The sequence below is a fragment of the Melanotaenia boesemani genome, chromosome 15, assembly GCF_017639745.1.
Source record: "Melanotaenia boesemani isolate fMelBoe1 chromosome 15, fMelBoe1.pri, whole genome shotgun sequence".
Lineage (NCBI taxonomy): Eukaryota > Metazoa > Chordata > Actinopteri > Atheriniformes > Melanotaeniidae > Melanotaenia > Melanotaenia boesemani.
Genome location: NC_055696.1, coordinates 15,604,535 through 15,733,072, shown reverse-complemented (window position 1 = coordinate 15,733,072; position 128,538 = coordinate 15,604,535). Strand labels below are relative to the sequence as shown.

Genomic DNA, 128,538 nt, shown 5'->3' with positions numbered 1-128,538 from the left:
CGTGCCCGAACAGCATGAAGGCAAGTTGCAGCAGAGGAGTAGAAAAACAGTGGGGAAGAAATAGAGGCATGTGGTCAGTGTCGTTCCATCATTCTCCTGCTGTTTGTCTGTCCTTGCCCTGTGCTTGGTGATGTCATTCTCCCAGCAGCCACCGCTGTCTGTCCAGACGATGTCTCATCTCTGAACCTCCGGGTTCTTATTAAGCAGATGTCCCTTTCTTAAGCGTGGTGAGGGGAAAAGCTGCCACAAGCTAAGGAGCAAGAATAATGAAGTGTAGACAGAAGAAGCAGCATTTCTACATCTTACTGTATAGCTGAATCAGGGCAAGACACAAGCATCCTTTCATGATGGGCCAGATTTGATATTTAGCATCCTTAATAAGCCTTTCCTCAGGGTAGTTTCAATAAAACTGTCTTTTGGATAGTTATGCAAATAGATGCAAAAGTTGCAAAGCATAAAATAATGTTAGAAGTGGTTTGAAATTAAAGTTGGAATTTTCTAATTTAATAAGTAGTGCATTATATGTGCAATATCTTTGCTGAATAAGGGTAATTTAACTTGTCATTTATAATAAAAAAAAAAAAACTTGGGTATATGAGATTAACCCAAAAAAGGCCTGACCCATGAAAAAATGGTGAGAAAAGTCCAATTTTTTAATATGGGGTCTTTATTTGGCCCTTTACCAAATTGAAACAAAAACAAATAAATTTTTTGGGGGGGATATCTACCATTTATTACCATGTAATAGTTTGAAAATATTATAATATGGTTTTCTGTTTCTGGGTATCTATTAGGGGACAGAAGACATTTATCAGATTGTGTTCAACAGGATTTTAAGCAAAGTTTATACCATAAATTGAAGCAAAATGTCTCAGAAACTGTATGTGACAAATGTGTCATGTCGGGCTCTTATGGGTTAAGCTCAGGTATGTTAGTGACTGCTGCATTCCACTTCTGCACCTGAGTGTGCTGGTTAGTTGTACCACTGCACAAAAGCAGACATAAATAAGGAGGCACAAATAAACATAAGACACAAAGGAGTGGCAGTCCACATATCTAAGGCACCAAAAAGACAAAAGAAAAACAGAGCAAACATAAATTCCATAAAGATGCAACACAATCTGAATGCAGATTTAAAATGACAACTTAAAAGAACTAAAGAAAAACACACAGATGCAAAACAACCTCAAAGTGATTTGCAAAATATTAAACAAGAAACAACTTTTATTTTTGCTTTCTTTCAGTGGTGTGTGTACAATATTTAAATATGCATCACCTGTGAAATCATATAACTGAATGAAGGCCTCCATGGCAGCGTTAAGAAAACCTACACACACACATTTGTTGTACCAAACAGAGTAAAATTAAATGCAGTCAGGAAAGTATTTTCTTTAACTGGAATAGAAAGTGAGACCAAATCTTGCTGCAACTTTAACTTAGCTATTTGTCACAGCAGCATGTCTTTGTTAATCTTTATAACAGGGTTGAGTAATGACTGGCAGGGTTGGGAGCTGACTCAAGGTGAGCTGACATTCCTGTGGAGAGTTCAGAGTTCAGTTTGATATCTGGGCTTTGAAGCCACTGATCTGGAGACAGGGGCAGATCTATGGGGGCAAGGGGAGGGGGACACTGCCGCTACTTTAGAACCTTGTCCCTGTAAAGCTGGATTTACACTCGCGTGACGTCTGCGTACAGTAGGGCCGATGTAGCTGACTCTCACACTCGAGTGTAGGGTTATAGCATCATGTTGTAGTTTATCTTTCATGGTTACTGCACAAGTTCAGCAAGCCTCTGTGGCAGAGCCTACAGCGATTACGACGTAACCAACATAACCCATGAGTATAACTGTGAAACTCTATTAGATAATTCTAATTGTCACAATATAATTTTTAGATTTATCAAAATGGTTTTGACTCCATTCACATAGGGGATTTTCCTTTACTGCAGGCGGACAATTACTGTGTTTATATGGACATATATGTTTTCTTACGATTTAAATCAGTCTGATCAGCGATTCCAGCTGCCATGTTTACATGGACACTGGATAAAGTGCTCTGATTAGTTGTACATGATGGGCAGATTTAATACGATCATAGCACTTTTAACACTTGCAGTGTGGACTTATATCTGCTTGAACTATTCGTTTTGAGTCTTTCGAACATTAATAATTCAGAGACTTTCCAACTAAAAAATATTTTCTGCAACGGTCCAGTTCGGTTTGGCTGCCGCCATTTTTTAAGTATTTCCTGAAATTCATCATGTCACCTAACCCCTGCATGGGCTGAAAAAACATGCACCACAGCAAAGTCAGAATGAGTGTAGACATGCTTATTTTAACCTGTTTATCAGATTGTGGAAAGGTTCAAACCATTCCTCTTGATGGGAGTGAAAATTCATTGCAATCAATGAAAATTGGACAAACTGAGGAGTTTACATGACATTTATGCTGATTGAATGTTTGATGGGGTCAAAAGTGCTCCATGTAAATACAATAAATCCCATCCTGGGTAGACCTCTTGACTGAGACCCTTTCTGATCTTCTCCCTTGTAGACATGTGACTGCTGCTGCTGCAAAAAATAAAAACACAACACAGCATTTGCGTCTATAGAAATATTATTAAGTCAATCTGTCTCATAAAACACTTTTGTGTGGAAGGGCTGGTACATCTAGAAAGCCACTGGTTGGTTCAGACTCCTCTGACATTCAGCCTAGATGAAAGGCTTTTCTCCAAGGTGGATGTGCTGGTTGACTTTCCTACACTGGTCACATCGGCTTCTCTTCAGTGTGGATGTGCTGATGTCTTTTCAAATTTTCCAACCAGTTGAAACTCTGCCCACACTGATCACAGGGAAACGGCTTCTTGCTGTGGATGTGCGGATGGCTTTTCAAACTACATCAGTACAGGTGTAAGTCTTCTTTCCTGTGTGAATGTGCTGACATTCTTTCAGCTCTTTTGGTGACCTGAAGGATTAAGTGTTCTGTGAGTTTATTTAGGGACTATTTATTTCCATATTGCAGCTGAAAATAAACTATAAAGATGCTCAAAAAGTGCGTCAATATTCAAGTTACTTAGTGCTACCTAATCTAGAGCTGCACAATTCAGTTTGATTTTTACAAACAGAAGGCTAGCATGGCTGCTACCATGGCTAGAGCTACACAATTCATTTTTATTTAAACAGGAGGTTAGCAAGGCTGCTAGTTAGTTCTAAAGTAAGCTACGGCATGAAAATATGGAGAAATATTTCCAGTCTGATTTTGTATAGGAAGATATACAAATGAAGAGAAATGGAGATTTTTGGAAAAAAGGAAGGACAGAAATCAGTCTTAGACAGACCCCAACATAACACCCCTGACATCCAGCAATTTCAGTTATTTTAACATAAGGAACAACAATCAGCACCCTGTTTGCATCTTCATGGCATGGATTCTTTGCTTTGTCCTTTATCTATTTCTTGGTATCATATAGACAGAATGGCAGAGTTATTATCACCTGCAAAGCTCTTCATTTTCTCATTCTGCAACAGATTGTTACTTGTTTGTAAGATGCATCATCACTTTACACAATCTTATTTTTTTAACAACATTAAACCTGAACACTCCACAAATGAAATGAAACGAAATGAAAATGAATGAATGAAATGAAATGAAAAATACTTTATTAATCCCAAAGGGAAATTCAATATTGTAGTAGTAGTAATTTTTTTTTTTTTTTTTTTTTAGTAAAGTAAAACAATCACATTAATTAATTAAGGGCTTTGTTCTTCAGCCTGATAGCTGCTGGAAGGAAGGATCTTCTGTATCTCTCTGTCTTGCATCGGACTTGAACAAGCCTCCCACTGAACACACTCTGTTGTTTCGTCACGGCGTTGTGTAGAGGGTGTGAAGGATCTTCCATTATCTTCGTCAGCTTGTATAGAATTCTTTTTTTGATGATCAACTCCAGCGGCTCCAGAGTTACTCCAAGCACAGAACCGGCTTTCTTGATCAGTTTGTTAATTCTTTTCAAGTCTCTGGTTCTGATGCCGCTGCCCCAGCAGATTGCTGCAAAGCTAATTGCACTTTCAACAACAGACCTGTAGAACATTTGCAACATTTTGGTGCAGACGTTAAAAGATCTCAGCTTCCTTAAGAAGTAGAGTCTGCTCTGACCTTTCTTGTAAATGTACTCAGTGTTGCTTTTCCACTCAAGTCTGTTGTCCAGCTGAACTCCAAGGTACTTGTATTCCTCCACCACCTCCACCTCCTCTCCCATGATGGAAACACTTCTATGTGTGTTCTTGTTCCTCCTGAAGTCAACAATCATCTCCTTTGTTTTCTTGGTATTCAAGATGAGATGATTGTCACCGCACCATTTCACAAACTGACCGACCAGTTCTCTGTACTCTGCTTCTTGTCCATCACTGATACACCCAACAACTGCTGAGTCATCAGAGTATTTCTGCAGATGACAGAACTCAGAGTTGTACTGGAAGTCTGAGGTGTACAGCGTGAATAGAAATGGTGAAAGTACAGTCCCTTGTGGTGTTCCAGTGCAGCTGACCACCATTTCAGACACACAACCTTTCAGTCTCACAAACTGTGGTCTGTTTGTGAGGTAGTCGTAAATCCAGGTGGTTGTGGAGGGATCCACCTGGAATTTCTGCAGCTTCTCACACAGCAGAGCAGGCTGAATCGTATTAAAAGCACTTGAGAAATCAAAGAACATGACCCTCAAAGTGCTGCCTGACTGGTCCAGATGAGAGTGGGCTCTCTGAAGCAGGTATATGATTGCATCTTCAACCCCAAGCCCATTACGGTATGCAAACTTTAATGGGTCCTGAAAGGTGTTCACCTGCTTGCTGAGGTGAGCCAGTAAGAGTCTCTCCAGGACTTTCATGACGTGAGATGTCAGGGCGACTGGTCTGTAGTCTTTTGGTTCAGCTGGTTGTGGTTTTTTAGGCACTGGAACAAGGCAGGATGTTTTCCACAGCACCGGGATTCTTTTCTGGCTCAGGCTGGTGTTGAACAGGTGCTGGAGAATCGGACATAGCTGTTTTGAGCAGGTCTTGAGAACTCTGGGACTGACACCATCTGGACCTGCAGCCTTGTTCTGGTTCAGTTTCACCAGTTGTTGCATGACTTGGTTACAGGAGACAGACAGAGTGGAGGTGGAGGCAGAGGAGGTTTCAGGAAGTCCTGATGTGGAGGGAGATGAGGTTGTGTCCAGGTCCCAAATAGTGTCTAACAAAGACTGTTGAGAAATCTCTGACTTGTGTTTTGTGTCTACTGCCTCTCCTTGGGTCTCTGATTTAAAATGGTTTCATTATGCAAAGTACTGTCAGCACTGTTTCTGTCCTTCTGGGGTTTTCTCTGCTGCCAACCAGAGAGCAACCTTTTTTCATAAAGTCATTTTCTGGCTTTTAATAAGAATTTGTTGGTGGTGACTGCTGAGGATATTTGTCAGTTTATCATGAAGTTTGACGCAGAGCTGGAATCAGTAGATGATTGGAGGCAGAGGGAAACAGAAACCACGACCCAGTCCAAAGTTAAAAAGTACCAGTCAGCCCTCCTCCTCATCTGTTTCTTGTTATTCAACCTTATCATAAACAGAAATAACTTAAACAAGTCAGTATTTACAGATCTGTTGGTCAGTATTGGTTTTCCACCTTTGGACAGATTCAGACCAGCTGACATCAGTTTATCTAAACAAAAATGAATAAATCCAGCAAACATACTATTAAAAACACTAATATGCTATCAGAGGCGGATGATAGCATCAGACCACTGTGTTGATGCATTATGCAACCACTACAACAATTATAATTAAAGCAGCAAGCGGCATCCATCGGGTCCGAGCTGCCTGGACCCCGCCACCCGATGTCGCCATGACAACAGGTGGTGTAACGCGTTAAGGACCCAACGTGTATGAATCCTGTCAAGTTTGGTGCAGTTCCCATTCATTCCTGTGGAGATATGAGCAAACCGTGTTTCATGGCGAGAAGGTCATTTTCCGTCGGTTGCCACGGGAACACGCTTTCTGCTATTAGAAAGATTTGAGGAGCGTTTGGTCCCCAACTTGTCAGGAAGCTTCCCAGCAAGTTTGAAGTCAGTCGCACGAATCCCCTCAGAGTAGTTCGTTCAAATGGCAGTGAAATCCAAGATGGCGGGCACGCCGTTGCCATGGCAACAGGTGTTCAATTGACTTCTTTGCTGGACTTGGGGTGTGACACGTATGAATACTGTCAAGTTTGGTGGAGATCCCATCTATTTCTATGGAGATATGAGCAAACCGTGTTTCATGGCGAGAAGGCGTTTTTCTGTCGGTTGCCACGGTAACACGCTTTCTGCTATTAGAGAGATTTGAGGAGTGTTTGGTCCCCAACTTGTCAGGAAGCTTCCTACCAAGTTTGGAGTCAGTCGCACGAATCCCCTCAGACTAGTTCGTTCAAATACGATGTGTGTAAAGTGCCAAAAATGGCAAAAAAATGGCCGTACACGCCAAGATGGCGGGCACCACCTTGCCATGGCAACAGGTGTTAGATTGACTTTTTTGCTCGACTTGGGGTGTTACACGTGTGTGCCGAGTTTCGTCTTCCTACGTCGAAGTAGAGTTTTGGGACCCCATTCATTTGGGGAATTTTGGGGTGTCTAGGTGGCGCTGTTGAGCCAATTTTGCATTGAAGTGTATGCGGACCTTATAATATCCGAGTTACGCGGGACTTGACGTGTGTGCCAAGTTTCACAACTTTTCATGGGTGTTTAGGGGGTCAAATTTGGGGTCGAAACGCTTAGAAGGAGAATAAACATTTCAACTACAATAGGGCCTTGCCATACTTTGTATGGCTCGGACCCTAATTAGCAACACAATAGTGAACAATTAGATTAGAAATGTTTAAAATGTGTTGAAATAATGTGAAATATTCATAAAAAACATGCTATCATTAAAATATATCTCTTTTTTTATTGGACAAAACTGCAAACAAATCCATGCTGACATTGGAAACATTTAACTTGTTTCCTCGTGGGAAAGAGATTCAGGGATTTTATCTTTATAATAAAGATACTAATACAAAATTGAAATGTTTCTCGTTTTGCTGAGTCCTCTAAACCAGCCTTCTTGTTTCAGGATGCTTCAGAAAGAATCTGTCATGTGTCAGGTTTTCTTTCTGTCTGACATTTATTTCAAACCTTATGCACCTTTTGAGCCCTGTGCTTATTTTTTAGGCCTCTACTCAGAAATTGCATACTGATATAGAATCTGTGTCACTACAAAATCTACTTGAATATTTTAATGGGAGTTTTGTTAAGATGTGTGGAAATTAGTACATTTGTAACTGGTTCAGAATAAATGAAGATGGCACATAGAACAAATGAAAAATATTGCAGGTTAGTCTAAAAAAACTTTCAGGATGAATATGAATATCCCTTAGGAATGATGCAACTGTAACTCACCTCTGATAAACTGAAGCAGAACCGGATGTTTTAGTACAGTTAGGACAAATCAGGTGAGGTCTCCAAAATGGCCATTTTGGCACAGTTTGGCACCACCTTTAGGTTAACTGGTAGCACAACAGTTGGACAAATATGGAGTTGCTGTGCTGTTTTTAATAAGTAATTAAACAGATTATGTTTGTGTGAAAAAAAATAAAATAAAATAATAATAATAATAATAAATTAATTAAATAATAAAGAAAAATTTGAGAATGATCTCTGGGCATTGATATAAATGGGATTTGAAAATCAATTGAAAGGTTTTTCACAACTGAAATATGCAAGACACAACTTCCTGTAGTCCATAAGGAGAACAGTGAGCACATGTGTGTTCACACATTATAATGTTATGTAGTTCAAGAATGTTATGCTTTGACTGGTGCACACTGACGGCTTTTGGTATTATATGTGCAATAAAATGGTAAGTTTAGCCTTTTAAATCTTTCCATTTTCCTTACAATAACTAAGTAAAGCTGTTTTTTGTGTCATTTTCTTTTGGCTTTATTCAAATCTATATGCTAGAATGACATAAACTGAAAAACAAAGAGATTTTTGTGAGAAAATATCACAAAGCTTCTTATGTTCCACATTATGAAATACAGTTGTGCCTAATCTAGAGGCAACATCCCTGATAAACACCAATAAGGCTTAATCAGGTTCCTGGATGGAGGCAGAATTGACTGGGTCTGAGCAACTTTATAAAAAGTTGTTCTCTTTAATTATTTTTTAAATTATCCCATAAGCATAGATTTATCTCTGTACTTTTCCACAGACATGGAGAAGCTTCAATATAGAAATGTCTAAATAAAAGTAGAGGGATATTTTTTGTTCCCAGATTGTTACTCAAAGTAAATCATTGCATTGTGCTAACTTTCCTGCAGAGGGCAGAAGTAAGCTCTGATTGGAAAGAACAAACCTGGAAACTTTCATCCACTGAGGAAAAATGTCAGCGGTAGAATGTCAAAGTTGTGAAATGCTGCGTTTTTACAGTTTAAATGCTGCAATCGTAGCAACAAGCATGAATAACACACAGGTTGCAGTTGTAACTTAATCATGCCTCGTGCTCCTCTACATGCATGTGCATCTGTAAAGTGCAAATATGTCAATTTGATTTAAAATAAACTCACAGTGAAACATAAAAGTGAAATAAGGTTCAACAGACAGACAGTGAGAGCTTAATTTATTCACAATAATACAAACATAGAATTTAAAAAACCCAAACAGGCACAAAACAGCAACTCAAGAAAAAATGGGTGTGAAAATAGCAGGAAGAGTAGATTTAGAAACACGTCTGCATCACTGTCACTAACTCAGGTAAAAATTTTTCCTTCTCGGTTTTAAAACAAGTCGTGTTCATATTAATGACACCCGTCGCCAGTGTTTGAAATAAAATCCCCCTTTAATGTGATTTCAACCAAACTGCTTTGATTTAAAGAGAGAAGGAAGAGAGCTCTTAAATACAGTAACAAGAACTAAAATGAAGATTTATCCATTTGCTGCTCCTTTTCGGGAACACTGTTCCTCACTTTCTTGCCATGTCTTCTTTTTGTCCACAATGTTGGTCATTTTGCAAACTACAGGAATTCCAGCAGGCTGCAGAAGCAACATGAGTCTTTCCAGCCCTTCAGCTCTGCGTCAGCACAAAGGCCAAAATAAGCATTCAGTTGTTTAATAAACTGAGACAGATGGAGTCACAAATCTCTAGAGAAAAGTTTCAGGAATGGTGGCTGAGCAGGAGGAAAAAAAACACAAAAAAAGAAAATATATCTGAAGGTGGAAAGACTTCTAATCTTCTCTGTTTGTCCTCATCTGAAATGACCGAGTAAACCAGCTTTTCTTTGTCAGTGGGGGCTGCAGATGATGCTCACTGTGTTAATTGTTACTTAAACATCACACACTTCAGCACAATTCAGTCAACAGGCATCATTTTCCTGAGGGATGACAATTTTTCATTATTTTCTGACTTCAAAAGTTATGTGAAAGCCAACATAACAAACATAAGGGGACTTCTGTTTAAAACTAACACAATACTAGACACAAAACGAAGACATTCATGACCTCACACATACAGCACATCTGACATTAAACAACTTAATGTCGCTTTCGGTTGAAAAAAAATGAATAAAACTATAAAATCTACCAACAGATATTAATATTTAAAACAGGTTTGTGTTTGTTAGGGGGTGTTAGATGATTCAAGTGTATATTTTCAAGAAATTTTTTATTTTTTTTTACTGTGAGACTGTTGTGTAAATGGAAACTAACAAAAGTGTTTTAACGTTTGTCTAAAGGGACCAAAACTGTGGAGGTAGAGAAATCAAAATAAGTTTATGACACTTTAAGTGAAGACTATTGACTGTCCTCTAAAATATATAAGTGTTTCAAGTATATTGTCACTTCTTTAAGAAAAGGACAAAAAGGGGGGTGGGGGGTGGGGTGTGTGTGTATGAGGAACAATTCCAGCATGAAATCATCAGGACTCGATAAGAAGTATGAAATTAGCTGGAGAAGTAAATCTACACAATATTTCATGCTTTTAAACACGAAAACATGAAAAAAGTTTCCTAATTAAATTAAATGATGTAACAAACAGGAAAAAGAAATATTGTTTGAACGGATGGAGAAAGGCTTTAATTCAACAAGATTCAGAATCTGATTTAAGGAAATGTGCATTTATGTATCTTTACAAAGTGCTTTTTTCCATTCACCTTTTTTTTTGGTTTTTAGTGCCTCAATTTGAAATACATTTAAAAATAAGCACATTAGAAAAAAAAAAAAAGATTAAATCTTCTACATCTATTGTACATTTTACTGGCATGATACTGTACACCAACCTCTGTCAAGCTACTGAGGCCTCCTTCCTGCTCTGATACAATCTTTAAAGCTTATAGAAGGTTTCCACAGGTGCAGCTAAAGGGCTGTATGACTATCATCTTAGTGAAAAGTGAAAGACAGTTTTCTGAATTGCTAAAAGTTTCTGCACAGCAGCTCTAATATAAAATGTTTAACAGCTACAATGAAATCAAGGCACACAGACAGTTCAGATCTGTTCAAAGTGAAATAAAACATTTAACATCGGGACAAGTCTTTATGCATGATGCTGATTATGCAGATGGTGTTGGGCGGAAGGTGTTCCCAGCACATCAGTCTCAACAGTCACTGCTCACCTCATGTACCGCCTACATATATACATGAATGGTGAGTGTAATGGGACCTCTTGTAGCTGTGTGAAAAGTAACTGGGTGGAAACGGTAAGAGCAATCAGCCAGAGCTCAATCAGGCAAACGGAGCTTTAAAAGCAGAGCTGAAAATGTCTTTTTGAACAAAAAAAAAATCGAACAAAAATGGAAAGCGTTCCTTCCTTCTCCTCTCACAGATTTATGCTGTTGGAAAGGGCCTCCAGCTGCTCCTCTCCCAGCTTCTGCTTCTCCTCCAGGTCCTTCTGCCTGATTAGCAGCGAGGCCTTGGTCTGGACGAAGCGGCGGTAGTCCTGCAGCTGCTCGGCAGACAGCTGCCGCGACAGGAAGGTGGACACCAGGTTCTCTCTGCGATCCAGGTTATCCTTCAGATCTTTGGCGTCCTCCCTCTGTTTGCACAGCAGTCGGTGGCGACTGTCCAGAGATTCCTGTGTAGAGACAGAAGGTAAAAGATCATTAAATTATTACATTATTAGCTTTTTTTTTTAAATCACAAAATAAACAAAAAAAGGAAAACAAGTCAAAAACCTTTGTTTTGGGTTACCCTTTCATGTGATTCTCTAGCATTTCCAGCATCAGTTTATGTATTGCATCGATGAGTGTGGTAGAGAGCTGTAAGAGCTCCACCACCATGTTCCACCCACAGGACAGTAGGTGTACTGTATTCTTATGTCAACAGAGGGCACGGTAGGTACAAATGTCATCGAAACTGGGCTGGAGTTTCAGTGAGTCATTGTAAATACCAGTATTGCTGATAACAGCAAAAACAAATGAGCCTCTAACAACCCTTATGTATGCAGCGTGCTCAGTCATCACGCTTTAACTGATGGACAAAGTAACAAAGAGCCCTTTCAGGGAGAAATTTAGAAATCTAATGCATCCATGCAAACATAAACAGATGCAGAAAATTCTTAGAGGTACAATAAAGCAGAACATTCAGGGGATAATAAAGCTAAACATCTTACATACAGAATTTGACAAAGCTAACATACTACTGGATATTTCATTTTAATTTTATGTTACCGTAAGTACTTTCTAATAAGTCATCTCTGAAGCCTTGCAAGTCATTTCTCCTCGATGCATGAAACTATTCAGCTATCAAACTGGAATTTATCAAACATTATCTTTGAACGCCTGCTTAAATATTTGGCTCAAACACAGATAAGCTAAAAATTGGCATATAATGGAAAAAGAAAAAAACATCCCAGCAGCATTTTGTACATTTCACACAGTGAGAAACCTTGACTCCTGTAAGGCTGTCCTTCAGCGTTACTTTAGTGGTGTGTTTGCTGCACTAAAGTAAACAAAACCAGAGTGTAGCTGAGAGCATGTTAGTTGCCGAGCCCTTGTAACACTAATGGCCATCTCTTAGCCAGGAGCTCTGGATGAGCTGCTGTGAATCATGACATCTGTAAGGTTACATGCCACAGCATTCCCCAGACACACTCGCCGGCAGTATGCTTTGACTTGCTTGCTTTAGTGTGTGTGTAAACATGAGTGGGGGAAAGACAGACGTGTGCATTAAAGCAATATAACAGATTCTTATCAAGTCTTGCTTTAATGATTTGGTTGATCTTTAACCCCCAATATTGGTAAGATATGAATAAATATGATTTTAAGATTTTCTTTAGAAAGATTTGTACATTTTTGTACAGATTAGAAGTTTTGATATTTTTATTATTCACACAAAGGGAAAGATAAGAGTTTTAACAAATGGCTGGACAAATGATCACTGACCTGATAGTGATATACATAAACAAACAATTAAATAAATCAGAAGACAGAGATTTAAAATCAATTTCTGGGTTTTGGCTAATCTTTAGATTTTGGATAGTTCGAAGCAAACTTGCATTGGAATGTTAATTACTATCTTATATCTTAACATCTTGAAGCAAACCAGAGGTTCTGGTCCCCCACCTTTTCCTCAACATCTGTGTGCTGGTCCACAGTGCTCAGGGCGTTCTGCACTCTTGCCAGCCGAGCAGAGAGGCATAGCAGCAGGCTCACCACCCTTTCCAGGTCTCCGATGAAGAGGTTGTACCGCTCTAGCTCCACTGGCAGACAGCGCTCATGGACCAGCACGGCCAGCGCCTCCCCACAGGCCGTGTTCTCCTGAACCTCCATCTGCAGGGCACTACGCAACTCGTCCAGTGAACGCAGACGCTCCTCGATATATGACACCAGCAAACGCTGCAAACCAGATGCAGAAGTGTGTTAGACAATATAACAAAATCAGGTCAAGTGGATAGAGAGCAGGTCAACCAGATAAAATATTTCGATGTTATCTGACATTAACTACTATGAGATCATGGATGGAGTTATACTCTAATTTCTTAAAGGAGGAGGGGAGGGGGGAGCTTTTGCTAAACCCAACATTAGACAAGTGGGAGACACTGATAAGAGGTAGACAGTACTTCATATGATAAGAGACAGTCATATCTGCTTAAAATGGGTCTTCTTAAGGCCAAATAGCATCCATATAGCATCAACATTACATCAGTAGTTTCTGCTTTAGGAGGGAAATCAGAATGAGCTAAAATTGTGCAGCTGAGTGTTTTTTTGTTCTTCTGCAGCCTGTTTTTTTCTTCTTTTTCATTGTTACTGCACACACAGCAGGACAGTGATTATTTTGGATATGGAATATTGACAAATTTTGCAAAAACAAATTTTCACTCATTTCAAACTAAATGCAGCTAAATGCAATTGATGCAGACTTAGTTAATAAATGATGTACAGACATCACATGACCAATGAATGCCCATCGGGATGTAAACAGAACTCTTCCGCCAGCCCATACTGTAGTTTTAATATTAGCTGTTTAAGTCTCACTCTGCTCTCTGTTACCAGACGTTTGATTGTAACAAATTTCAGGTTTGATTGACACCCTTAATTACACCACCTCGTTGCACCTTTTTCTTCTGCTGCTGCTGTTCTAGCTGCACAATTTGTTCCATCTGCAGCAGGGATGTCCATTTTCGGTCCCTGAGGGTCACTGCCCTGCAGGTTTTAGATGTTTCCCTACACTTATACATCTGATTCAGATTAAATGGATCTCCTCAAAAGATGTTGTCCTTAAGTTCTCCACAAACCTGTTAATGACCCAATAATTTGAGCCAGGTGAGCGAAAGCTGGAAAACATCTCAAATCTGCAAGGTAGTGATTGTCCAGAAGTGCCTTAAGACAACACCGATCTACTGCTTAGTGGATCAACAATAGCTTAAAAGTATGGGGTGGTGGTGTTAAAATTTAGGATTAAAAATAAGGAAGCCAGTTAACAGAGTTGGCTCGTGTTATCTTTGTAATGGATTACTTTATATTGTTTTGACTTATCTGTGAGATTTTTTTAAAAATGATTGAAGCGTACTTATGCGAAAGACAACACTTCAGACAAAAGCCACCAAAACTTTGCATCAACCGTTAATTACCTTCTTCTCAGTGATGTCAGCTTTGCTTTGCAGGTCTGAACATTGAGATTTCTGGCCGTCAGAAGCAGGAGGAAAGGCAGACGGTTCAGTTCCTTCAACCGTTTCAGTGCTACAAAGAGAAACATTTTTATTGATTCCTGTTATTACAATCTAGACGAGTTCTTGACTATTTCTTGCTTTAGCATAGTAATTTTAAGCTGGATGAGCAAAGTCCCAAGGGTATTTAGATATTACAAAACTATAAAATACAAAAGCACATTCTCCATGTTTCTGCTTACCAAGCAGACTGGTGAGTACATGTGCAGCAGTAAGCAAATAGCCAGGTGTGTCTGTATGTGATGTAACTAAATGTAATGAAACACCAGTGGAGCTCAGGTTTGGAGACATTAGAAACCAGTGTCAAGTTTCATGGAAACACATTAAACTAAAAGTCCTCATTAGCTTTGCCTTGTCTGCACCCATCCATAACTCCACACTCTTTAAAATAATTTAAAGTGTTGTGACTTGTTTTTTTTTTTTGTTTTTTTTTTTTTAGCTAAGCAGTTGTGTATATAGAACACCAGCATCTTCCAGTTTTATGCCAAATTTGATCATTTTACAGCATGTTTCCTTTTAGGAGTGGGATGTTTCCTCAAACTGAGACATTAAGATGATACTTTGCTATAGTGGTAATATTTACCCTTCTGCAGCGCCTTTCTGCTCCTGTTTCTTCTTATAATGCTCCTCCATCAGCAGTGTGTCTTCTGACAGCAGCTGCTCCATCAGCATCAACGCTGTCTTGCGATTGGCCAGCGGGTATAGCACCCTGGCCAGTGATTGGTCAGCTTTAACCACTGCCTCCACCAGCTCCTCCCACTGAGGTTTCTCAACAGGCCTCTCCACGCTCTCAGTTTCTCCTTCCGGTGTTCCCCTCTCCTCCATCTCCTCCTCTTCTTCCACCTTCTCAGCCTCAATTTCTGGATCTTTCAGCTCGTCCACCTCCTGAATGATGTCTGCCTCGGAGGCGGATGTGCAAGGACACACAGAGGATTCACTTGTCTGCTTTGGAGGAACGGAGCTGGTGGACTCTTGGAAAACGTTGTCTGTCAGTGACGAAAGCTGGTCCTCCTTTTTGCTCTCTTCTTCTGGTGGGAAAATCCACAGTGAAGGATCGGTGGTAACGCCGCAGCTCAGAGACACTTCATGGGTTAAAGCAGGCGGCTGAGAATCACTGCTCAGGTCATCTAGTGTTTGCTCCCTCTCTGTTCCAGCCAAAGAAGGAGAAGTCCCAGCTCTGTTGAGAAAAATAAAGTTTAAGAATCTGATCAAAATGACAGCGGCATGTGAAGCTAAATCCCAGAACCAAGTGACACGTTCATATAGTCAACTCTTACCTGGAGCAAGATGCCCTTTCACAAGGAAGCTTTGTCTGAGTGGGTGTGGATAAGGTGGGTCTGATCTCCGTCTCAGTGATCTCTTGACCTTTGGGGGAAGGTGGGTTGGAAGAAGTCTCACATGGTGCTCTATTGGACCTGACCTCATCTGTGGTAGTAGCATTAGATCCAGGAGAAGCAGAGTGAACTCTGGCCTGTAAAGAGGAGCTGGAGGTTGGGGAATCAGATGTAGTAGAACTCCTTTCTCCTGGTCCTGCATCCTCCCCTGGCTCAGAGCTCTGCTTCACAAGGGTTGTTTTCTGGGTTTGGTTTGGAGTCTGTCCCTGAGTGTTCTTCTGAGTAACAATCTCCAGTTCTTTTCCTGTTTGCCTATTCCTCCCTCTTTCCTGCCACTGGGCTTCTCTTAGTTCAGCAAAGTATAAAGTACTCTTCTCGTCTTTTTCTGGTCCCCTAGGTCCAGCTGAATGCCCCCGCAGCTGATCCAGCTGCTCAGAGCTTTTACTCAGGGCTGAAAGTTTAGTTAACTTTGACGTTCCAAGCTCCTCCATGGACTTCCCTCTCTGTGCGAGCACACGGACACGCTGCTGGCCCTCAGCAGCTGGCTTCACCGTGGATTCCTCTGCAGGATTCTTCTGTGCACTGAAATAGCAAATTTAGTGTTCGAATGTGAAGCAAGAGAAGTACAATTATTATAAACAGTGATAATATCAGAAAAAGAACATGTTGACCTTGAATGTAAACAATGCAAACTTGGTCAGCTCATGTAAGTCATTCACACAAAGGCTCAAGAAAACTGCAGATTTAAAGCACAGTTTGAGAAACAGGCCATCTACTTGAACATGGCTCAGTTTTTTTTTTTCCACCTTCTATGGTCGCCGCGTAAATCTTTTGAAAGGAATGCTAGTTAGCTGGAGCGGGTGGGTGTTGACTTTCCAGTGCCACTATGCATCAAGTTGAGATTTATGGTCTGCACCAAAGCTCACACATCAGTGACCCAATACTCTCCTGACCTAAAAACTAATAAAAATGTCCCAATTTGTCTGCAGAACTGGTACATACCTCTGGGTTTCCATAGTGCTAACTGGTAATGGATCCTCTTCATAGTCACATGTCTGCAACCCCAAAGAAAGCAGAGGAAAACTCATGAGACATGTCTAAATCTGAAATCCAAGTTTTTGTCTTTCAGTTGTCACTACAGGAAAGTAGGTTTATGATACTTGGGAAAGGAAGTTTACCAGACAGGGTCTTCAACAGGAGAAATAAGATTTCAACTGAAGCATTCAGAATAAGAGAAAAGGCTGAAGCTAATTCTGTTTACCTGAAATGCGTGTGGTATGGATGTGGATCGGTTCCTGAAGAAACTAGGTGGCTCTGGCTGGTCCAAGAGACTTTCCACTGAAGCAGACTTTCCCTGAGATGGACCTTGACTCGCCCTCAGTCTGGATGGATTCTGTTGGCTGGCATATTGGCCTGAGCAAGACTGTGCTGAGAAGAACTGGGCATACCTGTGTTTTTTTAAATGAAAATGTAATACTTAAAATGCTTGATTGAATCATACAAATATGGAAAAGTATTTTTGGTAAATGTCTTGATTCTGATTTGTACCTGATGGAGCTGCTGGAGGAATCCAGGATGCGGCCTGCTGAGTGGGGTCTATGAAGCTTTTTCTTCATGGTTTTACCTTCATGGCTCCCTGATAACGGCCGAGGACCCCAGTCAAATGGTTTCTCCCCCAGAGAGTGTCTCTGTCTAGGTGGATGTGGTAACTGAGGCGCTTGCTGCTGAGGTTCAGCCCCTTTTTGCCCCGTCTTACGCTCCATGTACTCCACCAAGGCCTTGTGCTGCAGATGCTTTAAGTTTGTCTTTGAGGCGCTGGGGGCTGACTGAGCTCGACCTCTTGTCTCAAACATCTTCCTCCGTGTTGCAACCAGTCCCTGCTCTCCTTGCTGGCTGCGCTCCTCTCTGTCACATTCAACTGTAAATGGGCTGTCACTTTCATTGCCAAAGGAGCGGCAAGCAGAGTGCTTTGGAGCACTACCGAGCTGGTTGAGCTTCTCTGGTTCAGAGTAGCTCATCTTCTTCTGCTCTGAGGTCAGCCTCTTCCTGCCTCCAATGCGAGCCACCTGGGGCTGTGCCACATTTGTTGGCCTCCCTTTTTCCTTTTCAGTCTCTTTATCAAACTTCTGTTTCTCTCTGCCTTCGTCTTTTATGCTCCCCTTCTCGGTCTCCTCGGAGGTCACAGAAGGAGTGAGAGTGTCTACGGAAGATTCGGAGTCTTGTGATGAGGAGAAACAATGAATCCCCACAGGCCTCAGCTCAGGTTTTTGCCGGATGCGGAGCGGCAAAGACAGCTGCAGGTCCCTTCTTTTAAATGACGTCTCCCTCAGGACTTTACACTGGGCATCCTTCAGCTTCTCTTTGTAGTACTTCTTGAACGAATCATCTAGTGTGTTACAGGCAACAGAGGGATCTTCCCTTCTATTGTTCTTGCACATCTCACCTTGTGGAGGTCTGTCATTATTATTTACAACCACATCTCCTTGGCTTGTTTTGTTTAGAACAACTTCTTTTCCTTTGATACTAAAACCAGGATCCCTCTGAGGCTGTAACGCTGTCCGGCTGGCTCCAGTGAGATGGTACAGAAGTGGGGTGGTTTCTTTGTTTATCTTTTCACTGGCGACATCTCCCAGGGGCTGCCTTTTCCCTCTTTTTGTCGGATCTTCTCTATTGTTGTGGTTGGGCTGTTCGTTACGTAGAAGACTTGGATGCGGTGGACAGTTTCTATCAGGTCCACAGTAGAATATAGGATTTTTAGCAGTATGGCGGCCAATATCTCGCATCAGGTCATTTTCTTCAGAGTCATCAAGGCTTTCAGCAGACTGGGTCAAGAGGAGGGATGGTCTGTGATTCTCCTGGTCGGGGCTATCCTTTTCCTGGAGCGCAGAAGTGAAAGGCTCCCTGTCGTCTGGGATTGTACCGCTGTAAGAGCGAGAACTTTCCTGAAGAGGTCTAAATAAATTATCCATTGTGCTGTGGCATCTCTCTTTTTCTCTTAGCCGGTGTGTCTCTAACATAGTGGAGATCTCACGTCCGGCCTCAGACCCACTCACAGATGCAGAGTGTGTCCTCAAACCAGATTCAGACAGCTTACACACTCCTGTGACAAAGTAGAACTGGCCTTTATGCTGGATGCTGCTGCTGATTAAACTTCGAGCATAGTTCCAGGGGCTAGCCGCTCGCGCTGGCTCTGAACTGAGGTGATCGTGAGCAGAGTGTGTACTTTTGCGCCGACTTTCAAAATGGCTGCTGCTGTGTTTGTTATAATGGTCTCCGTTAGACCCACCACTGCTTTGGGGCTGTTTGGGCACTGGGTGCTCAGACTGGCTTGTGCTTTTGGGAGGCGATTGGCTTAGGATGGTTGCTGACCTCTGCTGCTCCGAGGCAACTTTGTTATCAGAGATAAAAAGGTATTCTGGGTTTGCTCTGGTTGAATCATGAGGCTGGAGGTGGGGTCGGTAGCTTGGTGGATGTTGGGTCTGTGGTGGCTGCTGCTGAGAGCCTCGCCACACCGAGTACACCGGGTCAGAACTGAAGCTTGAGCTACAAATGCTTGCATTAGTTATTTCAGGTTTTGGTGAACTGAGGCCATGAGGATGCAGTCGACTATGGGGTCTGGGCTGCTGGGGTTGAAACTCAGTACTGTGGTGGTGACCTCTGCTGTTTTCCAAGTTTTTAGTGGCTATGAAACTATCAATGCGTGCTGGGACTGGAGGAGGACGGACAGAAGGGTGATCACTCTGAGATGGAGCTCCCAAATGTGTCTCTTGTTTGAGTGTCTTGTTGTTGGTGTGGAAACTGTGGTTGCCATTGTAACTGTGGTGGTTTACATTAGCATTGTTGTGATATTGCTGTGAAATAGCTTCAACAGAGCGATAGAGCTGGTCCATGGTTTTTGAGTCAGATTGCAGTACCTGAGTTGGATTACAAATGGACTTTACATACTTGAGATCAGCATAGTGGCTGAAGGAGCTGGACTGTAGATCGTCTGGAAGGAAAGAAGAGGGGTAGTCTGGGGCTGTGGACCCACCAGAGAAGGAGCTGTAAGCAGAGTCTCCTTTGCCGTGTTGATGGTGGGCAAGTTGATCAACGATGCTGCTGTTGGACTTGGCTGGGGAAAGCCGGCTGACAGGCAGGCTCAGAGGATGCAGGTCCACGTTGCTCATTCTCTCAAAGTGGAAGGTGTAGGAATCCATGGAGGACTGGGGCAAATGGCAGGAAGGGGAGGGCAGGGTTTGTAGATATGGTGTACCTGTTTGTGCACTGATGCATGTGTCCTCCTTATGGCTGAAACTGGGGAAATTCAACACATTTGCACCAGGCTGTCTGTTACGCTAGCTGTTAATTAGGTCATTTTCCTGACTCCTTTAAAGCCTCTTGAAACAGGCTGCTCCTGGGGGAGAAAACACAAACAAAGCAGCGAACAGTTATCAACCTGACATCTTAACTCTGGAATCAGCTTCAGTAATAACATCTGGGGCAAATGACTGCTTAAGAAGGCAATAATTTGGCTAAATATGCACGTTTAATCTACAAAAAGGGACATGCCAACTAAAAATCTAACACAAACACAAATGTTTGAGGTCAACTGTCAGCCTGACATGACCTCTATAAGAATGGCACCCATTTCCTCATACCTTCAAACTTCATTTACTCTGCAGAGCAGAAAGAGAAAGATTGGTATTTTGGTGAAGTGCTATCTGCTGGAACACTGTGAGGTGCCTTTTCTAGCATTTTCAGAAATTTTGCTCCATCTGTTGCATGTACAGACAAATTATACAGTTAAATCAGCCAAAAGATTTCACAGTTTCAGGGCTATTTTAAACTACTGTATATTTATCCAAAAGACTGCATCAAAACACTTAATAGTAAATTGAAAATATAGGCCTACTTTTGACGTCATGAAGGCTGAAAATTATTGTTTGAAATGAATGTACAGCAGCTTGGTTTTGTAGGTCAGCAACCTTAACCACCTGCTAAAGGAGGATGTGTGTCGTTTTGCATCAGTAAGGCCTCTAATTAAGGGCCTTGAGGTTTGTGGCACATGTTCCTGTACAGGAAAAATTCCAGGAATTCCATATAAACTATCTGTGGATTAGGCATGTGACTAAGTATAATGCAGTGTAATACAGCAATGTGGAATGTAATAACTGGTCCAGCTTATCCCCTAGTTATTCGTTAAAGAAATTCGCTTTCTTTAATTCAGTCAAATTACTTTCTCACATGCATGTAATAAGCATCCTGTCACCAAAAGCACTCATTTTATCATCATTCAATGGAAGTCTAATTTTTCATCTATATAATGGTGACACTTTGTAAGCCCTTCACTGCGATCAAGGCCAAACCTCTTTCAAAAACAGCTATTGAATAATTGTGATATTGATGCTGTAAACTATTTGATACATGATAAGTTGCTGCGACGGTAATTACAGATGTATGCTCCAACAAACAATTTGGAAACTAGTGTCTCAAGTTCCTGTTTGGTCACAAATATGAAGAGAATCAGTGAACCCAGGTGTACCAAATTAAGCCCTTTTTAACTGCATTTGCAGCACTCATACCCTCTATACCAGGGATAGGCAACTATGGTCATTGAAGACTACTGTCCTGCAGATTTTTTTAGATGTTTCCCAGCTCCAACACATCGGATTCAAATTAAATTGTTTGAACAGATTGTCGCCATGGTCTGCACAAAAACCTCCAGGATAGTGGTCCTTGAGGTGTTGCCCATCCCTGCTCTATAACCTCATTTAGAAGGTTTTAATGATGTGATACCAACTAACCTCATCCCATATTTCATTATCTGAATTCTTGTGGATGTTTGATAAAGTTTATTATTCAGTTTTAATAAATGAATTAATAAATAACTGGTAGGTATTAAAATCCCGCAATTTTGTAACACAGAAAAACCTTCTATCATTGTTATGTTAAAAACTACAAACCACTGTTGGTACTGAAAGCAGCTCCTTCAAGTTAATGATAGGTTTAAAACTCTAATGATAGGACTCTCCCATGACCCACATACTTCTCCCTGACAGCCATCCAATTTGAAGCTGCATACTTTTCATGCGTGCACAAAGGTAAATGTTGTTACTAAAACAAATACGAGACAACCGGTTAAGAAACAATGACTCGGCAGTATCAAAATTAGGCCTCATGAGTGATGGCAACTGCAAGAAATTTTGCTTGCATCATGAATAATTGATTTTACCAAGCAAATGGTTTTCTAGTTACACTTAAATACACTGACAACTAAAAGCTCCCCTACAATCAGCTCCAAAAAACAACATTTTTCTCACTTTTTGCAAGTATGTGAGCTGAGAAACCTGCAGCAAAGATGATACTTGGTGGTCTTTTTGCATACTCACAAAACCCACCTCCAAAGAGCCTTTCAAACTACAGTATTAGGGGAGATTCTGTGTATTTATGAAGGGCCTTCTGATCTGCAGTGTCTCTCTTTGTGTGTCTGTGTGTGCAGTTTTCAGCCCTGCTCTCTCCTCTGAGGCTCCCAAACAGGGGACCGCTCAAGTGGAAGTGATGGAGGGGACAGGCAGTGACAAAATGTACAGAGAGTAGCAAACCAGAGAGGGAGGGTGAAGCAGAGGGTGACCGGCCCAGACAAATACTCTCACACGCAAATCACAACAAGAGACAATGTAGTTAACAAGGACGGCCGAAAAGCTCAGGACAAGGTGGAAGACTAGATAAGCTGTTACTACAGCAAGGCAGATGGGGAACAACTCAGAGATCAGCTACTTGTAGACTTGTTTGAAAGTTTTTTTTACATTAGTTAGGAAAAGGAAAAGGAAAAACTCACCCAATCTTTGAGTCTAAGTCACTGACCTTCCTGATTCCATCTAAAAAAGAAACACATCTCCTATGTTTAATCTTAAATATGGTTTAGCCTAATCATATCCGTCCTTGTTTCTCACTCAGAACATTGTTCTTCTTCTAAAGAGTGACCAGAGCAAGTAACCAGGAGAGCTAGATATTAGAGGGAAGACTTCTAGTGGGTCCCTTCTCCCCCCACTGAGACCTGAAGCTGCCTAGTGGGAGCCACTGATTGGCCAGCCAATGACGTCCAGCTCTCTGATGCACAATGAGCGCAGCGGAGGGAATATTTCACTGCTGCAGATAGCTACTAGTGCTGCCGACTGCCTGAACAACAGAGAGAAGGGAGAAAAAAAGAGGCCTCGCATTCCTGGCTGGCTTCAAAGACGAAGCAGAGCCGGGGCGCCATTCATTCCCAAGGCCCTGAGCCCGGCACATGGAGACTTGCCAAGGCAGGAGGGAGGACGGAGGAGAGGGGAGGGGGGATAATGGTGGTGGGGCGAGTGGGTGTAAGGGTGACCTCCCAGCCTCCCCCCCAAAGAAGTAAAAAAAAAAAAAAAAAAAGTCATGAGACCAGCTATCACCCAGTCACATTGATGTTTTTTCTATTAGTGTCCTCCTGTATTATTTCTCCTTGTTAATGATCCAAAAGTTATAAAAATTACACAACCTAATATCAAGCAACTGCAGAAATATCAAATACATCAAATAAAAGATAACATAATCATAGTATATTTTAGAGACTTTGTATTTAATTCGTGTGTTACATCTGTATTCGCTGGCTTCTTTTTCAAGTAATATTGACAAATATCACAAGCTGAATATAATGCACTTAACTTACAAGATGCTAAAGAAATCCACAAACCACCACCTTGTACCTAGACACTGATCAGTCTGTCACACACTTTAAACTCACTCTCAACAACAATGTCAGCTTTCAAAAGTCTTATGTGATTGTTCAGTGTTAGACAAAGCCTCTTGTTGCTTTCGCTATTGTTTCCTATTTAGGCTGGCAGCACTAGTGCTCGGCTATGCAGAGTTTTTGTTACTGTTTGCGCAGACAAAGTGGAGCAAAGAGCTGCATCCATGCTCCGTCTGAGTTTCACCTGATGATAGCAGATTTGTTAATGATGGTTAAATGTATTGGGAAGAAAGATACAGAGACAATGATTATAATATAGAGTAAAAGTAAAAATATGACCACTTCCTGTCTGGCAACTGTATAAGTGCATCATCATGGTGGATGGCCGAAAGAGAGCCTCATGATTCCAAAGAATTTACCCTTTAAATGACACCTACCTGGTTTGTAAGGGTGTCAGGTGAAGACAAGTTTATCTAAGACTAGAATCACGAAATCAACCAATGAGATGATGGGAAATGAGGTGAGGCTAGTCTAACAGGACCAGCCTCACTAGACCTCTTAATGGGAGGGGGTGTTGAATTTTTTTTTTTTTTTTTGGGGCATGCATGTGTGCCTTTTATTGATGATTATGAGCTCCAGCATGATCTTGACCATGCAGCCACAAAACTGGACCACCAGGCCTCTGAGAAGTGGAGGCCCTGCTGATATGGATGATGATGATGATGATGATGAGACTTCGGACCTGTGTGTGGCTGACTAAATGGACTGAGGGGAAATGTTTCATTTTACAGAGAACATAGCTGACCAGTTAGATGTAACTAACCGGTAAGACATGTTTCTGGATATGAAAAAGGATTTAATTTACCCAGAATCTGGGAATGCACCACCTAAGAGACCGGCTCTGATGGGTGACCGCTCAATCCGGCTGTTTTCTTTCATTTTTGTTCAATGCACACACTTGCTGATAGGTATGTCTTGGGTGTGAAAGTAGAAAAATACCCAAAGCTAGCAATTTTTGTAATTGGGAAATATGGAGTTTACCATGGTTACAATCTGGTGCATAGTGGGAGATACTATAATTCCTTTTATGCTCTGTAGCTGTGTCCAGTTTGGGAGAAAATATAAAAATGTGTTTTCAGAACAAAGATTCAACTAAAACAAGATGAAAACTGATTTTATACTGTTGATCATAGAAAGAATCTGTCAGAAAAAAATTGAGTATTCTGGCAGCAAAAAAAAAAAAAAAGTTCACTCTTTCTGATAAAATTCAAATACAGCAAGTAGATAGAAATTTGCCTCAAGGAGCAGCAGAACAAACATAAACAAACCCAAAAAAAAAAACAAAAATGTGAACAAGCACCATGCCTGTTTACAACAGAAGTGATTTAAGTTTCTCTGTTGGATTACAATTGTTCCAATAACCTTTTGTCCCACCCAAGATGGCCTTTATAAGACCCTGAGCCATTATATTAACTCGGTCATAATGTGGCTGCTAGTGTTTTCACCTTGAGCCATGAGCCTGAGTGTGTGTTCCCCGAGATCCTGGAACTACCTATACTACTACACAGGTGGTTTGGGTTCTTTACGAGTTTATGTCTGTCTATGGTCAAATTTAGCCTATACAATAATATTACAACAGTTCAATGTACAGTAAGAAACTTCTTACATGTAGTTTAGATAAAAAATAAGTTCCCTAGCTTTTTTGGTTGTTGTCCAACTCAGGTTAATACTTACTGTAATAATAACCACTGAGTACTCATTGGAGCCAAATTCAATACGTTTAGTGAGTATATATAGGCTGATGTAAACACATCACCACAAGCTCTGTACTTAAACTCAATGTACAGCACACACAGTCTTTCACCCCCTATTGTCTGAAAAATGAAAACACAAAACATATAAAAGAGGCACCACAAATATACAAATGTATGGCTATGACTTTCCATCTGACATTAAGTCTCCTACAGGATCTAAAAAGACATAATTCCTATTGTCTCTGATTAAACAGACACAGAGAGGAAGCCAGTTTTGAAAAGGTGGAAGTGGCATGGCGCAGCGCACTGACAGAACAAAGCGTCTGGTAGCGGGAAAGGAAAAGGCACCGACACCTGCAGTGTTTTTCCTCCTGTATGTGTGTGTCAAACAGACAAAAAAAAAAACAAAAAGACAGATTCCACTGTGTCAACAGTATGTGTGCAAGGGAGAGAAACTGTGGCTGCATGTTGCTGGGCAGTGCTCACATCAGCGTCTAAAATCTCTAGCTGACCAAGACAAGCTGTCACACTCTAATAAGCTCTGCATTCCTGCCCTGATCTGGCCTAAATACTTACTTGACAATATCAACCTTTAGTCTACTTTATTTAATGTTGGTGTTTTTACTAAAGGCTGAAGGAAGTTTAATGTTTGAAACTCTGAATACTGAATCCATGTGAAGCTGCTTCCTCTGTATCTGAAGAGACGCAAATTGCTAAAAACCCTTTGGTTAAATAGTGCTTATAATAATTATATAATGGCACAAACAACAAAATGCAGCAGGATCAATAAGAGCCTATGAATAACACTCTTAAAAGCAAGGTTCTTCTGTATCCTGCTTGGTAAACCATTAACATGGAACGACGCTGCTCTCCACTTAAAAATGAGCACAGGCCCCTGCGAATGACAAACTTATTACTTCCAACAGGTCTCTGTGAAGGCTATTACTTTTGTATTAAAGACCCCCAGGGGTTTGCAATATGATCTGGTCATGGTGAGTTTAACAGGATACTGTAGGAATTTCTCTGCTCTAGAATAGTACACAGCTGCAGGCCATTAAATTTCATCTGTGTGTAGGTGTGTTTTTATGTAAAGCTGCATGGCTTTAGTCTACATAAATGCTACTTGAAAATTTATTATTTTTGCAGCCTATCCTTTTTATTGTTTGGCATTTGTATCAAAATCTGAGAACATGCTGACCTGGGTCAAACTTAAGATGTGAAATGATTACAAAACGCCTGAAAAGCAGGGGGAGTAAAAAAAAAAAAAAAAAAAAAAAAAGCTGAACTTAAACGATGAATCAAATGAATGACTGCCGGGTCACAATTTTTTTTTTTTTATGCAACATTCAAATCTGCTCTGTGGAGGAATTACCAGAAGTTCTTCAGGGTTCAATAAGCATTCCTGAATGCAAGAGGGTTTATTCTTTAAGAGAGCCTAATAGAAAATGTGCACCGATGTCACCAACGCAATGAATTGTGTAGTATTCGCCATTTTGGGAGTACCAAGGTCTGGCTCTCATCTTTTAAATCTCCGTCTTATACTGAATTTCTGATGAGTATTTCATCCTGTCATTTTGTTTCTTAAGTTTTTTACTCGGCTGCACTACAGTACGTTGGATTAACAGTGAGCAGAAGTAAAGATGGCTGCATTTATGTGTCAGCTATGAAAGGAATGATGAATGAAGAGGTGAGATGGTACACCTGAGAATTTATGTAGAAGGGATTACTGTCTACGGATGCAATTAGTTGGTGATTTTAAATGCAGCGGTACCGATCTGGAAGATCACTTTCCTCCACCAGACTGTGATCGTTCAGTCACATTCAGGACTGTTCACTTATAGATCTACCATCAGATCCAGTAAAGTTTTTAAAATATTTTATTGTTTCATTTCATATGGGTGTCAGAGGTCCAACAACATTGTTTTCAAAGTGTATTACCCCAAATTCAGCCTTGGTCCTTAATTTCGGCCATTCTAAATGTGGCTCTAGTGAGCTCTACGGAGAACGGGCTGTTTCTGTATCTGAACCTTTAAATGTTCATGAGTGGTGCCTCTCCATGCCCCTTCTCTGGGGGAGGATCTGGCTGTTGCTGGAGCCCGGTCAGTGATTTTAAAGGGCAGGCTCAGCTAGCCAGTGGGGTTGGGTCAATGGCAGTATATACTACCAGGGGCAGTGGTTATTTCCCTTTGTGAAGTCACAAAAGGAAAGATCTCAGACTCACCCATTTAAGCACACATTTTCTAAAAAGTGGAGCAAGTGAGAGAAGTGACAAAATTTTCTCATTTTTGGGCCTCATACACAGGCTATGAGGACACATATGACTGTTAGAAAACCTTTATAAAGTGAATTTTGCATAATATGGGACCTTTAAATGAACTGACCCTGTATATTCCGACATATCCCTTTTAGTACCCAGAATATAATAATTTATCAGAAATTAATCCACACATATGAACAGATAATATATTTGATTTAAGAATCAAAATATCAAAACAATAAAATAACATAAAAATGATCTGGGTGGTGTAGCTGCAACCGACATTCATTCATTGTTCAGACGATTGGAACGATCTAATTTAGTAATTAGTGTTTCTGCATAGTAACAACTCTTCACCTCTGTTTTTAGCTAATCATGCTAAGTACATTTCTTTTCTTAAGCGTGTTTTAAACATGTATTTCAGAGTTTACTAGTGAGAAACCTGAAAGCGTAGACTTAAACATTAGCTGGCTGCCCCCAAAATGGTGGAGAGAGCCATGGTGAACGGTGGAAACCTCACAGCTTCACATAGCAGAAAGTGTGAGACTACATTACTCATAGCAGATCTATGATAGTTATAACAATAAGAGTTGTAAGGAACACATGAAAGGAAAAAAAAAAAAAAAAAACACAGAATGTAAGAAAGAAGAGCCAGGAACCTGCAGGAAGCAGAAGACAAATAAGAAAAAAAAAAAAACAAGAGAGACACACACTAACAAATGACCCATTCCCCCATGTCTCAATGACTCCATCATTACAGACATCATTTATTCTTTAGGAAAAAGAGCCCCTATTGTTCTTAAATCCCTAGCGGCTCCTTTAGCTCAGCTTTCATCCATCAACTGTCACTGAAGACACTTTTTTTTTTTTTTTTAGTCAGGAGGCTAAACAGAGCAGATGATATACTGATCTTTCTATTTACGCAACATTTGTCACTCCATTCAACATGTAAGGAAACGATTATTTTATTACCACGACTGATTAGTTTACAAATTGTGTCCTCATTTAAATGATTATTTCTGTTTGGTCAACACGTTTTAAAAAAATACTTCTGTGACACCCGCTTTTCTTAGTGACTTCTTTTCTTGTCTTATCTACTATAAGCGAGTCATGTGCCTAGAATATAAACAAAACAAAAAGAAAAAAGGCGTAATTACACTTATGACCAGGTTTTCCTTGGAAAAACAAGGCGAGCGAAACAGCAACAACTTATACGACTTCTTGTTTCCATTTAGAGACTTTCTGAAGCCTTGTTTGTGTTTTAAACAAAAGATTTTACAGCCAAAAAAAAAACTGAAACAGCATGGACAAATTATATTCCTACTGGCTGCTGTGTAGCAGAGAGCAGTACCAGTTAGCTCACTGTCATCCTGGCCCTGCCAGGCTTCAGTGACCATCTCTGTCCTGCTGTATAATGAGCTGTTCTCTGACCAGCTGACCACAGACACACAACACATGCAGAAATTCACCCATGGAGGCCCCTCTGCTGGTACTGCAATAGCCACGACACAGAGTGACTTCACCAGGAGAACACGAAGTTTATCACAGAGGAAAAGAAAGGCAGTGGCATTACAGAACATGTATTGTTCTCATGACACAATGATCATTAATTACTCTCACAGTAGCTTCTATATTATAAACAAGGGCCTGGACTGCTTCTTTTTTTAACAGAGTTGATAAAACTGCATCAAAATGCATTGTTTGGTTAAACTGTAAGAGAGAAAATAATTAAATTCAAAGTCACAATGAAATTCCAATTAATGTTTAGGATCTTTATAGAATATGTCTTATACTAATAATCATTTACATGCGGGTATCTGCGCCAGCATTTACAAAAAGTTAGATATTTTAAAAGGTATTTAGAGTTTTTTTTATTTTCTGGAAAATTTTTACAGCTAATATTCTGAAGCATTTACTGCAACTCAGTGAGTGCTGCTGCTTCATCTCTCCTCTGCTGATCCATATGTTGCTTTTGATATATATATTCGTTCAGATACATGCAGTATTAATATCAACAAACAGCCTCATTGTAGTGTTTTCTCCTGTGCTCTGTGGATATACTGTTTACTTGCTCACTTCCTTTGTCTCTCCAACTGTGAGAAGGACACCTCCCACTGTGAAGTGTGCAACTTTGGTGAACCTTTCTCAGACTTTTGAAATTACTAATCAGAGACAAGTGGGTGTTCTTGGAAGAAGGGTCTATAGTTTATGTTTTAGAAGGAAACAATACAGAAATGCAGACAGACTTTTAAAAAAAAAAAAAAAAAAGGAAACACAACCTTTGAGGAAAAATCTCAGAGTGCTTTGCTGAATGTTGTGCAGTCAAGATTTAAAGCAACTCAAAAAGACCTACAGCAGGCAGGCAAAATCGAGGGCATTAAAATACTTACAACTCATTTCCAGCTTATGTACTGTTCTACTTACAGAATGCACTAATGCTGGTAAAACTCAAGGCAGAAAAGGCCTTAATAGACTTATCACACCAAGTTGCAGAGTGATGTTTTAAGGCCTGGCTGGCCTGACCTGTTTGCTTGTTAAGTTTATAATCATTAGCAAAAAAACAATCATTTACAACAGAAGTCTTTCATTTAATCTCAACCTTCTACTGTTTTTATGTTTTAGCTTGTTATTCTTGATTTTGGAGATTTTTGGAAGCAATACTTCAGAGCAACATCATGACAACGACCAACGTATTCTGTATTTGAAACCTTTAAGAAAGCCTCCCACCTTCTAGTATTACTTATTACCTAACACATTATCAGACACTTTCTATCTGCATACTTCACACTTCTTTGCCTCCAGGTACCAGCATTGTGAGGCTTGTTTTGCAACACACCTGTCAATTTCAACATCGAACTTTGTAAAGACGATAAAATAAAGCAATCTATCTGCACTGGGTACGCAAGCAGCAAGCACATTGACCGGATCTATCAGTAGGCCAAACACCTGACACTTTATGGCGACATGGCACCCGTATGCTATCTCTGGTAGTTTGGATGTTTGGTAGAAAGCACGTGGAATGTGCTTGATAAGCAGCTGGGGCAAGTAGAGCACGGAAAGTAAACAGGCTGTCATAATCAATATACGGGCTTCTATTCGACTGTTTAAATCCAAATATTCAAATGCTGTTTGAAGATGAAAACTTCCCCTATTTGCTTACTTCTTTGCTATTTACCAAACACATCCAGACCTCAGGGCCACTGAAACTATTAAGTTTTGAGTTAGCAGTTATGCAGTAGCACTGTTAAATTGCACGACTTGTTCACACACACACATATGCTCAAAATACCAAACCTCTCTGAGTTCTTTTTCTGCAGTTTCTTTAAGATATGTGTGTATGTATTTTTGCACATACGGATGTACACAAACCTAACTTACATAACAGAAGGAGACTTTCACCTGTGAAATGATCTCACCAGTCATCAGTTGGCAAGTGAGCATACCTGATAAGACAAAAATCTACAGGACACTTCCTAGTAGAAGAAAAAAAAAACTGCAAGCAGGACAGTCATGGGAATTAAAACCCCACAGGGTCACATTCAGTACAGCCATGTGGTAACTTGTTGCTGAGTGATTTAAAAGGAAATATTCCTCAGGATAAATGACTTTGTCTTATCCACTCAACTTAACATAGCGTTTTTTTTTTGCCATCTTAAAGTTCTCTTAGCACACCCAGAATGAAGAAAAAAAACTGCTGTGGAGCTTTGTTATATCATAAGAACAAAGATTTAGTTTCAAAACCTATTACGTAATGATATTAAATGTTTAATCTTGTAGTGAGAGGAATATGGAAGAGAAGAAGTGCCAGCTTAATTATGTGCCAGGAGCGATTTTAGCAGCGATGCCTGAGCACCAATTATGAACGCTTGATTGCAAGAGCTAGCAATAGCAGTGGGTGAAAGCACTTCTTAAGATAACCATTTCATCTATTTACTGGGAACAGGTGTACATGCTATTAGTATAGCCTTTGGTTACTTAAATAACACACATTTGTCTTCAAGGGAGAATGTGAAATTTTGTCCCCCTCCATCTATATCCACAGGGATCCCAAATCTCTACATCAACACACTATCCAATTCCCTTTGAGAAACTCGAATCCGCATTATTAGAAGTAGGTGTTTTCCCTCCTCGTAATTGTCTGACCTCCTGGATTGGCTGAAGTCAGGTTACAGCAGTAAATGAGCTGTGGAGCTCCAGGACAACCACATTCCTTGACTGGCTTTATATCTAATATGACGTAATTATAGGCAATGAATGGACAGTTGTAGATCACAGAAAGTAATACAAGCTGATTTTGTGGAAATACTCACATTACAGACTCAACTGTAAAAATACTACGTCACGGCTACAAGTCTGAGGACTGAACACGGAGAATTAGGAGAGACCCTGAATGCTGCTACAGTCAGGAAGATTGTCAAGCTGTCAGTAAAACACTGAGTTTATTTTTTTTTTCTCATAAGGACGCAAATATTAGGACATTTCTAGTCAAGTTGCAATTATTCCTTTCAAGTTAGCTTCCTGTTTATATGTAAGGTCCATCTTATGTATGGACCCCTCACGGATCAAGTCCTTTTTACAAAAATCAACACATAAAAAATTGTGCCAAAGAAGAAGGTTCAGTGACAGCAGTGGGTGGTTAGATGCGCATGTCAATGACAGAAAAATAATGAGAAACAACAGAAAACAAAGAGAAATGTGAGAATAAAAAGGTACCAGATACTGGATCGCTGATCTCGATCTAATTTGGCATGTTGAAAATAACATAGACCAGGATACATTAAGATGCATGAAAAAAGAAACGCTTCCCTGTAGAGCAGCAGCTTCATGACAACAGGGAAACATTTGCTTGGTTTTGTACCAGAGATTTGAATTGCAAAACAACCTGGGACTGTGTGAGAGCCAACAGTTAACATTCACATCACCCTCTGCCCCCAAACATGGCTGACAAAGAAGTCAGCAGCAGATCTGGGCCAGGACATATTTCATTGTAAATAGATCTTGTTTTTTTTTTTTTTTGTTTAAGGTGTGTCTGAATTTGTAAAAGTAGCTAATACCCTCCACTGTTTGATTTTTTTTTTTGGGTGATAATTGTCTGTAGCATCTGCTCTGATAAACTGATTAACTCAAGTAAGAATGAGTCCACAATTTGTCTCTGAAGTGTAACTTGATTGTTTAATTAAAAAAAAAAGGTATACACACAATGTCGCACCATTCAGGGCACAGCATCTATAGGGTTCATTAGTTAAGTTTTTTCCTCAGATCTATAGAAGTCAACACACTAAAATTCCTGGCTGCGAATTCCTGGTTATATAGCACTAACAACAAATATGGCCATGTGTGCTACTTATTCTAGACAAGAAATCTTTTTGCCCGAGGTAGGATTCACAAATTAGAAGAATCATGGGAAACTGATGGCAAATAGATAGACAGGTTCGGTCTGTACTTACACAGTTACCAGTAAAACTATTTACTGTCCATTACATTGAATTCTTTTCACAGACTAAAAATATTACTGTAGAATTTTTGTTTGTTTTTTAATCCTAGATCTTGATACATGGTCCTAAATTTTAATTCACTGGGTTCATTAGCCTGGTCGTTGAAGTTTTAAGTGTCCCGGTTAGAGGTGCAAGCAATTGACCAATTAATGAGTTTGTTAAAAAGCAGCGAAGGTCTTCTGAGGCCATGAAGCAGGGTTGAAAAGCAGATTGAAAAGCAGGGCGAAAATGTGGGTGGGACAAAGCTAAATAAATATAAAACCTTAATTTAACTAAAATTCTACTTCTTTTAAATTACTTCTCACAATACTGATTAAATGATCAACTTTGTGTAGTAAGAGTCATGAATATTTTGTAGTTTCTGAAGAGGATGCAAAAAAATTATTTTATCAGTTTTAAAATTTACCAGTGTCCATGCTGTTTTCTAGTTTTCAAAAAGAAAGAATTGATCAAATATGATAAATCGACAATTAGCTGCAGTCCTGCTATCATCATTCCTCCATATCCGGTAATCAAAGCCATTTTCCTCTTTATCCATGCTCCCATCTACCACTCATTCCTCTCACAGAGACCAATGTTAACTTGGTGTGGGGAGTACCGACAGCTTTTCCGAAGAGAGAGATGCGTTCCAGTATATATGATAAGGAGTTTGCTCCTCGTCGCCTTTGGCAACTGAGAGTGAAAATGATGAAACATCACTCCAAACCACACAAAAAGACGTTGCAGATCACTTCATGTCTTACTTACTGCTTAAACTGACTACAGATATTGAAACACCGGGGAAATCTATCAGCCAGGCATCAGCTGATGAAGTTTTAAACTTGAACCACAAATAAGGGTTTCCGCTCTTTGAAGCATAATTTGATACGGAAAAAAAAAAAGGCCCAGAGCACTTAAAATAACACGTGGGCTTGATAGCATCTCTCAAGATATCCAGTTTTGCAAAACCAGCTAGTTTTGAAAGCATGAGCTTTTAATTTAATGTGCAAAACTGATGAAATATCCTCGCTGTGGTGAGAATACGCGCAAACTCAAAATTGACATCAGAATTTAAAGCACATTACACATGATAGACTCCTGATCTGTGAATGCATGTTATGACTGATCCTTTCTTATTGCCCATCAATAACCCAACTATCAAACAGGTAAGTTTGGGCCTTGTGAAGGATAAGATAAAGTCTGAGCAAAGTATCTGACAAATATTTACGTCCTCGCTGCTGATCATCACTTTCTTTCTACACGTCACGTCTCAATGCAGAGTAAATTTGATTTAGAGAACAACCTAACACCAGAGCCTTTAAACTTTTAAAGAGCTAAGATCTCAGTGTTCAGCACATTTTACTGGATTTATCCATGCTGACATAGTGATCAAAGTACCACTAAAAATGTCGAAACCATACCAAAAAACAAAACAAAAAAAAAAAAAAAAACAAAAAAAAAAAACATGACCTACTTTACTCATCCTTGATGCACACCTAAAAGTGATTATTAAGTTTTTTTTTTTTTTTTTTGCACTGATGCTCCGAAGGTTTTTTTATATTAAGTTCAAGTTGCTATGCTCCATTTTTAATGAAAATAATTTTGACGTCCATTTAAAAGAATTACTTTTCAGTCCCCTCAATAGCAGATCACATGTCCAATCTCTACTGAAAGAACAAATGTGGGTCTAATGTGTGATAATTACACACTCCCACCTACATCTCCAGTCATAGATTGTGATCTCCCATTGTACCTGAAGCCTGAATTACTTGGTGTAAACTTTTAATTGTCCTACTTTTGAAACTTCTACAGTAACCCAACAGGACTGATCATTGGCCTCAAGAGTCAAGTGATTTCTAATCCCCATTGTGCTTCCCAGCACCGAGTCTGCTGTTGTCGGTAATTTTGAACAGCCGATCACAATGGGCTCATTTTTACTGCTAGCAGTACAGGTTCCCTACCTCTGAGAAAGGAAAGGAGAGCGGGGTTAGAGGAGGAGAGGGGGGTTAAGACTGTAAAACAAATCACACAAAGATTAAACTTCAACAGAAAACACAATGTGGACTTTGTACCCTCAGAGAGTGTGGTGGTCAGATATGGTCTACAAGCAAAGCTGTTGTCTTGATGAATAGTTGGTTCAAACTAATCTAAAACCCAAATACGTTTAGATCCCAATTATGTGTAAGAGAAAATCAACACATTAAGTCATTTTATACTCTGAAGCTAGAGAATGTTTGCCTCTTTTTACTGTCTTTGCTTTACAAAAATCATAAAACGGTGAAATAATCATCTAAACTGTAAGAATAATCAAATATTCAAGCAATCATCTCATACTTTGAGTGCTACATTACGTAAACTTTCGTGTTATTTTAACAGCTGACTCATTCTCCAGGTGCTAAAGGCCATTTCAGTTCAGACTAGATGCACACACCCACACATTAAGGAACATAAAGCCTTTACTTCCACCCATGTTAGACTGATGTAAACGCCTCTTTTTTTTGTGTAACATCACAGCCACTTTAATATGTTCGTGCCCAGCTCAGGTCTCGGTGACAACCCCTCACCCACACCTTTTCATCAGGGGCTATGAAACCAGAGACCTGCTGGCACAATGTGCAATGAGGGTGCTGTGTGCACACAAACCCAAACTTTATAGACCATAGGTTTCTTCATTTCGCTCTCTAAAAATAACCTTTTTGAGATTATTAGAAGGAAAAAAATATGTACAAAGGCTGAGAGAAGAAATGCTTTTTAAAAACAGTTTTAAACAGCATATTTTTGTGTTGTTGTTTTTACACATGCATCTCTTAACGCGTCAATGAATTCCTGACAAATATTAAAATGCATTTTTCCCTTACCCCATAAAAAAAAAACAGGGCTGTAGGAAGCAATTTATTTAGATTAAATAATAAGTGAAAAACCATTGTTGCAGGTTTAGTGTAGAAAAATGTATCTTAAACAAGTCAGTTTAACAGCACCTTTCCCATTTAAAAAAAAAAAAACTATATTAAATATTTTTTACATTGATGACTGTTTAGGTATCTCAATAGCGCAAACAGAAAAGTAGGGAAAAGAGGCAGGAAGTCTTTCTTTTTAAAGCTTATAGAAGTAGATTACCCACACACTTTTGCACATGCACTAATACCTGCATGTCATATGACCCTGCTTTATGACAATGAGGGTCTTATAAGGCCATACAATAGAGTAGGTGTGGTAGAGAATCAGAATAGGCAGACAGACACACATAGCCACACATCCTCTCCAGACTGTCCTCAGGGGGTCTCGTAATAACCAGTAAAAACCTCTGGTAGCCATTTTTTTTCCTTTACGTTTATCTGGTATACAAGACTTCAAGAGACCTTTCTGCTCCTTGGACAAAAGAGGGAGGATCCAACAACAGATCATAATTATAGACAATTAAGTGGTCAAGCCCAGGTAGACAAAAAATAATAAAATAAATGAATAAATTAAAATGAGCATTGCCTGCAGACAGGAAACAAGACAAAATGTTTGGAAAAATTTTTTTAAAATCAGCAAATGGAGGACCCCCCGCGATGTGTGGAATGTGAGTCATGCAAGCAGGAAGTAGTGAGCGCACGCATTAAACCTGCTCTGTGCAGGTGGTGGTCAAAGTGTAGGACATTTGAAAAAGAACGTGTCCCCATCCTTGAAATGATTCACCAGTGCTCACTATTAGTCTGCACATTTTTAAGATTTACTAAGTCACATTTTAGGCCATTAATCGGCAACAAAGCTTATTAGTGAGAGTCCTAAAAACCCCCCCAAAAAAACTGTCAAAGTGTCTTTCATTTCCCCTTTAATCATATCTGTTGCCTAATGTTTCTCTCAGTCTTCTTTGCTGTCAGTTAACAGAATCAAATTATCTGCCCTAATTTTCTTATCAAGCATACCTGAAAAACTTTGGAAAAACATTCATGCACCTGGAAATGTGCATTACGTATATTATTATCAGCCTTTCCAAGGACATTTGGCCAAAATGAACACGCAACAGGTTAATATTCAACATGGCGACAAACCACTACACTACAAGTGGCCTTTAACTTAATCAAACACACAATCTCATTAAATTTTATTTACTTAAATACATCATTGTCCCCACTTTTTATCTCAAATCGAAGCACCACAGACTCCGGTAGTTAATCAAAATAACAATCTTACATTTAATTTGATTAACGCTTCACCTGGAAACAGCTCATTTGATTCAATCACTTCACTATTAAAAGCGATGCCAATTAATTCCTCATGCTTTAGAAAGAGTCAAGAATTATTTCTGCTCTTTCTTCGGTAAGGGAAGACGTCTATTTTCCTGAAACTGCTGGTCTCAAATCATGCAGGTACAAAGGAAGAGGCTGAATTACACAAGGTCGCAATTCCATTACAGGAAAGTGTGAACAATAAGGGTAACAACAACAGAAACCTATGAGCTGTTAACTACGACACCTTCCTGCTACATCCTACTCCATTTTCTGACACCTTCAGTAAAGTTCAAAGTAATTCCATATGGTGATGATGATCTAATTACAGCAGTGTTCGATAATCCCACTTTGACTGGATGAACAGCAGTTTCATTTATTAAGTTTTTAGTGTGTTATTGCTTTTGCCTGGTGCTGTCTCAGCCCTGCAAAAAAATCATTTCCCCTGTCAGAACTGATCCTATGCAGACTAGTGAGTTGTAAAAAAAAAAAAAAAAAAGTCACAGAAAGAATGTAAACATCAGTGTCAAAACCAGACACTGAAGACCCATAATGAATCATTTTTCAGTGCTTGAAAACAGTGTGTCCAATATCAGCAACACACACATAGTTCTTTCTTCTAAGCCTGGTCTGGATGGTGGAGTGGACCACAAACACTTTTTTTTTTGTTTTGTTTTCTGGTCTTTTGTTTCCTTAGAGAAAGACAGATGGCAAAAAAAAAGATGACAAAATAGGCCATGTTTCAACACACAGGCTACAATTACATGTATGGCCCCTGTGACCCTTTTTTTTCATAGGCTTGTCCTTCTATTTACTTCCATTTTTTGTTTCTGGCTGTTTTCTTCTTTAATCTTCTCGTAAACACAAAAAAAAAAAACATCTTCTCAGATTTTTGTGTACACTACCACCTGTATGATATTACCAAATGCGTCAATTGCCGTTGGCTTGCGTGCTTTGGCTTTACGTCAAGTCAGTGTTGCTTTATCTGACACTACAAGCAAATAAGATTTGGATCAACAGGTGTTTATGTGGGCCCCTTTGGCTTATTTTGCCTCAGTGCACTCATGTCTTTTTGTACAAATGCATACACCTACATAAACGTCTTGTCTGTACTAACGCCTGTGCAAGAGTCTCTGTGCAGCTCCCAGGTCACATCATGTGGGTACAACAGAATAAGGCTGGGTCAGCGGCCCCAGTATGGCATCCAGCAACAGCAGCAGCAGCAGCAGCACACAGAGAGCCCAGTGTGCTCCTCTTGTACCCACCATCTGACCAACGCACTGCATGAGTGCATCAGATTCTGCCACAGCACAAAACACCAGTGTCTGGTTTCCCCCTGACAACCCTGCCTTTTGTCCCCACTTTAAATAAAATATAGGCTACTCATTTGGTAAAAAGCCATTCCTGTGCATAATTTAGAGCCAGGTGTCGATTTAGGGGATGGAAATGAGGTTAGGCAAGTAAAGTTTTATGTAGTTGTCATAGTTCTGTCAAACACTAAGCTCTGTGCAACACACGGACTATGATAACAGCAATTATGTGTGGTGATAACAGTAGTTAGTCTGCAGTCCGTCCATCCAGTCTACTGCAATTATTATATCTAAAGTAATACCTAAAATATTGCTTTTTGTCCTACAATTCCAAACACTGAATCATTAACGTAGGAGGCAAACAATTAAGTTTCACTCTTACCGGATATTGTTGTATAATGAACAATACTTGTCATAAAAACATTAATAAATAAAACAACTGTATAATACTTAATATTGTATATCTACTAAATTACAAAAGATATAAACACAATTACTAATATATATATATATATATATATATATATATATATATATATAATCCCAACAGATATTAACTGACATCGGTTGTAGCTTATTCAAGGACATTCTATTTTTCAACCAACGCGAACTATAGTTTTAGAAACAACACTTGTAAACAAAAGTTTACTGTATGAGTTATCGTTTGTTTTAATAAAACTTTTCCTGGATTGTTCTCACAGTAAACACTAACCAAGAAGCTGACGGTTGACAATCGAAACTGAGCAGCCAGGGTGATACTACACACACCTGCTGCTGCCCAATTACACTTCACGTACCTGGCCATTCCGGTCACTTCGCGATTTCCCACTTGTACTCCTGATTTTCCTCAGTGTTTCCTTTTCTCGAGTCAGAAATAGTGGAGGGGAGAAAAAACAAACATACAGCCTAATACGAACAGGTCACTTTTTGTAGATGACTGGTGCGTCTTGCATCGTCTAGTAATGAGCTTTCCTTTTTCTATCCTCGCGGTTAGCTTACCTTATTCCCTGGGGACAGAAGCGGATGAAAGGTAACGGAGGACCGAGTCAGCCAATCAGATGCGGCGGGAGGCGGGCACGTTGATAAGACACGACACCTTATTGGTCTGCTCGTCTTAATGGCGGAACAGTGAAAACATAAATCCCCCCCCCGTATTGTTTTGATTAGTTTAAGTTTAGCGACAGAAAGTAAATCTGAAACATGACATGTTTTGCGTCCTGTTGAGAAATGTAGCTCGAGTTTAGGCTGTAAAATATTCACATAGCTGGCTAATAGAGATAACGGAAGAGTCGTTGGGGTGGGGGTGGGGGGCAAATGACCAGAAAAGATTTTAAATGACACTAAAGTAATGGAAAATGACGAAATTGTAACAGAATGGTCTAAAAAAGACATAATTGTCGCAAAGAGATATAATACACCATATATAATACACCATATATATATATATATATATATATATATATATATATATATATATATATATATATATATATATATATATATATATATATTCAAATGCTACAACATATGTAAATGATAAAAAATGGATTAAAATAAATTACTCATAGCAAACAACCACAAAGAGATAACAGCACTAATAGAGGCTGCAAAACAGAGGTGCAGAAAACCAGACACAAATGACCAAAATGGCACACAAAGGGACCACAAGATGAGCAAAACAATAAGAATTTGAACAGTTTGACAGTAAATGAGACAGAAAAAGGGAATCCTGGAAAAGAAATAATCAGTCATCACTGGCAAAAGTACTCAACAGACACAAAACTACCACAAGCTTCATTTATGTGTTTTTCGGTTGTTTTGTTTCTTTCACTGTGGAAAAGAAAACTGATTTTTCTAATGTAGCAAGTAATATGTAAGATGTGGTAATGAAAGGAAAAAACTAGTCTATGCAAGAGTTAAAGTTTTTAGGGCAGCACATTGTGGATTGAAAGGAGCTAATCATTTGTAAGAATCTCTGCAATGTAAAGCTATATAAACTACTTTGAATAGTTTGTGGTTACATGCACAGAAAGATTAACGGGGTGTTTGAATAAACATAACTGTGTATAAATTATTTGAAGAATTCACAATGTAATGAACTAAATGTGAACATGGATAATCATGTTATCCTGCTGTAATTTTGATACAACACAGCACAACCTGAACAGATTTACACAGGTGCTTTTAGGAACATATGTTACATTTATAACTATTTAAAACAGTATCAGTTTCCCTTGAAAATGACCATTTTTTTTTCTCAAAAATAATAAGTATTTTCCCCTTTGTCTTACATTTTTCTCTATCTTTACACCATCAGTCCGATCTTTAAACCCTACTTAAGCATGATTAACAGTTAAGCTTTGGAAAGCCTTTAGAATATCCCAGTTGAGACTGTGAAACACACACCTATTTTTCAAGTCACGCTCCTGCCTGTCAAAGTTGTGATTATTGCATTGTTCATTTCAATAAATGGCTCCCCCTGCCAGCCATAATCACAGCAACAGAAACAACCCAGTTCAGTGGGAACTAAGCACTATAGAATTGGAGGACAATAGCAACTCGTGACCACTTGGTGGCATTTTTCTCACTGTAAAGCATGCAGTCACAAAGTTAATGCACAAAACGCACCTAGCCTTCAATATGGAGTGTTTACATCCCAGAGGTTGTACTTTTAAATGTTACCTTAATGTTGCATTTATTTCTCACAGATGCTATAATATCTAAATGCTCTAATATTATATTGAATGTTTTGCTTAATCGACTGAACAGTATATGTATACAGTGAATAAACTAGCTCCACTTGAATGAAGCTTACACTTGCATGTGAGCATTACTTATACACATACGCTACTTAACAGCTGCAGGAGCCATTTACTGTAAATGCTGATAACTGCTAATACTGGTAGCATTATGAATACAGGCTTGTATTCATAATATGGTATTTTTACATATTGTTAATAGTACTTTTAACTCTAAAAAAGTGCTTCTTTCATTCAGGCCCGTTGAACATGCTTTGGTTTTGATTAATGGTGTCTCTCTCTTGATTAGGTTTGCATCACAAATTAAGGTCTGACAGCATTAATTGATCTTGACACATAAGCTGATAATCTAAGAAATGTTTAAATTTGCAATGTGATACTTAGGTATTCAGGATTTTGTATTTTGCTTTTGCCATTTGCCTGTCCTTAAACATCATAGAGGGTTACTTAATTTCTGATTCTGGGAAAAATTATTTCAAATATTTCTTTTTATTAAAGTCCTATGAATTTACCCAGCTAAAAAATGAGCAACACTCCCTTAAACATATTCATATATATTTTATTCTCAATACAGCAAAATACAAAGAATATTCAGGACAGACTCTCATTAGTCACAATTAATACTCACTTCACAAGAATGCCTTTAAATTACATAACCTAAGTTTGAAGATCAAACTTTGATGAGTACCTTGAATTATATTGCATCCATTATATATAATATCTCTATCATCAGTTCTCTGAAAACTAGTCCAATTTAGATTATTGTACATAGTGTATGCTGCCGGTCTCACTTTGGAGACGACTTTTAGAAAAAGGTGTTATACAACATACTGTATAAACTGCTACAACTGTTCTGAAGTGTGGAGAAATACCTCTGTTTCAAAAGACAATTTGGACCAATTGTTCAAAAGGGACATAGTAAATACACATCTCTGAGGAAGAGACAGACAACAGACTGTGCATGCCATCCATCCATCTCATTAACTCAACAATATACACTTAATGAAGTACACAGCTCCATATCAAATACAGAGAGGACAAAATATTCGCACTTGGATTAAGAGACATTAATGATTATGTGGCGGTCATGATACTATGGGACAGTGAAGAAGACAAAAGTTTACAAGCACATAGGAAAAGAACTGAGATATCTTGATATACAGTGTTAACAGAGAGGGATGTCATCTGTAACAACTTAGGTGAGGAAGAGGACACAAAAGCCCACATGGAGGAAAAAATGTGCATAAAGTATCTCACAAATTATATTTACAGCATGTTTTTTAAAATTTAATAAAAATGTCAACCTGTAGTAGAAATTCACCCCTAAAGAAATGTTATATTTACAATTTATACAATTGTATTTAAATAGAAACATGCAAGTGTTAACATCTCCCTAATAAATGTCAAAAAAACTTATCTTACCCTGGATTCGTTCAAGTTAGAATTAATATTAATTACTACTTACAATGAAATCTCATCATGAACAGCTCCAATACATTTACATCATCCTATTTCATAAAATGGTGCTCCTTAAAAAGGCAAAATAGAAAAAAATAAGCAAAGGGGCAGAAAAATAAATAAGTGTGAGTAGCAAACCGTTAAAAAAATTATTCTAATGCTTTTTTTTTCTTTTCTTTTACATTTGACAAGTGTAGGGAACACGAGGTGCTGACATCAACTTACAAAGTGTACCAGTGTATGAAGACATTGATTGGGCTGCCAAAACCCACAGAGGCATTCTGATGAGAAAAGCTGCCTTCAGCTTTAAGTAGAAAATGGCTTAAAGCCACCTTTTTGATTATTTATTAGAGAGGGAAAAAAAGAGAGAGGAAAAAAAAAGATCTATATACACTTGTATACTAAAACCAGTACACAAAATAGCAAAGGCTGAAGGCTAAACAGGTTTCTCACATAGGCTGAACATAAAATGGAGAGGGGGTAATCCCAAGCCTAAAAATGTTTTTTTTTTGTTTTTTGTTTTTTTTTACTTTAGAGAAACAGAGCATTTTGTTGTAAAAATCCTGCATAGATTAAAATAATATTTCATCTTCTTCAACTGTAAGAAAAAAATAACAGTATCCCCTCTTGCAATAAAGGCCAGGGAGCCAGTTAAAGAAGAAAAAAAAAATGCAAGAAACAAGAAAAATAGACAAAGCCGGGCCGAACAGTAATTTGTCTCTGTGTTATAAACATTTACAAGAACCAGAAAGTTTAAGACATGTCATAAACTTTTTGCTACTTTATTGTCCAGTTAAAACGCTTGATGCAAAATATTATTCAGCCCAGGCTTAGCATTTATTTCCAGCATATTCTGGTAAGTTAGAAATATTCAACAAGGACATTTCTTCTGAAACCACTACCATAAACATTTGCCGCAGTGATGACCATATCAAGTCTGGAAAGCAGACAAAGCATCTACTTTATGGCAAGACAAACATGATTTCTGCTTTAAATTTAAATAGGAATAATTACATTACAAATATTTCTTTTTATAACCCCTGTTGCAATCTTGAATTTTGCATTAGCTTGGTTAGACAACAGAAAAACAAAAAAGAAACTGCTTGTTATATAAATAGAATCTATAATCGGTCATTATATTTCTTATAGGTTTAAAACTCTGTCATATAAATGCAACACTGCTAATCTCCATCACTGACAAGTTCATTTCTCTAAACAATAATTTTAATAAAATTGTTTCATTATGCCAAATTAGCGGAAACTCAGGCCCAACTTTTCATAAACTGCAACATAAATAACTGCAAAGTAAATGTGGACACAGTCTTTAATACTCATGACAGTCCCTGCTGTTCCTTAGAAAAATATACTCTTGACAAACAAAAGTGATCAAGAAAAGAATAACACTGTGTGGAGGTGATTCTTGCTTGAGGAAATTTCTAGAACAATGTAGCTACAGTATAATAGCTGAGTTCTAAAGCTTTAAAAAGGCAAAAATCTCACATTAAGGCCAGGAGAGTAATCACCCCTGCTGGACGATAATGGATGTAAAGCAAACTTTTTAAAAACTGAAACAATTCATCTACGCTTTATTTGATAGCAGGGTAAAAAAAAAAAAAAAAAAAAAAAGAAAGATTCTAAAATCAAATTTTATTGTTAAAAACTAATCCACTGATCAATATAGCTTCTAAAATAAAATTTATAAATAATTTGCGTCAGAAGTATTAATCCGCTGTGCAGCGTAGCCCTTCATACGGGCATCATCTGAGATGATCCTTTGAGACGACGGTGAGAGGTAAATCCACATGGTAGCTTTATTCGGGGATGGGCAACACTATCTTTGTTTTAAGAGACGTTAAGAGGGATTTGAAACTGCAATACCAGCTTCCATTAACTGCTAAATGATTAAATATGTAAGTGTGGCTATATAAAAAAAAAAAAAAAAAATAAAAAAAAAAGAAAAATAATTTATTGAGATATTACTGGTGACCGTTTTCCTGTAGCTCACATACAAGGCACGAAAATGATAAAGAGAAACCTTCATTTTAAAGCACCTTTGGTGTTCCTGGGAGGTACTTTGGTGAAACAAAGTAAAATAAAAAGTTCAAAGCCAAAGTAGCCTATAAACCAAACCCCAGTTTTAGTGTATTCATAACATAGAATTCATCCAGCACTTTCATGCCAGAGTGATTAAAAAACATGGCCTTCAAAATTTTTGTAAGAATGCCGATATACGAAGCCAGGCTATAAGCTTTTCGATTGCAGTTTCGATGCGTCTCCCTGTGTGGTGCCGGCGAAGGTGGGACATTGTCCTTAGTTGCTCAGTGTTTTTGGCAAGCTGGTGCAGAAAAATGGACACAGTGTTGGAGATATGTCTGAGAAGTTCATCACATGTAAGCATACATGGAGGACCAGAGGTGGACTGTGTGCGTGTGTGTATACAGTATGTGACTGTTATGTTTGTTTGCTTTGAGGGTGTGTATGTCTTTGAGCACAGGCTGCTAAGAAAGAAAGGCTCAGGTGTGGCTGTGTATGAGGAAGCAGCATGCAGGCAGCGAGTCCTCGCTAGGGAATCGGTTTAGCGTCCATGCGCAGCCAGTGGAGCCCCTGCCGTGTGTAACGCACCAGTTCTGTCATGCTGCTGGTGTTGAAGATCAGAGGACCCATCACTTTGTCCAACTCTGAGAAGAAGTCTAGAAAATCAGAGACGATGAGTAAATAACTGACCCATGAATGATCAGACTATAACATTTAAAATGGAATACTCGATAACAGAAATAGATATACAGAGCAAATTTCCACAATTTGTCATATTTGAGACAAGCAGCTACTTCTAGCTCACTCTGTGTTTTTGGTGCATCTCCGATATTTTCTTTCTTCTTGTTGTTAATAAGACCATTTACTCCATCTAAACGTGGTCTAAATGTGTTGTGTTCCAGGGAGCAACATGTTAAAATGCCCAAAACCAAGATGTGTAATGATTTATTGTACAGCCTGGTACAAAGTGTGAAAGTCATTATGTAAAAAATTAATTAGCTGCTCTCTCAGCAGAGACAACATGTCCAACCTGTGTATTTTAAAATTAAGTATTGGTCTGTTTACAAATCTGCCTAAACAGTTAACATGCACATTGATATTGATGTAAACGGAGTGAAAATACTGCAGCTGTAATAAAGGGGGTTTGCAAAATCCTGGGAAAACATCATGGTACAACACATATTTTTATTCATTTTAAATTCTGGTTTTTATAAACAGATTTTAACTATAGGTTTTAAAAATATGATGATATGATGGGAAATCAACATCTGGAGGGGTCATCTCACTACCAATAATTTACCTTTCTGCTCCTTGGAAAGTTGCTCTGTCTGATCCCAGATCTCTGTGGCATACAGGAAGTTGGAGGTGACCTGGACGTAGCTGGCAGCCATCTGGTGGATACGCTGAGGTATAGTCACTGACGAGCTGGCGTTGGTGGTGCTGCTGACCGATGAATAGCCACCTCCTGTACCCGGTGACAGTTTGGGTGACACTGGAGAGGGCATACCTGCTGCCTTGCTGTATGTGGAAACAGATCAGCAGACATTATTATGGGTTTTAATGTGTGCAAAATTATACAATATAAAAGATATACGATATTATAAGACATAAAAAGAAGATATTTTGTGCTGATATGAGAAGGAATGTACTTAAAAGGGTTCTTAACTTTGCATAAATCATAAAACTTTTTCATATTTTTCCTGAACATTAAACATTCAGCAGGAAACTATGTCTCCTTAACCACACACTAGCTTTAACCCTCCAACCAGCAAGGGAGGACTTACTTTCCCATTCCAGGAGAGGGAGCCTGGGTGTTACTCAGAGAATTCTGTCAAACAACATGAGGGAAAAGACATTATGCACACGGAGAGGAAACGGGCTACACAGTCACAGATGACAAATGCATACATGGACTTTGTTCTCCCCCTCACATTTTCTTAAGTCTGAAAAATTTGCCAACAAAGCAGGATTTCAGCTTGTACTAAATAAAAGTACCTTCAAGTGTTCAGTGAGTGTTTTGGAGTATTTTAGAGCACTGTCTTTCCTTAACTTGAACAACCGCAGGTAGAGGAGAGACTGGCATCGGAGGCTGGAAAGAGAGATAAACAATATTGACCAGATATGTTAACAACTAAAAAAAACTCTAAAACAAACAGTCAGGATTAGCTATAGCCACGTATGAGCGCTTTTGGAGGTCAAGTACAAAACATTTTTACCACATCAAACAGAGCATGATCACGTGGTGTCAGTGTACTTACCAAAGCACAGCGAGCCTTTTATCTGCTGAAGTTGCATCTGGGGCCATGTAGCTTTTTAACTTCATAGTGTATCTGAAGGTAAAGGCAGGACAAAAGTTCAGTTCAGTTATTAAAGCAACTAATTTAGTTTGGTAATGATTAAATTTCACAAACTGCTTTTCTAGTAAAAGAAGTACTCCACGTCAAAACATGTCAAACCCTCACTGTTAAATTACCCAGAATGCATTACACCTGCTAACATAGTCAAGTCCTGTCAATTTTATCTATTTTATTTTATTTGACTCTTCATTTTTATTTAATTTTTAGCCAAAAGCAAAGAAAAAAATAAGAAAACAAATGTTAGTCAATAAGCTAAAAATGATCAGAAGATGATAAATCAGACAGTTGTTGAGAACAGCATTATTAAAATCTACAACCTCACAAGAAGAGACCAAAAACATGCAGGCAGAAGAAGTATGCATGCATAAAAGCATCTGTTACACACAGAACACAAGTCCGTCAGTCAAGACAGACAGATGGTATTTGATGTTCGCATAAAAACAAACATTAACAAGATGGAAGCAGCTGAGTTTTCAATGTTGACAGGTTTGATTTAACATAGTTTGTGTGTACAACTCAGCTAATTCCTTGTTAAATTCTAATTCTGTGATGCGTGCACTCATTTTTGTCCTTACTTGATAAGCTCCACTGTTTCAGCATACATTGGGAAGGGTGACTTGGCTTCTTGGGCGCTCTTCTCCAGAGCGTTGCCACATTCGATGAACGACACCACAGCGTCCAGGTAGAATACTGCTTTGTCAAAACGATCCACCTATAAAAAGAAAGAGCACGACTTTCTTTAACTGTTACATGGCTGAATGGCTAAAAACTGTTCAAATGACAATAATCCTACAATGTTTTGGACCTGAGACAAAAAATAACTTAACAAGCAAAGATGAAGGGAAAAAAGGCTTTAAAATCAGAGTATTGGCAAAAATCCCAAATCAGTGCTACAAATACACCAAAAACTAAAACCAGGATGTTGTTTCACACTGAATAGTCCTCACTTTTTACTAATTTAATGCAAAATGACACAGAAACATCAATTACACCAGTCACTTGTTGCTCTTACCAGTGCATCTGCATTGTGCTTTAGTTTCTTGGCTTCCTGTAAGTAGTGGTCGGCTGAATGAACCCTGAAACAAAATTATTTGCAGGTTAAACTAACTTGCTTACTTCTCTAAACCACAGATAAAAGCAACTTTAGCAGAAACATTACAATCCAGTGACGAAGCTCAGCTCCCGAATTTACATAAATATTCTTTAAACACAATTGTCACCCTCTAAACTTGTTTAACATCTCTTCTTACAAATCAAATCTTGAAACAAAGGACAAAGAAAAAAAAAGTAGTTCAATGTTTTCTTTACAACAGCATGAAAAGGACACAGAGTCCCAACAGCGAGCCTTTTAAAATGGAAATTTACATAATCTTTCTGGCATGCAGCCACATCTATTCATGACCTTCCCAACCTCCTACAGCTTCGTGCATCAAAGGCAACTCTAGATCCCCACTGCAGTTCTTTTTCTGTGTCCCGCTGTGGGGTTATCCACAGTGGAAAGAGCTCCTCTTACCTGTCCTCAAACACAAGCTTGGATCTTTTGGAACCGTCAGTCGAGAGAGGAGGCACGGCCAGCTGGTTATCACAGCTCTTTGAGGATTTCTCCTGCAGAGGCAGCAAGAAAGAGAGTTTTAAAAAGAAAAATAAATTAAACAAAAATAATAAAAGAGTCTGGATATTGAAGTGAATGATAAGATGAAAGAAAAATTAACAATATAATTGAAGGAAATTTATTGCCTTCTACAAATGTTTATCCAAATATAAAAAAAAAAAAGACCCAAAATTCAGCTACTGGTTACAAAACAGGATTAAAACTTGATTTGTTCATTTGATTAAAATAATCCAATCTAGTCTACTGGGCAAACATGAAAAGTAACCTCCCAGAAATCAAACTGTGTTCTCAACTGATCTTCTAGTTACTACAAGATGAACTCACTTTAACATTTTAGCTCTTCAGGGAAACCAACTGGCAAAATGAATGAATGCAGTCACTTCTCAGCATGCAGTGTTTGCCTGGTATTCCCAGTCTCCCATCAGGGTTACTCGCACCCACCTTGCCATCGCGTGTGCTGCATCCCTTGTCATCCACTTTCCCACGCTTAGAGGTGGAGCTGCCCTTTGTGCCGCGGCTCCCCTCTTTCCCACTTCCAGTCCCACTCGACAGCGAGGTGGAGGACTGACTGACTGTCCTCTTCCGACTCAGATGCTCTGCTTTTGGTGTCCGCTGAAGCCCGGACAAGGAAGGAGATGGGACAGACTCCTCTTTCTTCTCCAAAGACCTCTTAGACCTGGTGGGATAGCAATAATAGTGGTATTACATACATATTGCATCATTTAAATTTCTGTTTGTCTTTTAAGATAAAAAAAATTAAATATTAACATTCCAGATAATCCACAACAAAAAACATAAAGATTTAAGGTTAACAGGTGCAGCTTGAAGAGGTTGATGTGTAATTAACAGCCTCTTATGCTTTGGCTTTACAATGCTGCTTAGAGGTCAGTGGGTTTATGTTGTGAGTTGTTAAGACCAGGAAAGACATCTGGGAAGCTTTGTTTTCGCTCAGTGAAACGAAAAACTGCTGTTGCACCAAAAGGGCCAATTAATCAGCACACAGAAAAAAAAGGTGGAAAACTTACTCTTTACTGCTGCTTTTATGATGAGACTTATTCTCTGGCTTGAAACGCTTACTCTCAGGCTTTGTGCCTTCTTCATCGTTCTGAAGATTAAAAAGAGAAAGAAAATTAGCAACAATAGACAGAATAATTCAGAATAATTTGTTGTACGCCCTTGAATTATCTGAAGAGTTTTTAACTCCTGCTGAGTACAATAATGTGTTATTTTGGTTGCAGTCAAAGATATCTTGTCATTTTGGTATTAATTCTCTCTCTGCAAGTCACTATCAAAGGGGTGAACAATTAGCTAATGGCATAAATTCAGATGTGAATAATCAGTTGTTCCATGGATCAAATCCACTTTCCTTAATAGAAATCTAGGTGTGGGTTGTTCCAAGAGTTTGTGTACTGGGAATAAAGGCTGACGGACAGAGCGAGACATTTGTTTTTACTACTTAGAAGAATAAAATTCATTCATAAGAAATGTCAACAGAAAAAAAACAAAAAAAAAAAAAAACTGAAAAACTGAAACTGGCACAACCTTGTGTTTCCTCTTGGCCTTGTTCTGTTTGCTGAACTCCTTGCTGTCTCTGTCTAGAGAGTCCTCCCTCTCCACTTTTATCTCCGCCGGTTCCTTGTACGACCGTCCAGGGATCCTAGACAGCAAGCTAAGATCTATGGGAAATCAGAAGAAAAAAGGAAGGGTTTTGTTTAATTTGGTCCACACTAAAGAAACACACAAGTGTAAAATGCGTGCAAAGAATACGGTGAGAATTTTGAGCTAGTTTCAACTAACCTATTTTGACAAGTAAAACCTGCTGCTGAGGCTGCCTTGAAGGGTATCGCTCCTCAGGGTCACTGAGTGGGGACAACAACTCCTTCTCTTCCATTGGAGAGAAGACACACACAGGAGTCCTGATGCTATCCGTGTACTTGGGTGTCTGCGATGAGGACGGGATGCTGTCATTTCCCTCGGAGTCTGATGATGAAGAGTCTGTATCAACAAATTCACGTGACTGGGGAGTCTTTGTGGGGGCCTTGGTCTTGCGTTTATCTGTAGTGGTGGTGATAGTGGGTGCAGTGGGCCTCGGAGAGGATTTGGGTTCTTTTTTGATGCTTGGTTTACGCGAACCCTTAGTGGCGGCTTTGGGTCGGTGTGGAGGTATCTCTGGAGCGGGCTCACTCTCCACTTTTAGACCTCCTTTTGGTTCCTCCACCACAGGAGGCTTCTCTGATTTTTTCGGCTGCTTTTTACCTTCACGGATTCGAGTACTTGTGCCGCCATCACTCTGTGCGGGAGATTTTTGCCTTCCACGCCCACCCTCCGCACCCTTTTGCGGTGCACGTAGGTCCCTGCTTGGGGGTGGTGCGGCTGAGTCTTTTGAACCCCCTCCCTGGCTACTATAGCCACGCCCTGAGCTGTTATCTCGACCTTCTTTCTTGCACTTGGGTGGAGCGTTGTTGTTATCCACTGGGGTCTTCTTGAACCAGTTGTCCAGCTGCCACTTGTTGGCCATAGGTTGTTCAGGCTGAATGGGCAAAGAATCAAGAATTAAAAGATGCTTTAAAAAATATATTTTGGGGAATATTAAAGGTCAAAGCAGTGAGCAGCAATTTAGGCCACTGTGACAACTGGTTGAAACAATCCTACAGCATTGTACAAAGTTATTGTTAAAGGATTACTTCAGGAGAGGTGGGCCGTGGTTGCTCGTTGGCTTCGCTGTCTGTCGTGCTGCTTTCGCTCTCACTGTCGGAGCCCGAGCTGCTCTCTGAACCGCTGTGGCTGCTCGAGTCCTCCCTCGACTGCTCTGCTGCTTCACTGTTATTGCTGTTGTTAGACATGAGAGTCAGTTTTATACTAAGCTGTCTAACAAGGTGTACAGGACACCTGCAGCTATGCCATATACAAGGGCATACGTTACTATACATAACCAAATGCTTGATTGCCTTTGTTTAAACTGTTGCTCATAAATACAGAAACAGTTTTCACCTCTAAACCTCTCAAAAAGGTGGATATGAAGTTTTCTTAATATAGTATGGTCACAATTTTCCAAGTCAGTTTAAATTGTATCAGTTGACAAGTAGTCTTGTCAAAAAAGGAGAATAAAATAAAGATTCTGTCGTTAATGTGTGTGAAGTTGCTGGATTGCACTTAACACAATTTGTAAAAGAAAGAAAGCATTTAAAAATGTCACTTAAGTTGCACACTCTCTCTTTCAAGCTGCTTAATGAAAATAAACACTTCCTTTAATACAAGGCAACACAAAATCATTGTCAGTGCAAAACATGAAAGTGATTCAGATATCACTCAAAATAATTTTTCATGCTCTTTCACCTTGCTGATGTGTTCCTTGAGGCATTCTTTGTTTCTTGTTCACCATCACTGTCTTCACTGCTGCTGATCATCAAGTCATTTTTCAGTATACTAAGATAGAGGAATACACATAATTAAATCTTTGTACTTCATGTACTGCTGCAGTCTGAGGCTGTGAGGCTTAATATAGATTTCTTAACCCAAAAATAATTGTTGTGGTGCTCTCTGTTTAAATAAAAGGTCAAGAAAACCACAAACATGCACCTATGAAGGAAAAAAGACAAAAATAACTAAAAGTGCTTACGGATGTTGGTCATTGCAGTCTTTAGGTTGGTGGCTATTGGAACTTTTTGATGAACTGCCTCGCTCTAAGACACACACACACAAAGTCATATGAGCAAAAACAGTACATATACAAACACATAAAATATGCAAATAATAATGGGGAATTCCCACATGTGCAGGTTTGAATTGTGATACTCACTGTGTCCACTTGGAAAAGCATGATTATCCTGAAGTGAATAAACAAAGTCTCAGTATTTGCATGAATCTATTCAACTTATTCTTCTATAACCTTAAATACTATCTGCCAAATATAAAAAGTTAACAAATATTGATTTTCTTCTTCATGGAACGTGGCTATTTAAACTTTCATACCATCAAAGCAGAAGATTAAACAAATGCTAAATTCAGCCCAAAGTAATTAAAACTAATATCAGTATTAAGTGCCTTCTCTTTATAGTCAGAAATACTCCAAATTAACTATCACTGAGAAGCTCATCTGTTATACAAGGGCATTTTTTTTTCAAACCATGTAAAGGCAATAAATGAGTAATAAAGCCTCATTAATTCATCACAACCCCAAAATCACTTAAATTAAGACTGATGCAAAGCTGACCTTGGTGGGGAATGGAAACTTGGAGGGCTCTGTTTTGCAGGGAGTGTGGATAGCTGTCAGTGGAGGAGGCCACGACTGAGTCATTTCCTGAGTGTAAAAAATGAAAAAAAGAAAAGAAAAATCCCACAAAAGGGGAAAATAAGCAGATTAGCTGAAGGGTGTAAGCAATATGAAATCTTCATTTAAATGTTTCCATCAGATGACTTTTCTCTAAATACTCATGATGAGCTGCTGGTGGTCTGACAGATTTACAAAAAATCCAAGTTTATACATACCTTCAGAATTTCATCAACACAGTTGGCATCACTGGATCCCTGTGGACAAAAATGCCATGCTTAGCAGAGTGTTCCTAAACTACGTGATCTCAGTACAGCAGGTGAGGGGTGGCTTCCATTTTGAGTACAGTGAGTCATCCTATAGGCATTCTCGGAGAACTGGGAGTTCATTCAGACCATGCGTAACACACAGTGGAGTTATTTAATTTAGCCATGATGTCATCAAGAACATAATGAATGCTTAACACATAAATTGTCTTTTCCTTGCAAGTCGGTAAATTCTACATTTTAACTATTTCTGACATGCAGTTTTTGAAGTGTGTCCTTATGTAGCAGTCTGGTGCAGCTAGTGTTTCCCATACTATTATATTGGGAGTGCTCTGAACCTCCACTGACACCCACTGCCCCTCCCTAGACCCTCCTTTCCTTGGTAGTCCTTTTAAGTGTTTCTGTTGATGTTGTCACGCACCTGGGTGTTTCCCCCAGGCTGTGAACCTGGGAGAAACTGAGCTATTAACACTCAGACATGTTGTTCCCATTGTTATTGGTCACAAAAAAATGATCAGATGATTAATAGTCATAATCACATGAGTAAGTGACTGATGTTAAAAAAGCCTTCTAATAGACAAAAAAAAAAGAATAGTTCCAACAAAAACAGAGAGAGATAGGCGTCCAATAGATTAAGCCTTACCTCTACAGGTTGGGAGGGGATCTTGAGTTTGGAAAGTGAAGCTTTGCCGTTAGACTTCACTTCTCCCATGGTGCTGCTGTGTGACTGTCCACTGTAGCCGTCTGCTTGTGAATTCTTGGGTTCTGCAGTTTCCTGACCATCCATAGGCCGCACATAAGCTGTGGGCTTTTGCTGCATGGATCCAGGCTTGTTCATTAGAGATGGAGGAAAAGTCTGACTTGAGTGCTGTCCACTGGGAAAGGAAGTGTGAACCCGTGAGGGGGAGTCCCAGTTGGCCTCCCTGTCCCTGGGAGACTTGGAGCGGTAGCGCTCCTTGCTGTGATGCTGCTCAGCGGACAAGGAGCTCCGCGAGTGGCTGCTGGAGGAACTCAGAGAGCTCTTGGCCGGACTTGACGTGTGTGACTTTGAGTGCTCTGACCCTCCGCTGTGTTTGCTTGATTTCTTTTCCCGCACCTCACCTCTTTGGCCACTGTTACTGCTGCTGCTGCTACCACCATTGCTCCTCTGGCTGCTGTGTCCCCCCTGGAGTCCTGAGCGTTTCTGGGACTGGGATGAAGATCCCCCTGCTGCGGGACCGACGGGAGTCCACTTGCTGCTCTGGCTGCCACCACCATTACCAACACCACGCTGCTCCCCACCAAACAAAGGTGGGCCTGATTTATCCTCAGAAGAAGATGAGCTGTTAGAAGGTTTACCGCCAAGCTTTGGAAGCGTGTCACCGATAGGCTCTTTCATCTCGTCGTAATTGCCCAGCATGCTCTGAATACGGCTGGACAGTTTATCTTCTTTGCTGACCTGAAGAGAGAACAGGCATAAAATAGACAGCAAAGAGTCAGAAAAGGAAAAATAAAAAAGATATAAAGCAACAAGTATGGATGAGAAGCAAATACAAAAGGAAAAGAAAAACATTTGGGTTCCCATCAGATTACAGGAAATCAAGAAAAATTGGAACAATTACACACAGAAACACTACCTATGTGATAACATAAATTACTATCTTCATTTAACAGAAATGAACATTGTAATTCATAATTTGATGTGTCACCAGTTTAAAATTTAGAAAAACTGAACAGAAAGAAAACTGATAAAACCTAGCGAGAGGCCCAATCGGCCAAAGTTAGTTTGTACAAGCTGAGCTCAAATGAGTCCAAACCCATCACCGAACGAAGATAAGAGTCTCCTCTCAGTCCCAGCACAGAGGTTAATCAAACACTTTGTGGCCACGAGTTCCAGCCGACCTGTTTGAAAATGGTCTGTACACGGTCTCCAGTTTCACATGCAGACTTGCACCTCTGTTTTGTTTGACATATTCACACTGAGGGTGAGGAAACACGAGCCGTTATCTGAAGCAGGAAATGTAACCAGCTTGGTCATAACGTGCATTCTACTACCTCCTTCTAGCACAGGCCAGTCCCCATGTGTGCAGCTGGTGGGGAGTAATGTCACTCATTTTCCTTCTGGGTTGTTGATTTCACTTTTGTATTGTTAACGTAAATAACATGCTTTGTTTTGAATGCATCAGAAACACTACAGCTAATTAAAGCATTTTTTAAAAAGTGATAATATATGGCACCTCATGGCGCAGACTACTAATGGCACACTATGTCAGTGGAAAAGGGATTTAGTTTAACTAGAAACATCTAAAACAGTTTGTTAAGCGAGCTCTTTGTTTACAGACACACTGAGTGCAACAAGATGCACTGTGCTGGCAGAATCAAAGGGCTGCATAATATCATGCATACCGTTCATATATAATATATATAGAGTATATTGTACTATGTTAATCATGTTAAACTACAAAACCACACCCTTTCAGATAATAGCTTAGTTAATGCTTTCAGTTTTCAAATAGCAGAAATGCTGAGCATGGAAGTCCAAAACTTTACCTCTCTGACAGCAGGAAGCAACACTTTACAGGGTTTTTGCCCTTCAAAATTCCCAGCAGCAATTCCCTGCCAGCCATGAACTCAATTTTCCGACATTCAAACATCAACTCCACAACCGAAAAATACACAGAATCAAAACACTTTTTTCTAACTTGTATTGCACTTCATTTGCCTAATCCTTGTTGTTCTTAAGATGCAGTTCCAATTCAAACTGGAATGTTATTTTTTAATATCCCAGGTCATGTTTAGTCTCTGGGTTATGTGTGATCTTCACATAATTTTACTGGACAAGCATGTTAACTATGAGTGATCTCTGATTTGAAGAAAGAAAAAACAAACAAACAAACCAACTATATGAGCATCAAGAAACAATGTGCAACTCCAAAGATGAACACCCTTCATTCGGTGCACATAAGCAAGCATCTGAACTCTGCACCATAAAAATGTTAGTGCTGTGCTGGTCTACATTCGGGAGGCCACAGCTGCAGCTGTGTGCACACACAGCTTTTAATGCAGAAAACTGTAAACTTCCACTTAGTGAAGCATGGCAGAGGTGGAAAAGTCAAACTAAAGCTTACGTAAGATTCATACAAGCTGCAGAGAAGAGATACAAAGTGCAGAAAGCCAAAGGCTTGGCATTAACAATTACTTTTTTTCAGTTTTATGGCACAGCCTGCAGCTACCTGAAGGCATAGGCACATTTCCAAGAACAGAATAGCAAGTAAAAGTATTTTTGAGAAAACAGATCTTTAACCAGTAAAGGTCAAGGACGTTTTTGTCTTTCATGTCAACGTCTATCTCTCACTTTGTTGTGGCTCAAAACACATATGCATTAACACTCATCACTCACCTCTGGTGGCTTTTCTACTCCCAACCTGTCAGGACACATTCCTCACTGCCTCTTTGATGGCTAGCTCTAGCTAAGTAGAGGAGCCACTAACATCTGCTCAAATCTGGTTAGTGGCAAAGATTAGACCAGTACGGAGAATTCAAATCCTCTTTACAATTATACAGGTTGGCAGGAGCAGGCCGGCCTACATCTACATCTGTGAGCATATAGAAAAGACACGGGAGGAAGTGCAGCGCAGACACTGTGTGCTCTGTTGTTTACCTTCAACAATCGTGCGATGAAACAGCTAATCAAGGGCTGGAGTAGGGAGCAGTGTTTTGTATTTTGTGCACTTAGTCAACTACTGATTATCTGACAGCTGACTTTAACTAAAAACTACAAATAAGGTCCTATTATTGTTTTACTTGATAACAATAACTGCTGCAGACACGGCAGCCATTTAATTAGCGCTTTACATATGTGAGATCACCTTGATTAAAAGTAGATGAAACATCACTATCAGTGGACTTTTCAGGCAAAAAAAAAACAAAACAAAAAACATCCTCGCATATGTTTTGATCACACAAACTGTAAACAAAACGATGATGCAAGATCCTGACTTGACAACAAAACTGCACAGATACGAAGGTCTCTGATAATACGAGCAGTTATCACTTCCTACCACTGCTGCAAATTCCTCTAAATTCAATGATCAACTGCGTGCCAACCATGAATATGTCACAAACAAACTTACAACTTTGTAGGGTTCAGGGAAGAGGGGGGAATTAGCTGGAAAGGACTCTCCTCCTCCCGGCTGGACTTCTTGATTTCTCCTTTCTCTTTCTTTCATTCGGAGCACATTCCGGTCCTCACGGTTCATGTTGCTGTCAACACAAACAAAACGTGTCAACACAAACACGTGCAGAGAAAAATAAATAGGCTCCTTATGTCATAACTGAACAATGGATATATTTATAAAGAGGCAGGACTATAAAAGAGACTTTTATAAAAAGAAAAGTTTTACTCTCATACAACAAAACACAAGCTTGATGGTGGAAGTTTTACAAACACTATTCATAAAAAATAATAAAATCAGAATGCCATGTGATTTGAGCAAAGTAATGTGATTTGTTATTTTGGTAAACTAAAAAGGGGACCATCAAAGGTGAAACCCACATCATAAACACGGGGGAATCAGTGAGACGACCTGCGGAGAAAGTAGCCTCTAATAAGCTTAGGCTAGTCTAGACAGAATGCAGTAGCCTACTTATACTGCAAATAATCCACTTGTACAGATGGTCAATGTAATTTTGCACTACGGCTGAAAGTACTGACGGCCAAATTTAACTAAAGTTAACTGGTTTTGTAGCTCACAAAATATAGAAAACAGACAGAAAACTGTATAACGGCATCATATTTGTCATCTATTGTGAACAACTGGCTGCATTCTAGAAACACACTATGTATCATAGCTAAAGACACCTTTCTGCCCTTATTTTTCCACATGAACATTAGGGTCAATGGAAATACAAAAGTAAAAGGCCATTTAAGAGGAAAATGTCACTCTAAGTTAACATATATATCAGTACTGGAGAGGCATATACCACTACAACATGTAATACAAATATTATGCACCTGTTTTACTGCATGAACACCTAAAGACTTTATATAAAAATGTAAAACTTCATTTATTACACCACTTTAAATATCAAAACACTGATGAGCATTTGGACAGAAAATCAGCAAAAGGTACAGCCAGCTTTAAAGAGTCCATAATCCTTTTTTTTTTACATTTTGTAAGAGAAACAGCTACAGAGATTTGAAAATAGAAACATGCACACTGTCACTCAGGCATGTCGCCTCCCAGTTTAGGTATAAGTCAACAGTTTGTAACTCAGCCAGTGACAACAATGATTTTAAGGCTGTTGACAGAGTGTGATTATGCTGCAACCACCCAGCCCCCTCCTTGATTATAAACAGATCTTACATGGGTGTTTTCAAACTTCACTAAAGAGACAACAACAAACAGATGGAAAAGTGACTCTACAATAAAAAGACCACAGGCAGTCAAACTAGAGATGTGACAAGCAACAGGCAAACAAAAAGGACATATCGGAAACTAAGAGTTTCTGTATTCAAATAAGTCTGCCATTGACAGTTAATGGCAGTACCAGTAAGTAAGAAGAAAAAAAAAAAAACAATAGTTCATGTTTTGTGGACTAAACTTCAGAAATATTACACAACAAATCTTACATGATTGGATTGTTTGTAAAATGTACTAGTGAGTCAATAATACAATTTCCAACTTTCAAAATTGAACTATTTTTACATAATCAATGCCAACCAACCATAAGAAACTACTTATAGTAATGAATGTGATGTACACATAGTTAATATAAAACTTAAAAAGCAATAAAAAAAATGTTACTTTTAATCTAAACAAAAGCAACAGCTTTAACAGTGGAAGCGTAAAGAGAAAAAGTCTTTTTTCAAGACTCAATGTTTTACAAGATCCCACTTTTATTACCCCAGGACTGACTTGGAGCACTGCTACGAACCAAGCTAGACTACACGAACCTAAATCTTAATAACACACACTTTCCATAATGACAAACCTACCACTACTGAACTGAGGACTGATTACCTTGTACAGCCATAAAGCGTCTGCTGCGGCTAACGGTGAAGATGATTTATTAAAGCCGCATTCCAGTAAATTCTGTTTAATGATAGTTATTTTGTTGAGTTTACCACATAGCTGACAAGCACCAGCTATCATTTGAGGGTCTTTCATGCTATAAATGTTGTATGTGGTTGGAGAAAAAGCCCAGAAAATGCTCTGCTGGTCAGACAAGTAATGAAACTTCATGATGTAGCAGGGCTGTAGTAGTAACACATTTAACTGTAAATGAGCCTGTAGATGTTAGTTGGGAGTGGGTTGCATGTGTCAATGATCCACTGTTAGTGTAATGTTAATCAAATGCCCCAGCCAAAGATCCTTTGTAAACACAACCCAAATATATTCTGTCCACTAAACTGACTCAATCTTTAGGCTTTTATAGGTTGAGTGGGGGGTGGGTCACACTATAACACAACTCTAAAGGCAGTCAACAGACACAAATTTCAAGGCTTTCAATCAGCTGTAGCAGAAATGCGCTGGAGGATAAATGTTCAAATTTAGGTGCCAGCAGTCTTTCCAAACTGAGAAAAAACAGAGGAAAAGAGAAAAAGGGGGAAATCCAAAGAAGACTTACGCTCTTCTGCATCAAGAAAAAAATTGAAACGTACTTTGGATTTGAATAGGCAAAGTAATCCATGTATCCAAATTGAAGACAGACCGGAAAATGGAAGTCTGTGTATTAGTTCAACCTGTATTTCTTTCTTTTTAACTTGTCAATAATAATTTCTAACCATCTGCATTTAAGTATATTATGCCAGTTTTCCATTGATAAACAAGCACGCAGTTCAAGTTTGGGATAAAAGCTACTGTGTTCAAATAAAGCTGATTGTCAACAAGAAAGCAGGGCTACAGCAATATGTGATTACAGAAAAATTATCTCTATTAAGGTCTGTCGAGCATGCAAAACTAACGGTTGTGACAGGTTTGTCCAGTATTACTCATGATTCCACAGAACAAGCAAATATGACTTTCAAATCTAAATTTCCATTTGAAAACCCAAGAAAAAGATGACTACCACAACCTGAACATTTTAAAGTTACACAGATCAAAAGAGTTTTGACTGTTTATTTGACCAAGCCTTCATCCAAGGCCTCAGTCTTTGTGGACTAATCCAATAGCAAAATAGTAAGATGGGATATGTAGCTTGCTTTAAAGTTTGCAGAAAGCATGCCGATGGAAATTACCTCACATAAAATTTAAACAGCATTACTATCACTGTGTAATGGGGCAACTCACATTTATTGCCGTGATTCAACACATACTGAAAAAGGCCAAAGTCTCCAGAGTTTAGAAGGCAGTTTACTCTGTATTTAATCAGCTCACAAATCTCTTTCTAAAAAAAAAAGTAACAGCCAGGCCTTAAACACAAGAAAAAAAAATGGAAAAATAAATGAAAAAAAAGGAGCTGATAGTTATCTCAGCACCATGAAAACACGACTGGGCCTCTGTGACACAGCTATTACACAATTTCATCCAACAAGCTTTTCTGACTTAGATAAAAATAAATGAATAAAGAAAACTAAGTTTTTTCCTAATATATGTCAAGTTTCAGTAAAAGCATCCAACTAATTGTGCATTTCTTACCCTGACTGAGAGGCCATGGCCCCAACCACTGAAACATTGGAAGGAGGAGGGGAGGAGGGTTCAGAGGATCACCAAAGGATTCTGAAGTAGTCTCGTCATGACTTGTCAGCCTAAAACTTGTGCACCAGCCTCCTCCAACGGAGACAACCTGACCCCTTTTTCCTCTTAAAAAAACACAAACAAACAGTGGGCTTCCAGCTGAAAGAGTGTAAGTACAGTTTCTTTACTCGACTCGAAGGTACTGTGCATTTCCTTGGAGTGGAGACAAATCTGACTTAGGGAGGGGAGGTGACTGCTTGTTCTTGGGAGAAACCACGTCGGCAAACAGTGGGGGAGGTCACATGCTAGGTGAGGTCTAGAGGCAGAAGCAGCTTTTGTTTCTGAATTGTTGTTCTGAGGTTAAAGCGTGAATGCAGAGCAAGTAAGCTGAAAAGAGGCTGGGGGTGGATGCCTATGTGAACGGGTGTATGTAATGAGTAAAGTGGTAAAATAAAGAAGAAAAATGTGCCAGACAGATTTTTGTCAAGTCTCTTGTCTTCAATAGGGACAAAATATTAACTAAATGAAATGTGGTCTAATTAAAATTTCTACAAATTGCAAATATTTTGATCTCAGTTCATTAAGCTTAGAAATTATCACAAAGTAGCACAATTATCAACTGTAAAAATCTCTATATCTTTAAACTGTATTTGCCTAATTATACCTTTAAGTAAAGAGAAGACTATTAAAAAAGATGAGAGAAAATACATTACATGGTAACCTCAAAGATTGATCAACATACGGTTTAAATAACATTAGACGAATAAAACTAGGAAATAAATGCGCCCGGCCAAAACTGCCTTACAGGCCAACATCTACAAGTAGAATAAGAGGAAAGAGGGATCTGTGACAGGGGAATAAATCTCACCTCTCTCTGAAAATGGCACTGTCCACCTCCTCCCATAAAAGGAGATGTTATCTTACACCACAGGGCCTCTCCTCTGCGTGATGTCACTGCCCTCAGCTAGACCCAGCCAATCAGCGCCCATAGTTCTGTCAACAAGGTCCCTCCCTCCCCCACTATGCCCCCAGCACAAGGCAAAGCACTGGTGAAGCCTGTTAAAGAAACAGTGTACAGGTTTCTGGCCTGCTGGTTCTAACAAATATCATACATTTTCATCAGCTACAAATGACACATGCTGGCGAATGTGGCATCATTACATGTCGCAAGACCATACATCTGGTACAAAACCTGACAATATCATGCCACTCATGCCAAGGTTTTCCTTTTGTGGTATTTTTGATTTAAACTACAGCTTAAATTCAGCAGGTGTCACATTTTAGAAACTTTTAGGCTGTAATTTGTTATTTTGACTTATTGTAACAAAAACATTTTCATATCTTAGACATCTATATAGCAGTTTATAGAAATTGTGTTTACAAATCTGTGACATCTAGAGATACCGTTTGCATTTTAAACAACTGAATGCCTCCATATCCTGACCTTTATTTCCAAGTAAAGGTGAAAAACTTGGGTGCTTTTTATCTTAAGTATCTCCATCTTTTAGTGAAGTATGAATGTGATAACTAAATATGATAACTTGGAAATGTTGTGGCAATTAGGAACTGAACTTTACATAAAGATTTTTTTTTTTTTCATTAGACACGTTAAGTCTTTTGGATGAGAAGTCAGGTTCTGCGAGGACTTCGGTGTTAAACCTCCCTTGATGCATTTTCCATGGCATTTTGCCATGAGAAACATTAATGTAAATGTGACTGGTGATTGATAGACTGAATGATGTTGTTGTAAAAAAAAAAAACCCACCTGTAGAGGGTTCTTAGATGTTGAACAACAAAAATCTATCATTGTTGGTTTCTTACATCTGATTCAAACAGTTAAAACAAGTCACATCGCTGGGTACAGATGGGCAGGCAGTGCCACCACCCATGGTGCTTTTGAAGCAAACCTGCTGACTGCAGGAATTCCAGAGGGAGCATCCATTCAAATGCTGTAAACCTTCCTATATAAGCAGCTGTTTGGAGAGGACTGCTGCCATGACCACATGCAGCTAAGTAAAAAGTATCTTGGAAAAATTATCAACAGATAATGTAGGATTTGTTGTTTTTGGTTTGGTAATGCGGTGACTGTTCTGCATAACAATATCTAAAAACGTTCTTTAAAAATACTTACGTATTTTTTTTTATGCAAAACCTTATTCTCTTTTTTCCCTCCATTTACAAAGTCCTTAACTGAGGATGCTCCAGGAGGGCCAAGTCAAAATTAGCTTTATTTAGCTCTTGCTTCAGTGACCCAACCTTTAATATTTTTTCTGTGCCTTCAACATAGCTCCAATTACCATATCAAACCGACTGCCTGCTATGTCTCCACTCAGCAGGACCACGGACCAAGATTGTTGTGCACTTACTAACTAATTCTTTAAATTTATTTAGGAGCATCTTCCATATAACACCCAACAAATTTGTTTAAAAACAAAACTCTAAAATAAAAAAGAAAATGTTCCACAGCATATTATATGAGGCTATTAGGGACAACGCATCTCCATGTCAAAAAGATGACTAAAAAACATTTTCGTACCTACTTTCTAAAGATTTTAGACTGCCACTAAATTAAGTACAGTTGTTTTGTAAAACTGGATTATGCATTTTAACCTATTTTTTTTTGCCACAACTTAATTGCTCTCATTAGGTCTGTTAAGTGCACAAAGAAGCTTATAATACTCTTACTTGTGGCTTTGACACAGATAACACATTGTTCAGACACACACCACCAATTATTTTGTCAAAGAACCTCCATCATTCAACCCCCTCTCTGTGCACACAAAGCTCATCAAGTGGCTTTTAATTCTTTGCATGCCCCTCTTTACCTGCAACTACGCTATTGTGTTTTAAAATGTACTTATTTACAATCCCTCCTAATGCACAGAGTCTATGTTGATTAAAATACTATGAAGTATCTTGTACCAGAAATGAACACAACTTGTTAAATAACAAGAACAACAACGGATATGAAGGTGATATATCTAATTTATATATCTAATTTGTATAACTCAACTTCTTCATGTAAATACATTTGTAAGCTTTAATTGTGAATTTATATTAAGATAACACAGAAACAGACAAAGAAAAACCCATGTTAGCTTGTCACATATTGTATATCCACTCTTCACGTTAGCTTCTTCTAGCCTGAGGCTTTAACACTAACCTACTTTAAAACACTCCACCCAAGACATTAACAATAACAGCTTCTTAGTTAATTTAGCTTTCTAAAAACAACTATCCTGCAGAAACTTGACCTAAGCCATTTAAAATGCAAGCATAGTGCATGCTTATGTTACAGCAAGATGCCTGCAGATTTTTCAGATATGATAACGAGGAGGCTGGTGACACAATAATGCAAACCAGTGCCTGAAATTCATTTTTCAGGCTATTTTACATAGGGTGGGATTTATACATTTTGGGGGGGATATTAGTTACCTCAACTACCTCTTGCCATGCATACTTGCATGCAGCTTTAATTTGACGTCTTTTTTTCCCTTTCTTAGTTGTCACCCCATATAGCTCTCTCTGGTCTCATTATCATGCCGTTAACCTGCTCACATATCAGTTTTGTCGACTTGGTTTAAAAACAATATTCATTGCTGAAATTTGTTGACTCTTTGAACTGCATCAGCATAATAAATTATCTTGGTGGCCTTCCCTCTGCGCTCCATTCTGTCCTCTTTTGTCTACTTTTTCCATTTGATCAAGTTCTATTAAAATCAAACTTGTCTTTGGGAGGGTCAGGCTCTAAAATGAGCATCAGACTGGTGAGGTTTGTGTTATTCAGTGAGTTTCTGAATTGTTTTTTTAAATACTTTTTATTAAAACTGTTAATAGGCAGGTTAGTTTTGAATGCTAAATCCATATTTATACTATTTCAGAATTTATTAAAAGTTTTGTTTAGATGCGATTATCATCCGTGTATCTTAATGAGTTACTTGGTGTAACTTATGGTGGATTAATCCATTATTAAGGAAAATAAAGCACTTATAGCACAGCTTTGTCACTGTCTTTCACAACACTACCTGTAACTGCTTGGTGCATTTCTGATAGACCTTTTTCATTCATGTAGCTACCACAGCTCGGTGTTTCTAGAAGGACACTCCATGTCTGTTATAAATTTAACTGGATAAAAAAAAAATGCAATAGCCAGTTAATTTAGGACTGAAACCATGTGGTAACATCAATAGAAAAAAACAAAACTCACGAGTTCACAATGGATAAGTTGGCCCCCTGCTGGATGATCCTCTGCAGGTGCCGTCTCATTATAACTGAACCCAGAACTGAACCATCCTTAAATCCTGAGCATGGATTACTAATGCATCAACAACCCAACAAGCTCGGTTATAATTCTATTATTAATCTCAACATTAAAATACAATCAAATTAAAAATTATAATTGTCCATAAATATGTCCTTAACCGTGTTTGGCTAGAAAGTTAATGATCTTGTTCCACGCCTCAGTAATCCGTTGCCATGTCTTAATAACGCGTTACCACAGTATAACATCTCTATATTTTTTTTTTCTTCTGGCTCGGTCATTTTGTGCTATAAAGCTATGAAGTTTTAAGAAACCTGTTAATTTCCTCTTCATGCTGCAAGTGCGACTCTGAATTGGCCTGTTTTCTGCACAGTTGTGTTAGAACCGGCATTGACTGGCAACTAACATTTGATGGTAGAAGGACCCGGAGGATTTGGGTCATTACCGACATCACTGACACCAGCATCACTACTAGCACTAATCTTTTCTTCTGGTGTTTGTCCCTTCAGATAATGTAATGTTAGATTTACATTTTAACCAGCTCTCCGTGAATGGATCGTCTTCCCGGAAGGAAATCTGGCAGCAAAGTTTGGTTTGCCATCGGGAGTGACAGCAGATAAGAGCTCTGAGCTGAGGCAGAAGGAGAGAGTGCTAAATATGTAGCGGAAGTCTTCCTCTTCTTTTTAGTTTTACGGCTCTGATGCAAATGTTCAGTGCACATTATAACACACCGCTGTCATTGTATGTAGGAATTTCTCAAATTTTAAGAGCTAGGTTTACGGGAATCAATTGCATTATGTGCAATTCCCGCAATCCCGCAAACTACCCGAAGAGTCAGCTGAATTTTGTGAACTTTGCAAAAGTCTGTCACAAATTATTTACAACTTTGTACTCGAATAATCTGGATTAAATCTGAAAAAGCAATGTATGTCTACCGTGATACAGAAGCACAGAGGTTATTACGATTACAATGGAGCTCAAAAGAAACCTTTAAAACCTCCAGAAGTGATACCAAACTACTGTCAAATGTGAGTTTGGTGTAGCTGCACCACTAAGTTGGTTAATGAAATAGTTGATCAAAATGAAAATTGATAATTCGTGAAGTAGCACTTATAGAGTGAACTCAGTCATTTTCCAGGCAAATATTTTCTGTTTCCAGTAAGCTAAATGTTAGGATTTCATGTTTTTTTTTTTTTTTGCATCATACATATGTTAAAAAAAAAAGCATGACAAATGTAGTTTGCAGGAAATACATTAATCATCAATTGTTGAGCCACAACGATAAAACCACTTGATAAAAATACAACTGCATGATTCCAACAGTTGCACAATGCAGTTTGTAAAAAAAAGTACACGATTCTGAATCTACGAATTGCATAAATTCACATTGCAAACTAATCTATATCCATCTTACTCACTTGGATTTTTACTGGTACCAACATCCTGCAAAGCTTTTAACCAGATCAGGACAGATAATGTGCCCAATGAATCCTATTACCGTTTATGAGACATCTTACTGCAGCAACAGAGTATGACAGAGGCTGTTATTGTACTGTTTCTAAACAAGCACAAAGTACTTCACAGTGCAGACATGTGTCAGCTCTGTGAAATTAAATGGCCTTAATGAGTTTCACCTTCACAGGACTTTATAACCGCACGAGAGCTTAACTCTCATCCCACAGAACAGATGCATAAGGTGAGGACACACTGAGTAGCATATTTTTTCTGCTGTGTGAGCAACAGTACTGGAAGATAAAAAAAAAAAAAAGAGCTGCTGATGTCTGATTAGATTCTGACTAATCAAACAGGCAGACTCTGGAAAAGCATTAAAGCAACTTCCTCCTGACAAGCTATTCTTTGTAAAGGGGATAATATTTGATTATAAAGTTCCACTCCATAGCTGTGGACACAGTTAGCATTTTCTTTGGGTAAGAAAGATAATGGTGGAAAGCAGCAGCAGCATCTTTACAATACTGGATATTTGATACACTTTGATTTTACTTATTAGATTCAGTTCAGTCATCAAAAAGAGACTAACGTAATGAGAAAAGACAAAGAAGTAATCTTGTGCCTTTTGAGACTGGAAAATGTCAGTCTTAGTAGTGCAGCTGTACATTCTTGTATTATCAATTGTTGTTAAACTGGCTGACACTTGGCATTGCTCACTTCCAAAACATCTAGTCTGCAAAACCACACTGTAGTCCAACTATTGTAACCTGCTGTGACAAAGCCAAAGAAAATATGTACCCTCTGTTCTGTCTGGAACAGACAAACAAGTCGCTAAAACATCTTGACAGCTCTTGTGCCCTTTGCTTTGGCAAAAAAGGAAACAGTTAAACTAGAACCCCGGGGCAAAACTTAAACAGGAAGTTGAGCGGATTTCACAGAAAGCTATGTCACAGGGAGAATAGTTACACGCCACTGATGTGCCATTACTTTAGTTGCTTGTTTTATTAATATTTGAATACTTCAATAAAAATGACATTATGAGTAATCTACCTTTGCTTTTGTCTTATTTGTCTGCGTAGGGGCTTAAGTGGTTAGCCTCATACAAACTACAACACCCAGCTATTATGCAGTCACATGCCTCTGCTCTGTCTCACTCCTCGACATCTTCATAGACAAAGCAGTGTGAAACACAATGAGTTTTAATCGCATATATTTTCAGTTTTTCTTATTATTTAATATTAAGGTAAAAGCTAATGAATGTTAAATAATTCTGCTGATTTTAGCCCTGCTTACAGGACATTTAAACACAGCTCTTTTAGTCACCAAAGTATATCTATTGTTCCAGTTAGTTTCTGCCATATAGTTCAGCTTTCCACTAGGTTTAGGAAGGTAATTTTCCTTTAAGCTGCTTTGCCATTGATCATGCAAGTATATTAAAAATGTATTAAAATCAACCATGTGGTTAGTTTGCCCTCTGTGCAACAAAATGTCACATAAGAAAAATACTATGGTTTACTTATACAAATGTGATATGATTGAATGAAAGTTGAGACTTTTTAATCTGTCTTACATCTGTTATGCATATTACTTACTCAGGCTGGGCTTAATAGTGTATAAAGAACAGCATTTTTACTTGCCAACTTCCTTTTCAAAGTAACGTCTTAATGTGGCTGACAGTGCAGGGAGCCTCTGGACTTCAACTCTGTTGCTAGAGTTGTAAGCTGTTTTCTGACTTAAATATTTCAACATTGAAATAAAAATGTCTTGCCCCAACACTTCCATTAATAGTACACCTCATAAACAAGTATAGCCTAAACTCCATCAACCAGCAAATTAAATTAGCTGTGCCAGTTCACAGCTACCTGTCATAAATGAGTTCATGACCTTAGTGCTACCCACCCCCTGAAGTGTCAACCAAGATAAACCCTTTAGTAGCTCTGCCCTTGTTTTTTTTTTTTTTTTTATAAGCCTGAATATGTGATTTACTAACTATTAAGAGGGACAGTATAAATATGATGCATTTTTTGGCCCTTCCCCCAACTATGGCACGTAAAATGGCTTCCTAGAAAAGCATATCAGCTGTCTCTTTAGAAGGGAACACTTTCGTACTGCGTTCCTACATACTGTCAATTATGATGCAAACAATAAGTAATTTATGCAGTGGCACTGAGAGCAATCTGATGAAATATGTACATGATATATGTTGACGCTACAGAAAAACAAACCTAAAGTTTTCCCTCGTCACAGTGCGAAAGCTGAACACAAGCAGGGGTTCGGGATTAGTTACACTGTGTGGCAAACAGCAAACAAGTTAGATAATAGCTTGAATTATACAGTTTCGAGCTAAACTAAAGTGTACTTTTCGAAACTTGTATCATTATATAAAAGACATGTTTTAAACTCGCAACGAAAATAATCTGTTCACCAAAAATATAACATTGCAATTTCGCAGATTTTATAACATTGCTCTAATGAGCAAATAGTAAATATATGTCAACCACAGTTACAAAAAACAAACATAGTACGTCATGACCTGTAAGTGAACATTACAGAAACAAAAACAAGATCACTGCTACTGCGATGTTCTGCTTCAAATTTCCAGAACGAAAAGCTTGTACACGTATAAAAGCGACGTTTGGCACGATTACGCTTTAAATAATCAGTCTTTCCCAACATCAAAACTCAAAAGAAACCACAATGTCTAATCCTGTCTTTAGCAAAAGGCTAACGTGCTACCTACCGGAGTACCTGCATCTTTAAGCATAACGTTCACTAAACAAACCTGCTAGTAGCGTTCAGATGCTAGGCTAGTGGCTAGCTAGCTACAGAGCCTTTTATTTTTTGCGTAAACTGTAATTAACATTCACCCAAAATGTCAGACAATTTTCAATTACAGTTACTCTTTATATCATGTATTTCGTAATATTCAGCATCCTCACCTCTTGTCTTCTTTTTAGGCCCAAACCATTCTAGCTATTGGAAAGCTCTTTTCTCTTTGTCTTTTCCACTTCCAGTTACACGCAAAATGGACTCAGCAAAACGATTTAACAGCTAAAATACAAAAACCAAATGGACGGTCTTCATACTTCCCCTAAAACGCAACTGTACATCGAGTGGATAACAAAATAAAATCATTTTCCCCTACGTTCATTTTATTACTCCTGAACATAAGTGACTAATAGGTAAGACTGCTAGCTAAGTTAAGCAGCCAGCAGGTACCACAGACAGGACTGGATGCATGGATGGTAGCAAGCGCAGCTGCCTTCATAGTCTATCGGAAATGTGTCAAACATAGCGCCTGACCATGGGTTGGTTTGGGAAATTTCAAAAACATGACATGGGAAACAGATTTGTACAGTTTTTTTTCTAAGTACTCGTTTTATCTTCTTTTATTATTCATGTGGCCCATGGACTACTTTATAACATATTACCGACTCATTTAATTTTTGTTTATACTCCAAGGTGAATATCAAAATAGGATAGCAGAATTATTCGATTCCTGAATAATAAGTAATGATAAAAATAACAAGAAGAAAAACAGCCTGTTGATATTAAAGTAATAGCTAGTTACAAAATATAATCACGATAATTCCTACTGAATTAGAACGCAACACTTCAGTGATTCATTCATCTCGTCATTCTTGACGTTCAAGAGGAAATCACAATTGTGTCACTGTTCCCTGCTGTTCATTGACAGCCTGTCTTAAATGTACAACTAGACTGCTGAATTATGTTTTGAAAAACTTTATGAGGGGAAGACATGTTAAAAATTGTATTTAGTTAAACAGATTATATATTTCCCCCTAGTCAATTTACAACAACTTATCAGTAGCTAATATATTTCTGCCATTTTTTGTACATTCACGTGCAGAAAATTATACTTGCATAAAAGTTTTGTAAGTGCTAATAAGCAGCAAAGAGCCGACAAGAAGGATCCCATTTTGTATCTTTGAAACACATCTCAGACAGTGGTCTAAAACCAACTTTATGACATCCTATACCTGATTGAAAAGATGTGAATCCTTTGGGTCTATTATCCCCATAGAAACAAAGCAAAAAGTTCCCTGACAAAAATCAATATACTGTCATAATTTTAAACGTTATCTTGTGTATAATAAGTCTTTATTATTCAAAATATACATAATATCACCTCTAAATTTGACCCATCTGTTATTCCCCATGCACTCACTGTGGGCAGCTGCAGTCGGTGCTGGTCAGGACCCCATTTTATCTTGATGTTAGAGAAACCATCCAGTTACTGTTTAGTCTCAAACTGCTCCTCTAACCTAAAAGCTGCAGCTGTCCTCAACTTTAATGACTATAAATGACTGCTCAAGTTACGTAAAATATTTTATAACAGATGTAAATATTCCCACAAACACTGTTTGCCTCCCTCCTAAAAAAAAAAAAAAAAAAAGTTTACCAGTAGTAATTTTATTGTCAAATTTATGTATAAAAGCAGTCAATTTTAAAGAGCAAGAAACAAATACAGGCCAAGTTTATTTATGGTCAAGCATATGCAAAGTCATAGCAACACAACTATTTGACTCATCCTTTAAAAGGTTAATTTTTTCTATACACTTTACATTTGGTGATGTTTTATGAAGGCTGCGAGCTGAACAGATGAACTAACATGTACTTGAGTAGAAAATTACAAGATTGATCTCAAATAATCCCCATTAACCTGTTTCACAAATTTAACATTCTCAGTAAAAATACAAACTTAAGGAGGTGTCACAGTAGCAGAAGTAACAGAGAAAGGTTTTTAAAAACAGAACAAAATAATCTCACGTTTCCTCTTCTAGTCCATTAGCAACAAACCTGCACCTCTCTCTTATCTGTTGGGGTCCAAAAGTTTTATTCAGGAAAACAAAAGAAAACAAACAACAACAACAAAACATTCAAGCCAGCATGCTTATTTCTTCTTTTTCTTCTTCCTTGGTGGTCCTTGATCAGAATCGCTACTGCTTCCTGAGTCTGAGCTGTCTGAGGATGAAGAGGAGGAGGAGGAGGAGGAGGAAGAGCTGTTGTCGTCACTGTCACTGCTGCTGTCGCTGTCATCTGAAGAGGAGCTAGAGGAGTCGCTACTGTCTGATGATGAGTCACTGGAAGAGTCGCTGCTGCTGTCGCTGGAGTCTTTAGCCCTGAGAGCAAGTGGCAGAGGGAGGACAAAGGGGATGAAACTGAGGGGGTTTATGTAGGACGCAAAGGTCTCATGCTGCACCTGTTGGGGGTACTGATGTTTTATATGGGCTGCGATAGCTACTGTGGTGGTGCCCAACAAAAGAAGAAGAAAAAAAAAAAGATAAGATGTGCAGTGATTACAAACTGCTTGACTCAAACTAAAGGAAGTAACTGGGAACACTGAATGCACATGCACTCTTATCAGTCTTTGGATGTTGAGCAGACCTTTGTTGGCAAATTAGTTTAGCCTATCAGGGATTCATCTGTGGCTATTATGAGCAGGGAGCAAAATACAGTTATCAATATTATCTCAGGCACATTTCTCCACAGTAACCAGCGGGTGATTCATCAGTCTCTTGGCTGATGGCAACACATCTTAATGCCAACAAAACATCACTTTAATCACAAATTATGAACAGACCGAAACAGAAAAAAAAAAAAAAAAAAAAGAGTGAAAGGAGTTTAGATTAGATATGTTTTGTCCTCAGAAGGCAATTTCATCCTGCCACAAAGCTCATTTATGACAGATTTCGTTGGTTTATGAATTGCCAACGACACTGAAGATGGAGTAAAACCAGAAAAACTTTACAAGAGTGGCAGAGCTCATGACAACACCTTAAAGAGCAACACTTCTACAGGTCATTTTCTGTTTATTTATAGCATTCTGATTACTGACTAATCTTCACCAGGGTAAAAAGAAAAATAAAACAATAAAACCGATATGATCCTCACAGGTAGTACTTCTTTTCCAGGAACGGTTCAATAATTCTTAAGCTAAACTGTTTTTCCAGCTGTGCTGCTGAAAACTGTTGTGGTGTCCCCATGTTTCTGAAAAATGAGCAGCTAGAAGAGGAGGATCAAATAAATTACAGTCCATTTGGGACAGATTTGCTAAAGAGAAGAAATGGATTTAAAGTTCTGAAAATAAAAATGTATTACATGTCAGGGGTGTCTATGAGCTCTTTAGCCAATCGAGTGCAAGCGGCGTCATCGGCTGAGGTGAGAAACTGCGGTGCTTGATCGGTTTGGGCTACAGCTGCTTTTACATGAATCTGAAATCTGATCAAGATCAACATGAATGAAAAAAGTTAAAAAAAACAAACGAAAAAAAAAAATTTAAAAAGTACACCTATAATGTTACACTGTGATCTGTTGAATCAAGTACTGAAATTATTATCAGTGCAGTAACTATCCATGTACACTGGGAAAAGTTACCCAACATGTGCAGGCATGCAGCTGTCACAATTCTCCACCAGAGGGCACCGTTGACTCTCACTTATGTCAACATAAACTGTAGATAAAAGCCAAAAGGTCCACAATGTTTGCAATAAATACTTGTAATTCTCTAATAGTTTAAAAACAAAAGCGAGAAAAAACAAACAAAACCAAAAAACAAAAACAAAAAACAAAAACAAAAAGATCATATACACCCACGGGCCACTTTATTATGTACACCTGTTCAATTGCTTTTTCACATAAATAGCTAATCAGCCAATCACATGGCACCAACTCGTTGCATTTAGGCATGCAGACATGGTCAGGGATAGTGATGGTTTAATGAAGGCCCGTGAATGTGTTGAGTCTTTCTGGCCAATTGCATCGCCAAAAGTGTCATTACTCGAGGCCCCATTTAACAGCTCATTTTGAAGTACTGACATCTGCTGGTCATTTGATGTCCAGAAGTCCTGTAAACTACATATTGGTGGAAATGTGAACACAATGATGCAACTGTATTACAAATCTATAAACATATTAAAATATATTAATAAAGTAATTTACCTATCATTTATTTCAGCAGGTTAAAGTTAAATCTTATCTTATTGGAATGTATCATATACAATCATTCCCAAACTGCTGATGTATTTTGCTTTAGTCAGTGCTGCATGTGTTGTATCACCTCACTGTCACCTGGAATTACGCAGAGCATTTCTTTAATTTTCCACGGCTTTTTCAGCAGCCGAATCACACGAGACAGTCACGTGAATCAGGGAAAACGGGGCCTCATTTGCCTTTGGTCACATGATGTTCAGGAAAATAATACGGACTTTGCATCAGGCTTCATTTGGACACGTCCCCGTTACTCGATGCAGGCTTTGGGGCTTTTGTGTCAGACGTAACATCACTAGTCAGGGTGACTTGCTGAAGCTCAAACTGAGCATCTGAATTGGGGAAGAAAGGGGTTTAAGATCTACTGGGAATTTTATACAAAACCATTTACAGGGTTCACAGAGAATTGCCTAAAAAAAAAAATAAAAAATCCAGGGAGCAACAGTTGTGTGAATGAAAATGCCTTGTTGGTATCAGAGGTCGGAGGAGAATGTGCAAACTGGTGGGAGATGATGATATGTTCTGCTACATCACAAGGTAATGGTTCCTTTTATTTTTGCTAACTATCTAACTCAATTTTGCCTCGTTTGACTCAGACAACTAAAATGTAATTCCTTGTGTGATCTTGTCACGACACGATAACTCTACAAGTTTAATTTGACCTTTGGTTGAATGAATTCAGACACAAGAAATTAGATTTCCTAGATTAGCCACCCCACCCAAGTGCATTTTCCTTTAGATTGCCAATTAACACATACAAACAGAAGTTCCTTCATACTAAAATATAGTGGATTGCTTTTATTTGCACGGAACCTAAAACATCCCCATCATGATGGGTAATTTTGGTCTTAAATAAATGCTCCCTACTTGTAGTTTTGTCAAGCGTTAATGGATGGATGTTGCAAACATTTTGACCAAAGAAACAAACGTTTTAAACAACCTATATATAAAATGTGCTCCTCTAGTTTCTGCTACATATCATGAGAGCCAATATGTGGAAGACTGTCAGAGTACAGTATAATGAAGCGCACAGTTAATGTTGTTTCTTTATTGGCCAAACTATCTAACAAATGAACATATCACACATTTAATTGCTGAACTTTTACTTATTAGTTGTTTTTGCTCATGTAAAATAAAGCAGCCATGGTCTTAAAACAATATTAAAATGATCAGTTTATGTAATTGTACTAGTACCTATTAATGATCTATTACTTACTTCTTTTTCATTTTCTTCTCACTGGAAACGTCGCTTCCTGGTCTGTAAATAAAGACAAACAAGTTTCATTTAATAATGAGCTCATCTTTAATTTAACTGAGGGAAAAAAAAATCTGAAAAAGAAGCACATTTTTGTGTGTGTAGCATTTTCTGTATAGGAGTATTTATAGAAAAGGTAATCAATGCATTAGAGCCCATGCTGGTTTAAAGTATATGTATCCAACTAAATCTTGTTGAAGCATCTGTAGTTAGTACGAAACAGATTTCACAGTCAAAACTGTGAAACAGCATCACTGTTTAAACATGTGCACCAATAACCACAATGTTTGTTTGGTTAATGTGTTTATTCAGACACACTTTCTTAGTATATCCTAGAGCTGCTTCTCTTAACCCTTGTATGTATTCTGAGCCTAAATTTAGAGTTCTCAGTGTCATGAAGGTGGCTTTCTTTGAACCTGGCTAGGAAAGTTAGACTGAACAAACATGCTCCAGTGCAGTTAAGGTTTAGATTTTCAGAGCTGTAAACGTGCCATCATTTCTTTGAGGTCTTCGTGATGTAAATTGTAAATGTAAATTGTGCTACAATCTGAGGTAAAATCCTGGGGCCAAAGTTTACCTTAGGCAGAAAAAGTATTGGAAAGAGAGCACCTTGGAGGTTCTAATAGTAAGAAGAGAAATAAAACTTTTAAAAAAGGTGACGATGGATATATTCTAAGAAAGAAAAAACACATCAGTTGTCTCAAAAATGAATCAGTTAAAGAAATCTTACCCAGCAATAATGAGAGGTTTGTTGTCAATCTCCTTCAACTTCTTTTTCATCTCAACTGTTCTTGATGGTCTGTGCACATACTTCCGTTTCCCTGTGCACTCGTAGGTCCAGTGTCCCATCTCCAAACACTTCTGGCAACGCACATTTTGTTTGTTTGCCTCCCTGTATGTAAAACAACAAAAAATGAGTGTAAGGCTTTGAAATACTAAACAATGACGTGAACATGATAAATCAAATCATTTGAAGATCTATTTTTACTAAGTTGCAACACAAACAGTAGAAAGGTTTTACTGAGCTATATTAAACTGGTTATTTATTCGTTATTGACACTTATTACACGGTTACTTCTATCATTAGTTAAAATGGCTCTCACATAAGTGTCACTTTCTAGGATAGTTATTGTAGAACAATATCTAGCGACGCCGCAGCCCTCCTCTAGAAATAATCTTTCGTCGTGTTGTGTTTTTCATTTATTTGTAGTTTAAAATTTCAAGGCCACTTTTCCTAATCTGGTTAATGTAATCACAACATGCGTGTTTAAGACGTCTTACTTGCTTTGTCAACTCATTCCGTATAAGCCTAGGGGTCCTGGCTTGACTTGATTGTTTTTACTACGACGTTCAGACTTCTTGGGGTTACTGCACACTTGCACATTTTAAGCTTTACAATGTTGACCAATTGAAGGGGAAAAAATCTAATGCTACCTACTTTTGTTTTCGAAATTTAAGATGTAATACTCACGCTTGTCTCCTGGCTATAATTCTGTGCATGGGAGTCGCCATGTTCTTCTTCTTCGGCTGTTTCTTTGAGGGTTGGCAGGACAGTTTGAAAAAGCATCTATCGCCACCAACTGGCTGTACCCTATATGTCCTTAGAGAGGAAGTTTTGGTTAAAGTCTTTAAGTTGCTGTTTCCTTGTGTCGGTTGAGTGCGTATTTGTTCGAAAAATCAAACACAAAAATGGGAATTTTATTATATATATATATATATATATATATATATATATATATATATATATATATGAGAGAGAGAGAGAGAGAGAGAGAGAGAGAGAGAGAGAGAGAGAGAGAGAGAGATGGGTAATTAGTGTAGTTTCTTTTTATCTTAAGTGTATCTTTGAAAAGTCTGCTATTTCTCTGTAAGTGTTCTGGAAATATGTCTTCATCACGTCTTTAGATCACAGTCTATTTTTGCTTGCCACGCTGGTTTGATCCTAGAAATAATCAGATAAATTACTTTAAGACTACCTCGAAAAACACATGATGCATCTCAAGGGGTTATCCTTCTAATAAATAATTAGAGATTAGTTTATTTCCTTTCACTAAATGTCTTTTTTTATTTTATTATTAATTTATTTATTTGCTAATTCTAAATTTAGAAATGTGTGAAAGGTAGTGGAAAATTCAGCAAATTTCAAGAGAGTTCAGGTAATCGAGGACTGTCGTTCACATGGTTATGGAAAAGTCCAGAGATATCGAGAACTTCTTAAATCTCGCGATGGGATTCCGGGATCCCGCGAGAAGTCGGTAAGACCACCTTGCTGCAGCCTGCCAGCACAGATCAGAGATACCGGTCTCAGTAAGCGGTGTGGATTATGAAAAAGGCTCTACTAACATAGTACCTTAACTTTACCTGACTTTTACACCATTTTATTCATAGCTATATATTCACTTTACTTTCTGAAGTCAAACTGTAGATAACCTTAAAGCTTCAAGACAGACGTAACGCAGAAGATGTCAGTAGTGGGATTTGACTTGGGCTTTCAAAGCTGCTATGTAGCCGTAGCTCGAGCGGGAGGTATTGAGACAGTCGCCAACGAATACAGCGACAGATGTACACCGTAAGTAGAAAAAAATACGTCTGCTTTTGGTCTCGTGGAATAATGGCATTTTGTACGAGACATATCACTTTGTAATTGTTATCTCACTGTTGTCAAGGCAATGCACGTGAATGCAGCTTCACTGACTAACAGCTGCTAGCTGAACTTAGACTCGTTCTTATTTTCGTATTTGGCAAATAAAACTGCCTTTTGGCATGTATAATCCAGTGAAGCGTTTGTTTTTACATTGGTGGCAAAGATGGAATAATCTAGAATTAATCTTTAATTTACACACTTAGTTCACTCACTTAGTCTGGAACACCGGTAGGTTAGCCAGACGGCTAAGCTCCTTGTTTTTTCCTTTTTTCTCCTTTTTTTTTAACATAATGGCATAAACTGAACTGTTTGAAATGTGAGTTTGGTCACCCGGACTATAGGACCGGGCGGTGTTTCTTTACTTTGTTCTTACTGTGGAAGGCTTAAACTCCGACCAACTGGTGTGCCCCGTATGACAAAATAGGCGTCTTGCGTTACGTTCTGTCCGATGACGACAATGCGAGCTGTAGAATATTCTAGCTAATTTAGTACCGTTAAGACTTTCATAATGTTCTCTGGGCAGAATATTTTGTTAAATCTTTTTAATTTTATAAAACAATCTTTTATACATTTTAGCAGCGTAGTTTCTTTTAATATTTAACTTTAGCTGATATGATCCGTTTTTTTCTTTAAATGTTTTTCTACTTATAAAATTACTGTATTATTATTATTATTTTTTAAAATGGGTTATCAATGTTTTAGAAATCTTTAGACCAGTTTGTATATTATTTTAAATGAATACTAAATTTATTACAAGTAATAAGTACACTGTAGCTTATAAATACACATTCTTTTGATGAGGTGTGTGATTCTGTCACAGATTTTACCTGCATTTTCTTTAAGTCTTGCTAGTTTAAAACAGTTTTGAAGATAAATAGTACTAAAGTCTAAAGTAAATTCTTTATCTGTTTCTTTTATCCATGTGACTATCACTAAAGGTGATTTCTCAAAGTAGTGGGGAAAATCATGACTGAATAATGCACAGAATAATACAAAGATGCAACACAAGTTTTTCATTCATCATCTCAAACATTGATTAACAGGCTTATCTCATGTATGTAACCGTTCTTAAAGTTTTATATTGTATTCCTCGCTGACTTTTAAAAGTTGGAAAATAATGTAAGACCAGCTGAAGTTATTTTTAACATCTGAATGTTAAGGGAAGTAGAAACATAGCATAATCTAGCCCAGTTTATGCTTAGTTTGGTGTCTTTTGTGCTAAACATTGGAATCATAGTGATGTTTATGAATGTTTTCTGTATTTTTCTCTTCTAGAAACGATCCGGAATCATCATCTGATTTTCTATTGCATTCATTTTAAAAGGAGTAATCACAGTATAGAGTTTTTGTTGTATTCATTTTCTGGGTTTTTGTTCAATGATTTCAATTGTCTCCCTTTTGTTTTTTGTGGACAAGCTCTCGTTCCAGTCTTGTCATTCACAGTTGCCAAATCACTTAACTCTCCACTCTCTTCTTGGGTCCACTGCTGAACAGACCAGTTTATTTTTTCTTTAGCCCAGCTGCTTCTGGGCCAGATGCTTCTGACGTTGTTTTATACAGGAGCGGCATGACAAGAGAATTAACGACATATGAAGCCCATGTCCAGGATCTGTCTGTGTGTGGTGGCTCTTGAAGCACTAACTTCAGCCTCAATCCACTCCTGGTGAAGCTTGACCACATTTTTGAATGGCCATTTCTGGACGATCCTCTCCAGGCTGCAGTCATCCCTGCTGCTTGTGCACCTTGTTCTTCCACACTTTTCCCTTAAAATCAACTTTTTATATATGTGCTTTGATAAAGCCCTTTGAGAGCATCCGACTTCTTTTGCGATTACCTTTTGAAGCTTCCCTCCTTGTAGAGGGTGTCAGTGTTTGTTTTCTGTACAACTGTAAGGTCAGCAACCTTCCGTATGATTGTGGTTTCTACTGAAACAGACTAAGAGACCATTTAAATGCTCAGGAGTCCTTTGCAGGTGTTTTTGATATATTAGGTGATTAGAGTGTAGCACTTAGAGGCTACAATTCTGAACCTTTTCCCTCTATACTAATTTTCTGAGATGTTGATTTTTGGGTTTTTATAAGCTGTAAGCCATAATCATCAAAATTCTAACAAATAAATGCTTAAAATATACTGCTTTGCATATAATGAGTCCATATAAGATCTTAGTTTACCTTTGAATTATTGAAATAAGTTTTGTGCGATATTCTAATGTTTTTAATTTCACCTGCAGTATTGTACTTGACTCTAAGCAAGTCTGAATTTTGTAGTCAGAAAGAATTTGAGAAATATTGGGATCTACATGAGTGGAAAAAAAAAAGAAAACAAACACATTTGCTACAAGAAGTATGATAATGTTGTAATAGCAGCAGGATGCACCAGTACTACATTTTTTCAAACCAAAACACTTGCGTACTTGCTAATGCTGAGTATTGATATGAGTATTAATAAATCCCGTTACAGTTCACTGGTAAGGAGTGTGAACCAGAATGCTCGATGCAACAAATGAGGGGTTCATTGTGTGATATATCAAATGTGTCATCCTCTACAGAATAAGGCTTGAAAAATACTGGAATAAATAAGATAAGGTAACAAATAAGGTGGATAAAGTGGTTTTTGGTGGATTTGGTTCACCGCTGTGACAACGCACCTATATGCCACCTATCGGCTTTTCCTGCTGAGATAATGCAAAATTCAGATGTGTAGGATAACATTGGTAATAACTATGTTTCTGATGATAAAAACTGACGACGAATATTTGAAATATAAAGCTTGACAAATATCTGAATCCTCCTAGACAGCAGATTCTTAAAATGGCCTGTGTAGTTTAAAATAGGGTAGGGCCCTGAAATGTCAGTAATGTGTAGATATGATGACATCATGTCACTTGTGGTTATAAGTCTGTCTTGATTTTGATAAAATTCGATCATGCTATTAGCTTGTAACAGCAGCTCATATTCTGTCTTAACATTTTACTATTGTGTTTTCCAGGTCTTTTGTATCATTTGGACCACGAAATCGATCAATTGGAGCGGCAGCGAAGAGCCAGGTAAAAGCCAATAAATGGTATAAAAGTTTAAACTTGTATTATGTTGAAACTTCATGTCTGATTTTTTCTTCTATTGCTCTGTTGTATCCAGGTGGTAACCAACTGTAAAAACACAGTGCAAGGCTTCAAGCGCTTCCATGGCAGGGCTTTCTCAGACACCTATATTCAGTCAGCCAAGTCTAACTTGGTGTACGACCTGGCACAGATGCCCTCTGGAGCCACCGGCATAAAAGTAAGATTACACTTAATTATATTATACTAAAATGTAGTGTTCTGTCCACATTTTATTTTAGCGCCATGTACTGAAAAGACCAACCAACAATAAAAAAGGGAAGAGAGAGGAAAAACAAACTAAATATAGAAAAGTCATATAAGGTAGATGTTTTTCCTGACTACTTTAAGATGTGTTTTAGTTAATCTGATTCCTAGCTTTTCGTCTCATAGCTTATTTTGTAAGAAGATATTCTTTTCTTTCTTTCTTAATCTGTTAGTCATTTCGTAAGTATTTTTGTTTACATGATCAAAATGTTGTTATGCTTTTAGATAACAAAATTCTTATAAGTACATAAATAATTATGCCTGCCTTGGCACACTCTAAACACACAGCCCAGCATGTTGCTACAATCCTGTTGGAATGATTAATGTGAATCCTCAGGATAAATGAGCGCAAAATAAATGTCACCAGTGAAGATTGCATCAATCTGTTGTGGCCTGCAAAATCCCTCTTAACATCACGAGCTCTTCCAAAATATAATTGATTACGTTTACATACTTTTCCCTCAATCCGTTAGGAATAACTGGTCTTATGGAGGTTGGCTTTTATAAGAAGTTGATTCTTTATAATGCATTTAGCTAACGTTACTTACTTGGATGAAATAATTTCAACTTTTAAAATGAAATCTCACCAACTGTAGGTGATGTACATGGAAGAAGAGAAAGTGTTTAGCATCGAGCAGGTAACTGGCATGCTGCTGACCAAACTGAAGGAGACTGCTGAAAGTGCACTGAAGAAACCAGTAGTAGACTGCGTCATCTCGGTAAGCATTCCTGCAGACACAGTGTCTGGGTGTCTGAAAATCTATAAAACTTATTCAGTAGATCTGTCAGTGCTAGGTCTAGTTTTTTTTTTTAAAGAAAATCTCCTCTTATCCATGTCAAATTTAATATCTTTATTTAACTTCTTGTATTTGTTTGACTTTAAATGTCCAATGTGTCTTTTTTTTACTTAGAATTGCATATACATTGTGACATTTGAGTAAAGGGCATAACTATCTTAAACAGTTTGAATAGTACAGGGGGGAAAAAAAGCGTATTTAAAGAAAAAATGCTGTATAAATGTATTGCCACCTGTTTATGTGACATTTTGAGCTTTAAACGTCTCACCAGATGTCTTTGCCTGAAAGCTTCATTTCCTCTCTTAACACCTTGTTTGTGAAGAGTGGGAAGTGTTCCTTGAGCTCAGTATGTGGATTCACCAATAGCACCTGTTATGTAAGCGTGTACGTCTCATGCACAGAGGCTCATACTTTCACCAAGCCTAAATCTGCAGTTTACATCAGACCTTGAGATGGATAACATGTTATTATTACTTTGACTAGTACCTAAATTTAGACCTTGATCTTTTCCACATGGATATGTTTTGTTTTGGCATCAATGCTAGCTAATATGGTAATGCTATCCAGACGTTTTGTGAGCCAGGCTCTTCATACCCTGGTGTACAAATTAATCCATCATAATGGAAAAATTAGACATTTCTTAGCTTTTTGACTGTTTTAGTGCAGTATTAATACCTCACATTGTTGCCATCTGTGTCCACGTTCGATTGTTATTGTTAGTGGTTCCAGAAAGATCCCTCACTGTGACTGTTGACATGGGCTGACTCATTGGATGTTTCATGTTCACATAACATTGTTTTTGTCTCTTCCAGGTACCAAGCTATTTCACTGATACAGAGAGGAGGTCTGTCATTGATGCAGCTCAGATTGCAGGTCTTAACTGTCTACGACTAATGAATGAGACCACTGCAGGTATGTAGAAATGCGGTAAATTCTGTACAGGACATGCATCTGAAGGGGGGATGTTTTTTGTAACTTATACATACGTCACTTGTGCATGCTTATAACTGCTTCTGTCTGTCAGAAAGCTAAACTGTCAATAAAAATAAGCAGCAGGTCTATCTTTAACCGATTCCTGGGCAGTTTTGATTGTTTTCTTTTCACGGGAAACCAGTAAAAAGGCGTTCCTGTGCCTTCTTGCCTTAACGATTTGAACAGTCAAATACACAATAACTGTCCGGTATCATATTTTAATCAAACTTGTTTTCACACTAGCAGCAGTAATTATATGTATGTTAGAACAGAATTTGCTCAGCATAATACAGCAAACTAACTACTAAGGTGGGACAGTAGTGAGAAATATCCTAAAATGTGCCTCCCTGTTCTGTTGTAGTGACTCTGGCATATGGAATCTACAAGCAGGACCTGCCAGCTCCAGAAGAAAAGCCCAGGATAGTGGTGTTTGTGGACTTGGGACACTCTGGCTACCAGGTGTCAGTCTGTGCATTCAACAAGGGAAAGCTCAAGGTGCATACTCAATCATTTTTGCTAAGTTGGATGAGGTGGTTTTTAATGATGCAGCATACTGTAGGTTGTAATTCATGTGAGCATACATGAAGCGTGTTGAACTCTGCCCCCTGGTTACCACTGATTGGCTATATTGTGTTCATGGGTATGCTACATACCATAACAGAGGAATGTGAAAACTAGATGAGTGAAAACATTAAGGAGTTTCCTACTTTGTAAACCTCAAATGCAATGGCCATAGATATTCAGCTTTAAGTATGATTCAATATATATCAATCCATTTTCCTCTGCTTTTCTCTTTAAGATCCTGGCAACAGCATTTGATTCAGACCTTGGTGGGAAAGACTTCGATAACATCCTGGTAAACCACTTCTGTGAGGAGTTTACAAAGAAGTACAAACTGGATGTCAAGTCCAAGCCTCGAGCTCTTGTGCGTCTCTATCAAGAGTGTGAGAAGCTGAAGAAGCTAATGAGTGCCAACTCTTCTGATCTCCCCCTCAACATTGAATGCTTCATGAACGACATTGATGTTTCTAGTAAACTAAACAGGTGAGATGCAAAGTTACTTTAAATACTTAAACACTTTAAATGTAGGGTAACAAAGCATTGAATGGAACAAAGAGAATAATAAAGAGTAGAGAGAGAATACGGTGTGTAGATAAAGCCAACAGATATTTCTTTTATACTCAACTGGTAAGAGTTCTGAGACTCAGTCTATGTCATGAGTTTAACTGCACATGTGGTGTTTTCCAAAGTATGTGTGTGTGTGAGTGAGACTACATCTATTAATAATTCATGACCGTCTGTTCCCAGAGGTCAGTTTGAGGAGATGTGTGCAGGACTGTTGGCCAAAGTCGAGGGTCCTCTGCGCAGCGTCATGGAACAAGCCAGTGAGTAACAACAACTTTCATAGCAGCTGGACAATCCCCATAAGCATGTTCACGCTCACATGAACCAAAATTCAGGCATGTGATTTAATAAGACAGCACTTCCGGACATTGCCCGCATATCTGCCTTCCTGCCTTTCAGCGATGGTTCCTCCCCCCTTTTCTCTGTCAGATTCGTTGCATTTGTGTCCTGTTCTGTTTACATCAACCACATTTAACACCGGCATTGTTTTTGATCGGCATTTGAAGGTAAAGTGGTGACATTTAAACCTAACATGCCTGCTTTGTTTCATCTTTGCCTTCTGCTTTCTGCATCCAGAGTTGAAGAAGGAAGATATCTATGCAGTGGAGATTGTGGGTGGCGCCTCCAGAATCCCTGCCATCAAAGAGCGAATCAGCAAATTCTTCGGCAAAGAGCTGAGCACCACCCTGAATGCAGATGAGGCCGTGGCGAGGGGCTGCGCTCTGCAGGTAAGCTCACCTGTCATGTATTTTAACTCTGTTAGGTCTGAATTAATCTCAGGCCTTTTTTATTGTATAATTGTAGCAACAGAAACACAACAGACATTTATTTTTCTCAAACCCTTGAAACAACTGTTGAACCCTTATTTATTGGCAAAAAATATTTAATTTAATGTAAATGTATTAAGAAATTTACAAATTCGTAGTAATAAGACTTCATATGCATGAACAGTAATCTGGTTATTAGAGTTGAAATAGTTTTATTTTTGGTCAGGATAAGAAACAAACTTTAAGTTTATTATTCTTTTTTTTTCTTTACTTGTGCTTTTATTTTTCCCCTCAGTGTGCTATCCTGTCACCAGCTTTCAAAGTCAGGGAGTTCTCCATCACAGATGTTGTCCCCTACTCCATTTCCTTAAAGTGGAATTCAGCTGCAGAGGAAGGACTGAGGTATGATCCACGTCTCTGTCACCTTGGTACAAGTGGAAGAAAAAAAATCCTGTTTAACATTTCGTGCCTGAAGAAAAGAGAAAATAACTTAGTTGTCTTTGTTTACATCTGAATAGTAATCGATTTCTTGACCGTTTTGAGCTTAAGATTTTAAATAATATGGTTTTATTTGGTTATTAGCTATTGCAAAACTTTATATATTGTTCAACTTTTGATTCTCATAATTAAAATCACAATCTGAAAATTCACCGTCATTTCACTATGTCATAAGATGAGCTGTAAGCTCTCTATAATATTCCTAGTTGGAAGAAAACTTCGGTTGCGTGTTGTAAACTGTTGCCAAATACCAGGCTGGTGTGTGGGTGGGTGGTTGAGTGGGTAGAAGCCTCAGCGTGCAAATGGTGGGCCACAATACCTCTTTTCTGTTCTTTAACTCTTTGTTTTCTTGGGATCTGAGGGGAGGACTAAAAACTTGCTGTCAGCTTCTGCAGATTATTTAGGGTCTGTTGCTGTTTGCTAACTTACCAAACCATAATTGATAGATTGCATATCTCCATTAAACCCTGGTATAAATTATGAGGCTGTCTGATGTTAACATCTTTCCTTTGTTTCCTGTTTGTGTTTCTGCAGTGATTGTGAGGTGTTCCCTAAGAATCATGCAGCTCCTTTCTCAAAAGTGTTGACCTTCTACCGGAAAAAACCCTTCACCCTTGAAGCGTACTACAACAATCCCAAGGAGCTTCCCTACGCTAATGCCACTATAGGTACTGCAAATTTAACTTTAACCCATTTATTTGTATGAATTTAGTTTTCAGAGAAAGTTAATATAGAACTTTGGTATCTGTCCCAGCTTTGTGTTTGGTTTCATAACTCCAAGTTGGGGGTTTTTAAAACTGGTTTAGGCTGATTGATGTTAACCTTAAGGCATGCACACATTAATAAGCTAATTCTGCTGAGGATGATCACTGAATTGTCCAGCTTTTTCACCGTTTGCCACTCTCCGTCTGCCCTGCAGGCCAGTTCCTGATCCAGAATGTGGTTCCTCAGGCCTCCGGCGAGTGTGCCAAGGTCAAGGTGAAAGTGCGCGTTAATGTACATGGTGTGTTCAGCGTGTCAAGCGCGTCACTAGTAGAGGTGGTGAAGCTATCTGAAGGGGAAGAGCCAATGGAGACCGACCAGATAGTGAAAGATGAAGAGGTGTGTATTTGCACTAGAGATGTTCTGATGCCATTTTTTTCTGTCCAATACCGATTCCGATACCTGGGGTTTGGATATCTGCCGATACCGTGTACGGCTCCGATACCAGTATTGTTTTATTAAGAGGTCTATAAATTCTATTTCATTCTTAAGCTTCACATGACAGTGACATGGATCTGATTGACATGAGACTGATAAATTTTTGCTATTGCTAGTGCATCCAATAGCAATAGTTTGGGTAAATATAAGATGAAGCACAACCCGCTAGTTTCCTCCTACTCAGATAAATAATAAACAAGCGCAACAAGAAAGATGGTGCTAGCACCAGAGAAGCTGATCAGCTGATCACCGACAACCGGTCACGGAACAACAGGAGAGAGGAGTAGAAGAAGAGGAGAAGAAGGCATGTTAGTACAGAACTGCAGGAAACATTTTTTTTATTATTATTATTTTCTTTAAATGAAAGAGTGCGAGTATTGAACCCTCACACCGGGAAAAGTGTGGGGGATGAGGGAGCGTTAACCCCGGTTTTAAAAAATAAACGCAATTAATTACATAAATTAGTTACTGCTGTTAATGCATTATTTTTGACAGCCTTAATATTTATTTAAATAATGTTTTATTAACACGTGAAATCCATGATGGCCACCGAACTGTTTTAATTATTGAGTAAATAAACTTTGATCAAAGAGAGAAGAATAGAAACTCGTTCATCCTTCCAGATTCTGATGAGTCGGTGTAGCACCTGGTGGAGATGCAAAGGCCCACTTAAAGAAATAATAATGATGTGTAATTCCTTATTGATCTTGGAGGGAAATTCTCCCCTTCTTTGCTTTGCTGTGGGCAGATCGGCCCTGTTCCATATCAACTGTCCAACATATCACAAAAAATGCTAAAAGAATCTAGTTGTAGTCTTGTAAATAGTGATGCGCAGTCTTTGTCAAATCTCAGTCTGAGGCTATGGCTAGACTTAAAACTCTAAATATTTGTCTTTAGGTGTGAGCTGGTACTTTTCTAGAGCCTCTTGCAAATCTTTTCAAAGTCTTCTGATGTAAACCCAGCATAAGACGTCTGTTATTGTGGTAGCTTTCTGGCTTTCTTCTGCAAATTCCTCATGTTTTTTAAAAGCTTTTGCCATCGTTTGTTATTGCTGTGGTTCATTTTGCATTTCCTTTAAGGCAACAAACTTGTGCTCTTTCACACGATTTCAACCAAAATGCTTTATAAAGTTGCTGGTGGTAAATCTGGCAGCATTTATGTCGCCTCTGGAAACTTCAGGCCTGCATATTAGGCATGTTGCTGTTTGGCTAGCAGGATTTTCTAATGAATAATGATGCCAAATTACTAACATACCATTAATGCTAAATGTTAGCACAACAGTGACTCGTGCGCAGCTGCTTCTCCGCCTACCAACTCAAAAAAACGGTCACACAGGACTGCGTAACTTTCTGTGTCTGTGTGTGGTCGTGTTGGACAGGAAACAAAGAATTATGATTCCGTTTTCATGGTATCAGATGGTGTTTAGACAGAAATACTCGCCGATACTGATCCCCTTACTTTTAGTAGGATTGGAGTATTTCCGATGCTTTTACCGGTATCGGCCCATCCCTAATTTGCACAAACACAAAGTTTGTGTAAGACACAAACAAGCTGGGAAAGAAAGGTTGGTGTGTGGGGGTGTGTGTGTGAAAGGAAAGGAAAGGAAAGGGAAACTGTTTGCTTTGTGCTTTTTCTTGGAAAGTTTTTTACAAACACATGGTTTGGCCACACCTTGTTAGTTAAATTGTCATTTTGACATCCTCGCTTAGAAAGTGCAACACAGTTTTCAGGTGTTTGCCTTTTTTGGACAAATGTCACCATTTACAATCCTTTAAACTGGACATTTGGTGGCAAGTTTTGCCATATTTACACATATTTATTATTTTTTGGGGATTACATATGCCTCTTTAAAAAAAAAAGGATCTGAAGGTGGAATACTTCTAACAACTTAAAAAGGTGAAAAAGCATGTTGTCTGGAAACAGGAAAATACCCCAAGATTATTTCCACAAACCCATTTAATCTGTTACAGACAATACAAACATGTTTCTTAATGATCTGAATGAAGTGATCTAATTCCGGATGAATGAATGGCTACCTTGCTACCTTTGTACCGTATCCCCTGTTTTGTTACCGCTCACCAGAACAAAATGCAGGTGGACCAGGAGGATCACAAAAACCCGGCTGGAGATGACGAAGAGAAGAAAACAGAGGCTGAAGAAATGGAGGTGAATTTGTGGGGGGGGGCAATAAGACCACAGCCGCACTAAGACTCCACCTTGTACAGTGCATACAAAGCAATAATAACACAGCTTTCTGCAAGTAGAGGAAAGCAGGAAGATGGCAAGTCACAGTGTAACTGACTGCTGCGTCAATGAAAATGATACAATAATGAGAAGTTAAAGCAACACAGCATACATTTCTGGCCTTAAAACTTTGTATTTCTCACATATTTTAATGTCACACTGACATTCATCATGTACATTCCTGGAGCCATCATTTCCCTGCAGCGTCCCAAGGCTGAGAAACAACTCTTCACAAATGTTTTTTTCCAGCTCAGGGAATCATGTGACTCATGGCAACACATCACACACCAACAACTGGACATCATCACATTGGCTATTTCTGACATGCACCATGGCTGATTCAGTAAAGATGCCAGAGGGCATTTTTAGAGGAAGAGAGGAAAAGAATGGGAGAAAGTGACAGAGCAAGAAATAAGATGAGAATCAACTTTGGACTGGCTTTTACTGGCTGGAGAGATCTCAGAGAAGAGACAGGATGTAAGATGGATGCTGAATTAACTTACGTTGGGGTTAGGGGGTGCAAAAGTGTGAAAATCCACTAAGGTTTTGATGATTTGATGTTTTTATCAGTGGAAAAAAGTTTCATCTAAAATGTAAAAATAATCCAAAGATACTTCAATAATTTAAGCAAAAGGCCTAATAAGGTCAGAATGTGTGAGGCTTATTGATTCACTATTACAGTCTTAGTGAAAGAGAGGATGAAATGTGAAAACTGAGTGCTCATGTAGCACAAACCATTCACAAAATGTGTTTCCTGACATCCAACACAAAGAAAATGTTTGTCCGTGGGAAACTAAAGGAACTTCAAACTTCTTCAAGGCCAGGATCAAAAAGATTTTACTTAGTAGTAAATACTGGGATAATTTAGGCCATATCATAGTTTCACCATGGATGATTAAACATTTGGTAATGGGTATTGTTTCACAGTTACACTTCCACATTTGTACTTCAGTCTGTTAGGGACCCACATCAACTGGGTGTGTTCCCTTTTCCATTCATCCTCAATTAATATAACTCCAAACCTTGATCCTAAAACTTTCATTCAGCTGTTCAAATGCATCTTTTAAAGTGAGGACTGACCAAAGTTCTCCCACTTTCATCATCCCCAAGGTATAAAGCTCAAATTGATCCTCTCAGATAGCTGTACAACTACAAACACACCTGTATGTGTTTTATACTTCAAGTTTTGTTTTTTAATTGATTCATTTAAATGGACAGCCACTGATTTCTTTTTTTTAACATACATAACCTGTATGCACAGCTTTCCCACTAAGTAAAATCCCACCTTTAACATTCAGCATACCGAAAGTACTGAAAAGTAGTTTCTCCTTTTTCCAGACATCGTCAGAGGACGCTAAGCAGGAGAAGAAGAATGATCAGCCTCCTCAGGCGAAGAAGCCTAAAGTAAAAACGAAGACGGTGGATCTGCCCATAGAAAACAAACTGCAGTGGCAGCTGTCCAGTCAAGAACTTAATATGTTTGTGGAGAATGAGGTAATGCTCTAAAAATCACCAGGAATGTCTAGCATGCACACACAGTCCAAGCAGTGCGCTGGTAAGGCTCACTTGTCCTGCTGAATTTGCCTTTTGTTTCTTAACAAAGGAATAACCCTTCATCATTTGATTAGTTAATGGTTATATTATCCAGAGAAAAATTGTATTCTAAAAACTCTTCACGATGTTTTCCCCTATGTATCGTAATGACAAAAGGTGACTGAAGTTCAACGTTCAACTCTTGTTTTACTCCTTCTTGTTAATAAGTTTTCAGTAAACGCATAGTTTGATTCAAACTAAATTAAAGCTAAAATTCACTCTCTTCCAGGGAAAGATGATCATGCAGGACAAGCTTGAGAAGGAGAGAAATGACGCAAAGAATAATGTAGAAGAGTACGTGTATGACATGAGGGATAAGCTGCATGGAGTCCTGGAGAAGTTTGTGAATGAGGCTGTGAGTACAGATCAGACTTGTCATTTGACAGGTTTATGTTTTAACCTTTTGGGAAGTTTAAAAAAAACACACATAATGTACAATTTCAGGATCGTGATGCTTTCTCATTAAAACTGGAGGACACGGAGACTTGGCTGTATGAGGATGGAGAGGACCAACAGAAACAAGTTTACATCGACAAACTAGCAGAACTGAAGGTAAAATCGGGAAGGATGATAGTCAGAGTGAAGAGTTTGAATAATATTCACAGCTAAATCAGTTGGATATATTGATTGCTTAATTTAGTTATGAAGTTTGAATAACTCGTGTTTCTGGATGACGGAGTGATGAGACCTGATCTTCATTTCAATAGAAAATTGGTCAGCCTATTCGTGAACGGTTCACAGAGGCCGAGGAGAGACCAAAAGCATTTGAAGAACTTGGCAGACAGATTCAGATGTACATAAAGATCGCTGAAGCCTACAAAGCAAAGGTAAATATCAGTGAAACAGTCCTTATTAACCCCGTCTCATTAGTTCTACATCAGTAAGTGTTGAAGTTATTAAGGCCAGCAAAAGTCACTTAGACTTTCTTGGACCAAGTTGAACAATCATGGTTAAGTTGCCGTATTTAACTGTGCAGGATGAGCAGTATGATCACCTCGATGAGCTGGAGGTGACTCGGGTGGAAAAGCAGATCAAAGAGGCCATGGATTGGCTGAACAGCAAGATGAACCAGCAGAACAGTCAGGACCTCACTTTGGACCCAGTGGTTAAAGTTGTAGATATCAGAGCCAAGACTAAGGTAATTAAAGTGTTTATAAAGCTATAAACATACTACATGGTCAAAGGAAATGTGTTTCAATTTTCTTAAACATCTCATTTGACTTGCCCTCACAAACAGCATTTCTTTGTGGTCTGGAAATGTTTTTCTGGGCATAAATATGTCATCTACACAGCAGGGTCAAAGAGAGGGAAGCAAAGATTTTTACAGCAAGAAGAGAAAAGTTATGGAGTTCAACATAGTATCCTATTAAAAAAACAAAAAAAACAAAGCATATATATTGTCATTACTCAGCTTACATAAGGTGGGAAATGTATTCCTTTATATGTCTTTATATGTTTTTTTTTCTTTCGTGTAGGAGCTTTATTCATCCTGCAACCCTGTGGTGTCCAAACCAAAGCCCAAGGTTGAGCCTCCTAAGGACGAGAAGACAGACAACGGACCAGTTAATGGGCAGGAGGGAAAAGAGAGCCAGCCATGCAACCCAGACAAAGCAACTTCTGCGGGGAAGGAACAGGAAACAACAGACAGCAAGCTCCCCGAGATGGACATTGACTAACTGTTGCTGCTGCTAACCTCAGCTTTCCCCGTGCTCGTCCACGTTCTCTCCTTCTTCTGAGATTATTATTGATGATACACTAGCCTTTCTTGAAGACACAGATAGCAGCATCCGTTATTACTATTCATCAGCCGGCCTACATGGCATGTCTTTTCTTATATTCTTTGAATACAACAATACTGCTTAAAATGAATTGGACTGCTTTGTGACAAAGGTTGTGAGCGTGGGTGAAGACTGCTTTCTCTGTGCTGCTTTGATGGCTATAATGTTCCAGATTGTAATATTCAGCATCTTCTGAGTACATTTAAGTTACGAATGTAAGATTTAAAGGATAAGGAAACTACTAATGCACACAGAATTCATGAACATGTAAAATATCGTATGTCTAAATGAGGTATAGATGCAGTGGTATTTATTAATGATTTGTTTCCAGTTGTAAATGTCCTATAGAATTTCCTTTTTCGTTTTCTTTCCCTTCACTAGAAAAAGTTGGAGCTCCTGGTTTATGTATGTATTCAGTTAAAGAGGAGTCTAAATGTTTTTGTTAAGTTCTGTATGTTGAAACTAGGTAATACAAGTTACTGTCAAGCAGTATTTCACTGTTCTGCTTTTCTCATTCAAAAGCAATGGTCTGTCTCTGGCAGCCTTGTACTTTCATTTTCTTTGGGGGGGTTTTCTACTCAAAAATGTGATTGCAGGTCCAACAAACCACCTTTTGGGTGTTGATGTTGTTGCCATATCACAAAGAAAAAAAATCTAAAAATAAATCTTGACAAAAAAAAAAGGTGTAAGAAAAAATCACTTGTTGACACTATTATTACGGATCACAGTGGCTATTTTCTGCTTTTAACTGTTGCACAAAACAAATGGTTGTGAACACTCTACTACAATGAGTAAATTTGCATAAAAATATGTGTTGACCTTTGTTTATTATCATGCAATAATCTATCTCTGATATCTACCCTTCTACAACAGCTAGAAATTGCAAAGATGTGCCACCAAAAAGACTATTATGTTATTTAGCAATAGTTGAACCAAATAAAATCAGCAACTGCAACTGGAGCAGCAGGTCCGTCAGACCGCAGTTGAAACTGTCTGGAAACTGCAACTTCTAAATCAGTGTCCAACTCAAATAGCTATTTTTGTCAAAAGTTACACTTTTAAACCTTTATCATTTACAGTCTTAGGGTAAACGTTGCATTGCACCCAATTAAAAATACTAAAATGTAAATGCTCATGATGCTTCAAACTAAAGAATTAACCTCTGGAGAGCAGTTTTTTTAACAGCATAAATTCAAATAGTTTAAAGGTTTTTTTTTTTTTTGTATAATTTTTGTGTTGCTTGTGCATAGCCACGTGAGAAATAAACTTTAGTTCACCCTAATACCAAACAGTTTGGTCTATTACACCAAACTATAAACACTTACACTCTGAATTTGTTTTCCTTCAACTTTATTACACAGAATAAAGTGTATACATTTTTATTTAGCATTCACATATGCTTCAAATCTGCTAAAACATAACAGAAAATGTCTGGTCTTTGGTGTCCAGTCTTCAGTTTGTTGTGGGAATTTGAAATAAAGAGTAAAACATTGAAATGGTTTAAAATGTTTTATTAACTGGTCACTAGTAAAAGAAATCTACAAAGAAAAATAAAGAAATCAAATGTCTCTCTCTCTCTCACACACACACACACACACACAAAAACAACTTATCTATACTATGTAAATATTACAGTCGGAAAGAGCAGAGAAAATATAATATGTACCTGATGTGTACCTTACAAAGAGAGTGCTTAATTAGTCAGTTAATACTTACAATCTCTAAATATTAGTTATATACATGTAAAAAGTAACATAAACATACACGATATACAATATGAATAACAAAGGAAAACTCATTTAAAATATTTTAAATGATACAAACTAAACTTAGCATAAAGTATAATGTAAACAGTTTAATACTTTTATTAAAACGTTGGCCTCTATGTGTTTTCCCCATAACATCTGCTTCATTATTTTAATAATTTACTTATGTTTAAGTCATCATGGCACTTCGGTTTAATTAAACTGTGCGGGTCAAACTGTTTATTTCCTTCTTCTTCTTCCTCAGTTTATTGGCGGTTGGCAAACAACGTAAAAATGTGCATTACCGCCACAAACGGGTAAGGAGTTCCACATTTGCTCTTCGATTGTCATCAATATGAACCTGCAATGAAATTAAAGTCAGAAAGACATTCACAGATTCGGCTTTTCCGAATTAATAACTCATCAACTATACTTTTATTCAACCAGCAACTTTTTTCTTGACTGGAAATAACGCAGGCATCTCCCAGAAGATTATAAGATAATGTACAAGAGGCATCAATGTGGAAAAAAAGAAATTCTCAGCTTTTATTTACATTTGAACAAAAAGTAGCATGTCCAAAATTATTCATATCTATCTATCTATCTATCTATCTATCTATCTATCTATCTATCTATCTATCTATCTATCTATCTATCTATCTATCAGAGTCAGGTCGGGGGGCAGCCGCCTAAGCAGGAAAAACCAGACTTCCCTCTCCTCGGCCACATTCACCAGCTCATCCAGGGGTATCCCAAGGTGTTCCCAGGCCAGCTGAGAGATGTTATCCGGCTAGCGTGTCCTGGGTCTTCCATGGGGCCTCTTTCTGGTGAGACTGCCCCGAACACCTCACCAGGGAGGCGTCCAGGAGGCATCCTGACCAGATGCCAGAGCCACCTCACCTGGCTCCTCTTGATGTGGAGGAGCAGCGACTCTCCTCTGAGCCCCTCCCGGATCACCAAGCTTCTCACCCTATCCCTAATGGAGAGTCCGGCCACCCTGCGGAGAAAACTCATTTCGGCTGCTTGTACTCACAATCTTGTTCTTTTGGTCACTACCCACAGCTCGTGACCATAGGTGAGGGTAGGAACGTAGATCGACCGGTAAACTAAGAGCTTTGATCTTTGGCTCAGCTCCTTCTTCACCACGACAGACCGATGCAGAGTTTGCATCACTGCAGACGGGGCACCAATCCACCTCTCGATCTCGCGCTCCATCCTTCCCTCACTCGTTAACAAGACCTTGACATACGTGAACTCTTTCACTTGGGGCAGGACCTCATTACTGACCCAGAGAAAACACTCCACCCTTTTCCTGCTGAGGACCATGGTCTCGGATTTGGAGATACTGATTCTCATCCCAGCCACTTCACACTCGGCTGCAAATCGCTCCAGAGAGAGCTGCAGATTCCGGCCCGATGAAGCCAATAGAATCACATCATCCACAAAGAGCAGAGACCCAATCCTGAGACCACCAAACCAGATTCCCTCAACACCTTGGCAGTGCCTAGAAATTCTGTCCATAAAAGTTATGAACAGAATCGTGACAAAGGGCAGCATGGCAGAGTCCAACCCTCACCGGAAACGATTTTGATTTACTGCCGGCAATGCGGACCAAGCTCTGACCAAGCTCTGACACCGGTCGTACAGGGACCAGACAGTCCGGCACTCCATACTCCCGGAGTACCCTCTACAGGAGTCCCCGGGGGACACGGTTGAATGTCGTCTCCAAGTCCACAATGCACATGTAGACTGGTTGAGCAAACTCCCAAGACCCTGAAGAGAGTGTAAAGCTGGTTCACTAGTCCACGACCGGGACGAAAACCACATTGCTCCTCCTCAATCCGAGGTTCGACTATCCAACGGTCCCTCCTCTCCAGCACCCCTGAATAGACCTTATCAGGGAGGCTGAGAAGTGTGATCCCCCTGTAGTTGGAGCACACCCTCTGGTCCCCCATTTTGAAGAGGGGGACCACCACCCCAGTCTGCCAGTCCAGGATAACTGTCCCTGATGTCCATGCGATGCTGCAGAGGCGTGTCAGCCAAGACAGCCCTACAGCATCCAGAGCCTTAAGGAACTCTGGGTGGACCTCATTCACCCCTGGGGCCCTGTCACTGAGGAGCATTTTAACCACCTCAGCGACCTCAGCCCCAGAGATGGGAGAGCCAACACCAGGGTCCCCAGACTCTGCTTCCTCATCGGAAGACGTGTTGGTGGGATTGAGAAGGTCTTCAAAGTATTCACTCCACCGCCTCACAACGTCCCAAGTAGAGGTCAGCAGCCCTCCATCCCTGCTTTCCCCTCCTGTGACACCGGATGGTGGACCAGAATCTACTTGAACCCATCCGGAAGTCATTCTCGATGGCCTCTCCAAACTCCTCCCATGCCCAAGTTTTTGCCTTAGCGACCGCCGAATCTGCGTTCCGCTTAGCCCGCCGATACCATTAGCTGCCTTTGGAATCCCACAGGCCAAAAAGACCCAGTAGGACTCCTTCTTCAGCTTGACAGCCTCCCGTACACCTGGTGTCCACCAATGAGTTTTGGGGGTTACCACCATGATAGGCACTGACGACCTTGTGGCCACAACTGCGGCTGGCCACCTCAACAATAGAGGCACGGAACACGGCCCACTCTGACTCAATGTCCCCCTCCTCACCCAGGACATGGTTGAATAACTGCCAGAGAGGGGAGCTGAAACTCTTTCTGACAGGGGACTCTGCCAGACATTCCGTGCAGACCCTCACAACATGCTTGGGTCTGCCAGGCCTGACCGGCATCCTCCCCCACCATCTGAGCCAACTCACCACCAGGTGGTGATCAGTTGACAGCTCCACCCCTCTCTTCACTCGAGTGTCCAGGAAATGAGGCTGCAAGTCTGACGATACGACTACACAGTTGATCATTGAACTGCGGCCTAGAGTGTCCTGGTGCCAAGTCCAATTGTGGACACTCTTATGCTTGAACAAGGTGTTTGTTATAGATAATCCATGACAAGCACAGAAGTCCAACAACAAAACACCACTAGGATTCAGATCAGGGAGGCCATTTCTCCACAGCAGAATGAGGGAGTCCCCAGAAGGAGTGCTTTCCAACACCCCCTCCAAGTACTCCAAAAAAGGTGGCTACTCTGAACTGCTGCCTGGTGCATAAGCATTAACAACAGTCAGGACCTGCCCCCCCCACGTGAAGGCGGAGGGAGGCTAGTCTTTCGTCCACCAGGGTAAACCCCAACATACAAGTGCCAAATCGGCGGACAATGAGCATGCCCACACCTGCTCGGCACCTCTCACCAGGAGCAACTCCAGAATGGAAGGGGGTCCAGCCCCTCTCAAGGTCAGTGGTTCCAGAACCCAAGCCGTGCGTTGAGGTGAGTCCAACTGTATCTAGCCAGAAACGCTCAACCTCGAGCACAGACTCAGGCTCCTTCCCCGCCAGAGAGGTGACATTCCACATCCCTAGAGCTAGCTTCTGCAGCCTAGGATCAGACCGCCAGGGTCCCCGCCTCTGGCAGCCACCCAGTTTACACTGCACCCGACCCCTATAGCCCCTCTTGCACGTGGTGAGCCCACGGGAGGGGGGGGCCATGTCACCCTGTTGGGTTGAGCCTGACCCAGCCCCACGGGCAAAGGCCCTGCCACCAAGCTCTCGCCTCCTTGCCCCACCTCCAGGCCTGGCTCCAGAGGAGGGCCCCAGTGACCCACGTCCGGGCAAGGGAAACCTGGGTTCATGATTTGTCGTCATCATAGGGGTGTTTTGAACCTTGGATCATCTGGTCCCTCCCCTAGACACCTATTTGCCATAGGTGACCCTATCAGGGACATAAAGCCCCTGACAACATAGCCACTAGGATCGTCAGGACGCACAAATTCCACCACCACGGAAAGGTAGCGGCTCAGGGAGGAGTATAGAATCAATATAAAATATAATATTATTAAGAATTTCATAAGCATATTTTACCAAAGTAAGAGCTGTAGTATGATCAGGATGAGATGGTTTATCAGTACTGTGAGTTTGGTAGCACTACAACATGTCATATTGTAGTTATTGAATATTTATTACTTATTTAAATGATTAAAGAAATTTTAAAAATACACATAAGCATATTTTACTAAAGTAAGAGCTGTAGTATGATCAATATGAGATGGTTTATTAGTACTGTGAGTTTGGTAGCACTACAACATGTCATATTGTAGTTATTGCCCATTTATTACTCATTTAAATGATGAAAAAAATCTTAAAACACCTGTGTTATTTCCAGTCAAGAAAAAAAGTTGCTGGTTGAATAAAAGTAACTTTAAATCAGAATTTTCCAAAGGTATGAATAATTTTGGGCTTGGCTGTATATTCCTGTAAGATTGTAAAAGTTGGCACTACAGTTGGTGGCACTACAACATGTCATATTTTAGTTATTGAATATTTATTACTTATGATGAAAAAAATCTTAAAAATACATGTAAGCATATTTTACCAAAGTAAGAGCTCTAGTATGATCAGGATGAGATGGTTTATCAGTACTGTGAGTTTGGTGACACTACAACATGTCATATTGTAGTTTTTAAATATTTTCCTTTCAAATTTGTATCGGTGTTACAATTTGCAGACGGTCCCTGCCCAGTCGACCACCGGCAGGTTCTGCATAGAGCCTAAAGCAAGTCTCCCAGCTCCGAGGACGGCTCGTTTTGATGAAAATACAATTGTAGCTCGTAGTCTACGTTGCTGTGATTGCGGTGTTGTGTCGGATTTGGAGATGCAATATTCCGTTGATGAGTTATTAATCCGGAAAAGCCGAATCTGTGAATATCTTTCTAACTTTACCGAAGTATAGTGGGCGCTGTCAGGAAACAAGGGGCCTAGTGGCGGTGTGCTGAAAAAAAGCACCCCTACATGTGCAGGTCTCCGGGTCTGCACACAAATGCTTCAGGGAGGCGGCGCTGTCACACAACAACTTCTGTCACACATGACAAGAACAAGTCAGAGGGCAGAAGTCACAAGTATTCGGGTCGAATAAGGTAGGAAACTTGTTCATTTCAAAGATTTACTGTTTACTTACTTGGTAAATCGTTTGTTTTGGTTTTACACAATAGTACCGAAGGAGTGCCTACTCTCCGCAGCCGAGTGCTATCACCAAATAACCACTACAAAACTACTGTTTACATTAGCTAACATTTCTAGCTAGCTACCTATATGAATGCGTTTCCCCTAGTTACGAAACTAGCTGATTTTAACTTCCTGTCTTAAAATTGATCAGCTGACCTCTACCTGTTGTAACAGGTAGCTGATTAATGATCATTAATCAACGAGAACTTTAACCACATTAGACGTGAACATTTTGAGTGCTAACGTTAGCTTAGAAGTAGCTAAGCCATAGCATTTCCGTACAGTCCTGCTGCTTTCCGTAGTTTCAGTTTCTTAGTGAATGAAAGTTTGTCGAGTTCAGTGATTAGCCATATGTTAAAAAACTAACCAATATGTGGAAGCGTTAGTTAAATAGTGTGCAGTAAAGTTTAATTGATCGTAACACTTCATAAGCAACAGTTGGCTGAGGGCGTGATGTTTGCTACTCGTTTGTTCAGCTTTACTATATCTGTAGGCTCACATTATTATTATTATTATTATTATTATTATTATTATTATTATTATTATTATTATTATTACAGGAATGTAAATGTCTGAGGATAAGGAAGCCCAGGAAGATGAGCTACTTGCTTTAGCAAGTATCTATGATGAAGAGGAGTTCCAGCGGGCGGGGTCGGCACAGGGAGGAGAGATACAGCTCTGTTTGGAGCTCCCTCCTGATTTCAAGGTGGTTGTAAAAGGTATAACTGTCTGTGAAGCTGTACACAGGATAAAATGAATGTGAGCTTCGTGCATATCTCAGCTTTCTAAACATAAAAAGACATTTTTTATCATGCATTTTGACTCAAATAGATGGCATCTAAAGTAAAGCTACTTTGATTTAGTTTAAAATGGAATGTGACTCAGGCTTTTTTCTGTTTGTTGCAGGAGAGAAGACAACTGAATATAATGTCTGCTTTCTACCTCCCTTGGTGCTCAATTTTGAGCTCCCTGAAAACTATCCATCCACATCTGCACCTGTTTTCACTCTCAGCTCTAAATGGATGACTAAAGTTCAAGTAAGAGACCTACTAACTCATCTGTGGTCTCATTTATAAATGTGGCGTACACACAAAACGGAGCCTGAAAGTGGCGTACACTACTCTCCATGCAAAAGTTGTGGTCTATAAAAACAAACATGACGGGAAAATGTGCGCACCTGTGAGCCACAACTATTCTATAAACATCTTTCAATTTAAAACATATACAAAACAACTCAAATCTCAAACCCTGGAGTAGAGAAAAAGGCTGGTCTATGTGGCAACTAACAGGTGAAACTATCATTATGGTTGTAGCCTAGGCCTGGGCTTACCCCCGCCTAGTATGAGGACCGTGACCCACAGTCAACTCCCTGACAGGAAGGCTTTACACAGGAGCAATAATCTGTGAGGATGTAATGCAGCGTTTGAGATGACAACAGTTCAAAGGTTCATTTTTAAAGATTATTTAATGTATTAGATAAATCACACATAACTGTCACTGTGTTCCACATCACAGCTCTACTCTCTTTAAGTTGATCAGCTATGACATTAATGGTGCCACTTCCAGATGCACCGTACACACTGGACACACTTGTGCCAGGGGACAGGCGGAGCTCCGCAATCACATCTCCCTCGTCGGGTTGGGACCTCTTCGTCCTCACCACCTCCTGCCCCCCAACTGTAGAAGAACTGAAGGATACAGCACATCAGCCTGTTGTTTTATAAAGCATCAGGCTAAGGGAAACAATATAAAATGTAAATGAAATAGTTTACACTACCATGACATAAAATATGTAACAGAGCTTTATTGGGTCAATCTGTAGTCAGTGTCTCCCTCCTTCAGTATGTGAGCTTGGGTGTGCTCTGTAATGGTGGGATGCAAGGTTTTATTTGTTTTTGTTTTGCCTCCACTTTGAGGTCTGACCACTTCTTTTTTTATTACCTTCGGCAAAGCGGAGGTCATGTATTCTGGGGTGTTGATATGTGTCTCTGTGTCTGTTATATACTTCAAAACGTTATGGATAGATTATGATTAAATTTTCAGAAAATGTCAGAGATGGAATAAAGGAAAAAGTGATTTTGAGGGTGATCCGGATCTTTAAAGGATTCTTTACTATGGGGAGATGGGGATAATGTTACCATTTTAACTTCTAGCTCAAAAATAATACCCACAACTATTGGTAAATAAATAAATAAAATAAAAAAATTACAAAGTCTTGGCAGAGGTCTATGCTCCATTAGTGTTTCTAGTTTATTTTCTCCTTGTCGTTCAACATATGAGTTGGTTGCTTGTGTATTATTTTGAGTTTTGCCAATGCTTTATGTTTGTCTAATATTTATTATGTACAGCACTTTGGTCAACCATTTTTTTAAAAGTACTTTATAAATACATTTTGAGTTATGTCAGTCACACCGACAAACTGCACCCCACCAACAAGTTGCCACTAACACAGTTTTCTTTTATTTGGAACTTCACTGCTTTGGCAAGCAATCAAAATGTCTTATCTTGCATCCACTTCACCAATAAGCACTTCACTTTCTGATATATTCAAGTCCTGCTTTGCATTTACCATATAAAGCTGGGTTTGGGCGTGTTTAGGGTGGGATATGAGGCCGATTCAGGTGTGCACATTTCAGAGTAGTCTTGATTTATTAAGGGGAAATGGCTTGCATGGTTTTTAAGTCTGGATTTATTTTGATTGTACGTACACGTTTAGTATAGATCCTGCTTAATGTTTTATTATTGAGACCCCTGCTCTTTATCCTGCACGTGTTGGCAAGGTTTGGTAGAAAATTCAAATTGAAACCCAGTTATAGAAAAGCATGTGTTTACCTTGGAAAAGAGCTACAGGTTTTGTTTGTATCACATAAATGAAAATCTCATGTTAGTCCCTGCTATTCATCATTTTGCTTTCTCATTACTGATTCCTCCTCCTTTTTAATCCTTCAGATGAGTTCTCTGTGTCGACGCCTGGATGAGTTGTGGGAGGAAAACCAAGGCTCTGTGGTTCTCTTCACATGGATCCAGTTCCTCAAAGAGGAGGCTCTGGACTTTCTGGGCATCCAGTCTCCTCTTGAAGTCATCAGGAGCAGCAGTAAGGCAAACAGTGAAAGAAGGAAACCTGACTCCACAGGTACAATATAAAGATCTGAAGTCAAATGAGAAGTACTTTTAATCCCCAAAGGCTAATTACAATTATGTTTTTTATCATTATTTGAATAAGTTTAGTTTTGAGGCTTTGTTTTGTCTCCTTCTCAGCTTATCTAAAATGTAGATAATTCTTAATTTCTTTTTCAATTAGAGTTTAGCTGTTAGAAGCACCGGCACAAATGCCTTTGCAATGTCCTGGTAGGTTTGTTCAAACTACAAATAAGTTGCTTCTCATACCAGCTACTTCAAGGCATTTCATCATTCTGCCTATTTTTATTTTTCTAATTAATTGTTTGCCTCTGTTGCTTAATTTAAATCAAGTCCATATAAAAGAATTCCTGCTTAAGACATTTTTTTTCTTCCATGACAGAATTATTCTCTTATTAGAGTATGTCTGCGGTTAGTAAACCATGTACATGAATAAAAACAAGTTTTTGCTTTCTTTGGTCCAGCTGTGGCGCAGTGTGACAGTCAATCGGAAAAACCAGAGGAGAAGAAAACAGAGGTAAAAAAAGAAAAGTTTGAACAGCACTTTTCATCAGCGTCACAACTAGATCCACGTGCCGTTGTTTTGATGGACCCACGTACAGACCCCCTGCCTCAGCTCCTGGACTTTGATGAGGCCCAGCGGCAGAGGGCATTTGACAGCAAGGTGTTCTGCTGTGGAATCTGCTTCGTAGAGAAGCTGGGCTCCGGCTGTCTCTGCTTTAAGGAGTGCCAACATGTTTACTGCAAGGCCTGCATGACTGAATACTTCCAGATCCAAATACGGGATGGGAATGTTCAGTGCCTTAACTGTCCTGAGCCCAAATGTACCTCAATAGCTACACCATCACAGGTAAGATGGTCAAATAGATGTTTGTTATACTACAATCTAGACATGTTTAAGGATGACCAATCATGTCCGTGTCATGGGCTTTTACCTTCTTCACCTTCTCTTATCCTGATTTTATCTTTCAGGTAAAACAGCTTGTAGATGAGGAGCTGTTTGCACGATATGACCGTTTGCTGCTTCAGTCCACTTTGGACCTCATGGCTGATGTGGTCTACTGTCCCCGTCAGTACTGTGGCACCGCTGTAATGGTGGAGCCAGACACGACCATGGGGATTTGCTCTGCTTGCCAGTATGCTTTTTGCACACTTTGCAAACTGGGTTACCACGGTGTCTCCCACTGTAAAATACCTGCAGGTAGAATCACAAAAAATAGTCATTATATTCAATTTATGGTTAAAATTATATATATATTAAAGAAAAAGTTAGGTAAAAACTGTTTCTGTCTGGTGCCACAGATGAATTGCGTAACCTAAGAGATGAGTACCTTTCTTCCACATCTGAGGGGAAGAAGTTCATGGAGCAGCGCTTTGGGAAAAGGGTGATCCAGAAAGCAGTGGAGGAATCCTTCAGCAGGGACTGGCTCCATGAGAACTGCAAATGCTGCCCCCGCTGTGGAACCAATATACAGGTAGGGCCCCCAATACAATGTAGTCAAACTTAGGCTTTTTCTTCAACACCAGGGCTCAGTGTTGTCTGTTTTTAATGTGAAACGTTTAACTAAGGTGATCAGATGGACACTAATTAGTTTCAACTCTACTTTGATGTGTTCTGGCTCAGAAAAGCTCCAGAGGTCATTCTAACTTAGCTGTACCAATCTTTTGCTCTGCTCCGGGTTTCTGTCCTCTACCACTAATGCAGTGTCTGTGTGTCTCTCTAGAAAGTTGATGGCTGTAACAAGATGACTTGTACCTCATGTAAACAGTACTTCTGCTGGCTGTGTATGGGCATCCTCAGCAGAGTCAATCCATACAGTCACTTTAACAACCCACATTCACCCTGTTATAACCAGTGAGTACCTGGTGTCTTGCTTTATCTACCACTTAAGCCACCTTCTTTTATTTGTACCCCCAAATCTTAATGTGTTTTCTCTTGCCTGCTGCAGACTCTTCCACGGTGTAGATATGGATGATGACGAGGACTTCTGGAGTGACGAGGAGGACTGACACCAGCGCAGTGCCTCACTGCTTTGTGCGCCATTTGAATGCACTTTATCTTTCATGTTACCATCACCTCACCTTTGGTTCTTGCTAAGCCTGAAAGGGCTCCGCGATACCACTTAAACCACTTCTCTGATATACCATTGGTAATGTTTTTAATATGGTAAAGTGAAAGAAAAGATTTCCGTTTGGGATTCTGGGATGGCAACAAACAATTTTAGACCTTATAGAGCTACAAACTGCTCATGGAGTAGTTTAACCTTATGTATTTAGGAATACAGTGCTATAACGGTATCAAGAAATTAAAGCTTAAAATCTAAGACAAGCTAACTTTTTCATCTAATTTGATCTACAGATTTTTTTCTCTCAAACTAAATTTGCACATAACTATGTGATCTGATGTTTTGCAAAATTGAAAGAATCAAGAAGAGATGGTGAAACCAATGACTAAACTCCGTTAAAAGACTTTCTGTTCTCATGAAGTAACATGTTTAGGGAAGACAAGAATGTAAATTTCTTGTATTGTCATCCTGCTCATCAAGTTTAACAATTTAAAAAGATGGACTTTGTTACACGTCAAAAGTATGACACAGCAAACTTTTCTTCAAAGCTAATTAGCTTATTATTATTATTATTATTTTATTATAATGTTTAATGGGAAAGGGACGATCATCTGTTGAAGGCAGGTTCTGGTTCAAGAGAGGCAAACTCAAACTTGGCTGACTTAAAATCCAAAATCTGGACGTTTAGTTCTTCACTGCTTCAGCAGTACAAATGACTGTGGGTTACTACTGGAATGGACGGTTAACAGACAATCAATTTTAGTTTTGAAATGCAGGTTGTTTTTTTTTGTCAGTTCAAGCCTACATCACTTCAAGTGATTATTTAATGCATTCACCAAAATAAATGTTCAAATAATATCTATTTCATTCATTCATTTTTTTCTCATTCTTGTTTTTCTAAATAACTTGGTATCTTTTTAAATAAGGGTTGTGAATGAAAGATAAACCATTAACCACTTGGTAAAGTAACAAACTGGAGGTAAGAGCTGACTAGCCATCCGATTAAATTGTGCTGCATGTCAGGACAGGGCTGCTGGCTATTTGTATTCCCTGGGCACCAAAGAAGTCCAAAGGCTTCCTAGCAAAACAGACACCAACAAGCTCCACTGGGTTTAAATGACAATTCTGACAGTGTGCGGTGGTTCATGGTCTTGTTGAAATTTAATTCTTTGCCCATCCCCGAGAACTTTAGAGTGTTTTCACTCAGGATGGCTTTACATTTTTCACATCAATTTTTACCTTTTCATCTTTCCTGTCACAAACGTCCCCACAGAATGATGGTATCATTACCATGGTGATATCCAGTCCCTGTTTTCCTTCACATGTCATTGGGAATTATGGCTAAAAATGTGAATCTTCATTTCATCAGGTCAGAAGATTAAGGTTCTTACAGTGTGATAGTCAAGCAAGCTGTCATGTAACATTTAGTGGCTTCTGTCTGGCCACTCTAAATTTGCAAGGGTGGATGTTGTGGGATATCAAGTTAACGTGGCACACTAAAGAAAAGAAAACAAGTCGTTTTCAATTAATATGATCTACTCTGTAAAACGTCTTTCCTGAACACCCCCATCAGAAATATTAGAACAGAGAATTCTCCTTTTCGTTATTCATCGTGTCTTTGCAGATGTTAACTCTGGGTACCTGAAAACTTCTTGCTATCTGAAATATGACCCGTATTTACCCTGTAATTCAGAGGTTATGCTGTGACAAAGACAAAAACAATGAAATACTAAAGAAACAAAGAGCCCACGTTTTAGCCTGAGATTGAAAAGAGACAACATTGTGTAATCCTTTTGGCCAGAGTTGCTGACAGTGGATAACCCTTTAAAATGGCCCCTCTCTCCTGTCCAGTCCCATCGTTGCCTCGTGCTCTCTCTGTTCACGTCCCCTGTCTTTCTCCATACACACTGCCTAACTGACTGACTGGCTGGACTGTTACTATGCCCATTAAAGACATTTGCTGTCAGAAACACAGGAAACCTCCACGAGCAGCACCTGCCCAACACTGAGAACATTCACTTGAACCTCAAATCATTCATCACTTTCTACCCGTTTCATAAAAGCAGGACAAGACAGAAGACCAGGTCAGTGGATTTTTTAATGCAGCTGATTGGATGCAGCCTTTAGAGTTTAAAAGGTGATGCTGAATTTGTGGGAATTGAGTGTTGTGGATGTGAGATTGTGTGACAGCTATGTTTTTTTTAAGCAGCATTAGTGGTCTGTCTGGGGAGACATAGCAACGAGGGCTGACCCACAGTCAAGTCACGGTAAACCAGTGATTCACTGAATTATCTTATTTTACGTTATATTTATATATTTTACTAATAGGCAGGCATATTGCTACTTTTTTCATTCTGTGGTTTTCTGTTTGGAAAATCTTTTGATTTTATCTAGAAAAGAGCAGAAAATATGAGGAATATAAAAAAGGATTTATGTACTTAATAACTTGACAAACAGTCCAACATAGGCTACAGAAGAAATCATAATAAAACCAATTAAATAAAGTCTCACCTTGTTATCCAGACCCTTTCCATGACACAAAGCATAATTAGACTTATCAGTGGCAGCTCATAAAACCAGATTTCACTGTTGATCTCTCAAATATGCACTTCATCTTTGTGGCACACCATCAGTTGTGATTGAAATAACAGCATCAGCAAATCTACTGTTTCTACAAAATGCAAAATTGCTGTTACATAAACAATTCTATCATTGATATAGTCCTGTTTTTCTTAGTCACATTTATTCTGAAAGTGTGATAGTTCAACAGTCTTTTTTTTATATCCTATAAGTGGTATGAGAGAAATGATTAGTGATGTTGTAGAATTCAATGTGAGTGGACCTCTGCTCACTAAAAACACTTAATCTGAGACTTTTAAACTTTTAAGTTTCATTGTGAATTAGTCTGTTCAGACATGAAAAAAATCCTGATCAACATCCGGCTTCGTTTGCATAAAAAGAAAGATGAAAAATGTGCGTTCTTACACTCAACAGTGCGTCCCTGTGGTTCAGGAGATTTGTTATATCAGTCACAACTGTTTTGTTCATTGTTGTGGTGAAAGTTAACAAAAACTTGGACTCTGATTATTATTTATTCTGGGGATTACATCAGTAAGACAAATACTAGAATAAACCATGTAGCCTGTAGATCCAGTGAGTCCTTCACTGTGGTGCATGATGTGCATTTATGCTGTAATTAAAATGTGGCCACGTGCTTCCCAAACCACCACCTATTGTGGTTTGAGCAAATGAATTTTAATGCATCCTGACTGTGTTTACACCTGCACTCAGAGCTGTCCTGTTCTGACTAAATCAGGCAGGATGAATATTAAAGTAAAAACTGGTGAAAATGAGCTTATATATTGTGCTCACTTTTTTTTTTTTTTTAGAAATAAAATTAAATAAAAACTTCTTAAGAATGCATATACTTTATTATACTTTTAAAACACCCGGCGTTCAGAGGCTGTTTGATTTTTCATTCTCCTTCCCAGACTGAAACAAAACCATCCACAGAAACCGTGGGACCAAGAACACAAGGAGCAGTCATACCATGATTGAAAGTGACAGAGAGCTGTCGGCCATGGTGCAGGAGCTATGGGACAATGATGTAAACAGACTCACACCTGGAAAAGACTACAGGATCTCTCTGCAGGTACACCCCCTGCACATAGAACTGACATGTTGCTACTCTAGTTATATATCTTGTTCAGCTATATCTAGTTATATATCTGAACTTGGCAAAAAGGCTTTCAAATTATCTGCCCCTGCAGCCTGGAACAGCTTACAAACTGACTTGAAATGACAGAAGCTGATCTCAGAGCTTTTACAAATGTGTTAAAGTGCTGGGAGGCTTACTCAATGTGTGTGTGTAACTGCTTGTCTAGCTATTTTATATGTATGTTTTATGTTGTTTGTTTTTTGATTGCTTGTTTTAATAATTACTGTCTGTAATGGACTTTGGACCGATGCTGTCTTGGCCAGGGCTCCCTTGAAAAATAGATTTTGTAATCTCAATGGGACTTCCCTGTTAAAATAAAGGTTAAATAAAAAAAAAAAACATGTACATGTTCCCTTCTACATGATAACCTTTGAAAAACAGCCTAGCTGCAGACTGATAATACACATCAACTAACTTTATTTAAAGCCTTTATCTCTGAGTCAAACAGAAATCAGTGAGCATGCATCCTGATACAGAATTTCTCTTCCTGCTGCAGGGCAAAGCTGGAGACAGCATGGGCACCAGTGACAACAACGATGCAGCAGGATATCCTTTGTTTACATTTGTCGATGAGAATATTTTCAAAAAGGAAACATTTTTAGGTAAGTGCAAGGGAAGAGCGTAGAAGATATTTTAGAAAAATTGTACTTTAATGTGCAGTGGCTTTCATTTGTAAACAAAGGATGATATTTTCCCTTGTCTGGATGCAGCTTTAGTGGAATATTACCTGTTATACAACTGTGACATCAATAATGTTCCAGTTGATGTGATCTCTTCACCCATACCACACCAGTTTGCTGCTATCCTCCATGTCACCTCCCCTCTCAGTAAAGCTGCCCCAATCTAATCTCCTTATGACGAACACTGCTATCGTTGTGTAATCACATCGTACAGAGTTCAGTGTGATGGATGCATAAAGAGGCTCCTCTCTCCAACTACTGCCGGAGCACGCTTTACCTACAGCAGCTTTTTGCCTTGTGAAATGTTTGTAGATTCTTGTTTTGTTGCATGTAAAAAAAAAGGATCCCTTATGCAGAGCTATATCAGGAGCTTAGTTATGTAAAAAGCTGTATTCAGTCATACATGTGCTGTCTGCTGAAAAAAGCCAATATTTCCCTTTCTTTTTTGTCTGTTTTTATATATTTCTGTATCAAAAATAGCACTTTACTGAAGAGGATGATTGTGTTTACAGCTTTTCTTAATTTTTTTATACTGTAATTGTCATAATCTCCATGTCTGTGGGATTGGAGAGCCTTAAAAAATTACATAATGCCGTGTCCCAAACTGAACTAAATGCCAGTCTGAAGAGTGTCTGCATTTGTTTCTGCAGCCTTCATCTCCCTGCTGGATAATTATGAGAGTGACACTGGTGAGCCAGAAATTGTAACTCCTGAGGAAGTGGCAGAGAACCACAAATTCCTGGACTCCATCGTTCAGACTACCACTATGAAGGTACCTGGGCTGAATTTGACAAATCAATCAAACACTTAACATCTTCATGTCCAAAAGGACTTATTAAATAATACTCCTACTCTACCAAACTGGATCTGCTCCGACTTCTGAATGGTCTTAGATGTTGCAAACCTGCAGGTGTGATATCTCATTTATTACAGAATAAGAGTTCAGATCCAACAGCGGCTTTGGACCCAGATTTCTAATGTAAATAATGACAGCTCATACAGGGCAGTACTCTAAATGAAAGAAACCTTTGTAGCTACTTTGTATCTATGCAAACAATTATGTGTGAATTACTTTAGACTGTATAAGTGATATAATAAGGATTTTAAGAACTTTTTATTCTGTCTCCAGGCTGTAAACACAGTGGCAGGGTTTCCACGTCTTACTGATAAAACCAGAATAAAAATCAGCCCATAATTGACCAAAACTAAAAATCTGGGTTCCCATTGAAGTGGGTTGCCTGTAAGTGGTGCCTTGAGCAAACTACAGATGTCAGCACCTTCTGATTGAACACATACATTTACCACATTTATCATAATTTACTGTATTAGCAAGCACATATTTGATAATTGGCAGTAGAGAGGGTAAGGATATTGTAAAGACTTTAGACATGGAGCAAAATATCAAGCAAAAAAGGTATTTTTTAAACAAGAGTGTATGGATTGAAATGAGGGAATCTCTAAAGTCAGTCATATTTCCTGACTGTCGTGAGTGAAAGGGTTAAAATCCTTTTGGTGCATTATGTTGAAATGGTCATAGGAGGAATGCTTACTTTAACCTGCTGATGGCACTTGAGCAATCAGTCTGAATCAGAGTAAAAAACTAGCTCATTCGTGCTAAATCTAAATGCCTTTTTCTTTCAGATAGCCCATAAATACCTGGTGGAGAAGCACCTTTCTCCTGAGAATGAGACAGAATTCAAGGAGCAGCTGTACAGGATCTGGTTTGAACTGTATACAAGGAGAGGATCCAGCAGGTGGGTGGAATCTGGGACAGCATCTAAATATAACCTCACCTGAGGAATGTCGCATTGTGATGGTAACTTTCTTACACTGGGAAACTGGCTTTCTGAAGTATTGAAGCAGTTGAGAAATACCAGTGTAATACCTCTACAGAAAATGGCACATCGTTATGTTACAGAAAGTGTTCTAAAACTGTTAACATATCGAGCTTTGAGCATTCAACCATGAGCTGGTGAAACGACCCCTTTCAGTTTGAACTAATGTAAAGGAAGAGAGAGAAAAAAGCCTGGAATCAGCATGACAACATGCAAGCAGAAGTATCTGTAATCCAGTGTTCTTTCCTCTGTCTCCAGGCCAGACTCTTCAGGGTTTGAACATGTGTTTGTCGGAGAGACGAGAGGAGGGCGGACTGTCATTGGTTTTCACAACTGGATCCAGCTCTATTTACAAGAGAAGCTGGGTCACATTGATTATAAAGGCTACACCGTTACTGCAAATTCACCCCAGGTACTGTATGCTGTTTCGAAGTGTTTGTGGCTTTAATTCAAGATGGACCAAAATGGGGTAAAAAATATTGTTTTAAGTATTTAGAAATCTATTCAGTTTAATTTTTCCCATAAAAAGTTTGTTTTTGGCTGTTTTCTCTCTTCCTTTAAAACTCTTAGTTAATCTAAATCTGACATCTTAACCAGCTTCCTAGTAGATCCTTTCCTCCTCTCCTCATACCACCCTTCAGCTGTTTACAGAAAATACAGATTTGTTTCTCTATTCCTCAACATCCTCATTTTTTGTTAAAAAAAAATCATGCCTTGCCATTTCTTTTTTCCCCTTCACTGCAGCCTGATGAGAACAAACACATCCTGGCACTACAATTCAGCTGGAAGAACGGTATAAAGCCCAAGGGTAGCATCTTCATCGGCGTCAGTCCAGAGTTCGAGTTTGCCCTCTACACACTCTGTTTCCTCACTTCACCCAACGAGCGTGTCAAAGTACAGTTCAGTTTATACGATGTGGAGATTGTTTGCCACCACTACAACCAAAAGCACATAGGCACCACCTTCCCTGTGCTCCTTAAGTACCTGAAACCTCGCTAACTTGCCTAGAAATAAATTAAACACTTGAGCTTGCATACAAAGTGTCACGGGTATTGTTGTTGTCTTTTTATTTTATATAAAGATACAATAAAACCTTTCAAGACCCAGCTACATTTGTATTTTTTGTGCTGTCCCTTTCTGAGTGTGCAAATGAAAGTCAATGTCCCAAAATGCAAGATGATGTCACCACAAACAAATCAAGACAGACACTGATCTCTCTCAGTTCCTGTTCATATTTCATGCATCTAAGACATATTCAAACATAACCCCTCACAGGTATTAGTTTTATAGCCTAAATTGTTAGTCATATTCATTCAGATTTTTTGTCCTATCCATCATACAATCAAGAGATTTATCAAAAATATGTTAATGTAAACACAACATTGTGTTAAATTGTTTGACATAGTTGTTAGCATTTGATATAACGGTCTTAGTATGTATTTTTGCTGTAATTCAAGTTGTCTTAAAGGTATTTTGACCTAAATAGATTATTCAGTTTCCCCCAAATTTATATAGATCCCATTAAATTAGCTAGAATTAAACTTTACATAAACATAGTAAATGTTATTACATTGTCTGGTTAATCACTGATTAATATGCATAACTATACACGATATTATTGTTCAACTTTACTTCAATAGAGGTCAGTAGAGAGTTTGTTGTGGCCAATGACCCAAATCACCTGACGAGTTGGTCATGGTAGCGAGAAGAAACGGAAGTGGATAAATTTGGATTTCTAAATTAAAGTGTTTAAAAGTTAATTTCGAAACAAAAATGCACATATTTACCTAACCAAATAAGTTAAAAAATAAATAATTAAAAACAAACAAAAAATACATATTTTCATATGAATTTATCTCAAGCTAAATCTCCCATTATTTTGAATGCAGACTGCGATTTTTAATTAAACTAACCGGAAGTGGTTAACATTTAGTCAATCACTTTTGTAGCTTGACAATATTTTAAGCTCTAAGCAGGGAAGACAAGCAGTTTCCACCAGGTTTCCACTGAGGCATGCGCTAAGTTCACAGTTACAACCGTTATATAATTTTGTGACTTTGTTTGGTGTTTATTTTATTTTATTTTTTGGTGGCGTATTGGTTTCCGGTCCTTGACTGCTAGCTGTTCAAAGTGGGATGGCCGAGCCAAGCCCAAGATATCAGCAGGTATGAAAAAAAAAAATTGATTAAACAGTAATTTTTGGTTTAGTTTTAATATTGCCTCGTTTATTCAAGTCTCCTCGGTGCGTGTAGTCTTTGAACATTCTTTTTATTGTTTTCTGTAAAGGAAATAGGGATGTCGCTGCCGTCAAAGGATCACAGTTAGTCGACCTCGTTATAACAAGTCTTACTTTCATCGACTGACTCCTATCAAAGGGAAGCTAACTGGCTCACACGAAGACAAATTTTTATTATTAATTTGTTTAAGCTTTTGTGAATAATTTACTTGAGAATGAGCTTGGGCATTTATCTCTGATGGTTTGTGGATGGTTAAATGTCGAGCTGAGCCACGAAAACTCGCCAGCTAACCATATTCCAGTTGGTTAGCGTTGTTGGCTAAATAACGTCAAACAGCGACATTTTACCAGAACTTGTTTGTGCAGGAGTTTGGGTACCACGTGAGCTTCAGAAGGGTGTGTGTGTGTGTTGACTGGTCCTCTAGTTTAGCAGTATGATAACTTTCCAAATCCTCCAGCTGATCGGCTTAGTTATGTATTATCAGGGCAGACAGCCTGTGTTTGCTAAACTGGATGAATGCAGGAATGATGTCTGGCTACATCAGAACGTATTTCGTAATTAACCAGTAATATCCCCTTAGTGCAGACAGTAATTATAAAATACTTAAAACTGTAATGTTTCTTGAGATTATGGGTACTTGAGATACTCCAGGTTAATCAGAATCACAATTTTACCTAGCCATTATCACCTGAAAAATCTGTCTTAAAGCCAGGGTAGCCAAAATAGGTTGTGATTCATTGCATGGGAGTCATGTTTTCTAGAAATAACTATATATTGTAGCAATTCTTTAATTACAGAAACGTTGTTGAAGGAAAAACTGACAACTGATATGTCCAATTTGTAATAGGAAACTCATTTTTGATGCACGTTTAACCATTTCTGTACACTTACCATTCACACACACATTTCTGTTGTTGCATACTTGATTTATTTTTTTCACACTTTTATTATTTTCAATTTGCTGGTTATAAAATAAAATATTTTTGCCTATGTAGGTTCTTATCCTGTGCTCATGTCATAGTCATGTGTATTTTTAATAAAGCATGCTGCAAAAATGATTTTATCAGTAGACAAGAGGTGCAAGTCTTCCCAAGTGTCCTTAAAAAAATTTATTTTAAACCAGAAGCAACCAGTACATGCACATTTACTTTGTAGCACACACTAAATTTCTGTATTTCTCTGCCACAGTTGCCCAATGAGGAGGATCCAGAGGAGAATCCACATGTAGCAGCTGATGCTCCCCCTCCATACAGCAGCATTGCAGTGGACAGTTCTGGTAAAACCATAATTTATCCTGATATTTCTTTGGTCACTTATGATAGTTATATATCCATTGAATGAGAAATGATAACTCATCCTACTGGACATCAATATTAATGTGTCATTTGAGTTATAAATAAATGTTTTCATTGAGCCGCTCCTTGTCATATTTGGACCAAATACATTGAATTTACTCACTTCTTTTGTTTACTCACTGTCAGTGGTAACTGTGACTCTTAAGAGGTTATTGTGAATATTTGAAAACTTATTTTAAGTAGGGGCTTTAAAAATGCCTTCTAGTTCCTTGCCTTACGTTTGCCCGTATGAATAAAAATTTTTATATTAGTTAGACTTCTCTCTTTTGATGAATCTGTGTGCTGTTTCTTTTTAAGCCTACTTTGACTTCAAGGAAGATGGGGTTTTCCCGAAGCCTCCATCATATAATGTAGCAACGACGCTTCCTTCCTATGACGAAGCAGAAAGAACTAAGGCTGAGACCTCTGCTCCTTTGGTTACCGGAAGAGTGAGTGTCTGACTATTTTCTTTTTCCACCTTGTGGTTGCATTCTCTATGAATATTTTCTCTCTTGCATGCGCAGACTGTGGTTTCTTCTGAAACATTGCTGATGTTATCTGCAAGGCAGGAAGAGTTTAGCACTTGATGTGAAATTTCTCGTGTTTTATGCATCTCTTCTTCATATAGCTCATTGTGTCACTGGTTTAAACAATAAAGGTTTATAATATTAAAGAAGTCTGTTTTTCGCACAAAAATGATTATGTGTAAAATGATGATTTTTTTCCACATAATGAATAATGTTATCTCTTAGGAGTAAATTAGAAATAAATGCAGTTACAAAAAATGAGTTATTAGCCACTCAGCCAAAAATAAATTATTAAAAAAACAGCAAATAAATAAAATTAAGTCACAAAAACATAAAATAATCACTGATCTCTGCTCTCCGACCTCAGAGGGGTCTGCTGACTGATAGATATTAGCCCTCATGTGAACCATAAGTTCATCAACCAAACTGCTGAACCAGAAACAAAAACTGTCAGACATGTCCAACAATGCACCACCAAATCTAAAGTTTGACAATCATTTTTACTTTTATAAGAAAGAAGTCATCCTGAAGAAAAGTCAGTAGAACACAGATTACGCACACACACAGGGAGCTCAAAGCAAATTATTACCGTAGTGCTTTGTTTTTAATCTACACAGCTACTTAGCTAGGCTCAGAAGGAAGAAAAGTAGGAAAAGTAGCAAAATCTGGGAAAAAAACAGGGTCCAAGTTTTGAAACTGTTTTTAACTAAAGAAAAGTGGAAATTGTATCTTGTTTTAGCATGGTAAAACTGCATTAGATTAACACAGCACCTCAATATAGATGATTTAAAGCAGGCGGTCTACACATCCATCTAGACTGGAAACAACACAAGCTAATGTTTCAAGTTAGCATTTTAGTGTCAAATAGTTGGGATAAATGGTAATAGATAACATGTTAACTGTGACAAGGACTGGGTAGTATAGCAATGTTTTAGTTTATATAAGTATTACTATAACAGCTTATAAACATGAAACTCTGCCAGTTAGTTAAAGCTTCATTTAAAAAAGATAGATGAAAGGTGAAACATCTTCACATCTTCTATTTACCTAGGATTACCATGACCTGGATAATTAAGGATCCACAACTGACAACGGAGAGCTACACACCCCTATTACCTAGTATTCACAAGAGCCACAGTTTTCCTGATTTTCTTACTCATATTATGTTTAAGTTAAAAAAAGTAAAGATTTTTAAATGATTAAAAGTTGATGGATAAGCAAGAATGTCAAGCCAACAGAAAATGAATAACTCGTATCAGTGCTCTGGTGGGTGTTGCGATGGATTGCTCCTTACTTATCATTTAATCTTTTTGAACAGAAAGTCACAGTGAGTTAAGAATATTTTTTAAGGCAGATTTGCGAACAAGAACCATTCAGAAGAATACAGTCATCTGAAAAAAAACCCCCCAAAAAAAACACAATAAATGATAAAAGTAGTGACATGAATCATAATGCAATCAGACAAAAATCTTTAAAGGTCCCATTTTATGCAAAATTCACTTTATAAAGTTTTTCTAACAGTCATACCTCACAAAGGGAAATAACCACTACCCCCGGTAGTGGATACTGCCATTGACCCGTCCCCCCGTTTGCTGAGCCTGCCCTCTAAAATCACAGAGCGGGCGTCTGCGAAAGCCAGATCCTCTCCTAGAGAAGGGCGTGGAGGGGGGGATGGACAGGCACCAATCATAAACATTAACAGGTTCAGACACAGAAACAGCCTGTTCTCAGTAGAGCTCACTAGAACCAATTTTAGAATGGTTGAAATTAAGGACCAAGTCTGAATTTAGGGTAATACACTTTAAAAACAATGTTGATGGACCTCTGACACCCATATGAAATTGTTGAAAAAATGTATGATATGGGACCTTTAAAATTTCAAAGGCCTACATGTTAGCCAGCCACACCTTACTATAAGGGTGTAGCAAAACGGGACTGCCCAGTCCACTGGTGTCTTTCTACATTATTCAATGTTTATGCACAGAATAAATAAAATGCTCAAAAACAAACAGCAGTAATCAGTTTTCACATTAGACACAAAGCAGCAAAGCTGATTACGGATGGATATATTTCACCCACAATCTCACTGGTATTGTAAGAATCTCCCCAGGGCTTCATAGTGGGGTATCCCAAGGTGCACAGATTTCCAGCACGGCCTGGGCCTCCCGTTATTTTGCCTGTCTGCTCTGCTGCAGTGTTGATGGAGGAGCGTGATTAACAACAACATATTCAAGAACCTTCGTTACCGCTCTGTAGTTTTACACCTGGAAGAAAACAGTCATTCCTTAATTCTTTATAAGAAGCATCGTGTGGTTTTGATATTTTTTTGATTGCTGGTGTTGTGTTTCTCTGCACACATCGCCTTGCGCTCAGCAGCAGCCTCAGCACAGGGAACGTCTGGAGACTTTTGATGATGTTATTCGCAGTTCACTGGAGGTAACTTGGAGGAGAGTGTGTGATGAGAGGAAGTGTATTTGATCCTAGTTTGGTAAAAACACCAATGTACCTGTAGTGTGTATGTATTCAGTATCCCACCCTTCTTGTTTATTTTGGTAGTGCTTGCTACTCCTTAGAGGAACATTATAGAAACTCTGAATTATGCTGATGTCTTGCATTGAATCTGACAGACGTCAGAATTTTGGGTAAAGTCCTAATGAAAGTCATTAAATAAACTTGCAGTGTTGTTTCCATTTGTCTGTCAGTTGTTTATATCTGCTCTGTGTTTTCAGCAAAGCTTTGATACCTCTGGCAGATATTTGATATATATATATATATATATATATATATATATATATATATATATACAGTATATATATTAGGGGTGGGGCTCGATTAAAAAATGTATCAAATTAATTACAGGCTTTGTAATAAATTAATCTTGATAATCACATTTTAATTGCATAACAATATTTGCCTCAAAAAGCAACCTTTTTTTTTTTTTAACTTAGATGGATTTTAGTAGACACTGAATCAAATAACAGACACAGAAATTAATATTGTAAACTCAAACTCAAGTAATATCTGGAAAAATGCATTTAATTGCATTTCAATTCCAAACATTAGAAAAAGAAAGAAAAATATATCTGGCCTAAAACTGAACAGATCTGAAGTTAAAGTGTCATTTTAGGTACTTTAACTAGCAACTCCAGCTGTTCTCGAATTAAGAGCCTACAACATGTTACAGTACTCTTAACTTTTAAATGTTTTTTTACACACTCCTTATTAATAGGCATTAATATCTGACAGTAAGTAAGGGCGGGATCAGCCAGAAGCAGCTTTGCATATATATATATATATATATATATATATGTATGTATGTATGTGTTTGGAATTATATTTCACATAAGCAAACTAAAGATGTGGAAATCTCTGCTACCACCCATCCAGCTTTGCTGTGATGAAATAGCTTTTGTAATGAATTGTTTTTTTTTCCCTCTCTGTAATTTTTATTCTTTGTCAGGATGAAGACTTTGTGACCAGAGATGATTTTGAAGATGCCGATCAGCTGAGGATAGGAAATGATGGCATCTTCATGCTCACCTTCTTCAGTGAGTGACTCTTTCAGTTCATATCAACCAAATCAAATCAAACTTTGTTTTTATGGCACTTTTCAGACAAAAGTAAGTCAAAGTGCTTTAAACAAAGCAATCAGTTGCAAACATATACATACAAAGAGACAATTTAGAGCAACATGTTGCATAAAAAGCAGTTTCTCCAAGCAGGGAAGATGAATACATGCAAATAAGTAAATAAAAAAATAAAAACAATAGAAATAAAAGACTAGTGAAAAGCAACTGTAAAAAGATAAGTTTTAAGAAGTGATTTAAGAGTTTCAGCTGACCTGCAGTTGTGTGGGTATTCCAAATAGAAGGTGTATAAAATCTAAAAGCATGTTTAATTCTTAATCTAGGAATAGAAAGCAAGCCTGGACCTGATGGTCTAACCTGCCTTGGAGGTTCATAGTATACCAGTTGGTCTGAGATGTACTTTGGCCCTAAACTATTTAGAGCTTTATAAACCAGTAACAGAATTTTAAAATCAACTCTTTCTTGGACACATAGCTAGTGTAGAGACGTCAAAACAGGATCAATATGATCTACCTTTCTGGTGTTGGTAAGAACTCAAGCAGCAGAATTCTGGATCCACTGCAACTGTCTAATCAACCTTTGACTTTTACACTGGTCCAGTCTGCTGAAAATAAATGCATGAACCAGTTTTTCCAAGCCACTCTGACACATGAGTCTTGTTATCTTAGAGATGTTTTTTAGGTGATAGAAGGCAGTTTTTGTGACTCCTAAAATTCCAGTCACAATCCAAAATAACACCCAGATTTCTAGCTTGGTTTTTGCTATTTAACATAGCAGATTTAAGGAGGGTGCTGATTTCTGGACATTCCTCTTTTGGTTCACTGATCATCACCTGTCTTGTCCCTGTTCAATTGTAAAACGTTATGCATTTCCTCAAGACACCTAATGAGGTTTTCTAGAGGACTATAATTCCCAAGTTCTATGGTTATATACATTTGTGTGTTGTCTGCGTAACTATGGTAACTAATCTTCATATTTTTCATAATCTGAGTGAGTGCAAGCTTGTAAATGTTGAACAGAAGAGGCCCCAGAATGGATCCCTGTGGGACTCTAGATGTCATTTTTATGTGCTCAGACGTATGATGGCTAGTAGATACACAGAAGTCTCTATCTGTCAAATATGATGTAATCCAGTGTAGTGCCTTGCCAGAGACCCACCTATGTAACTCAAGTATTTTATTCACTTTTCTCATTTTAGATCAGGGTATTGCAGGAATACATAATGACAAATGACTGTTTTTTCCCTCATTTCTCTCTCTTTAGTGGCATTCCTGTTCAACTGGATTGGTTTCTTCTTGTCTTTCTGCCTGACCACTTCAGCAGCTGGACGTTATGGGGCCATCTCTGGCTTTGGCCTCTCCCTCATTAAATGGATCCTCATAGTCAGAGTAAGAATCACAACATCACACAGCTCACATGCAACACAGAAAATGTGGTTTTATGTACACAGAAACAAACACAAGCCCCAAACACCACCGTGGTATTTTAATGTTGTCTCTAGTGGTTGACTTGCTGGCACTGAACTATTTCCTCAAAGATCTCTTGAGGACTGCGTCGCTTTCTTCATTCGAGTTTTAAAATGTCAATTTCATTTGAGCAAAACCAGCACATGCCATAATTACTCTAACCAGTCATTTCTGTTGCTTTGTTGGGGTTCTAGTTCTCCACATACTTTCCTGGTTACTTTGATGGACAGTACTGGCTGTGGTGGGTGTTTCTGGTAATGGGTAAGTAGCAGACCTCTGTATTTAAAATTACTGACCATAGACCTGATTCGAATGAAGCTGAGCTCTAATGAGTTCTGTGAGACCAGTGTTTAGGTATCAAATCCTAAATCAGGTTATACAGACTTGTACACCCCTGCTCCTGTTTTTTGTGCTGCAGTGGTGGGTTAACCAGATTAGGTGCTATCAAGTTCAGCTTTAAAAATGTGTTGTGAAAGCCCTCCAACATCAAATCTGAAAGACTACACACTTCCAAATCTGAATTCCATGTGGTACTCTTATGAGGAGTGCCTGAGTAATGAATTAAATTAATATTGTGAAAATTCAGTAAGAAATAATAGCTTCAGTTTATATGTGAAGCAAAAATCTAGCTAAAATATAAATCAATGCAAATACTGGAACACATACTATGCCAGAGGCAGGTATATGTTATTTGAGTCGTGTGTTGAGCTGGGAAACATGTAAAACATATTCAAAGCCAGCTGGTGATAGTTCCTCTTTGAGCTGGAGACAGTCGAGGGCTTCCCAAGTCTTGTTCTTGAACTTTTAGGGGAGGGGCTTTTAATTTTACTCGTTTTCTCTGTCATTTTTTAATGCCTCTCTAACACTGAAATTTTCCAGGCTGGGATTAATAAAGTACGTCTGATTCTGAAGAGCTCTAAGGTTCTGCTGTACAAATAGTCTGCCACAGCTTCCCTGCTGCTCTCTCCTGCTCTGCCTCCACTTTTCATTCCCCCATTAGTCTTTTCATAAAACCCATTTAATGAACAGCTGATCGAGGTGGGGGGACCATGTATGTTTGGAATCCCCCCCCCCCTCTTAATAGAAACCTTACTTTAAAAAATGTGTTTACTTACTTAAATACTTGTGTTGTCCTTGACTAATATTTAAATTTGAATGATGATAAAAAATGTAGCAGAAAACCTGAAGTATCGCTCCAGAAGTGTCCCTCATGGCTGAGCTTCACAAAGCAAAAAAGAAGTGAATATAGAAGATTTATCATTCATGTTTCCTTTAGTCTATGACACTAGATAAAGATAACCAGCCGTTTTTACTGCATGTGTTTTGTGTACTCCTCTTAGCAGCTGATAAAGAGCAGCTCACAGCTTGACTGTGGAGTTAAAAGCTCTTCTTCCTCTTAAGATGATCTTAATTCAGAATTTCTGGCTGATCTTTTAAGCAGTTTGGTTTGTTGCATATTTTATATCCTTTATTAGTTTGTCATAATCTTTCCATTTTGATTTATTTATACTATCCATGTTTTCTTATTATTATTATTATTTGTAACAATCTTTAACCAGTATTAGTTCAGAAAATCTACAGGACTTGAACTTCTTGAACTGTTTTTTTAAAATGAATTTTCAATGTTTTTGTGCTGTGTAGAGGAGTTTACGCTTCCTTTTTAAGAACACGGTGGAGTAATTTCTAACCTCAAATGTTCATGTAACTGTTTTGTTCGTAAACACATAATTTCTGTCCTTCCTTTATTGGTACTTTTAGGTCCTGAGCTGGACTTTTGTCTCATAGTTATCCAATTTTCTTGTTCAGGCTTCCTGCTCTTTCTCCGAGGATTCATCAATTATGCCAGAATCCGCAAGATGGCTGACACCTTCTCCACTCTGCCCCACACCCGAGTCCTCTTCATGTACTGAGCTCGCAAACAGAAAGTCTTCATTGTGTTTTATTTTCTTTCTTTTTTTTGTTGTTGTTTTTGGTTTCAGTAAGGCATACTGTCTGGTGTTATCCAATCAGAAAGGGGGAAAAAATTAAAAAATTCCCTCTCTGCCGGAACCAACTTGGATAGTTTGACATCTGTTGACCCTTCTTGGTGTAAAACAGTTAAAGCTGTGAAATCCATCAAATCCTTCAGTTGTTAGTGGTGAACTGTCAAGTGCTTTATACAGTTATGAAGAGTGTAATGTTTAAATGAATGCCTTACTATTTTAACTGTTGGCAGCAGCAGCATGCACTGTTCTCCCTTTCAGCCACCAGGGGGCAGTCTTGTTTGTGTTATTTTCACAAGCCATCTGTGTAAAATCTTTTTGCACAGAAAAAGGTGGTTCTCATACCAAGGGTTATGGGTTGATATAAGCAATGTGAGATAATCTATTTAAATTTAATGTGCTTTAGCTTCTTTTCTCCCTGTGATGTTTGTTCCTTGTGAAACATTATGCGTTTCATGTAAGACTTAAGCTGTAAAGGGAAAATAGTTGCTGTTTTATGGGGATATGGGCTTAAAAATGTTTTGTAAAGAAAAATCAGGAGCCAGTTTTCTCCATGTGTCTTAATGATTTGTCCATTTATTTACTAATCTTTATTTTTCCTTTGTTAGATGTTAAGTCTAGATAGCCTGCAGGAATATTCAAGTTAGTCAGGAGCAGAGCTTTCTGGGTCAGGCTGATAGTCTGTCAATGGAGTGAGATGTGCATCTGAGCACTTCTGGTCAAATAAATAACTTCAGCACCCTATATCATTGACAAGTCTGTTTTTTTCCCCCACTGAAAAAGGAGGCAACTATGTACTGACAGATTTTCTTTTTGGAATCACTGCCATGTAAAAAGAGGAAAAAGTTTCAAAGTATACTTTTTCCTTTAATGAACATGAAAGATTTTTTTTACCCTAATTGTAGAGGAAGTGACATATATTTTATTGCCTGACACTTGATATATATAATAGTTGGAATAAAACTTGAAAATTATACTTATCGATGGCGTGGCACTATTTATAAGTACTTATCAAACTGTTAATATAAATACCCCTTTGCAAACAACATGTTAATTTTGCTAGTTTTTTGCATGCTTTAGTATAAAATTCTATCCCCGCCAGCTCAAAACAGGAAATCTAGAAATAATTTATTTTGCAATTGCTGAATTAATAAGATTAACTAAATTGAGACAATTTATTTCAGTTGTATAATTTTGAGTCTGAATTCTGCTTCATGGACTTTAAAGATTTTGAGAAACCTCCCAAAAAATGTTGATGCAGCATGAGGTGAAGCTGTGCTAAATTTAACACTCAAGACACGTGTGTGCAAGATTGGAGATGATTTACTGGCTGTGGCTGCTAATTACACATGTCAGCTGTGTTTTCCTGCTCAGTTAAACAGGATGTGAAGGACACCCCACCTGGAAGACTTATCACACCAACTAAAGCAGTCTTTACTCCCACTAGAAACGTTTGGTGTCACATCAACACGAGGCCCCGCTCAAAGGCTGTTGATGTGACAACGGCTCTGTTAAGATAGTCTTCCAGGAGCCACAGTTGGAAAGTTTTTTTTCAAATTAATAAGAATTATTTTCCATAATTCAATTATTCAGCAGTCCAAATAGTATATTATTGAAATATATTTAAAACCAGATTTTCGCAAAGTCAAAATGTGCAACTTCTGATGTCAGGTAGGGACTAAAATAATAAGAAATTTACTCAAAGTGTAAAATCAAACACGTTAAGATGTAGTTTTAAATGTTCATTGTTACTTTGAGAAAACATGCATATTGCTGTGACACTTTAACTTTTAAAAAAAATCAGATTTCCTGAAATGATTTTTTTCACTTTTATTGTGTGTAGATTTATCAAATGGAAACTGGTGATAAAAAAATAAAATAAAAAAATATATGTTTTTATGTAGTTCTGCTCTGCTGAAAATACGTATTTTTACTTTAGGGTATATTAAGAATGTATTTAATAGATTTCACATCATGCAGATGGCCACCAGAAGAGATAAAAAGACAAAAAAGGCAAGGGTCGCCCCCCCCAGACCTTTAACATTGGTCCCCTGAATCATCACGTCACCAGATGACCTTGAATAAACAAACTTCACTTTGCCAGCTGCACATAGTTTAACTGTTGACAGAATTTGAGCAGCAAACCTCTAGTAAAGTACACAAACAACAACATTTCCTATCATCTACAACTTTATACAAACCTACTTTAATTCACTTAAACGCGGTTTTGTAAAGCAGGTGTTCTTGTTATCCAGATGTCATTCACAAAATAACTCCATTGTGCCAAGACCTGTCTAAGTCTCGTCAGCTGCCCTCGGTTTTCACAGACGGAAGTATTTTTTAGAGTAATTGATGGGAATTATGTGTGCTTGCCAAGTACTTGTAATGCTTGCATGTTTTAGCTATCAGAAGATAAGAGGAGTATTTATGATTTACAGAAAGCGTGGGAGTGAGGCATCTTTCCAAAAAGACGTTTTTTACTTCTCTGGCTTCTGTTAGGTATTCTTTTTATCCAAATATTTAATTCACTATATGGTAAGTTGGAGCCTCAAACAGTGGGGAGACAAGCTAGTTTGAACTGGTCTTAATAACAAAAACCCATTAAGCGTCTTGTGTGTTTCTATAGTTATTTCAGTATTGCTAAACAACGGGTTAGTTTAGCATAAAGGATGATACTTGCTAACCTGTGTAAGAACATGTGAAATCAATCCCAGAGATGTTCGTCATGGGCATGGTCATCTGTCAGATGTTTTCAGTTCACCCTCCTTACCCGCTTAGTTTTGTCAGGTTCGTCCAGCAGCCTTCCTCTCCACCTGGTCCAACTTACCACCCTTCTCTTCACCAGAGTGTCTAAGGCATACAGCAACAGGTCAAATGAGACAATTGCAAAATCAATCATGATCTTTGGCCTGAAGTTACCTGATACAAAGTACACTTATGAACCACTTAATGCTTGAATATGGATGATAGTTATGGATAATCCATGATTAGCAAAGAAGTCCAACAACAGGACACCGCTCTGGTTCAGATCTGGGAAGTCATTCATCCCAATCCCACCCATCCAGGTTACTCCATCATTGCCCACATGGACACTGATGTACTCCACCAAGGGGACAATGTTACTGTTCAGTGCATAGCCACAAACTGCACAAACTCACACCAACAGGGAAGTGACCCTGTGGCTCATTTAGGAGCACTCCAAAATCGGGGTGTTCAGCCAGGGGCTTGTGAGCATTTGTGACACTTGCACAACCACCCAGGCCTCCACCTTTGCCTGCCACCCAGCTCACACAGTGCACCATCCTTTAAAATCCTGGTGAGCCCACATGATGGTGATTTCCAGTTGCGTTATTGAGCTTGGCTGAGCCAAAGCTCCAATAGCTTCATTAGTAAATAGTAAAACGTGCAAACATTTGGACACATAATTGTGAAAGTGGCAAGGAAATACTGGAAAACTGGGAAAGTATGAAATGTTAGTGGAAGAACGTCTATGAATCATGCTGCTTATCAACAGGTTTGTAATGTGTTTCAGTATATCATGAACGTCACAAAAGGGCAAGTCATTTAAAAGATAGGGTGGTATCGAGGTTGAGGGGTCATATAAGTGCAAATAGTCATTAAAATAGACAATAATTCTGTAGTGAAACTTATAACTATACCATGAGAAGAAAAAATTTTTTTAATTGTCCTGTGGTTTAAATCAAAATGTCAGTTTTCTTTTGGATTCATTTTTTCTCAATTTCACGTTGATTGAAAGTGAGAGTGAGGCTGAAGGAAGCATAGATGTGAAACAGCATGCAGTGCTGCCATTCAGTCATATTTTTCAGGCAAGGTTTTGCATATTTCAACAAAACGAGATAAAATCCCATTCTGCAAAATACATATCACAAAGGCACTAACACTGAAGCAATTAAAGGGCACTTCGTTCATTATTAAAGGGAAATTATGATGCAACTGTTCCTGATGTAAAGCTGCTGTTAGACAAAACATCATCTCACTATTTTCAAGGCATGGTTGTGAAACTACTATGTTTTGGATTATTGCACAGAATTGCTGGTGGGACTGGGCTAGACGATGCAACAGATTGGTAAAAGTGCTTTCATGCCAACTTTATTGAAAGATGTTGCTTGCATCAGATTCTAGGATTTGCAAAAAAGGGTGCTAGTTTAAAAATGTACCTGTGTTTTTGTATAATCTTCAATCAAAAACAGAGTTTAAGTATTTTACAAGCCGCCGCATTGCTTGAATCTTAACAATTTTGGACAAGGGGTTTTGCATTAACATAAAACAATACTTTCACCTTCACACAGCAGCATATTAGAATGGCCAAATTTTCATTTTATAGTCTTGAATGAAATTCATGGTGGCTGGTTTACTGAAGAAACTCATTAACCCAGTGAATAATTTTTCACAAATAGCAATTAATGTGCAGTGTGGTCACAGAAACAAAACATACACACACACATACGCCAATCAGACATTGCAAGTAAGGCATAATTACGAGTGAATGAAACCCAATCCAAGTAACTGGAAACTGTAGCAATGGCCATTAATAAACAAAACTTACCTGTAGCGTTAATAAGAGTTCCAGAGAATATAGTTCAGCTCAAATGGACATATAGAGTGAAGCCCAATGGGAAAATCAGTGGTAACATGTTTATTTGTTGTGCAAAGAAGAAAACTATGGTCCACTCTGAAGTGCAATCTTTTCTCTAAGACATGAAAGGCAACATTACATCAATAGTCTGATTTGTACACAGCCGTTATTGTCCACTCAGCTCCCACTTGAATCAAAAAGTGTTTCTCAGTATATATAGATAAACAGATGACCATCTTGATGAGAAAAAACCTAGAGGGCCGGACAGAGAAACCTTTAACATTTTAATTAAGTCCTCATCTATTCAAACTCCAAATATCCTGCCAGAGAACTTCCATCACCTTGAGACAAACTGCAGTCAGCCAGAGCCTCCTGCTGTCAGTCTGAGTTTCAGATGGGAGGTTCCCAGGATGTGGGGAGGATGTGGGTTGCATCCAAATGATATGTCCTTCTTCATCGTTGGTGTGTGTGTGTGTGTGTGATTGGGGCAGGGGGAGGAGTGTTATCACTGAAGTGTGAGTCATCCTGACCCTCTTCTCTTCTCTTCTCTTCTCTTCTCTTCTCTTCTCTTCTCTTCTCTTCTCTTCTCTTCTCTTCTCTTCTCTTCTCTTCTTGCACGTGTTTGCCTACAAGTGCTTGTCCATGTGTGAGTGAGGTTTGCTTACACTGAGGTGTACACATATTTAATGCCATGAAACTGGCTACGTGTGCATGCATACTGTGTTATTTATTACATGTATGTGTGTCATGGTGAATGGCACAAACCTTGCTATGTATTGTGTGTATGTGTATGAGGCTGATAAAACTGTGGTGAGTCATCCACAGGCAAGCATCGCCTGTTACCATGGGTCACACTCAGCAGGTACCCCACCTCCCCATGCTCTTTTTTTTTCTTTTACCCACCTCTCTTCCATATCCTCTGTCTCCTCCTCCTCCTCCTCCACCACCTTCACTCTTCCTTTTCCCTCTCTGACTCACAGATGACTCCCCGCCACCACCAGTGACATCACCACCCCCTCCCCTAACACTTTGTTGTGGTGAATCATACTGTAAATCAAGATTTTCTCTAGCAGCAAGCAGCAGGGTAAACCTAAATGTCATTCATAATTGAGAAAATCAGGCTCAAGTCACTGAAGTGTTTGTGATGACTGTTTTTCATTGGTGATGTCATTCATTACAACACACGTGTATTCATGTAATCCAAAGATTATGTTCTGGGAAAGATGTTATTTTTTTCCATCCGTGCACGCAACATAGAATTTCTTCTTAATCAAACAGCTCTAGTCCTTAATTTATTTGCAAGATCAGAAAACGTATCAGAAGCTCAGCTTGCAGATACAATATTTTCCTTGTTGTGTTAGAATGCACAAAAAGATGCTACTACAGCCTATCAAGTAGAAGTCTGTGCCTTCACAAAGTTGCATTCAAAATATGTTTTTTGGTCATAATTAGTATAATTTATCTTTTTTTCTTTTACTTCAAAGTACTCCAGTGAGTTCCTTGTCCTTGATAACTGATGGGTTTTTAATGGGGATTTAAGGAGTTGTTATAATTTTTTATGGTAAAACATGTCCATGTTCCTTCCATCTCTTTGGTCCTTCTGTTGTCCTTGCATTGATTTGTTTCTCATATCCTCGTTCAGACTTTCCACTGGGAATTTTTGCCCTAATTTTACTAAATATTTTATTCTTTGAACTGGCTTCAATGTCCAACATTTGCATCCTCCTTTTTTTTAACTGAAATGCATTACACACCCTAAATATATCCATATTTTACAGCTTTTGCATTGTGTATCTCCTCAGTCTGTTATTCATTATTGACAATAATGTAATGCCATCACATAACTTCCTCTATTTTTTGCTGTTTTCCACTATTTATTGTAATATGAAATATTATCCTCATCTCTCACTTTACCACTTACTTTCACAGATTGCTGACAAGTTATGCTCTGCATCCAGCTCTGAATGCTTGGAAAAGCAGATTCATTGTGCTGTGTGTTGTGTCTGTGAATGCTATGTGTTGACAGCATGACGTCATATCTGGCCCAGAGAGGTGAAGCGATGCAGTGTTGGCAAAGACGAGTGTGTCAAGTTAATCTAAATTCTTTGTCTTCAGTCTATTTGTCAGCTCGGTCTGTTGATTAAAAGGATGTATGGATGATTAACAAGACTGTAGATTATTGATTGGAAGCTGTGATGATGATCTTGCTGCTCATTAAGCATTGTACTAATATCTGTGTATTATGATGTATGGCATTGTGTGGTATTAATTCAGAATGTAATGGACTGTACAGATTCTTATATTATTTGTCGTTGCCTCTTTTTAGTGTGCAAAGCTGAACTGGAAAGTGTGCATTTCATTGTGTTACATGTTGCACTGTAGTTCTGTTCTATTGTTGTGCTCACTTCATGGGTTTAGCATTTTGCTTTACAATTAAACACCTCAAACACATTTTTGTCAACACCATAATTACTATAACAAATCAGTGCTCTTGGCGTTCTTGCTCATATTTGACAGCACAGATGGTAACCATGGCAACACTAAATCTTGCACAATATTAAACCAAATATAGTTGTTCAGTTTGGGGAAGGATGTTCTGCTTTCTTTGGGGAGTTGTCAGCGTACTAAATTTTCTGTTTGTGATCTACGTATGTTGAGTTTCAATGTTCTGATGAAGTGAAACGCTTTTTATTTGACTGGTGTGTGAGTTTGCATTTATTTCTGGTGCTGTGAATCCACCTGTCGTCTCTCTCGGCTCGCAGGGCTTTTTGTGAATGGAGACTTGCTGTGCTGTGACGGGAGGCTAGATGAATGGGAGGGAGCGGCGGACAAATGAATGGGAGAGATGGGGGGATGCATGTGGCGAGGCAGGGAGAAGTGGAGGCTACGTCACATTACGTTTCCGCAGTGCATCAAGGGAACTAGTCTGTCTGT

The 128,538-nt window shown here is 38.7% G+C and overlaps 7 protein-coding genes and 1 long non-coding RNA gene across 11 annotated transcripts; 5 read left to right on the top strand and 3 right to left on the bottom strand.

Annotated features, from left to right (window-relative positions):
* Positions 1-8,634: 8,634 nt before the first annotated feature.
* On the bottom strand, positions 8,635-39,350 carry shroom1 (shroom family member 1). Of its 2 annotated transcripts, none has more exons than XM_042008622.1 (9): positions 39,023-39,350; positions 17,072-19,916; positions 16,785-16,971; positions 16,526-16,578; positions 15,467-16,105; positions 14,773-15,366; positions 14,094-14,202; positions 12,586-12,858; positions 8,635-11,096 (listed from the first exon to the last, which is right to left on the bottom strand). In XM_042008622.1, exons 2-9 carry the CDS (start codon positions 19,717-19,719, stop codon positions 10,842-10,844), a joined length of 4,758 nt encoding a protein of 1,585 aa, XP_041864556.1. In that variant the 5' UTR covers positions 19,720-19,916; positions 39,023-39,350; the 3' UTR covers positions 8,635-10,841. The 2 variants fall into 2 exon arrangements, with proteins under 2 accessions (XP_041864556.1, XP_041864557.1); XM_042008623.1 differs by lacking the exon at positions 39,023-39,350 and adding an exon at positions 22,341-22,585.
* Positions 39,351-41,522: 2,172 nt separating this feature from the next.
* On the bottom strand, positions 41,523-69,604 carry aff4 (AF4/FMR2 family, member 4). Of its 2 annotated transcripts, none has more exons than XM_042008666.1 (21): positions 69,289-69,604; positions 57,094-57,223; positions 53,625-54,419; positions 52,934-52,972; positions 52,659-52,745; positions 52,245-52,272; positions 52,065-52,128; positions 51,782-51,871; positions 51,130-51,274; positions 50,243-50,975; positions 49,988-50,121; positions 49,471-49,550; positions 48,887-49,121; positions 48,347-48,438; positions 47,846-47,909; positions 47,409-47,545; positions 46,735-46,806; positions 46,472-46,565; positions 46,261-46,304; positions 45,777-45,994; positions 41,523-45,132 (listed from the first exon to the last, which is right to left on the bottom strand). In XM_042008666.1, the coding sequence occupies exons 2-21, from the start codon at positions 57,217-57,219 to the stop codon at positions 45,005-45,007; spliced, it is 3,405 nt and encodes a 1,134-aa protein (XP_041864600.1). In that variant the 5' UTR covers positions 57,220-57,223; positions 69,289-69,604; the 3' UTR covers positions 41,523-45,004. The 2 variants fall into 2 exon arrangements, with proteins under 2 accessions (XP_041864600.1, XP_041864599.1); XM_042008665.1 differs by lacking the exon at positions 69,289-69,604 and adding an exon at positions 60,601-60,984.
* LOC121654500 lies at positions 53,088-73,154 on the top strand. The gene is made up of 3 exons (XR_006012963.1): positions 53,088-53,098; positions 65,671-65,674; positions 73,081-73,154. It is a non-coding gene; the product is annotated as an uncharacterized LOC121654500 (long non-coding RNA).
* zcchc10 (zinc finger, CCHC domain containing 10) lies at positions 70,831-77,563 on the bottom strand. 2 transcript variants are annotated; one of them, XM_042008671.1, is made up of 4 exons: positions 77,472-77,563; positions 75,346-75,507; positions 74,577-74,618; positions 70,831-71,493 (listed from the first exon to the last, which is right to left on the bottom strand). In XM_042008671.1, the coding sequence occupies exons 1-4, from the start codon at positions 77,546-77,548 to the stop codon at positions 71,265-71,267; spliced, it is 510 nt and encodes a 169-aa protein (XP_041864605.1). In that variant the 5' UTR covers positions 77,549-77,563; the 3' UTR covers positions 70,831-71,264. The 2 variants fall into 2 exon arrangements, with proteins under 2 accessions (XP_041864605.1, XP_041864604.1); XM_042008670.1 differs by lacking the exon at positions 77,472-77,563 and adding an exon at positions 76,087-76,215.
* hspa4a (heat shock protein 4a) lies at positions 76,882-92,859 on the top strand. The gene is made up of 19 exons (XM_042008667.1): positions 76,882-77,184; positions 80,248-80,305; positions 80,397-80,537; positions 81,220-81,342; positions 82,233-82,332; positions 82,754-82,887; positions 83,192-83,436; positions 83,701-83,777; positions 84,094-84,245; positions 84,580-84,686; positions 85,317-85,450; positions 85,702-85,883; positions 88,065-88,148; positions 89,565-89,720; positions 90,049-90,174; positions 90,264-90,371; positions 90,527-90,646; positions 90,796-90,957; positions 91,295-92,859. Exons 1-19 carry the CDS (start codon positions 77,078-77,080, stop codon positions 91,493-91,495), a joined length of 2,517 nt encoding a protein of 838 aa, XP_041864601.1. The 5' UTR covers positions 76,882-77,077; the 3' UTR covers positions 91,496-92,859.
* Positions 92,860-98,095: 5,236 nt separating this feature from the next.
* Positions 98,096-104,023, top strand: rnf14 (ring finger protein 14). Its single transcript, XM_042008663.1, has 9 exons — positions 98,096-98,349; positions 98,998-99,156; positions 99,344-99,474; positions 101,387-101,570; positions 102,040-102,425; positions 102,548-102,776; positions 102,878-103,050; positions 103,300-103,430; positions 103,525-104,023. The coding sequence occupies exons 2-9, from the start codon at positions 99,006-99,008 to the stop codon at positions 103,583-103,585; spliced, it is 1,446 nt and encodes a 481-aa protein (XP_041864597.1). The 5' UTR covers positions 98,096-98,349; positions 98,998-99,005; the 3' UTR covers positions 103,586-104,023.
* A 144-nt stretch (positions 104,024-104,167) lies between these two features.
* On the top strand, positions 104,168-110,962 carry endou2 (endonuclease, polyU-specific 2). Its single transcript, XM_042008664.1, has 7 exons — positions 104,168-105,725; positions 107,133-107,293; positions 107,856-107,961; positions 108,690-108,811; positions 109,681-109,793; positions 110,133-110,286; positions 110,619-110,962. Exons 2-7 carry the CDS (start codon positions 107,192-107,194, stop codon positions 110,871-110,873), a joined length of 852 nt encoding a protein of 283 aa, XP_041864598.1. The 5' UTR covers positions 104,168-105,725; positions 107,133-107,191; the 3' UTR covers positions 110,874-110,962.
* Positions 110,963-111,821: 859 nt separating this feature from the next.
* Positions 111,822-121,751, top strand: LOC121654544 (NEDD4 family-interacting protein 1-like). The gene is made up of 7 exons (XM_042008742.1): positions 111,822-112,039; positions 113,300-113,387; positions 113,764-113,894; positions 117,433-117,520; positions 118,823-118,947; positions 119,220-119,286; positions 120,832-121,751. The coding sequence occupies exons 1-7, from the start codon at positions 112,010-112,012 to the stop codon at positions 120,933-120,935; spliced, it is 633 nt and encodes a 210-aa protein (XP_041864676.1). The 5' UTR covers positions 111,822-112,009; the 3' UTR covers positions 120,936-121,751.
* Positions 121,752-128,538: the final 6,787 nt, after the last annotated feature.

Bases quoted from the DNA above. Each gene is read 5' to 3' on its own strand.
- hspa4a (XM_042008667.1), top strand. From the start codon at position 77,078: ATGTCAGTAGTGGGATTTGACTTGGGCTTTCAAAGCTGCTATGTAGCC. The intron at 82,888-83,191 runs GTGCATACTCAA...TTTCTCTTTAAG, and splicing joins TCAACAAGGGAAAGCTCAAG to ATCCTGGCAACAGCATTTGA. The intron at 83,437-83,700 runs GTGAGATGCAAA...GTCTGTTCCCAG, and splicing joins GTTTCTAGTAAACTAAACAG to AGGTCAGTTTGAGGAGATGT.
- zcchc10 (XM_042008671.1), bottom strand. From the start codon at position 77,548: ATGTTAAAAAAAAAGGAGAAAAAAGGAAAAAACAAGGAGCTTAGCCGT. The intron at 75,508-77,471 runs GTGAGTGAACTA...TTTTACATACAG, and splicing joins CTACCGGTGTTCCAGACTAA to GGAGGCAAACAAACAAAATG. The intron at 71,494-74,576 runs GTAAGTAATAGA...ACTTGCTCTCAG, and splicing joins GAGAAGAAAATGAAAAAGAA to GGCTAAAGACTCCAGCGACA.
- shroom1 (XM_042008622.1), bottom strand. From the start codon at position 19,719: ATGGATTCCTACACCTTCCACTTTGAGAGAATGAGCAACGTGGACCTG. The intron at 16,106-16,525 runs GTATGTACCAGT...TTGCTATTTCAG, and splicing joins AGCACTATGGAAACCCAGAG to TGCACAGAAGAATCCTGCAG. The intron at 11,097-12,585 runs GTGGGGGACCAG...GTCTCTACACAG, and splicing joins ACACAGATGTTGAGGAAAAG to GAATCTCTGGACAGTCGCCA.
- rnf14 (XM_042008663.1), top strand. From the start codon at position 99,006: ATGTCTGAGGATAAGGAAGCCCAGGAAGATGAGCTACTTGCTTTAGCA. The intron at 102,426-102,547 runs GTAAGATGGTCA...TTTATCTTTCAG, and splicing joins CAATAGCTACACCATCACAG to GTAAAACAGCTTGTAGATGA. The intron at 102,777-102,877 runs GTAGAATCACAA...CTGGTGCCACAG, and splicing joins CCACTGTAAAATACCTGCAG to ATGAATTGCGTAACCTAAGA.
- LOC121654544 (XM_042008742.1), top strand. From the start codon at position 112,010: ATGGCCGAGCCAAGCCCAAGATATCAGCAG. The intron at 117,521-118,822 runs GTGAGTGACTCT...CTCTCTCTTTAG, and splicing joins CTTCATGCTCACCTTCTTCA to TGGCATTCCTGTTCAACTGG. The intron at 119,287-120,831 runs GTAAGTAGCAGA...TTTCTTGTTCAG, and splicing joins GTGGGTGTTTCTGGTAATGG to GCTTCCTGCTCTTTCTCCGA.
- endou2 (XM_042008664.1), top strand. From the start codon at position 107,192: ATGATTGAAAGTGACAGAGAGCTGTCGGCCATGGTGCAGGAGCTATGG. The intron at 109,794-110,132 runs GTGGGTGGAATC...CTCTGTCTCCAG, and splicing joins ACAAGGAGAGGATCCAGCAG to GCCAGACTCTTCAGGGTTTG. The intron at 110,287-110,618 runs GTACTGTATGCT...CCTTCACTGCAG, and splicing joins TTACTGCAAATTCACCCCAG to CCTGATGAGAACAAACACAT.
- aff4 (XM_042008665.1), bottom strand. The intron at 51,275-51,781 runs GTGAAAGAGCAT...GTCTAACAACAG, and splicing joins TCAAGGAACACATCAGCAAG to CAATAACAGTGAAGCAGCAG. The intron at 48,439-48,886 runs GTGGGTGCGAGT...CTGCCTCTGCAG, and splicing joins GCAGCACACGCGATGGCAAG to GAGAAATCCTCAAAGAGCTG.